A 131,786-nucleotide genomic window follows, 5' to 3' on the forward strand; every position below is an offset into this window, starting at 1 on the left:
TGTGTGTGTGTGTGTGTGTGTGTGTGTGTATGTGTATGTGATATGCGTTAACCATATACCCATATACAGTGTATTCTCTGTGTGTGTGTGTGTGTGTATGTGTATGTGATATGCGTTAACCATATACCCATATACAGTGTATTCTCTGTGTGTGTGTGTGTGTATGTGTATGTGATATGCGTTAACCATATACCCATATACAGTGTATTCTCTGTGTGTGTGTGTGTGATATGCGTTAACCATATACCCATATACAGTGTATTCTCTGTGTGTGTGTGTGTATGTGTATGTGATATGCGTTAACCATATACCCATATACAGTGTATTCTCTGTGTGTGTGTGTGTGTGTGTATGTGTATGTGATATGCGTTAACCATATACCCATATACAGTGTATTCTCTGTGTGTGTGTGTGTGTGTGTGTATGTGTATGTGATGTGCGTTAACCATATACCCATATACAGTGTATTCTCTGTGTGTGTGTGTGTGTGTATGTGTATGTGATATGCGTTAACCATATACCCATATACAGTGTATTCTCTCTGTGTGTGTGTGTGTGATATGCGTTAACCATATACCCATATACAGTGTATTCTCTGTGTGTGTGTGTGTGTGTGTGTGTATGTGATATGCGTTAACCATATACCCATATACAGTGTATTCTCTGTGTGTGTGTGTGTGTGTGTGTGTGTGTGTGTGTATGTGATATGCGTTAACCATATACCCATATACAGTGTATTCTCTCTGTGTGTGTGTGTGTGATATGCGTTAACCATATACCCATATACAGTCTATTCTCTGTGTGTGTGTGTGTGTGTGTGTGTGTGTGTGTGTATGTGTATGTGATATGCGTTAACCATATACCCATATACAGTGTATTCTCTGTGTGTGTGTGTGTGTATGTGTATGTGATATGCGTTAACCATATACCCATATACAGTGTATTCTCTGTGTGTGTGTGTGTGTGTGTGTGTATGTGTATGTGATATGCGTTAACCATATACCCATATACAGTGTATTCTCTGTGTGTGTGTGTGTGTGTGTGTGTGTGTGTGTATGTGTATCTGATATGCGTTAACCATATACCCATATACAGTGTATTCTGTGTGTGTGTGTGTGTGTGTGTGTGTGTGTGTGTGTGTATGTGTATGTGATATGCGTTAACCATATACCCATATACAGTGTATTCTCTGTGTGTGTGTGTGTGTGTGTGTGTGTGTGTGATATGCGTTAACCATATACCCATATACAGTGTATTCTGTGTGTGTGTTTACTGTACCCACTGGTTTTACAGTGTATAAACATTATACATCAGTCTGTCACATTAGAAGGTCTTCAGCACAACGGAAAGCTAATATTATAGTAATTATATTAAACATTAAATATTACTGAAAGCTATTTGCATGCAATGTTCACAGAGTTTTAAAAAAAATCATTTCCCATCCTAATAAATCCAGTCTGTCCCATTAGAGTGTGTGTTCATGCACATCAGGCCGTGTGTGTATTCAGAGTGGCAGGTGTGTTGCGGTTGTATTTGCTGTATTTCTTGCACATGTTGCTGGTTTTCTGTCCTTTCGGGGAACAGAGCTTGGGTCAAAATTATAACGAAGGATGTCAGGTCTCAGCAAAATTTCTGAAACTGCACAAACAGGCCTGAAAGAAATGATGGCACTGGAAAAAAGAGATGGATTATTTCTTCCTTAGTGAGAAATAAGTGGTTTACCGGGGTGTTATCATTTTAATTCTTTTCAGTAATAAATGCTGAATAGGTGAATAGGTGATAAACAGGTGCCATGATGAGGAGATAATCAGTGTTATTCACTTCACCTCGCACTGCTCATAATGTTATGTCTGATCGGTGTAGATACACTGTATGTTCCTTTAGTTTGCTACATGCTACGTTTGTGGAAATGAATTATATTTTATTACAATTATTTGCTTCAACATCTGATCATGACCATGGGCTAGTTATACACTTGTTTCTTCCACCATGAACAACAACCTGAATCTAAAAACCCGGATCCAGATCAAGATTATAACTTTGTGTGACTTTGCACTGCACAAAATGATCCCATATACTGTAATATTATAAATGAACAGAAATGAAATGCTTCTTTCTGGCAATAAATGCCTGAAGTTAGATTTCTGTTAGCTCAGATTTATCTGCCAATAAATCAAGTCTCTTTTATGCAAATAATTGGAAATTCCACATAAATGTGACAGATCTTTTCACCTCCTTCAATTAAAATCTCTTGGATTTGATGTCTTTTATTTCATCTTAAAGAATGAAAGAAAGAAAATCGTTGAAAAGCCGTTATGTGGAGACTTAATGTTGGCTAAGAATTATATTCGTTAAAAGAAATTACACATATTTATTCATTTAGTGCTTAATGAGCTATGATGAGGTCATTAGAGTTAGTCATTTAATGAAGTTTGGAGACTGGGGAATTAATAAGAAACAGTTCAGATAGACATATAAATCTTAACAATATTTGATCATACAGAAGGATAAGGTTATGTCTGATGGGCAAGAATGAAAAAAATCCACTTCATATTGTCTCGAAAGTGACCTGTATTGATAGATTTGAGGTTTTGTAGTATCAATATTTTTAGATTCTGTTCCTCAAGACAGCTCTTCACTCATGTAAACTCTCCAGCATTGATTTATAAAATATTAGTCACTTATTAAAGTGTTTTTAAGTAGCCTTGACCTGGCTAGTGCAGGGTCAGCCGTATGCTGTGTGTCTGTGGTGAGACTCTTGTTCGTCTTCAGGCTCTACTGTGTGCTTCAAAATCTTCCTAACACAAGCAGTACGGTTTTGCCGGTACAGAGTGAGCTGGCTTAGTGTATGGAAGAGATAAAAGCAAAGTGTCACCTCTGACCTTTCCATCAAAGTGACACAAAAGACCAACACATGAAAAGAGAAATACAGCACCTTGACCTACCTGACCATGCATACTTTAAAACATAGTTCGTTTATGAGTTTATGATCAACATATACCTTCGATAGAAGATGACATGAAAGAAAAGACAGCTCCTTGACATTGCAACAAAAAGTTCTGCACTGGATGAAGCTCTACTTTTTTTCAAGGCCAGGAACATAGAATAAGATGTTTCCTCATTTAATAAACATGTCATGCGGAGCCGTGGATTGTGGGAGATCTTGAACCCTTTGGCCTCCTCCGCAGCCGCTCTTCTGTAGGAAGTCATCGGGGAGCTGCTGCCTTCTGAGGTCAATAACAAAATGAAGAAATCGATAGCTGAATCATACAAGCCTCATCCGCCCCCTCACTGTCTCTGTCTTGCTCTCTCTGTCTCCGGCTCTTTCTCATTACTGCCTAATTTAAGGCGCTCTGAAACAAACCAAATAACCATAATGCTGCATTTTGCCATTCTAAATACGAAAGCAGTCCCTAAAGCCGATTATTTCCCAATAACGGCATGTTGTTTGTATTCCTCTTGTACTACAGCAATCTTTATTAATATAAGAATGATCAATAGGCTTCATACAATTTTAGTAACATTCACTATTGTGGAAAATCTGCCATAAATTCCATTTCCTGTTACCATATAGCAGCTATTTACTTCAATCAGTCTCTCTCTTGAACATAATAAGAAGAAATACATCTTATGTTACTGAGAAACCACAAAGCCCTTCATCCTGAAGACTTCTCCTTGTGGGAGGGAAATAAAAGAGCTGTTTGTATATGATAACATTAAAACGAGTGCTTTCATATAAATCTGTGATTTGCCTTGTAGCCAGAATTATTGTCAGGGCTGCTGTTATAGAATATTAATCACCACCTTCTAACCAACAGGAACTGAGCATTTTAACACTGATGTGTTATGGCAGCGTAATATGGACCCCTGATGTGATGGAATTACAGACTGGCCTGCAATACATGTCCAAATGTTGGTTGAAAGTCAGTGACAACGAATCAAACCCCTCAAAGAAACGCTTAATGTTCAAAGTGTCAGAGATGACAGAAATGATCCAGGCTTCAGTTTAGCAAAGGATAATACTGCAACATCAGTTATAGAACTATATTTTTTATTTGTTTTTAATCCTTTGTCATTTGTAGTCAAATGAAGGGAAAAAAGCGGGGCAAATTGTGTTCAGAACCAATTTATAAACGCTCCAAAGATCAGCGCAAGTATTTATTATACTTTACTTTAAAAGGCACTATGCAAAATAATAATAATAATAATAATAATAATAATAAATAAATAAATAAATAAATAAATAAAATGGCAATAAAGTAAAATAAAATAAGTATATTAAAATAAAATAAAATATAAAATAAAATATAAAATGTAAAAAATCTAAAAAAAATTATAAAAATATAAAATGTACACAATTTTTAAATAATCCATTAACAATATTTTTGTAGCCTGGATTTAATGGTTTTGGAGTCTTGTCAATAGTAAGCTTGTAAACTTTAAATTCTATTTATTTTTATTTTTTTTCCATCTCACATCCAACTCTAAAGCTGGCTTCAAAAAAACTGCTTACTCAGAACATGCAGGCGTAATTGAACCATTGATTTTCTTTTTCTAAAGGTCAGGCTGTAAAGTATTTCAATGAAGCTGGAGGAAAGATTGGGGCAGTCTGACGCTTTCATTACAGAGGAGACGGACAATGCAGTGTGCACAGAATACTGCTATGAAATATATTAAACCAGATGAAAAGAAATTCAAGGTTTTTTTTTAATATATATATATATTATTGTCAAAAAAAGTATAGTTTAAACCCAATTCTTTAATATGTAAAGCCTCACAACCCTGAAACCTCGAGCTCTGGTTTGTATAAAAGCAGCCAGCAGGAGGCACTGTTGCTTTTCCAATTCGACCCGTCTTCACTGGAATACAAATTTCCAGCCATGATCACTTAGGATTAGGTTTTAAAAAAAGATTCTATTTGTCACTTTCATAGTTTATCTTGATGGTTTCATAGTTGACTCGAACCCACACTCACAATACACGCTTAGAGACTTTGAATAAAAATGCTATGATTTTGTTAGACGATGAAAAAAAGTGAAATATCAAGAAGAAATAATTGCAAATTAAACAACTTGCTGCTGATTGCTCTTTGCAAATCTTTCATTTTATATTTCTGTGTTGATGTGCTTTCTTTTTTTCATAAATTGTGACAGCCACGGCTATGGAATTTCTTCTTATCTTTTTTTAATTAAACGTTTTATTTATTTATTTATTTATTTATTTATAGCTGTTTGTCAGAAATGAATCAGTTCTTGGTGTTCTGCAGAGACTGTATAATAAAATACGAACATATTCCATTTACCAATTGAAAGATAAGGTGGCTAAGGTGCCTGTTGACAGCACATCTGTAGAGGTCATGAATTATACTGACCGGTGCTTATTCTGTGCTTGCTCTGTTTATTCCTTTGTCTCTATTCAAGTCCTTTGTCTTTATTCGTGGAACTTAAATACATGAGCTATTTTGTCTGCCTCACTTCATTTTCAAGCCACAGACCAATCAATGGGCACTAATTTTGCTTCTTCACAGGCTGACTCAATTTTCCAATTGCACAGGAAAGGCAAAATCAATATCACTATATTTTAAGCATACACAGCTGTGAACTTTTATACAGCGGGTTCAGAAAGTATTCAGACTCCGACTGTTTTATGAACATTTTATTGGGTTTACAACTTTTGTTTATAAAAAACAAAAAAAAAAACCCAAACAAAACAATCCTGAAATATGAATGAATAGTTATTTAGATCCTCGACCAAAGTGAGCCATCCCTGAGTAAAAAACATATAGCAGGCACTTAAAGGACAGCACGAGGAAAAAGATGAGACAAAATGAGACAACTTTACGCTGAATTCCAAGATCTTAAATAATCACATACGGCTCATTAACTCGTGACACCATTCATATATGAAGCATGGTGGTGGTGGCATCATAATATTAGCCTGCAGCAGAAAAACTCCTCAGAACTGAAGGAAGGATAAATGCAGCCAAATACAGAGAGGTCCTCAAAGACCATGCACTTGACCACAGATTGGCAAGAAGGTTCACTTTTCAGCAATACAACAGCCTGGAACGCCTTCAGGACAAGTCTCTTAAAGTCTAGGAGTGGCCCAGCCATAGCCCACAACCCTAGAGAACATCTGGAGAATGTAGAGACCTGATGATTGCCGTTCACAGATGTTCCCATCCAATCTTATATGAGTCTGAGTGAATCTGCCAGGATTAATGGGATAAACTGCCCAAATTACAGACCGCAGAGCTCTAGAGACTTAGCCGAGAACACTCAGCTAAATGAGAGATTTACATTTTTGATTTTTAATAAGTTTGGAAAACAATTTCTAAAAACAAACAAAAAAGAAAAAAACAATATAACCCGTGTTAGATTAAAGCTATAACAAAATAAAATGTGTGAAAACTGATCTGATCTGAGTACTTTCCAAACCAAACAGTGGCGGATGGCGGGTTTTAAAATAGCAGAGACACAGATGTCTGTTTCCAAAGTGCATATCCTGTGTGTTCTGTTTTATCTGCTTCATCTGCTGGCCTCCATTTTTTCTCTCACTATCTCCTCATAAATTAGAGCAATCCAAAAGCTTTAGTTTAGTAGTGTCTCCTACCAAGCTAGTTGTATATAATAATCAAGTAATGATTAATGATTAGATAATCAAACTGCATTATACTTACAATTATTTTAAAATATTTACCAATTTACACCGATCAGGCAAAACATTATGAGCAGTGACAGGTGAAGTGAATAACACTGATTATCTCCTCATCATGGCACCTGTTAGTGGGTGGATCAGAGCATCTCCAAAAACTGTAGCACTTGTGGGGTGTCAGTGGTCAGTATCTATCATAAGTGGTCCAAGGAAAGAACAGTGGTGAACCGGCGACAGGGTCATGGGCGGCCAAGGCTCATTGATGCATGTGGGGAGCGAAGGCTGGCCCGTGTGATCCGATCCACTACTGTTGCTCAAATTGCTGAAGAAGTTAATGCTGGTTCTGATAGAAAGGTGTCAGGATACACAGTGCATGATGGGTCAGGACAGTAAAAGTGGGAACCACACAATATTAGGCAGGTGGTCATAATGTTATGCCTGGTATGTGTATATCACCATGATCTCTTATACTAGTGTAAAAGTGTTATGGATTCTGACTGACTGCTGGATTTTCTGAGCACTCTGCAAGTCTGGCATTGATATGTTGAAACTGAAGCTGTCAATATTTTATGTTTATTGCCATTGCAGTGATTGGCAGTTGATTACAAGGTTCAATGCTGTTGTGAAAATCTCCCGATGATCATATGGAGAAGATGTGAATCTGGGCAGAACAAGCAAATAGCACACTGTCCAATAAACATCAGGATCAAGATTTTTTTCTATGCTAAATCCACCCACCCAGAAGGATGACCTGGCAGAACCAGAAATGATGTGGTGTTGTTCGTTGACTGTTAATCTCCCATTAAAACATAAAGCACTTTAATCTGACGTAGGAGGAGCCGTAAAGAAACCGTGCTTCAGAGCAGTTCTATGGATGGTGTGTTGAGGAGATTGAATGCTGTATGAATGCTAATAGAGACGCATCTCTGCACTGCATATAGAAACATTTCATTGCTGTATTCTAATGAGGAGGCTGGGCTTTCCATGTAACCTTAAAGCAACCTCTTGTGTATATGAACAAGCTATACAACTAACTAGTGTACCCATAGTGTAACTATTGGTGATGTCTGCACTGTTATTGTAGTCCAACTATTACAAAAGAATCCTCAGCTTTCCTTAAATTATTTTCTAGATTCCTAATTACTTGTCTAAACTAACCAGTAGACGTTTCTTATTGCCTTACTCTGAGTTTATTTTCTTAAAAACAACTTGTCTATGATGTAGCAGCAGCAGCAGTAATAATAATAGTAGTAGTAATAGAAATAGTAGTAATAGTAGTAGTAGTAGTAATAGTAATATTAGTAATAGTAGTATTATTATCAGTAGTAATAGTAGTAGTAGTATTAGTAGTAGTAGTAGTGTTAGTAGTAGTAGTAGTAATATTAGTAATAGTAGTAGCAGCAGTAGTAGTAGTAATAGTAGTAGTAGTAGTAATAGTAGTGTTAGTAGTAGTAGTAGTAATATTAGTAATAGTAGTAGTAGTAGTAATAGTAATACCAGCAAATGCAAAGCATTATCACCTAAGCAACAGCAGCTACCAGCTGTTAATGTTCAGCTGTTGGCGCCAGCTAAGCGCGTCAGCGTTATACAGCAGCACAGCAACACCAGCGTTAGTTAAGCAACACCAGCAAACAAGCTGCTGCCGCTGGGCTAGTTACAGTTGCAAATCAGCTAGCTGTTAGCCAACAGCAGCGCCAGCAGCTGCGCTAGTGCTAAGCCAACACCAGCAAATCAGCTAGTTGCTGAACAGCTAGCAACATACCGCTAACAGCAAACAGCAGTTGCTGTTGTTACAACACTAGCAGTTGTTCATGATAAGCCAACAGCAACAACCAGCAGTTAATCACCACTCAGCTGAGCAACAGCAGCTGCTGGTTAGTTGCCAACACTCAGCAACACCACTGGTCGCCGCTACAGCTGCAGCTAAATCAGCAGCTGCTGTTGCGCCAAACAGTTAAGCGCCAGCTGCGCAGCAGCTAGCAAACACCAGCAAACAGCTGGTTAAGCAGCTAATTAGCAGCAACAAGCTGCTGCTCGCTGCTGCAGCTGCTAGCGCCAGCAGTTGCTGCAGCAACACTAGCTGTTAGCAGCTGCCAACAGCAAATCAACCAGCAGCACCACTAATTCAGCAGCAACAGCGTTAACAGCGCTGCGCCAACACCAGCAACACCAGATAGCTGCCGCTGCTGCACTTGCTGCAACAGCGTTAGCTAGTTCGCTAACAGCAGCGCCAGCTGGCTAAGCAGCTGCAACACCAGCAACAGCAGCAAACAGCAGCAAACAGCAGCGTTGCAACAGCAGCAGTTGTTCGCAGCAACACCAGCAGCAGCAGCAGCAAACAGCAACAAATCACTAGCACCACCACATCAGCCAACAGCAGCAGCGTTGCTAAATCACCAGCCAACACTGCTGCCGCCGCTGTTGCTAGCCAACATGCTGTTGCTGGCAACAGCAGCGTTGCAGCAGCTGTTGTTGCAAACACCAGCAATTAGCAACAGCAGCAAATTGTTAAACAGCTATTTGATTGCTGAGCGCTGGGTTGTTGCAGCAGCAAATCGTTGTTGCTGGTGCTGTTAACACCAGCGTTAGCAGCTGTTAGTTACGCAACAGCAACCAACAGCACCACCAATCACCAGCTAAAGCCAACAGGCGTTTGCTGAGCCAACCACCAGCAACAGTGCTACGCCGCTGCGTTACAGCTGCTGCCAAATCAGCTGCTATTGCTGTTGCCAACAGCATACTAAGGCTTGCTATTAGTTGCTAATCAATCAGCGCTGTTAAAGCCAGCAGCTGCGCCTAGCAAATCACCAGCCAAATCAGCGCTGTTGCTGCTGCGCCAGCAGCTGTTAACCAATCGTTGCTGCTGCTTGCTAAACAGCGAAGCTGTTGTTGCAAACAGTTAAGCAGCTCAGCTGCTATAGCTTGCTTGACAACACTGCACAAGCTGCGTTGGTTGCTGCGGTTGCCAACAGCCAGTTGCTGCTGCGTTGCTGCTCCAGCAGCGTTGCTGCTTGCTGTCGCGCGTGCAGGCCAGGTATACAGACACCAGCGTTGCAGCTGCTGCAGCAGCTAAACAGCAACCAACAGCTAGCACCATACCAGCAGCAACAGCTGGCTGTTGCAGCCAAATCAGCAACAGCATAAGGTCGCCGCTAGCTGCTGCTGCTGCTGCTGTTGCTGCTGCTCAGCAGCTGCTGTGCTGCAACACCAGCAACAGCTGCTGCACAACAGCATGCTGCTGTTGCAACACCAGCAAATCAGCTGCTAAGGTTGCTGCCAAATCAGCAGCAAACAGCTCAGCTGCTAACAGCAGTTGTTGTTGCTAAACACAGCAAGGGCAAACAGCTGGGTTGTTGTTGCTAAACAGTTGTTAACAGCAACAGCAGTTCAGCAATCAGTTGCTGTTAAGCTGTTGCTTAAAACACCAGCAGCAGCAACAGCAGCAGCTGTTGTTGTTGTTGCAGCAACAGCAGCACCAGCTGCTGGCTGCCAACATTGCTGTTATGCTAACAGCTGAGCAAACAGCAGCTCAGCTGCTAGCAACAGCATGCTGTTATTATGTCTGTTGTTAACAGCATATTGCTGTTGCGCTGGTTATGCTAACAGCAGTTGTTACTAAATCAAGCTGCTAAGCAAATCGTTGTTACAACAGCTGCTGCTGCACAGCTGTTACAATCAGCTGCCAAACACCAGCTGCTGTTGTTGTTGCTAACCAGCAACAACAGCAGTTACCATCAGCAGCATAACAGCTGTTGCTGCTTACAGCAACAGCAAACGTTGCTGCCGTCATTGCTAGCTAGTTGCTGCTGTTGCTGCTGCTGTTATGCTGCTGCTGCTTCAGCTGCTGCTGGTTACAACACCAGCAACAGCTATGCAAACAGCAGCTATTATTATTGCTTTCAAACACCAGCAACGTTTAAGGTTGCTATTGCTGAAGCTAAACAGTTGTCCTGTTCAAATGCTGTCAGCAGTTGCTGCAAATTGTTAGCTGCTAGTTGCCACAACACCAGCTATTAGTTAACAGCAGCTGCTGTTGCAGCTCTCACCAGCTAGCCAGGGCAACAGCTAAGCAAATCAGTTGTTCAGCAGCCAGTTGTTAGCAGCCAACCGTTGCTGCTACTGCTGCTAAACACCAGCAGCTTGGTTGCCAAATCAGCAGTTGCTGGCTGCTGTTGCTGCTAAAGCAAATTGCAAGCTGGCACCAGCTGCTGCTTGCTAAACGCACATGCATAAATCAAGGTTAAATCAGCTGTCTGCAGCTGGCTAAGCAAACAGCTGCTGCTGCTGCTGCTGCTAGCAGCAGCAAATCACAGCTGCTGCTAAACAGCAGCTACCAGCAGCGTTAGCTAAACGTTGCAGCAGCAACAGCTAAATCAGCAGCAGCAGCAGCTAGCAGCTACAGCAGCAGCAACAGCAGCAGTTGCTACTAGTAGTAAATCAGCAGCAGCAGCAGCAACAGCAGTGCTAGTAGTAGTAGTAGCAGTAGTAGTAGTAATAGTAGTAGTAGTAGTAGTAGTAGTAGTAGTAGTAATAGTAGTAGTAGTAGTAGTAGTAGTAGTAATAGTAGTAGTAGTAGTAGTAGTAGTAGTAGTAGTAGTAGTAGTAGTAGTAGTAATAGTAGAAGTAGTAGTAGTAGTAATAGTAGTAGTAATAGTAGTAGTAGTGCCAAATCTATTTCCTGTCACAATCAGCCAAGACAATTCACTGCCATTCCACAAGAGGGCACCTTCCTTGAATTCTAGCTCTTTCTCAGTTGTCACAGTCTCAGTACAGGGAGTATACTCACTGAATAAAACACATGGTCACATACATTCCAAGTTCTAAGCCTCTGTCCATCTGTGTCTGTTCTGTAAACAACTCATGCCTTTTTTAATCATATTTCTGCCTTTTGGATTGTCCATCTGAATTCTGGATATTACCAAAGTCATTATATTTGTCCACTGCTTGCTTTCTCATTTTGTTTACTCTTTGGATCTGTGCTCAGGTTCTGAGGTTATTCTGATTTCTGTGCATGACCCTGTACTGTTTAATGTTTCTAATCTGGAATGTATTGTCAGTAAACCTCCTGTGTGTAACAAGTGGTTAAGGCTCTGGGTTGTTGATCAGAAAATCAGGGTTCAAACCCCAGCACTGCCCTTAACCCTCACTGCTCCAGCTGTATCATGGCTGACCCTGTTCTCAGACCTGTTCTATGCGATATGTGCTATAATGTATATGTGACAAATAAAAGCTATTCTTTCTTCTTCAAACGTTACAGAAGGCTCAGGTTCACAATATGGATCTTGCAGAGGTATGCAACAATGAAGCTACCACTGCATCAAGAGACAACTCCTCAAGAGGTACTTACGCCATGGAAGAACTGGTTCATACCTGTAGTAGGGATTCACAACTCGTACCAATGCTACACCCAGATATGAGTGTGGGGAACCCTGTAAATCAGTCCTGTCCTCATTATATGATGATTCTCTTGGTAAATGCAAGGGATTCCAGATACAGTGCTCTACTGATTGATTTGCTTATTTATTAATTTATTTATTGCATAGAGACATGAATAAAATTCAACTGATGATCTCCATGCAACCCAGATGAATGCTTACATGGGCCACTGCTATGGTCAACCATTTCATGCTACAGCAAACATTCATTTTGTTCAAGAAGGAATTTTGGGAAGCTTTAAACACTGTGTTTCACCAGAAACTCAGCAATACATTGCAATCTGAACTCACATGTCAAAATGATCCCCTTTGATATAAATGCACACCTCGTGGCACATGGAAACTGGGAATGTGAGATGTGAAGGGAGGGATCACTGGAGGTAAGATGGGTTGTATTTGAATTGCGGTAGAAAGTGACATTTCTGCTCTGAGTGGCAACCCAGGGTAACAACAATATTAACCTAAGGACACCTAACTCCTTTGTCCCATGCGCTTGACAGACCACAACTAAGGTCAGGAAAAGTAACCAAGTGTACCAAATGTGCACTGGAGCCCTGCACAAAAAAAATATTGTCTTTATGGTCACAAAATCTGTGCAGTGTCTTATAATGTTAAAGGTTTACCGTGGCTCACTGCACAAGACTCAAACATTTTCTGTAAGGAAGTTAAACTCTTATTAAGGAGTTTAAAGTCTTTTGTCTCCATTGTCCCTTGTCACACAAGCCAGACTAAAAGCTGTAGAGTACAAAACAAAGCTAAGGTGCCCACTCCTTACCTTAGCTAGAGGTGCACTAGCAGAGGAACTTCCTCTGAACTTTCAGCTTTCACCATTCATGGAATTCTATTATCATTCTATTATACATGCATCATGAGCCCTTATAGCAGAGCCTACTCTCTGTTTATTCCAAAGTCATAGGCTATGAAAAGTATATCCAGCAGGCTGCATTAGGTTCTTTTTTTATGGAGGCCATCAGCCATTCATTAATAGAAGGGTTCTCAATGCAGTTTCAGTGATGTATTGTTATCTTCTCCCTCTGATTTTATCTACATTTCCACAGGTGAGAAGAACCCACGTTTTCACAAAAACCTGATTAATGCAATGCATATAAGCTTTTGTGCATCTGAGAAGGAGATGAAGCACAGCATCAGGTCAATACATACACCGATCAGGCATAACATTATGACCACCTGCCTAAGATATATATATTAGTTGGTCCCCTTTTTGCTGTACCATCGAGGCATGGACTCCACTAGATTCCTGAAGGGGTGCTGTGCTATCTGGCACCAAGATGTTAGCAGCAGAGCCTTTAAGTCCTGTAAGTTGTGAGGCAGGCCCTCCATGGATTGGACTTGTTTATTCAGCACATCCCACAGATGCTTGATTGGATTAAGATCTGGGGAATTTGGAGGCCATTGTTGTGCTCATCAAACCACTGCTGAACCATTTTTGCTTTGTGGCACGGCGCATGATCCAGCTGAAAGAGGCCACAGCCATCAGGGAATGCTGTTTCCATGAAAGGGTGTACATGGCCTTGACATGATACTGACCACTGCAGACTGGGAACACCTCACAAGAGCTGCAGTTTTGAAGATGCTCTGATCCAGTCATCTAGCCATCACAATTTGGTCCTTGTCAAACTTGCTCAAATCCTAACTCTTGCCGAATTTTCCTCCTTCTAACACATCAACTTTGAGGACAAAATGTTCACTTGCTGTTTAATATATCCCACCCACTAACAGGTGCCATGATGAGGAGATAATCAGTCTTATTCACTTCACCTGTTAGTGGTCATTATGTTATGCCTGATCAGTGTATATTTGGTTATGCCATATAGGTTCATCAACAAACCACCAGTCTTCTAACCCTTCCTAAATGAGTTTCTTAATCATTTTATGACCATCTCTCACAGGTTATCAGAATCATGATCTTTTCAGCCACTGAAGAAAAACATGTTCGTCATGTCTGACAAGTTGCTGGACATCGATCTCTTTGTCAAAATATGAAAATCTGAGTTCTATTATCCATTAATAAAATGTCTGGACTATAGGCTTAATGAGAGCAGTGGAGTTGGACAGGTCCAAGGTGGAGGAGCTATCAGCTACCTCGCACTATTAAGGATCTGCAGAATTTCTACAGACATTTAATCTGAATCTTCAGCTCTGTGGTCACCATATTAACTTCCCTGCTGTGAAGATAGAAAAAGCCACTCAAGCATTTGAAAACTGAAGAAATTGTTCACTGGTGCTTCCATACTGCACCAATTTAATTTATTAGCTTTTGCTGCCTATAATTGTGGAAGTTGGTGCTTCAGAGTATGGAGTTGGGACTGTGCTTTGCAAGTGCCAAGGGAATCCTCTCGAAATGCACTCTTGCCTTTTCCTGTACACTCATTAACAAAATGAACCCTTGGTCATTTTCTTTTTTTTAGAAAGCTGGGCAAATGTAATGCAATGATGATGCAAGAAACTGAGAACTGCGAAGCAATCAAACCTGCACTTGAGTTGTAGTGACACTGACATTGACACTAAGGACGCAAAGTTCTGTCGCATCCGTTTGGGATCATTCACCACTATGCTACCAGAGGGCACCCTCTCTCAAATTCTAAGCATTTTGTCACTCATTTCCTGAAGTGTACAGGAGTAATAACAAGGATTTCATTTTAGTAGTGACTTTAATAATAATTAGAAGAAGAAGAGGAGGAAGAAGAAAAAACAATAATTATAACGATTCATTGCCAGGACATTTGCATTCACAATCCTTGCATTTTCTTTTAAAGCTCACATAAAGTAAAGTCAGGATTATAAACCATGCCCAAAACCATTATCCACCCTAATCTACCTGAATCTCACATGTGTTTTGGGATGCCTCTGAAAATACCCTTAATCTCAGGTCTCCCAAGCCCATTTAGGAGAGCACCCTTTGAATTAAACAGGCTTTCTGAAAATGAGATGTACAATTAAGTATTCTAAAGCCAATTATGATAATGCACAATTCCCAGTTGTTCTCACCAACTGACTAAGCTCGTTTGATAAGGCGTTAATTAAAGCAGGAGAGAAAAACAAATTACTAGATGTTTCTCATGGGGAAAGTGTAAATGCGTCTTAGTTGTCATTTAGGATTTAATGAGAAATGTGCTAAACTTTCAATCCAGTTGGGTTTAGAGTGTGATAAGGTTTTTCAGGACTACAGGAAATGGACTAGCATAGTCCATCAGCTACAGCATAGTCTTGTGTTTAGGCTTATGTCTGTGTTTTTGTTTGCCAAATGCCCTAAATGTCAAATTTGAAATGTAACGTACCATGTCATCCAAAATATCAATCAATCCACCTGATCTAAGCCTCTCATAGTCAGTTTCCTGTTGATCAAAGATGATTTATGTATTCACAGAGGCTCTGTAATGTCTAGTTGTGACATGATTTGAGTTGTGACTCAAAATGAGTTGTGATGAGTTGTGACTCCCAGAAGGCTTATGAGTGTCGCATTGTTAATCTGCACCTGCCGAGCAGACGTATGAATTATTGACTATCAATTGACACATTTATAGATGATTCCATTTAAATCATGTTTATTCAAATCACCAAGATTGTTCGAGATTAATTCCATATAATCAATCTATGAAATTAATCCCAAATGATGCAGTAAACTTGATGTGAGAGGATTCTATGAATGTAAAACAAGAACACACACATATATATATATATATATATATATATATATATATATATATATATATATATATATATATATATATAACAGGAATATGTGCTCAAATTCAAATATATACACTATATGGCTAAATCTATATACACACCTGACCATCACACACATATGTGCTTCTGAAAATCCCATTCCAGACTTAGTTCCCATTTGCTGTTATAATAAGCTCCAGTGTTCTGGGAAGGCTTTCCACTAGGTTTTGGACCGTGGCTTGGGGATTATTTGGCCATTCAGTTACAAGAGCATTATTGAGGTCAGGACTGATGTTAGTTGAGGAGGTCTGGAGTGCAATCAGTCTTTCAGTTCATCCTAAAGCAATTCAGTGGGGTTTAGGTCAGGGCTCTGTGTCAGAACACTGGAGTTGTTCCGCTCTAACCTTGGCAATCCATGTCTTTGTGCACGGGGCATTGTCTTAATGGAACAGGTTTGGTCCCCTTAGTTCCAGTGAAGGGAAATAGTAATGCTAGAGCATACAAAGACATTCTATACAATTGTGTACTTCCAACATTGCCACCAGTCATACATAACACATTCACAAACAACTGGCCATTAAGTGTAGTTCTTCCTAAAATTAACTCCTGGATAAAAAATAAAAAAAAACTTGAAATGAGTATAAAGGTCTAGAAATAGGCTTAATTAATCATAGATTTATTTTCTAGTAAACTCATAATAGTGAAACGAGATAGATGCTACTATCTCCAGTATATCTCAATAGATTTCACTTTTTGTTTATTTTGTATGTATCCATTATTATGTTGTATCATTATATATATATAGTTTTTTTTAACTTATGCTTGAATGAAGTTCATTTAAACATTTATTCCCTTATTTTTTAGCCACCTGAAAGCCAACAATTATGTAACCTTTCAGTTGTGGTGATGCTTACAGAAAATTGTATCAGATTAAAAAAAGCTTTATTAACAATGTGAAAAAGAGCTAGAATTAGAAAAACACTCTTTCCGCTATTCCCTGATCAGATCATAGTTTGCGTTCACTGAGACCTAGACTAATCACCAGTTTCAGTCTCAGCCCTGGATCACTTTCTGATTCCAGTTTGTATTCTTTCTCCTCAGCCTGCAGCTTCAGCTTGGTCTTCTGATCGTTGCTTGCAAACTCAGCTCAAATCCCTTCGTCTGAGAATTTCTGCCAATTCATAGCCTCAAGCTGTGGCCCAGGTTCCCTCTGTAGATCAATATCTGCCATCACAGATCGATTCAGCAGTTCTAGACTCTTCCAAAGGATTTCAAACACAATCAGCTTGTCACTCAAAGCTCTCAGCTCCAGCTTTGATATCTATGTGACTAAGTCCCTTTAGTGAGGCATGAAAGAAATTGTCCTTGAGGGGAATTTGAATTGCAAAATTCCACCTTTTTTGTTTTTATGTCCATATAATAATAACACTTTCTCCATTATTAAAGCATGATGGTGTCAATCATAACTGAACAAAAATGAATGTTGAATTTATTACACATGCAATCAAGGCATTTGAGCATCAAATTGGATGTGATTTTAGGTAGTTTAACATACATTATTCTAGTAAACCTTCATTCTTTGTGCCTATTTTTGGCATATACTTTATTCCGGATCCTACAAAGTGGAAATATGATGCATAAAAAATGCTATGCATGGCTGCTTGCCCAGATTTCTGGCATTTAGCAGATGCCCTTATCCAGAGCGACTTACAATTCATCTAATTTTCTGTACGACTGAGGGTTAAGGGCCTTGCTCAAGGGCCCAGCAAAGTGGAAGCTTGGTGGACCTGGGATTGAACTCACAACCTTCCAATCAGTAATCCAACAGCTTAATCATTAAGATACCATGTCCCAGATGTTAACATGTAAGTAAAATCACCTTGATCCCATTCCAGTCAAAGAGTAAAAAATGTAATTCCTACCCAACTGCTGTTTGGGAACTGCTTGTATTTGGGAGTTTTCTGACAGCCTTGATTTCTAAAGTTAAACCTGAAAGCAGCTACATGGGCATGTGATGCGCCAAGGAAGTAAAGTTTTATCTTCCTGAATGAAATGAATGAAATGAATGAAGCAAAAGTGTACAGTACATTTATATCTGTTGACCAGTCTAAAAGGTAGGAGGTTAATGGTTTTGTAACTTTGGAGGCCTTTGAAGGTCTGTAATTGGACTTTGTGCCACAATAATAATAAAAGAAACGAATTAAAGGAACACCACACACACTTTCCTAGGTAGAAGATGTATACAAAAAGTTACAAAACAGGTACTCTATAACTCTATAGCACTCAATAACATTTCAGGTTAGGAAAGAAACCCTTTTGAACAGCTGAAGAATGCTTTTTTTTTGCACAGACCTTTCACAATTCTGTTCATAGTCCACCAAATTTCCTTCACTTCTGAGATGTAATTAAACATCATGTAAAAGTGGCCATGATTCCCAGAGCCCTGGAAAATAAATCTGTAGTAAAAGAAAAAGGCTTATAATGTTTCGGAAGGAATTCTCAGCTTTGGAGGTGTCTGATCTCTTCATTGTTAACTCTGGAGTAGATAATTAATCAGCTCAGCTTCTCTGAGCTCTAATTCTTTATGGTGTAAGTCTCTGACACCTTTTTATCATAGCACACATTGACTGTTTTTTATCAATTTGTGCTACAGTAGAACTTCTGTGGGATCGAACAAGATGGGCTAGCCTTCACTCCCCATGCATCAATGAGACTTGGGCATCCATGACCCTGTCACTGGTTCACTGGGTGTCCTTCCTTGGACTTTGTTTGGTAGACCTGCTGTTTTGGAGATGTTTTGACCCAGTCATCTATCCATCACAGTTTGGCCCGTATCAAAGTCGCTCAGATCCTTACCCTTGTCCATTTTTCCTGCTTCCAACACATCAACTTTGAGATATGATTGTATAATAATAATAATAATAATAATAATAATAATAATAATAATAATAATAATATCCCACCCCTTAAATATCCCACCCCTTGACAGGCGCAAGTGTAACAAGATAATCACAGTTATTTACTTTAGCTGTCAGAGTGTGTGTGTGTGTGTGTGTGTGTGTGTGTGTGTGAGAGAGAGAGAGAGAGAGAGAGAGAGAGACAGAGAGAAAGTGCAAAAGTGAGGTCTGAGGTTTTATAGATGTTGTGTGAAATGGCAAAATGAAACAGGGGAAAAAGAAAATGAATGAACAGTGCAATATTGCAGTAAGATATTTGATTCTCTAAAATGATGAATTTCCCTAAGAGTCATAAATTATATATGAATGATATAACATTTATTTAATATATTCCCATTTCACTGGCACATTTTAATAAAATTTTAGATGAGGCCAGGCTCTCCATGAAGTCAAATATATGGTATATTTAGAAGCAGCGAATAAGTTTCCCAGTTTGGGAATCTGTCAGTTATTATAATTCTAACAGCATTCATAATAGTTAATATATTTATCTTCTGTAACTGTTTTATCCTGTTCAAGGCCATGGTGGATGTGGAACCTATCCTGGGAAAACATGCCATGCACACACACTTTTACTGTAACTAATCCACCTGTCTTAATATTGTTAAGTGGTGGAAAGAAACAGGACAACACAGAAGAATCTCAGATGGACGTGGAGAGAACATGGCAGTCTCCATACAGACAGTAACCTGGCTTAGACTATGATCAAACTGGAGACCATGTCGCAGTATCTGTGGCTCACAGCAATGTGAAAACTGCTGAACTAGCAAATCCTTATACCTGAATATCAAAGCAGCTTCTGTCAGTATGAGCTGTCAGGAGAGGCCATGTCTTATGGTCAGTGGTATTTCATTCATGATGTGAAAGAGAGAAAGAAAATAAATCCCCACGTATTGATTTTTTCCTTCTGCGAAGTACATTTTTGTCATTCATTCATCAGGATCAAATCAGGATGGAATGATGCAAGACTCGTTATTCACATGAACCGTGATAGGAACTACCAACTAAAATATCTATGAAGGTCAACGAAACATAATATTAGCTTCCTGGAGTATATTTAGAAAGGATTTGGTGCATCAGAAATCACTTTTGATTCTTAATCTACGTACGTGAATCCCCAATTCATTTTAGCTTTTCTTTTTACGACCCATATGCAAGACAAGATATATCATAAATATTTGACTATAAGTACTCTAATGTGTACAATTTTAATGTACACTGATCAGGCATGACATTATGAGCTCTGACAGGTGAAGTGAATAACACTGATGATCTCCTCATCATGGCACCTGTTAGTGGGTGGGATATATTAGGCAGCAAGTGAACATTTTGTCCTCAAAGTTGATGTGTTAGAAGCAGGAAAAATGGGCAAGCGTAAGGATTTGAGCGAGTTTGACAAGGACCAAATTGTGATGGCTAGACCACTGGATCAGAGCGTCTCCAAAACTGCAGCTCTTGTGGGGTGTTCCCGGTCTGCAGTGGTCAGTATCTATCAAAAGTGGCCCAAGGAAGGAACAGTGGTGAACCGGCGACAGGGTCATGGGCAGCCAAGGCTCACTGATGCACGTGGGGAGAGAAGGCTGTAATGTGTGGTCCGATGCAACAGACGAGCTACTGTTGCTCAAATTGGTGAAGAAGTTAATGCTGGTTCTGATTGAAAAGTGTCAGAATACACAGTGCATGACGGGTCAGGGCTGCATGATGGCAGCAAAAGGGGGACCAACACAATATTAGGCAGGTGGTCATAATATTATGCCTGATTGGTGTATGATTTTTTTATATATACATAGTACCATCAGGAGTATCATTAATGTACATCTGGAAAGGCTAATTTAAGATACCAGAGTGGCCCTTAAGGACCAGTTGTATATTTTAAAATGAATTTCAAAGGTACACTATCCACATTCACATTACTATGACTGCAGACTAAAGTTACTAAAGGTCTTTCCTGTATCTTACCATCTCAGAAGTAAGCAAGGTTACAGCATAGTACTCTTTTTCTGAGTGTAACTAAGCCTCATTTATTATTATTATTATTATTATTATTATTATTATTATCATGTATCTTTAACCTTTTTAGAGCATCCTTTGGGTTATCCTTATTGGTGTTGTCTAAACGGAGTCAAATGAATTGTCAATGAATGAGAAAGGAAAGAGAGAGAGACTGGGACATGCAGAGAGAGAGAGAGAGAGAGAGCGAGAGAGTGGGTGTTATGGATTTGTTTGCTGTACAATCCGGAGCCTGAAGCAAACCGGGATCGCCATCTGTTTCCTCTGAGACTGTGAGTCAAATGTTAGAGATCTGAGCTCGCCGCCGGTGACGGTGTGCGCGTTTCCCCGGTTCGGATGCAGCCCATGTGAGGAGGAGAAAAGTCCAGGTCCGGAAATGACAGAGGGGACATTTAGTGGATTACTCTGGGATGGAGATGGAGGATGTATCAGATATTCCGCGGGTTTCTAAAACTGATCTGATCTGTTCTTTGTGAGGATTGTGGATCTCTCTCTCTCTCTCTCTCTCTCTCTCTCTCTTAGAATAAACTAAAAAAAAAACCCTATAATAAAGAAACGGAGCGTCTCTGCGGTCATCACTGAGGATGCCATGCTGAACGGGAAATGTGCCACTTTTTCACTAAATTGGTGAGACACATTACTTTCGGTGTAGTTTATCAGCACTGATAAGCTGTTCACATTTTATGAAAGTTTTTTTGTTTAAATAAAAAAAAATGAAATTAAAGACAAATAATTTTGCATAGAATAATCTTTATTGATATATTGTTAGGACTGTAACCATGTTCTTTGCTTAAACTGCATGAATGAATTACTAGTCGTTAAGTGCTGCTGTTGTTGTTATTATTATTAGTATTATTATTAAGAAACACGCTACTGCTGAATAAAATGCATTCAGTATAATCTTATGAATGAACGGGGTGCAGTCTGTGAATGGGAGCAGTAGGACAGAAGTTGCAGACAGGTCGCGGCCTATTCACCGTCTCTTTCCACTCTAATCTGACAGAGATCATTTCCTCCATATCCTTGCACTGACTCTTGACATTGACCACTGCGGACCCAGCTGGAACATCTGCACCAAGTCATTCCCCCCCGCTCCAGAAAACAAAACGCGTTTTTATTATCCGCACACCTCAGCGGACGGCACATTTGGCCTGGTTGAGCCGCCGTAGAAATGGGAGACAGTATGTCGAAGAGATTAAAGCTGGTGACAGCGTCTGAGTCGGAGATGGAGGAGCGGTCATTTCCTAATCCTTTCCCCGACTGGGACCAAGGAGTCCTCACATCTTCATCCTCATCGGCTAACAGCGGCGCCGGAGACACTTTTGATCCAAATGGAAAGGTAAGTCATGCTGTGTTTTAACGAAATTTAAGCCGTAATTTGTTGTACAGGTCCCGCCTCCTTGTGCTAGCTAGAAGCTACTTTGGGTTTGGTTCTAAAAAGCTCCCTACTCCCTATATCGGTGCACTACCTAGGGTATAAAGTAGTGACTTCCACGCCGTATGTTCGTGCACTATTTGTGTGGTAAGGAGGTAATTGGACGGCAGCACTCAAAGCTGATAAACATTACCATGAAGTATCTGGTTTATTACTTTATTAAAAGTTTCCACAGTTACTTTCATCTCCTTAGCCTAGTTAGCTTTCTATTCCTTATTTAGATGCCTACAGGATTTAACTATTTCAACCTGTATGAACTAGTAATAGCATACTATACGTACACGCTATCTACACTGTATTGCCAAAGGTTTTGGGACACCCCTCCAGATCATTGAATTGTTTTTCTGGGGTTGATCTCGGACCCTTAATTAAAGTGAAAGGAACTGTTAATGCTTCAGCTTCATACCAAGACATTCTGGACAATTTCATGCTCCCGACTTTGTGGGAACAGTTTGAGGATGACCCCTTCCTGTTCCAACATGACTGCACAAAGCAAGGTCCATAAAGACATGGATGAGTGAGTGTGGTGTGGAGGAACTTGACTGGCCTGCACAGAGTCCTGATCTCAACCTGATAGAACACCTCTGGGATGAATTAGAGTGGAGACTGCGAGCCAGACCTTCTCGTCCAACATCAGTGCCTGACCTCACAAATGCGCTTCTAGAGGAATGGTCAAAAATTCCCATAAACACACTCCTAAGCCTTGTGGAAAGCCTTCCCAGAAGAGTTGAAGCTGTTATAGCTGCAAAGGGTGGAACAACTCTATATTACGTTCATGTGCATGTAAAGATGTAAAGACGTTCCAAAACTTTTGGCAATATAGTGTAAGTTATTCACCTTTAATCTATATGACCATCACACTCATGTGCTTGTTGGACATCGCATTCCAGGTAAAGTCCTAATTTGCTGTTATAATAAGCGTCAAATAAACTCCTGTAATAAACTCTTCTGTGAAGGCTTTCCACTAGATGTTGGGGCGTGACTCTGGGGATTTGTGATCCTGCAGCTACAAGCGCATTAGTGAGATCAGACACTGATTTTGGGATGGTGAGGAGATCTGGGGTTCAGTCAGTGTGCCAGTTCATCCCAAAGGTGTTCAGTGGGGTTGAGTCAGAGCTGTGTGTGTGAAGGACACTCAAGATCTAGGTCTCCAACCTTCACAAACCTGGTCTTCATGGAGTTCAGTGGCTTTGTGCACAGGGGCATTCTCATGCAGGTACAGATTTGAGCCTTTTAGTTTCAGTGAAGGGAAACTGTAATGATTCAGCATTATTTAGAAATATGGAAAGTGTTGCTTTAGTATGCAACAGAACTACTAAGTTACTTCTGGTGCATCCACTTGCCATCAGGACTCACATTAAAATGTTAAATGGAGATCAAGGGGGGTGAATACTATTCAAAAATACCCTTAACACTTTATTAGGGACAATTTGTTCTTTAATGCATTTATCCGAGCATTTGGCAGCGGCACAGTTTATACAGTCATGCAGATACAGGTCATGAGCATGAATAAACATCTGAATGGAGAACAAAACAGGATCTCGGTGACCTTGAATGTGAAATCGTTGTTGGTGCCAGAGGGGCAGGTTTGAGTATTTCCGAACCTGCTGATTTTCTGTGATTTCAGTCCCTAAACTTGACACCGAATGGTGTAAAAAGCAAAACCTGTCCGGTGACAGATGGGGTCAGAGCACAGGGTCAGCAATGATGCAGTATCCCTAGAGCAGAGAGGGTTGAGGGCCTTGCACAAGGGCCCAACAGTGGCAGGCTTGAACCTTAACCTTTCTCCATAACCTTGAGCCACCCCTGCCCAACACTTAGTATAGTGTTCCTAATGAAAAGGCTGGTGAGGACATTTAAAATGATACATTGGTTGTACAATTAGTTCTGCTAAATTAAGCTTTATGTTTTTGTATGCTAAATAAAAATCTAAATATTAATCACAATCAAATGTGATCCATTGTGCAGTCTTCGTTTTGAGCATTTTGAAGAACTGCTTGCTGAGTTTCAGCTTCAAGTTTTAAGTAGTTTGTGCAGGATTTAGTGTCTCTACCCAAGCGACTGTCCCAGATGCCCTCTGTTGGCACTTGGCTTGTTCGGTAAGCTCATTTATCCGACTGATGTCCCACTTAGACACAGCTCAGTGTGTGTGCACTGTCCCATAGTATATCTGCTTGGAGAAAGTCTTTACCTCTTTAAAGGTGACATTAAATGTTTAAATCATCTTTTTATGAAGTCAGACTCTAACTATGCATGCCATTCGTGTTAAAGTAGGCTAAGAGATTCATCCAAAATTGGCACCTTTTGCCATTTTTAGCTGCCCTAGTCTCAGCTTTAGATAGGATACAGAGCATCTCATTTATTTTGTGCACTTTCTTGGACACAAGTTGCAGTATTTTGGAAGTTCTCAGCATTTCCGTGTAGCATTCCCTCCAGGATTTCACGCGTTTGCAAAAGCAGAACACAGACACCACCATATTTTTCAAAATGACCACAGATTTTCAGCACATTTGAGCAAACTTGTGTTGTGACATCACAACACCCATTCAGCTAAAGCCCTTTTCTATTCACGTGAGAAGAACATGAGTCCAGCTCTCATAGAGAGAACATAAGCTTTACTGGTAGGAGTTTAAAAGAAGAATATTGTACTTACAGTTTTGTATATTTCAGTAGTTTTCTGCAAAAAGAACCCCATAAACATTTAAAATAAAAATAAATTAATAAGATGATGCTGTAACATCAACCATTGGCAGAAATAATAATAATAATAATAATAATAAATCCTTAAAATCCTGAAGCGACTGACTTATGCACAATTTCTCATACAAGAAAACAAAACTTTTGAGCTATAGATATAGTCTGCAAATGGAAATACATCTCTAAAAGTTTGTATAGGGAAGGAAACAACATTCTCGTGTTTATTTAGTTTAGTGAGCTGCAGGTAAAGGTCTGTGGCATGACGTCCAAATCAAAATCCGCTATAGATTGCATCTCGGCTTATAGATAAACAGGAACAGCTTTTTCTGTTGTCGGTAAAAGTCCCCAAAAGCAGGCTTGTTTTGTGATCACCACTGGCGTGTAGCCGCATGGAGAAGCATCTGATTGATCGACTCTTCCTTCGCACAGTAAAAGCCTTTCATTCTGCCCTAATTGGACGTTCATTCATTATTCATTCAGGCTTGTTTTGTCTTATTAGTTCTAGAGCCTACTGTATTTTCCTCAGATAAGAAGAGAACTAGCAGTTCATTTTATAATTGATATCCAATTCAGTCTGGCTAGTTACCAAGCAAAAGTCCAGACAGTAATTGAATAAATAAGACACTGCAGGAAAAATTTCAAATCTCAGTTTTTGTTATTTATCTGTAGGAAACACATATTAATGGACTGTTATGCTCTTAACGACACTAGGCGATGCTTTTACTCAGAAAATATGTATTTAGGAGCCTCCCAAAATGTCTCGCCAAGGAAAATCCTGGAATTTTTACGGTGTATTAAAGCTGAAGGACTTTATAGCCGCTGTTGTTGACACAGATGAAATACTGGTTCTGTTGTTGTAATACTATAAGAACTACTAAAATGTCTCTCTTTAATGACCTTGATCCTGCCATGAAAATAGCCATTGAGGCTGCCAAGGCATTCAAAGATAAGTAAGCAAATAGTTATCTTTAAGTTTAAGGTAAGTAGACTTAACAAGCAGAAAACACACCGCAAGAAACATATATTGAAATGTGTACATGGCATCTACGTGAATGAACCGAGTTATAGCCTCACAATGTGTTTTCATACAGCCATCATGGTTTGATCATGCATTTTCAAAACCCTGAAGAAAATCAACTATTACATCAACTGAGCGAATGCTGGTCACTGGGATTTTGTCTCATTCTACCTCACGTGTTAATCCCATTCATTTAACACTATACTTATGGTTCCATTCACACTCTGTCTCTGAACTGCAGGTGCCTCAGTCAGCTTTCATCAGGAATTATTACTCAGTCTATAATGAACTCAGAAACTACACAGACCTATTAGTTCCTCAAAATCTCTCGGTTGCTGTTGTAGAAAGGACATTATTAACATTTACACGTTTTTACTGTCCAGGATGAGGTTTCCTTCTGAGCCTGGTTCCTCTCAAGGTTTCTTGCTCATATAAATCAGGGCGTTTTTCCTCGCCACCATCGCCACAGGGTTGCTCATTAGGGATAAATGTTGGGGATAAATATTAACGTAACTTTAAACATTTTTTCTATACTTCTGTAAAGCTGCATTGAGACAATGTCCATTGTTACAGCGCTTTACAAATGAATTGACTTAAAATCGAACTTCCATCATATGTTCATTCTGCTTACACCGATCAGGCATAACATTATGACCAAAGTAATGTTAATAAAAAGAGATAAATGTAAGCCTCTTTGGATTAGGATATCTGCCAAATGCTATAAATGTGAATGTAGTATAAGTAATGAAATCACGTTTTAATGATATTTTATTGTAAACTATGCATAATATATTCTCTGACTGATTATACAATCCTTTTTTTTTTCAGCATTTGTTTAAAACATAGTGCTTCACAGTGATTTCCATGCTGTAAACTTAACCAGCCTCATTAGACTGTGAAATTGATATATAATCGATATATAAGACATAAAACATAAATTAAAGCTCCCTTTATTAAATGTAACATGATGCTTGCAATGTTCTGAGTGCATACAGGACTGTACTGTGGTGTGCTTTTACTTTTTTGAGTTTTATAGGTGTTGTTTTTTCTTCTTTTGTAGCTGCCATTATTCAAAGTTCTGTCTGAAAATGTGCAAAATGACAGAACACCACTTTTTCCCCCCACCGGATTCAGCGTGACCGCTCCATTCGGCTTTATTTTGCTTGGTTCTGCAAGGAAATAAAATGACTTGGTGTGTTTAATGTACTGTACGTTTTGTTCTTAAAACAGTATTGTGTGCAGTGCTATGTGGTACAGTAGTCTCAGCAGTTCTGCTGTCCCCAACAGATTCATTCATCATAAACCATACTACACCAGAAAAACCAAACAAAAACATTACATCATAAAACCTTGTATTTTAACACTTTTTAATGTGTTATTTTATTTCTGGTAAGGGAAATTCCATGTGTATAATTTTGCATAATAGATCTACTAATCATCCCATTCACCTGCCCCAGCTGTAACTGGTTCATTCACTATATTGAGGTAGACCATAGTGATGAACAAAATCCTACATCACAAACATTATTTACTCTGGACGTTGGTGACTTGTCACGTTAATGGTAAATGCAGTGCTTTTGGTTTTGTTTCTGCTCCCATTATGAGCATTTCTGTCCCAAAGATACCAGTGGTGATGTATCACTTAGCCATAACATTAAAACTACCTGGGTAATATTGTGTTGGTCGCCGTTCACAGCTCTGATCTGTTGAGGCCTGGACTCCACAAGACCTCTGAAGGTGTGATGTGGTTCCTTTAAGTTATGTATGTTGCAAGGTGGGGTCATGTTTTGTCCAGCAGATTGAGATCTGGGGAATTTGAAGGCCATGTCAACACCATTCTTGAACAATTCATTAGGGAATACTGTGGCCATGAAGCTGTGTCTGCAGCAATGCTTAGGTAGGTGGCACATGTCACAGTAACATCCACGTGAAGGTCAAAATCCAAGGTTTCCCAGCAGAACGTTGTCCAAATCATCACTCTGTCACTGCCGACTTCCCTTCTTCCCATAGTGCATTCTGGTGCCAGCTCTTCCCCAGGTGAGCGACACACATGATATGATTCATCTGAGCAGTCCACCTTCTTCCTTTGCTTCATGGTTTAGTTCTGATGCCCACAGTAAGTGCTTAAGGTGGGAGACAGGGTTCAGCATGGAGACACTGACTGGTCTGCAGCTACACAGCCCCATACACAACAAGCTGTGATGCACTGTGTGTTTTGACACCTTTCTATCAGAGCCAATTTGTGCTACAGTAGCTCTTCCGTGGGATCTGAACAAATGAGCTAGCCTTTGCTCTCCATGTGCATCAATAAAGCACCAGTTCACCAACTGTTACTCCTTGGAGCACTTTTGCTAGGTACTATCCACTGTATACCAGGAACACCACACAAGACCTACTGTTTTGGAGATGCTCAGAACCAGGCATCTAGCCATTACAATCTGGCCCAGGTCACTGAGATCCTTAAGCTTGTCCATTTTTGACTGTTAACTTGTTGTATTATACAGTATGTTCCACCACCTGACCAGTGCCATTATAATAAGCTAATCAATGTTATTCACTTCACCTCTCGGTGGTTTTAATGTCAGTTTAATGTAGGTCTTTATCTTCACATTTAGGCAAAATTAGATGTATGTAATGCAAATGTTTGCTTTAGTCTCAGATGAGCTGAACCCACATGCCATCTGCTCATTTTTCACTGTTTGTTTTCTCTGTCAGTCTGTGGAGGTGTGGAAGTGTCTGTGCGCCGTCCTTATCTTCTGTGTTAGTGTGCGCTCTGCAGCGTTACACTCCACATGAAGCCTGTCTGCATAAGCAAATCATTACTGTATCAGTTGTACACAGGCTGCTTTCGTCTGGATGCATTTGGATGAGGTTAGGGATGTTCTGACTGCGCACGGGGTATCATAGCTGGGATGATGGTGGCTTCTTGGATGACATTTAACATCATTTCCAGTCTGCTGTACGTGATGCCATGAAGACTAATACATCATGCAGTCCTCACAAGTGACAATAATGATAATTGTAGCCAAAAAGTAATTAACAAAATGTAAATCCTCCCATAAATGCAACCTTAAACTTCATCTGCTGTGTCATGTAGTCCAGCACAGGCATCATCGAATGTTTTTGGAAGTGGCCACTGGGATTAAATGCAGCATAATTAACACTGGAACATTTTGTAAACACTGCTGTTCCATTTTTCCGTTTTGGTCTATTCTCCAGTGTTTCAACATTTCAAGCAAAAAAACACATGCTGTCCAGCACATCTTTTAAAAGTTTGCTCTAGGCCAGATAAAAATTGAAGCGAGATCAACACCCAGGAATTTTGGGTAATAATCACATCTCACTTCCCTCGTGAACAGGACACAAGTTATCTTCCAGCACACCGCCATCACGCCTCTGCAAATATCTGCTGCCAAGTCGTGAGAAACGGAGTCAGCTCGGATGCTGAAAGTCTTCCAACATCAAGAGACGTGTCTCTTTAGAGAGATAGCCAGATCCTGTTTCCTATTTCCAACATACTGATCAGTTTGCTGACTTTTTCTTGGCTTATGACTCTGAATTTTGTCGTGCGTTTACCACTTTGTGGTTAGGAATTTAATCCCCGGGCATACAAAACTAACACAACAACCAGTGACTAAAAGGATCAGTAAGCAGACAGGATCCGGTGAACTGAATCCCTGATACGAGGCTTCGTGAAACGATACTGACATTGATAAAATATTAAATTTATTTTGTAATGATGACATGAGACCACTGAAATGTAAGAAAAGTAGATTAGGATTTATAATATAAGGTGTAATTTTCCCTTATTGTTAAAACATTTAAAATCTTTCTCAGTGTTATAAATATATTTCATGGGAGCATACAGGTCAAGTTGAGTCAAGTTGTCATTTCAACCATTTATAGCTGATGCAGTATATAATGAAATATAATACAATGACATTCCTCTAGGACCATGGTGCTACATAAAACAACTAAAAAGTAAGTCATCCTAGCCACATAAAGTGCATAGTGTGCAAATATACGGCTGAGCAATTGAGAGTTAAAGGCCTTGCTGAGGGGCCCAGCAGTGGTAGCTTGGTGGACCTGGCATTCGAACTCACAACCTTCCAATCAGTAGTCCAACACCTTCATACAATACACAACAGGACAGCTACATAAACCAGTTCTGATCAGCCATAACATTCTGAGCAGGTGAAATGAATAACACTGATCTCCTCATCATGGCACCTGTTAGTGGGTGGGATATATTAGGCAGCAAGTGAACATTTTGTCCTCAAAGTTGATGTGTTAGAAGCAGGAAAATGGGTAAGTGTAAGGATTTGAAGGGACAAATTGTGATGGCTAGACGACTAAATCAGAGCAACTTGCAGGACTTGCTGCTAACATCTTGGTGCCAGATACCACAGCACACCTTCAGGGATCTAGTGGAGTCCATGCCTCGATGGGTCAGGGCTGTTTTGGCAGCAAAAGGGGGACCAACACAATGTTAGGCAGGTGGTCATAATGTTACGGTTGATCGGAAAGGAACCGTTACACAGTCTAGTTGTGAGGGCCCAAGTGCTTCCGTTTTAATTTTAACCCATGCTTCAGGTCTCGGTCAACTGCAAGTGTGTGTATACAATGGTGTATAAGGTTAGCACTCTTCTGATAGCTATGCTGGGGATCTGGTGTGAATTGTGAACCGTGTGAAAATGTTGAGCAGTGGTGTATTATTTTTTTTTTCCATGTTCACGCAGTCCAAATGAAACGAGGCTGCCGGCCTTGTGCTTGCTTTGGGGCATGCTTTGGGGCAGTTGGGTTCCCACTCACAAACTTCTTGCTGTGTATGAAGAAGAAAAGCTGTACTTTTTAATGAATAAAGGGAAATATTGTGATGCACAATATGAGCAGCAAATTCATCTCTCTTATTTTGTTTCACGATTTTCAAGACAACATTATTCTTAATATTATTATCATCTCATGAATATAACTATAATGCAAAGCTGAAGGTCATTCAGTGCTAGGGAAATAATCAATGACAGGTTGGTGTGATGTGGTTTGATGTGAAGGTGAGCTTGAAGTGTCCCAAATATGTTAAATTGTCAAGTCACACATTTTTATTTCTTTATGGTTACTTTTAACGTTGTGGAATGTTCCACGCTAGTGTTTAACCTTGTAACTTCTCAGGAAGTCAGTCAAGGACGGTGTGCTGCGGATCTGTGCCGAGCTTCTCGTCTTTTATTAGCATTCATCTCACAGACAGCACTGCTGCAAACCAACTGCCAGAAGTCTCCACTCACTTCTGCCTCCGTGTCCGAGATACCGAACCTGCCGACAGGTCCTAATAACTTCTCTCCTGTCATGTGCATGAGAGGAGCTGATGGGTAGCACTGCTCTAGCTCTGAGCATCCCTCAGTGATTACAATCAACAGCCTCTGAGCCATCCTTTCTCTGCAACTAAAGGATTCCTTTGTGTCCGAGCCAGCAGTCAGCACCCTGATCTGTACCAGTGTCTGCCAGGAACACCTCGTTCTGTTGGTCTGACAACAAAGATATCAGAGTATTTTCTATTCACGTGGAAGATAATTGTTAGGAAAATATGTTGTCCATATAAGGACATAAGAGTTGAAGGCGGGACATTGTAGGTCTAAGGCAGGGATTTTCAACTTGTTTTGATCAGTAACTCCCTTTTTCTGGGCTTAGAATTCCTCTGCTCTGTGGCAGTTAGATATTTTTAGATTTTATTTAACAGTCAATCTGCAGAGGTTTTGCAATCTCGCTCACGTTCTGTTTACATTATGAGTCTTCACAGGGCAAGATATACCATGAATATTGGATTTTGTGGTGTTTCTAGCACCGTGCCTCATAAAAATGCACTTCATGCAATGTCCGGTGTAAAGCCCTCCAAAGGAGCTCCAAACTGAAAGACTGCTATTGAAATTTTAATAATAATAAGCTAGTGGTTGAAGTGACTCTTTAACATTCCAAAAATCCCTCAACAGTTGATATGTATAGAACTGCATTATATTTAAAAAGCTGTTTGTACAAATCTTCTTTAACCCCAAGGTTGAGACCAAGTGGTCTAAACTAGGCTGCTTTGCTTTGTTGAAATATTGTAAGGGTTTTATATATATTATGTCCTTAAGGTAGTATTTCTCCCAAATTCTATTATTTTCTGAAGTCCCACACAGCTCACTGCTGGTCTTCTACTTATCACACTAATGCAGTCTCAAGTTTTTGCCTTTATTGCTTTCCGGAGCGCTGCTAAGTCCAATCCGATGTCTGTCAGCGTTCGTAACGATAAAATGATGAATTCTTTTATTTGTGTAATAAACGGTTAAGGTGTTCAGCCTCAATAAGAAAAGCCAGCAGCCAGTCACGTCTCGATCGAGAACCCTTACAGCTCTCAGCCGTTCTCCAACAGTCAAACATATTGACCGTTAGCAAGTGCTGACACTCAAGAATCCTTTCATAAATGTTAAATAAATGGCTGCTTAAGGAAGCTGATATATTTTGGCTGAATAATAGCACATTTATTATTAGGTTTAGGATATATGGAGCGTCTGGCATGTGCTTCCCCCCCGTGTAAGGTGTTAGTAGAGACGTGATCGCGTATCAGAATGAGCGCATTAATATAACAGTGTGATTTGTCTTGCAGCCACAACTGTCTGAGCTGCTGTTAGAGAAAATAAATTCTTAACATTTCTGTGGTATAACTATTGCATTTTTTTTATTTGTGTCCCACTGGTTTCACCGCACGTACACGGTTTGTTTTTGTGCCAGCGCTAACCACTCAAAAATTTGTTGACACAAGACTTTGACTTTTTGTTTCTCACGATTAACAAACAGATCACAGAGGCCTTCCAGAAGAAAGTCCAGAATAAGATCAAAGATCTTCTCCAGCAGATGGAAGAGGGGCTGAAGACTGCAGACCCGCATGACTTCTCCACCTACACCGGCTGGACAGGTGAGGGTCCACTGCAGGCCTGCTAACAAGTACCAATTTTCAGCATCTCTTTGGTTTGATTAAACTAAACTCATCTTTCACTTTTTGACCTTTAATTCCAGTCAGTCTAGCATGGATAAAATATTTTTTCTGACAGGAAGTTATTGTGCAATTCTGCCTTAGTTATCAGATAGCATGTTATTTTAAATCATCAATGTTTTGCAGGAATTGCCTTGCTGTATCTGCAGCTGCATCGTGTGAGTGGTGATTCCTCTCACCTGCAGCGCTCTCTGGATTATGTCAAGCGTGCACTGCGTAACCTGAACGGCCGGAAAGTCACTTTTCTGTGTGGTGACGCCGGACCGTTGGCCGTCGCTGCCGTCGTCCACCATCGACTAAAGAACCAGGCTGACTCAAATGAGTGCCTCAGCAAGTACGATACTCATTTTTCATTTCTTTTTTCCTCCATTCTTGTCTCTGGCTCTGTTTTTCACACCATGTCCTTCTAACTCTGTTTGTCACTGTCTTATGCAAAAATGCTCCTGCTGTAAAAATGCCATGAGCTTTATGGTTTAAACAACAGCCCTGTATCCATTGTAGATGCAGAAGTTTGCAAGGTTTAACTTCCCAGTTTTTACTGGCAAGCACTGTGAACTGGTGCAGGGTCTGGTGCTTGTTAGTGCTTGCTGAAGTTCACCAGGTTGAGAGAAGAATCAGATAAAATTAGTAAAAGATTTATAACCGGGTGCTGCAGCAATACAGAGGGTAGCATTACCTTCTCACCCATCTATCTGATATGATGCTGAGTTTTTTCTGTGGAGTTTCTCTCTGTGTGTTCTCCCTGTGTCTGTGTGAATTATCTCTGCTTTCCTCTCCCCAACCAAAAACATTCCAGTGGGTATATTGGCGCTTATTTGCCCCGTAGACTTCCCATAGGTGAGAATGTACGTGGTGTCTTGTAATGGACCGGGATCACAAAACCCCGGTGGATTCCTACCTTACATGCCAAGATCCACCGCAACCTTGACCTAGATAAAGTGGTGGTTGCTAAGGATAGATGGATGGATAGATGGGTGGGTGGATAAATGAATTTATGATGGATGGATGGATGGGTGGATGGATAGATAGATATGATGGGTGGCTTGATTGGGGGATGTATGACGGAATGGATAATTAAATAAATGATTCAGTGATGGAATTAATGGGTGGATGAGGGGAATGAATGTTTTGATGATAAGATATGATGAGTAGGGAGATGAATGAATGGATAAAAGAAAAAATGAATTAATGGCTGAATAAATTGTTGGAGGAATGAACGGTTGGATGGATGGGTATGATGGGTGGGTGGGTTGATGGATGGATGGATGAATGATTAAATGATTGAATGAATTAGTGAATGAATGAATGTATGGCTGGAGGGGTGAATGAAGGGTTTGATGGATTGGTTTGATGGGTGGATGGATGGATGGATTGGTATAATGGATGGATGGGTGGATTGGTATAATGGATGGATTGGTATAATGGATGGATGGGTGGATTGGTATAATGGATGGGTGGATTGGTATAATGGATGGGTGGATTGGTATAATGGATGGATGGGTGGATTGGTATAATGGATGGGTGGATGGATGGATTGGTATAATGGGTGGATTGGTATAATGGATGGGTGGATTGGTATAATGGATGGGTGGATGGATTGGTATAATGGATGGGTGGATGGATTGGTATAATGGATGGGTGGATGGATTGGTATAATGGATGGGTGGGTGGATTGGTATGATGGATGGATGGGTGGATGGATTGGTATGATGGATGGGTGGATGGATTGGTATAATGGATGGGTGGGTGGATTGGTATAATGGGTGGGTGGATTGGTATAATGGATGGGTGGATTGGTATGATGGATGGGTGGATTGGTATGTTGGATGGGTGGATTGGTATGATGGATGGGTGGATTGGTATGATGGATGGGTGGGTTGGTATAATGGATGGGTGGATTGGTATGATGGATGGGTGGATGGATTGGTATAATGGATGGGTGGGTTGGTATAATGGATGGGTGGGTTGGTATAATGGATGGGTGGATTGGTATGATGGATGGGTGGATGGATTGGTATAATGGATGGGTGGATGGATTGGTATAATGGATGGGTGGATTGGTATGATGGATGGATTGGTATAATGGATGGGTGGATTGGTATAATGGATGGGTGGATTGGTATAATGGATGGGTGGATTGGTATAATGGATGGGTGGATGGATTGGTATAATGGATGGGTGGATTGGTATAATGGATGGGTGGGTGGATTGGTATGATGGATGGATGGGTGGATGGATTGGTATGATGGATGGGTGGATGGATTGGTATAATGGATGGGTGGATTGGTATGATGGATGGGTGGATTGGTATGATGGATGGGTGGATTGGTATGTTGGATGGGTGGATTGGTATGATGGATGGGTGGATTGGTATAATGGATGGGTGGATTGGTATGATGGATGGGTGGATGGGTATGATGGATGGGTGGATTGGTATAATGGATGGGTGGATGGGTATGATGGATGGGTGGATGGGTATGATGGATGGGTGGATTGGTATGATGGATGGGTGGATTGGTATGATGGATGGGTGGATTGGTATGATGGATGGGTGGATTGGTATAATGGATGGGTGGATGGATTGGTATGATGGATGGGTGGATGGATTGGTATGATGGATGGGTGGATTGGTATGATGGATGGGTGGATGGGTATGATGGATGGGTGGATGGGTATGATGGATGGGTGGATGGGTATGATGGATGGGTGGATGGGTATGATGGATGGGTGGATTGGTATGATGGATGGGTGGATGGATTGGTATGATGGATGGGTGGATGGATTGGTATGATGGATGGGTGGATGGATTGGTATGATGGATGGGTGGGTGGATTGGTATGATGGATGGGTGGATGGATTGGTATGATGGATGGGTGGATTGGTATAATGGATGGGTGGATTGGTATGATGGATGGATGGATTGGTATGATGGATGGGTGGATTGGTATAATGGATGGGTGGATTGGTATGATGGATGGGTGGATTGGTATGATGGATGGGTGGGTTGGTATGATGGATGGGTGGATGGATTGGTATGATGGATGGGTGGATTGGTATGATGGATGGGTGGATTGGTATGATGGATGGGTGGATTGGTATGATGGATGGGTGGATTGGTATGATGGATGGGTGGATTGGTATGATGGATGGGTGGATTGGTATAATGGATGGGTGGATGGATGAATCCTCTGGAGAATTTTGAGTTTCAGACTTGATAGGATTTTGAATTTTACTATCCATCAAATCCTTTAGTATCTTTTACACATCCCAGACATTACTGCAGACCCCAGTGCAGTCAGAATGCTAGATATGTGTTTTTATTGCCTACCTTTGTATTCTGAGTGAAGCTGCTTGAAAGCTGTTTTGTTAACATTAGCAATATCTTCAGTTATATTTAGTTCCATTTGCTGCAGTTGCTGCTAAATGTCTTTTTCTTCTTCAATGCACTATTGCAATATTTAATTTCACAATGTTTATTCAACAATAATTTACCAAACCCCTGGCCTGTTGGTGATTTATGCAAAGAACTTGAATTGCTGTAACAGCAGTGAAACAACACCTCCTCCAAATGTCACCGTCAACAGTTCCACATGGTGGTAAAACCGATGCATAATGATTTGGTAATGATCGTCTGGCTTAGGGTGTGTTGGCCTTTTGTGATGCAAATTTTTTTTTTAGTCATGCGTATTTATAGATACTTGCATTATTTAGGATGGCAAAGTTGTTCGAGGTGTTCCTATGCCAGTGTTGTCTTGAACACAAGTCATTCCAGTTTCTGGTGGCATAATGGATCTGTGATTTAATGCTGAGAACCTGATCTTTTGTGGTGGAAATGTATAGCACCATCACCTTCATTAGGCATTGTGCACTATGAGATATTGCTTTGTTCCTGTTAGCTGTCTGAGTTGAAGCTGAATGTCTCAGGCAAGCTTCATTTCTTGTCCTTGACTGTGTGTGTGTGTGTGTATGGTAGAAGTTGGCAGATTAATGAGCAGGACTGCTTGCTGTGTTCAGTGCATTCCCCTGGCCGTGAGAACCCTGCAGCTCTCAGCATGAGACTGATTACATATTGTGTAAACTCAGATCTGGCTCGGTAATATCCACATACACAGGTGATACTTTAAAGAAAACAACATAAATTGTCTAAATAATGTGTGTTGGAGAGCGCTATCTAACACACAACCCCAGAATCTGTTCAGTTGGATTCAGATCTGATGACTATGAAGTCCAGTGCTTAAGGATTATTTCCATAATTTTTATCCTCATTAAACCACTCAGTGATCCCTCATGCCCTCTGGATGGGGGCAGAGTCATCCTGGAAGAGCCCACTCCCATCAGGATTGACATGTTTCCTCATAGGATGAGTCAGTGGAACTTTGTATTGATTTGCAGCTACTCTTCCCACTGAGGAGACAAATGAGCCCAAATAACGCCAACAAAATGGCTGCGGCAGCATAACGGAGCCATTGTGCCATTCTTCTTTTAATTTGTCACCTGCCTGTATATGACTGCCAAATCATCATCATCTCTCAGCGTTGCTGTTCCAGCATGCCCCCCCCCTCAGCCTGTAGCCCACTCTGTAGTATGCTGGCAGTTTTACTGGCCTCTTGCTGAGCAGCCCATCTGCTTAAAACCATCTATATCGCTGAAATTCTTTTTTGTCTCTAATAGTCTCTTTTAGGGAAGAATTTGGTACTGTGACAATTCTATTTACGTTTGGTTAATAAGTTTTAAATGATCCTCTCTGTTTTTGCTTTCATTCTGGGATCCTGCAGGCTACTTCAGCTCCAGCGCTCAGTCATCAGTCCGGACTCGGAGATTCCAGATGAGCTGCTGTACGGCCGTGCCGGATACCTGTACTCCCTGCTCTACGTCAACAAGGAGATCGGCCCAGGAACGGTGGATGAGAACACCGTCGCTAAGGTAAGCTTGGAATATTTGGGCAAAAACTGTTTTAGATCAAGCAGAAGCATACCAAAAATATCCCAGGATTTATTCTATTTATAAAGAGCGGATCTTGACCAGGCCAAAATATTAAACACACCTACACCAACTATATATCGACTGACTATATCCAAATCGAAAATGCTTCCAATTTCTTACTATGTATGTGGTGATTGTTTGATCATCTAACGAGGAATCAAAAGCATGAGCAATGCATACGGTGATGGGCAGAACCTAAAAGATAGACCCCTCCCACATACATGTGTACAGCATACAGGACAGATAACAAAAAATACAAAAAGGTACAAAGACAGTGAAGTGTTCCCTTAGGACTGGTTCCTACTAATATTCAATGGTGGTAAGAGACTGATGCAATGATCCATACGAAATCTATATGCATACCTAAAACCACAGCAAAATCCAAATATTGAATAAAATGTATTTCTTGTTGGTGTTCCTTATTTATTTAAATGTATTGTAATTGGAACAGCACTGCAAAAAACCCTGCCTTGTTTAACATGTGTCCAGATGAAGTATTGCTTGAAATATCATGATATGATATCCGTACAAAATGACCAAAGGACACAGAGGATACACTGCATCCAATCTGGCAACCCTGAACTTATTGCCTCATATCCAGACAAAAAGAAAAAGAACCCGGCGCAGCTCACTGTAAACCAATGTGACAGAGTAATTGTAATAGTATACCCACTTTCTCAAAGCCATTGTCGTTACTGTCCAGGTCATTTAGATATAATCAAAGCTTTTTGGAGTGAAAAGAAGAGCAAAAAGAATTAAAGCAGTGTAACTACATTTTTCCTTCATTTTAGTGGCTAAAATGTAATTGAATGTGGGCTGCGATTGGGTTATCATCCTTACTGAATCAAATACAATACGCTAGAAAAAAATGGAATATGTGGTCAGTCTAAAGTATTAAGGTAAATCTTATGAGGATGTCTGCCCTGCTGGCAATTATAAATATAGCATTAAATTCCGGCTTTTAAAACATTTATACTGATGTCGTGGGACTGAAGAAACAGGAGACTAAGAGCCAAGGTATGATCCAAGAGAGAGTTTATTGCACACAGACAACCTGGACACTCCATAATCTAAACCGAAGTGAAAACATTCGACTTTTATATTGAGGTGTACGTGCAAAGGACACATTCAGGACCATTTAGATGATACTAAAGGCTGAAATAAGAGAAAAACATAAACACAAACAATGGAAAAAACATCATGAGTGAACTAAGAATGGACACACATACACCACAAGAAAGTCAGTCAGTCTGTCTGTCTATCCATCTGACTATCTATCTGTCTATCCATCTATCTAAATCTATAATCTGTCTCTGTCTGTCTGTCTATAAATCTATAAATCTGTAGTAAAATAAATCTATAATCTGTCTGTCTATCTACAGTGAGGGGAAAAAATTATTTGATCTCCTGCTGATTTTGTACGTTTGCCCACTGACAAAGAAATGATCAGTCTGTAATTTTAATGGCAGGTGTATTTGAACAGTGAGAGGCAGAATAACAACAAAAAAATCCAGAAAAGTGCATTTCAGAAAAGTTCTACATTGATTTGCATTTTAATGAGTGAAATAAGTATTTGATCCCCTATCAATCAGAGAGATTTCTGGCTCCCAGGTGTCTTTTATACAGGTAAGGAGCTGAGATTACAGTAGGAGCACTCTCGGGGACTGCTCTTAATCTCAGCTCATTAACTGTATAAAAGACACCTGTCCACAGAAGGAAGCAATCAGAAGTTGAATCAATCAGATTCCAAACTTTCCATCATGGCCAAGACCAAAGAGCTGTCCAGGGATGTCAGGGACAAGATTGTAGACCTACACAAGGCTGGAATGAGCTATAAGACCATCGCCAAGCAGCTTGGTGAGAAGGTGACAACAGTTGGTACGATTATTCCCAAATGGAAGAAACACAAAAGGACTGTCAATCTTCCTCGGTCTGGGGCTCCATGCAAGATCTCACCTCATGGAGTTTCAATGATCATGAGAACGGCGAGGAATCAGCCCAGAATTACATTGGAGGATTTTGTCAATGATCTCAAGGCAGCTGGGACCATAGTCACCAAGAAAACAATTGGTATCACACTACGCCGTGAAAGACTGAAATCCAGTAGCGCACGCAAGGTCCCCCTGCTAAAGAAAGCACATGTACAGGCTCATCTGAAGTTTGCCAGTGAACATCTGAATGATTCAGAGAAGAACTGGGTGAAAGTGTTGTGGTCAAATGAGACCAAAATCCAGCTCTTTGGCATCAACTCAACTCGCCGTGTTTGGAGGAGGATGAATGCTGCCCATGACCCCAAGTACACCATCCCCAGGTGACAGGACAACTGCACCGCATCAAAGGGACGAGGGACAGGGCCATGTACCATTAAATCTTGGATGAGAACCTCCTTCCCTCAGCCAGGGCATTGAAAATGGGTCGTGGATGGATATTCCAGCCTGACAATGATCCAAAACACACAGCCAAGGCAACAAAGGAGTGGTTCAGAAAGAAGCACATTAAGGTCCTGTAGTGGTCTAGCCAGTCTCCAGACCTTAGTCCCATAGAAAATCTGTGGAGGGAGCTGAAGGGTCAGCCACAAAACCTTAATGACTTGGAGAGGATCTGCAAAGAGGAGTGGGCCCAAATTCCTTGAGATGTGCGCAAACCTGGTGGCCAACTACAAGAAATGTCTGACGTCTGTGATTGCCAACAAGGGTTTGCCACCAAGTACTAAGTCATGTTTTGCAAAGGGGTCAAATACTTATTTCACTCAATAAAATGCAAATCAATGTATAACTTTTTTGAAATGTGTTTTTCTGGATTTTTTTTGTTGTTATTCTGTTTCTCACTGTTCAGATAAACCTACCATTAAAATGATGGACTGATCATTTCTTTGTCAGTAGGCAAACGTACAAAATCAGCAGGGGATCAAATAATTCTATCTATCTATCTATCTATCTATCTATCTATCTATCTATCTATCTATCTATCTATCTATCTATCTATCTATCTATCTGTCTGTCTGTCTGTCTGTCTGTCTGTCTGTCTGTCTGTGTCTATCCGTCTATCTATCTGTCTCTGTCTCTGTCTATCCATCTATCTATCCGTCTGTCTGTCTATCTGTCTATCTGTCCATCTATAAATCTATAAATCTGTAGTAAAATAAATATATAATCTGTCTGTCTATCTATACATGTAGCTATCTACCTATCTGTCCTGTCTATAAATCCGTCTGTCTGTCTGTCTATCCAGCAAAAGATAATTCTGCTTAACATACTTCTCAGAGTTTATCTTGCTTGATCTGTCCCAGTTCCCTAAGGCACTCTGACACATTTCCACAGACAGTTTGGGAATAGTGTTGGAGATTTCTGTGGTAAGACCCAATCTGCCACCCTGCTGTGTGAGGATATGGATATGTGTGAAAATACATGTGCAGTTTACTGGCTGGTTATTTAAACAAGGCTAAAGTGGTTTAAAAATCTGAAGACCACCATGCTGCTGCTCACTGCTATTGCTTTTTAGCCGTGGTTACAGCAAAGTGGCTTTCACAACTGAGGAAAGATTTCACACTTTAAAATGCATTATTTTTTTACTATAATGCGGGCATGTGGTATGAGTGCAGGGTCAAGTTCAAGTGTTTTCAGCTTTTGCTCAGCGCAGTGCTCTGCAAATGAACCTCCATTCAGTAGAAGGCATGTGTGCTTAGTCATTCCTTTTAGCTCTTTGTGCAGCTTCAGGAAAACCTCTGCATGCCTAAAAAGCACTGAAGCAACAGAAATTCATATCAATAATAGCACTTGGAAGTCATGTTTGCAGAAATTCTACATCACAACTGAGGAAATAAAATCTTTTTTTTTAGATCACAGACTAATAATGTCTTTCTCCTCTGTTCCAACATCCTATTTCACTTTCTCATAGGATTGGCCTAATGGTTTTGCTTTAAACATTCTCACTTGAGTATTCTTGATTCGGATCCGAATCTGTGGACCAAAGATACAATCCATTTCTAATCATTTCCACAAGTCCAGTAAACATCTTAAAATACAATGAAAACAAATTGAAATTTGCAGATTAGGTGCATTTTTAAACCAGAGGTGTCAGTGCATTTCTTTCTTTCTGCATTTCTGCATTTCTGCATTTCTGCATTTCTGCATTTCTGCATTTCTGCATTTCTGCATTTCTTTCTGCATTTCTGCATTTCTTTCTGCATTTCTTTCTGCATTTCTTTCTTTCTGCATTTCTTTCTTTCTGCATTTCTTTTTCTTTCTGCATTTCTGCATTTCTTTTTCTTTCTGCATTTCTTTCTGCGTTTCTGCATTTCTTTCTTTCTGCATTTTTTTTGCATTTCTTTCTGCGTTTCTGCATTTCTTTCTTTCTGCATTTTTTTTGCATTTCTGCATTTCATTCCTTCTGCATTTTTTTCTGTCTGTATCATTTATAATTTTATTTTAATTTTTTTCAGAAGGCAGTCGCCCATGGCAGGAAGCACTTGAAATCCTGCCACGGGTGACCTGCTGTCTGAAAAAAATTAAAATAAAATTATAATGATTTTATGATGGAATATAATGATTTTATATATGTTTAAATAATTTTATAATATAATTGTATTATATAATTTTGTGTAATTTTATAATTATAATTTAAATGTGAAAATTAAAATTCCAGAAACGTAGTAAACATTCCTTATTTAAATGGCATGTTATGCTGAGTAGCCTGAAGAAACCTTGTGCATTAATCATCCCTTTTGCTGTGTATGTAGCCATCTATATGTTATCAGCCATGGAATTGTATCCCTGGAGATTAAGGGCCTTGCTCAAGGGCCCAACAGTGGCAGTGAATCAAATTTCCAGAGAGATTGGAAACCAAAAAAGGCAGTCGAGGGCTGTCCTGGATAACACTGTCCATTAGACCTGGTTACAGAGCTAACAAACCTGCAGGGGTAATTTTATTATCAGGAAGTGATAAAGAGAGCAGGCTAAAAGTGTGTCATGAAGCAGCCAAAACCCTTTCAGAGTCTGAGGAGTAGAGAAAACAAACATTTATACCTCAACAATGTCATTTAATGTGACCAGAATTATTCCAGACCACCGTGGCTAAGGTCAGTGTCGTTTAACCTGACCGTATCTAATTTACTCCAGGCCAAGTCTCGAAACCAGATGATTCTCATGACCATTACCCTCCTCTCAGCCAGGTTCTGCCTCACAGCTATTTTACTGGAAATGAATTCTTGTAAAAACTACAGTTTAACGCAATAATAATGTGTTCTACCCTGTGGTCCTGTGGGCTTGTGTTGTGTTTCCCGCAGTGCGCTGTATTTATCACGATGCTGTAGGACATCATTTAAAGCTGTCTTGTGGCTTAATGCAAAGTATTTAATTTTTCATATAGTTATTACAGTGGTACCTCGGTGTTCGACCTTAATTCATTTAAAAGTCTGGTCGAATACCAATTTGGTCCCCACAGGAAAAAATGTAAAACGAATTAATCTGTTTCAACTCGATGGTTGATCTCACAACTTTCCTCTTGGCAACAATTATGCCTGATTTCCCCTTTTTTGGAGACATGGCTACTGAAATTATACCACAACAGACAGCATGGGGTTTTAACACAAGCACTCACAGATGATGCTTTCAGAAGAAATGACCCACGTAAACTGCTTCATCTCTATTGTCTACGCCAGGGTACGCTGCATGGAAAGCGAGTGTGGCATGGGCATCGCTAGACCATTTTTAGGGGGGCTTCAACATTTCTACTCAGCCCCTCTAAAAATTCTGCGATTCTTCATAAACTGTACACAAATTCGTGATCGCCTCAGACGGCAGACTTCGGCTCCTCCCCGTCTTTCAGCGTCTTCTTCAATCCGTGTGTGTGTGATCAGAAAGACTCGTATTTGGCTTGTTCAGTACTCAAATGTTATACACATCTATGCAATACAGTGGAATGCTGCAATAAGTTCACCATCCTACCCTGTTAGTCAAACCTTTATTTTATTTTATTTTTAATTTATTTTTAATTTTTTACTATTATACCCTCATTGGGGGCTGAGCCCCCTTAAATGAAAATTCGATATTCCTGACGGTCAAGTCGTACACCGAAAATATTTCCGTACACCGTGGTCAAATTGACTCGAAAATCGGATTGAATTCCGAAAATAGGAACATGGGGGTGGTCGAGGACCGAGGTATCACTGTATATCCACTAGGTTAGCAAGTGTTGCCACTGAAGCCTGTGTCTATGAACGCTGAGTTGACTTTCACTTGAACAGCGGCACATGTGTAGTTGTTTGTTTATGTGGTGTAAAGACCAGAACTCTTCTCAGAGCAGCTGTTACACAATGCAAGCAGAGTGCCACTATTATTCCACTATTATTCCACTATTATTCCACTATTATTCCACTATTATTCCACTATTATTCCACTATTATTCCACCGTGATATTATCATTACAGTGTTTATTAATAACATTGTGTGCAGTTTAATGGTTTATAGTTAGATTTAATATTATGGAACATCAGAGATAAGTTTGTATGTGATAAACATTCCCCTTTCTTTCTTTCTTTCTTTCTTTCTTGCCTTCTTGCCTTCTTTCTTTCTTTCTTTCTTTCTTTCTTTCGGCATTTCTTTCTTTCTTTCTTTCGGCATTTCTTTCTTTCTTTCTTTCGGCATTTCTTTCGGCATTTCTTTCGGCATTTCTTTCTTTCGGCATTTCTTTCTTTCGGCATTTCTTTCGGCATTTCTTTCTTTCTTTCGGCATTTCTTTCTTTCTTTTTCTTTCGGCATTTCTTTCTTTCTTTCTTTCGGCATTTCTTTCTTTCGGCATTTCTTTCGGCATTTCTTTCTTTCGGCATTTCTTTCGGCATTTCTTTCTTTCGGCATTTCTTTCTTTCTTTCTTTCGGCATTTCTTTCTTTCTTTCAGCATTTCTTTCTTTCGGCATTTCTTTCTTTCTTTCTTTCTTTCGGCATTTCTTTCTTTCTTTCTTTCGGCATTTCTTTCTTTCTTTCTTTCGGCATTTCTTTCTTTCGGCATTTCTTTCTTTCGGCATTTCTTTCGGCATTTCTTTCTTTCTTTCTTTCTTTCTTTCTTTCGGCATTTCTTTCTTTCTTTCTTTCGGCATTTCTTTCTTTCTTTCTTTCTTTCTTTCTTTCTTTCTTTCTTTCTTTCGGCATTTCGGCATTTCGGCATTTCGGCATTTCTTTCTTTCGGCATTTCTTTCTTTCGGCATTTCTTTCTTTCGGCATTTCTTTCTTTCGGCATTTCTTTCTTTCGGCATTTCTTTCTTTCGGCATTTCTTTCTTTCGGCATTTCTTTCTTTCGGCATTTCTTTCTTTCTTTCTTTCTTTCGGCATTTCTTTCTTTCTTTCTTTCTTTCGGCATTTCTTTCTTTCTTTCTTTCTTTCGGCATTTCTTTCTTTCTTTCGGCATTTCTTTCTTTCTTTCGGCATTTCTTTCTTTCTTTCGGCATTTCTTTCTTTCTTTCGGCATTTCTTTCTTTCTTTCGGCATTTCTTTCTTTCTTTCTTTCTTTCGGCATTTCTTTCTTTCGGCATTTCTTTCTTTCGGCCTTTCTTTCTTTCTTTCTTTCTTTCTTTCTTTCTTCCGGCATTTCTTTCTTTCTTTCTTCCGGCATTTCTTTCTTTCGGCATTTCTTTCTTTCGGCATTTCTTTCTTTCGGCATTTCTTTCGGCATTTCTTTCTTCAAGATTTCTTTCTTTCTTTCTTTTTCTTTCTTTCTTTCTTTCTTTCGGCATTTCTTCTTTCTTTTCTTTCTTCTTCTTTCTTCTTTCTTCTTTCTTTCTTTCTTTCGGATTTCTTTCTTCTTCTTTCGGCATTCTTCTTTCTTTCTTTCTTTCTTTTTCGGCATTTCTTTCTTTCTTTCGGCATTTCTTTCTTTCTTTCTTCAGATTTCTTTCTTTCTTTCTTTTCTTTCGGCATTTCTTTCTTTCGGCAGATTTCTTTCTTTCGGATTTCATTTCTTTCTTTCTCAGATTTCTTTCTTTCTTTGGCATTTCTTTCTTTCAGATTTCTTTCTTTCTTTCTTTCTTTCGGCATTTCTTTCTTTCTTCTTTCTTTTCGGCATTTCTTTCTTTCAGATTTCTTTCTTTTCTTTTCTTCTTTCTTTCTTTCTTTCTTTCGGCATTCTTCTTTCTTCTCATTTCTTTCTTTTCTTTCGGCATTTCTTTCTTTCGGCATTTCTTTCGGCATTTCTTTCGGCATTTCTTTCTTCTTCAGATTTCTTTCTTTTCAGATTTCTTTCTTTCTTCAGATTTCTTTCTTCTTCTGGCAGATTTCTTTCTTTTCAAGATTTCTTTCTTTCTCTCAGATTTCTTTCTTCTTCTTTCTTTCTTCTTTCTTCTTCTTTCTTCAGATTTTTTCTTTCTTCAGATTTCTTTCTTCTTCTTCTTTCTTTCTTCAGATTTCTTTCTTTCTTTCGGCATTTCTTTCTTTCTTTCTTTCGGCATTTCTTTCTTTCTTTCTTTCTTCTTCTCTTCTTCTTTCTTCTTTCTTTCTTTCTTTCTTTCTTTCTTTCTTTCTTTCTTTCGGCAGATTTCTTTCTTTCTTTCTTTCTTTCGGCATTTCTTTCTTTCTTTCTTTCGGCATTTCTTTCTTTTCAGATTTCTTTCTTTCTTTCGGCATTTCTTTCTTTCTTTCTTTCGGCATTTCAGATTTCTTTCTTTCTTCCGGCATTTCTTTCTTTCTTTCTTTCTTTCTTTCTTTGGCATTTCTTTCTTTCTTTCTTTCTTTCGGCATTTCTTTCTTTCGGCATTTCTTTCTTTCTTTCTTTCGGCATTTCTTTCTTTCGGCATTTCTTTCTTTCTTTCTTTCTTTCGGCATTTCTTTCTTTCTTTCTTTCGGCATTTCTTTCTTTCGGCATTTCTTTCTTTCTTTCTTTCGGCATTTCTTTCTTTCTTTCTTTCGGCATTTCTTTCTTTCTTTCTTTCGGCATTTCTTTCTTTCGGCATTTCTTTCTTTCGGCATTTCTTTCGGCATTTCTTTCTTTCTTTCTTTCGGCATTTCTTTCTTTCTTTCTTTCGGCATTTCTTTCTTTCTTTCTTTCTTTCTTTCTTTCGGCATTTCTTTCTTTCGGCATTTCTTTCTTTCGGCATTTCTTTCTTTCTTTCGGCATTTCTTTCTTTCGGCATTTCTTTCTTTCGGCATTTCTTTCTTTCGGCATTTCTTTCTTTCTTTCGGCATTTCTTTCGGCATTTCTTTCTTTCTTTCGGCATTTCTTTCTTTCGGCATTTCTTTCTTTCTTTCGGCATTTCTTTCTTTCTTTCTTTCGGCATTTCTTTCTTTCTTTCTTTCGGCATTTCTTTCGGCATTTCTTTCTTTCGGCATTTCTTTCGGCATTTCTTTCGGCATTTCTTTCTTTCTTTCGGCATTTCTTTCTTTTGGCATTTCTTTCGGCATTTCTTTCGGCATTTCTTTCTTTCTTTCGGCATTTCTTTCTTTCTTTCTTTCGGCATTTCTTTCTTTTCTTTCAAGATTTTCTTTCAGATTTCTTCTTGATTTCTTTTCTTTCAGATTTCTTTCTTTCAGATTCTTCTTTCCAGATTTCTTCTTCAGATTTCCTTTCTTTCTTTCGGCATTTCTTTCTTTCTTTCTTTCGGCATTTCTTTCTTTCTTTCTTTCTTTCGGCATTTCTTTCTTTCAGCATTTCTTTCGGCATTTCTTTCGGCATTTCTTTTTCTTCTTCGGATTTCTTTCATTTCTTTCTTTCTTTTTCTTTCGTCATTTCTTTCTTTCTTTCGGCATTTCTTTCTTTCTTTCGGCATTTCTTTCTGCATTTCTTTCAGGCATTTCTTTCTTTCTGGCATTTCTTTCTTTCTTTCTGCATTTCTTTCTTTCTGCATTTCTTTCAGATTTTGCATTTCGGCATTTCTTTCTCAGATTTCTTTCTTTCGGCAGATTTCTTTCTTTCTTTCGGCATTTCTTTCTGCATTTCTTTCGGCATTTCTTTATTTCTTTCTTTCGGCATTTCTTTCTTTCTTTCGGCATTTCTTTCTTTCTTTCTTTCTTTCTTTCTTTCGGCATTTCTTTCTTTCTTTCGGCATTTCTTTCTTTCTTTCTTTCTTTCTTTCTTTCTTTCTTTCTTTCTTTCTTTCGGCATTTCTTTCTTTTTCTTTCTTTCTTTCGGCATTTCTTTCTTTCGGCATTTCTTTCGGCATTTCTTTCGGCATTTCTTTCTTTCTTTCTTTCTTTCGGCATTTCTTTCTTTCTTTCTTTCGGCATTTCTTTCTTTCTTTCTTTCTTTCTTTCTTTCTTTCTTTCTTTCTTTCTTTCTTTCGGCATTTCTTTCTTTCTTTCTTTCGGCATTTCTTTCTTTCTTTCTTTCGGCATTTCTTTCTTTCTTTCTTTCTTTCGGCATTTCTTTCTTTCTTTCTTTCGGCATTTCTTTCTTTCTTTCTTCCGGCATTTCTTTCTTTCTTTCTTTCTTTCTTTCGGCATTTCTTTCTTTCTTTCTTTCTTTCGGCATTTCTTTCTTTCGGCATTTCTTTCGGCATTTCTTTCTTTCGGCATTTCTTTCTTTCGGCATTTCTTTCTTTCTTTCTTTCTTTCGGCATTTCTTTCTTTCTTTCTTTCGGCATTTCTTTCTTTCGGCATTTCTTTCGGCATTTCTTTCTTTCTTTCTTTCGGCATTTCTTTCTTTCTTTCTTTCGGCATTTCTTTCTTTCGGCATTTCTTTCTTTCGGCATTTCTTTCGGCATTTCTTTCTTTCGGCATTTCTTTCTTTCTTTCTTTCGGCATTTCTTTCTTTCGGCATTTCTTTCGGCATTTCTTTCTTTCGGCATTTCTTTCGGCATTTCTTTCGGCATTTCTTTCGGCATTTCTTTCTTTCTTTCGGCATTTCTTTCTTTCGGCATTTCTTTCTTTCTTTCGGCATTTCTTTCTTTCTTTCTTTCGGCATTTCTTTCTTTCTTTCTTTCGGCATTTCTTTCGGCATTTCTTTCTTTCGGCATTTCTTTCGGCATTTCTTTCGGCATTTCTTTCTTTCTTTCGGCATTTCTTTCGGCATTTCTTTCGGCATTTCTTTCGGCATTTCTTTCTTTCTTTCTTTCGGCATTTCTTTCTTTCTTTCTTTCGGCATTTCTTTCTTTCTTTCTTTCGGCATTTCTTTCTTTCTTTCTTTCTTTCGGCATTTCTTTCTTTCAGCATTTCTTTCGGCATTTCTTTCGGCATTTCTTTCGGCATTTCTTTCTTTCTTTCTTTCGGCATTTCTTTCTTTCTTTCGGCATTTCTTTCTTTCTTTCGGCATTTCTTTCTGCATTTCTTTCGGCATTTCTTTCTTTTGGCATTTCTTTCTTTCTTTCTGCATTTCTTTCTTTCTGCATTTCTTTCTGCATTTCGGCATTTCTTTCTTTCTTTCTTTCGGCATTTCTTTCTTTCTTTCGGCATTTCTTTCTGCATTTCTTTCGGCATTTCTTTATTTCTTTCTTTCGGCATTTCTTTCTTTCTTTCGGCATTTCTTTCTTTCTTTTGGCATTTCTTTCTTTTGGCATTTCTTTCTTTCTTTTGGCATTTCTTTCTTTCTTTCTGCATTTCTTTCTTTCTGCATTTCTTTCTGCATTTCGGCATTTCTTTCTTTCTGCATTTCGGCATTTCTTTTGGCATTTCTTTCTTTTGGCATTTATTTTGGCATTTCTTTCTTTCTTTCTGCATTTCTTTCTTTCTGCATTTCTTTCTGCATTTCGGCATTTCTTTCTTTCTGCATTTCGGCATTTCTTTTGGCATTTCTTTCTTTTGGCATTTCTTTCGGCATTTCTTTCTTTTGGCATTTCTTTCTTTCTTTTGGCATTTCTTTCTTTCTTTCTGCATTTCGGCATTTCTTTTGGCATTTCTTTCTTTCTTTCTGCATTTCTTTCTTTCTGCATTTCTTTCTGCATTTCGGCATTTCTTTCTTTCTGCATTTCGGCATTTCTTTTGGCATTTCTTTCTTTTGGCATTTATTTTGGCATTTCTTTCTTTCGGCATTTCTTTCGGCATTTTGGCATTTCTTTCGGCATTTCTTTCTTTCGGCATTTCTTTCGGCATTTTGGCATTTCTTTCTTTCGGCATTTCGGCATTTCTTTCGGCATTTCTCTCTTTCTCTCTCTCTCTCTCTCTCTCTCTCTCTCTCTCTCTCTCTCTCTCTCTCTGTGTGGCAGCCTTTCTTTCTTTCTTTGTCTGTCTGTCTGTTTGTCTCTGTAAATCTATACACACCTGATTAAACATGCTCTCAATTTTACAAAATTCATATGACTTTTCCTAACAAAGTGTTAAGGTTATGTTTTTTCTGTTATCTGTTTATTGAACTGATGGATAGTAGTATTGATGGATTTCATTTTCAGCTGGAGATGAGGTGTAGCATCAATGCATCAATGAAATATCAGTGAAATGTAGAAATGACTTGTTGCCATCAGTTATGTCACCAGATGCTAAGATGCTCAAATAACCTTTTACTGTGTACTGCCGTAATCTTTTACCTGACTTCTAACACCCTGCCCTTTAGTGATACTACATGTAGTTGGAATGTCACCATTAATATTAATGAAGTGAGTGAACTTTAAAGAGCAAGAAAATCTCCTCAATTGTCTGCTTCTTTTTATCAGGAAGGAATGTAAGAACTGTTTAGATATCTTATGTGTATTGTGTGAGTCTCTTAGAAGAGAACTTTCACCATTACATGTACTCTGACCTCAATAATATGACTATGGCTAATGTGAGTACAGCACTTGGCCAAAAAAGTAATAGAATGCTGCGGGGATACAAAAAGTTTGCAGCTTATGTTGTATGAAAATTTGTGTATGTATTTTTGCATAGTATTCATTGTATGGATTTTCAATGGCAGCTATCTAGTGTGTCATTTGTACGGTGTCAGAGAAGTTCAAAACAAAATAACAAATCTGGGAAAAAAACTGAAAACAAAATAAACCTGAAAAAAATAACAAACCTGAAAACAAAATAAACCTAAAAACAAAATAACAAATCTGAAAACAAAATAGACCCAAAAATAAAATAAATCTGAAAACAAAATAATAAATCTGGAAAAAAAAACTGAAAAAATAAATCAGAAAACATAATAACAAATCTGAAAACAAAATAAACCCGAAAATAAAATGAATCTGAAAACAAAATAAACCCGAAATAAAATAAATCTAAAAACAAAATAAACCCGAAAACAAACTGAAAACAAAATAAATCAGGAAATAAAACAAGTCTGAAAACAAAATAACAAATCTGAAAACAAAATAAACCCAAAAACAAAATAACAAATCTGAAAACAAAATAAACCCGAAAATAAAATAAATCTGAAAACAAAATAAACCCGAAAACAAACTGAAAACAAAATAAATCAGAAAATAAAATAAATCTGAAAACGAAAGAAACCCGAAAACAAAATAACAAATCCAGAAACAAATAATAAATCAGAGAATAAAATAACAAATCTGAAAACAACAACAATTCAGACAAACCGGAAAAGGTAGGTATAGTTTGTGAATGGAATTCTTACCGCTGATTTGACGAGACCTCTGTCACTCAAGAGCCAGCACACTCAAACAATAGGAAATTGTGTATCTAACTTTATTTCGTGGACATGTGTGGAGCTCTGCGTTCATTATAAACTATTTTTATTTTTTTCAATAGTGAAGCTTTAAAAATCTAAGAAAAGGAAACTGAAATCATCCAGTGCTACTTTGAGGAAGTTTTGGATATGTTGATGAAGTATATCATGGCCTAAAGATTAGATTGCGATCTCTTGAAACACACAAGTAGGATTTGTTTTTGGATTTGTTATATTGTTTTGCAATTCTTGTCCCCCGTACATTTGTAAACACTGTGTGTTCAAGCATTAAGTATTTTAATTTTCTGAAAAAGGGACTGAGGGACCTATCCCAACAGAAAACGGAAGGGGCGGGGCTTACAGCAGATAAAGAGAACACACATGACTACCTATTATTATGATGGTAGACTTTGTTGTTAGTTGTGTATCACTATCCTCTTCAAAACTCTAACTGATCGAATTTGTTTCTCCCTGAAAATCTGTTTAGTTTTATAATTACTGTTTGCTGTAATTATTCATCCTTTCAGTATTCCGTCTTCATTTCACTCTTCTGTCCTCTTGCTTTCTCCCTTTACTCTCTGCTGCTGCACTGCTTCATAGATGACAAAGCTGTTTTATGGTTTTAATTATGTAGCTCTGTACCATTCTGGAAAACGGGCCTGTTGTGGGAGAATGCCATGTTCTTTTCCATCATCCGTGCCCAAACTACGAGCTGACTGGGAGGAAATCTCTGACTGTGAACAAACAGCCTGAGGTTAATGCTGACTCGCTGAAAAGCCTCCCCTAGGGCTCTGGATTTAGATTTGTTCCTGGGGGTAAAAAGTGTAGCATGCTGATAATGCATATTTATGATTAGGAAGCTTTTTTTTTTTTTTTTTTTTTTGTCTTTTCAAACTCTTGTCTGGAAGGATAATTGCTTGTGGTACTAACAGGGTGTTTTGGTATTTTTGCATTGAAGCAGTTCAGTGTTATTGAATTTAAGATTCTGTAGAGTGAGCGTGAATATATATATAGGGGTTTTAAGAGAAACTATTTATAACCCTGGTTGTTATGTTTCTTAGGGAATCCTATAGCTATAATACGATCTCATTTCTGCATAGGTGGTGACAGCCCTCCTGGAGTCAGGGAAGAACCTGTCCAGAGAAGAGAAGAAGACCGAACGATGCCCGCTGCTGTACGAGTGGCACAAGAAGCAGTACGTCGGAGCAGCACACGGACTGGCAGGCATCTACTATATGCTGATGCAGGTGAGAGAAGGCCCAAGACACTCATAAAACAGCGTCTGCCTTTTTATCCAACTCTTAATTAGCAGCTTATAAAGAAGGAGAAATGCCTATAGTCACATATGCACCGAAAAACCCTTAAAGGTGTCCCTGCACTTTTATGACGCTCGCCTTTAATATTAATTTGATAATTGATTGGAAAATTGAAATAGTAATTGTAATTAAAAGGCATTAATACACGTTATAGTTGAGTAACAGGTTACACTGATCCGCTCTGTTATCCTAGCACCGTTCACAAGCATGACATGTTGACACGAGTACAGAAATATTGACAGAAGCTTAGTTTAATCCTAAGCTTTCCAAATAAGAAGTTGAAGCAGCTTATTGGACCCTGGGCCTCTTATCTTTTAGTAAAGTGATGTACAGCGGCTTAAAGGCCAAACCAAATAAAGAATTCCTGTGACATCTAAGTTTGGGTAATACTGATTTTCGTTATACTCACATGCACATGATGATGGATTCGAATCAAGTGTAAATGATTAAGCGTGATTTCAATACATCGTAGGGTTTACTTGAAGTGGTAACGTTTCTTCAGGACCATACTCACCATCGCTTTTGTCTTAATTGAATGGCTAGTCTCATTTTTCTTCATTTGAATGGCTTTATTTTGAGTTGCTTTCTTTCACATGATATGACAGTTTCACTAAGATTTTGTCTGTATTATATATATATAAACTATTTATCCATGGTGGTTTAATCCATGTATATAAAATTGCAGTAACACATGACACAGGAAGATCATATAAGTGAGTTTGCTTATACAAAATTAACACTACTCTCAGTGCCACTCTGCCACCAGTCCCAAATTACACTACATTACAATTACACATCAGCCATAACATTAATACCACATGCTGAATATTGTGTAGGTCCCCCTTGTGGAGCCCATGCCTCGTACAGGTGAGAGCTGTTTTGCAGATCTGAAGGTGTTCTGAGCGGATCTTTTATTTTCTCAAATATTTCATACATAGGACTTGTTTGTCCAGAACATCCCACAGACACTCGATCAGACTGAGATCTGGGGAATTTGGAGGCCAATTCAACACCTTTAACTCTTTATCATGTTCCTCAAACCATTCCTGAGCCATTTTTGCATTGTGGCAGGGAGCATCAGCCAGCTAAAAGAGGCCAATGGAATTAGGGAATAACGTTGTCATGAAGGGGTGTACTCAGTCTGCAGCAGCGTATGGGTAGGTGGTTTGTTGAAGTAACATCCACATGAAAGCCAGGACTCAAGTTTTCCAGCAGAACATTGCCCAAGGCATCACACTGCCTCCACCAGATTGCCTTCTTTCTATAGTGTGCCATCTCTTCCTCAGATAAGCGACACGCGTGCATCTGTCAAAACCTAAATCATCTGAACAGGCCACATTCTTCCTTTGCTCCATGGTCGTGTTCTGATGCTCATTTGCCCACTGTAGAGACTTTCAACTAGGACAAGGGTTCAGCATTGGAACTCTGAATGTCTGCAGTTACACCATTTTGTCAAATCCAGCATGAACTGTTTCTGCAATTTGTGCTACAGTAGCTCTTCTGTGGGATCTGAACTCCCCACATGCATCAGTGAGTCTGACCACTGCTCTGACCAGTGCTGCTCTGACCAATGCTCTGACCCAGTCATCTAGCCATCACAATTTGGCCCTCATCAAAGTCACTCCGATCATTACATGTTCCCATTTTGTCTGCTTTCACCTCAACATCTCTGAGAAGTGATTGTTCACTTGATGCCTATATCATAACCCTTGACAGGTGCCATTAAGATAATCAATCTTATTCACTTTACCTGTCAGTGATTTTAATGTTATGGCTTTTCCCTGCAATTTCACTGTCTTATGGGAATAAAATGCAGATGATTTATAAAAATTGTGCAGAATAATCAGCTTTTGCTCATGTAAATATGTATTTATGATTATGTATGCCCAAGTGATTATTTATTTATAGCACCAGAGCTTATAAATAAATAGAATTGAAATGGCAGTATATGAGTGCATGGAAGGGAAAAGCTATTTCTTTATATATGCAAATAGTCCTTTTTTAAATTGGATTCCAAGTTATTGGATCATGTGGTGTCACTTGGGACATTAATTTTGAGGGATGTTCCAACAGCAAACCCGGGTGATGCAAGGTGAACGTGACATTTAGCAATTCCTTTGTTTTTTGTCTTTGTCTTGTTATTGTTCTCTCTCTCTTTCACTCTGCCTCACAAACAGTGCAGCAGCGCCAGGCCCCTCTGAACACATGCATTACTGTTCTCAGGAGAATCATTCAGCTCTCTAATGCTAATGCTCTGTTGTGCTATGTAATGCAGAATTTCTGCTGAAGACCTGTGTTGAGTCCTGGATTCTGTTTTTCATCAAGCATCATGACCGGACCTGGATGCTGGAATATCGCTAAATATTAATGTCCCAGGATGCACTGCATGACCCAATACTATGTGCAGTTAATATAAACTTTCGCTCTTATACTGCCGTATTACTTCCATGTCCTTCAGCAAAGACTCTAGTGCTATAAATAAATAATCACGCCACCATAAATAATCATAAATGTGTATTTACATGGGGGGAAAGTTGTTTAAATGATGCAGCGTACACAGTCCTGCCTACATGTTGTTCAGACTTTATTCATGTTGATGATTTAATCAAGAATATTATGTATATTTCACTATTTTGGCCTGACCAGCATTCCCATTATTACCACTACAACAGTATGATCTCAGTGTAGCTCACCTGTCCAGTAATTTAGAGAACCCTCATGCAAAATCTATGTACTTTTAAGCCATCGCTAACATTCAGTAACCGCTCTGTCCTGGTCAGGGTTGCAGGGGGGCTGCAGTCTATCCCGGGAAAAGGGGCAGAAAATGGGAAAACACCCTGTATTTGACCCTTTTATGACTCATTTAAGATATCTGGAATATATTCATATTATTCATCACTGAACATATTTGTATATATTTCCATTAGTTTTAAGCTTTGTTATTTTATTAGCTCAAACACTATTTGACCAGAAGTCCAGTTTGTGGATACCGTGACCATGACAGTGACCATGACTATTGACACAAATGAGGATGATGTTCCCTTCTGAGCCTGGTTCCTCTCAAGGTTTCTTCCTCATATAATTTCAGGAAGTTTTTCCTTGTTACCCTCGCCTCAGGCTTGCTCATTAGGGATAAATAGTGACTTAACTTTAAACTTTAATTTATTTTTTCTGTTTCCGTACTTCTGTAAAGCTGCTTTGAGACATTGTTAAAAGTGTTATATAAATAAATTGAACTGAATTGAGTCTTCTTCACACAGAGCTCTGACTCAACCCCACTGAACACGTTTGGGATGAACTGGAACACTGACTGCACCCCAGACCTCCTCATCATCAGTGTCTGATCTCACTAATGCTCTTGTAGCTGAATGATCACAAATCCATACTACATCTAGTGGAAAGCCTTCACAGAAGAGTGGAGCACATTATAACAGCAAAGGGAAAATAAATGGCCTGTCAGGATTACACAAACTTTTGACCATATCATTGTCATTTTGTTTCTAATATTTGTAATAAGAAAGCATTAATGAGCACAAATCATGGCAACAGTGTTTAAAACTGGATATAAATTTGTTGTTGAATATTTATTTTCTTTTTTTATATATATATATAATATGTATATGTGTGTGTGTGTACTGAACCAAAAATATCCTCCGGGCAACAACAAATAAGAAACAGATCTGATCTGCATTAAGCACAACGCTCTTACTGGTTATACAACTTGCTCACGCTCCTCTCGAACCCTGTGACCTGCAGCAACCCAGACTGTGATCTGACTCTTATTAGAATCTGTGTTTACTGGATGGATTAATTGGCTTTCATGGATGAAAATCAGAAACAGGAACATGCAGGGGTTGCTGACCCAGGCAGCATTTTCCAATTAAATAAGCTCTTGTGCTAATTTTACTTCACATTTACTTCTAAAAGCAAGACATGATTTGCTTGTCTCAGGTTCCTGTTCTAATAATTTGGCCACAACATCCTAACCCTATCTTCACACTAGCAAAGGGACAGGCGAGCATTCATTTTCTGAATGTATACATCCTCTGGCAATTCCTACCTAGCATGTGGTTTGTGTCTCTCAGTGTGTGCGTGTCAATGTGTGTGTGTGTGCACGTGTTTCTCTGTGTGTGCGTGTCCCTGTGTGCGTGTCCCTCTGTGCGCGTCCGTCCGTGTGTCCATGTCCCTGTGTGTGTGTTTGTGTGTGTGTGCCTCTAAGTGCATGGGTGTCTCTGTTTGCATGTGTGTGTGTGCATCTGCGTGAGTGTATTGGACAGCAGGTTGGATTGGAAGGTGTACGTTCTTTGAGTGTGTGTGTGTGTGGTTTTAATTCATTTATTCTTCACATGAGAAAGTGAAAACCTAATGAGGCGAAAAAATAACGTGTGAACTACTGTATTCAGCAGTACAGAGAGACTCTGCTCTCTGTGTGTGTGTGTGAGAGAGAGAGATTGTGCTGTTTTTGCCTCCTGTAGTGAGCCGCACAAACACCAGTTTTCCTGATCAGACAATTTAGGGAGGATTACAATATATTTTTTTTCCCGTTTCCTCAACTTTCTCTCTTATTTTCTCCATCTCTCCTTAATCACTTGCTTTCAGTTATCGATCTGCTCTCCTAACGGCGCACCTTCAGCTTCGTCAGCGATTGGAATGCTCATGAATTGTCGGCCGCTCTCAATAAAGCCAGCCTACTTGTAGCGTTCACAAGCCGAATGTTTAAGATCCATGAATAACACCTCGGAAACACCCAGCGGATGCTCTTAGGATGGTGTCCAAGCAAAGAAATGAATTATTAATAGGAGGCATAAATTGTTATGCTTGGGCATCATCCAATAAATGTGAATTAAAGTAGAGGAAGGCTGGTACACACACACACACTTTTTCTCTCTCTCTGTCTCTCTCTCTCTCTCTCTCTTTCTCTCTCTCTCTCTCTGCCTCACACATGGACCTCATACAGAGCCTGTGAGCTGATTGGGTGGAGCTCGTGCATGGTTGCTAAGGCGATAGGGCTGTGCGTAATGGTGACGCAGATGGACATGCGCCACTGCTCATAATAAAGCATTGTTCTGTCTTTGTAATGGTACAGTGTGTTTCTGTGTGTGTGTGTGTGTGTGTGTGTGTGTGTGTGTGTATTGTATTGTATGAGATTTGCTTGAATTTATCCTTTCTGCTTGCATAGGTCAAATGTATGACAATTGACAAGACGAGAATATATTGCCAGGGCTGAACGGTCAGCCTTTAGGGCACTGCATATGTTTGTGTATGTTACTGCAGAACGGCTTTCATTAGCAGGGTTATAAGCAGGTGTTCAGTGGGACTGCTCACGGTAAATCCCAGTAGGAAGTGCTCAATTTGTTCCTGATTAGTGTCAGTAACCTCGGATCTGGTGTGCGTCGTCACCAGCAGCTCTGTCAGCAGCAGTACCTGCAGCAGCTGTGACAACACCGGTAATCCGTTTTTAATGGCGTCTGTGCAGAGCGTGTGCTGGCAGCGCAGTGAGACGGCACACAGCTGCTCTGTGCAAGCAAGTCTGACTGTTCATCTCACACCTTCAACTGCTCGCACAGCAGTATGCCATTTCACTCGGAGGAAGCCTTCGGCAGTGCATCACACCCAAGCCGGTTACTGTTTTACATCCTTCCATCCCCTGAAGAACAAAACCAGTGAAAGCTCTGCACAGCAGCTGGAGTGAGGGGGGGGAAAGCTGGGATTTTGGTTCAAACTGAGCTTTTTCTGTCAGCAGATGTCTATGTAGGCTGCACAATGAATCCTGGTTCTTGGGACGAAGTGGTGGCTCAGTGGCTAAGGCTTTGGGCTAGTCAACAGAGGGTTATGAGTTCAAATCCCAGATCCCTAAACTTTCAACTCGTATCATTTTTGTATGTTGCTTTGGATTGAAGACACTTTGTAAAGGTTATTTTTCCTATTGGCCGAGGTTCCAGCAGATCCAGGGTCCTTGGTTCAATCCTGAGCTTGGGTTTTGTCCAACAATAACAAGGAAGGTGGATTGGCTTGAATACGTTGCCCTAGGGGGTGTGTGTGTGTGTGTGTGTGAACATATGTGCACTTTTGTATGTGTATGTTTGTACATGTCTGTGTGTACATGTTTGCATGTGTACATGTGTGTGGGTCCCATTCAGGGTGAATTGTCCTGGGATGTCCAGATCCAGTGAGACCCTGATCAGGATAAAGGGGTTACTGTGGATAAATTAGGGAATTAGGATTCAATATGAAACAATATCATGCATATGAGCTGTTATAATTCAGCCCTGATCAATTCTACATGTCCTCCAAACTCGGATTCTCTTCACCCATTTAATATTTGTATTTGTAACGCTCTCTCTCATCCTGGAAATGGTTAAGAAATAAGTTCTGGTTCTCTCTTCTGCTGATATCATCTACTTCGTTGTAAGATTTTTTTTTCCCCCCCATTGTGGATGATGTTACAAATTTTCCTCTGCCAATGTAATGCTTTCTACTTTATCACTCCAAAGCATTTCTCATTGAAAGTGGGATCATTCGTCTGTTTTTCTCTCTTTGTGTCTGTCTATAGCCCACGGCTAAGGTTAATCCTGAAATTCTGACCGAGTTGGTGCGGCCAAGTATAGATTATGTGCGGCACAAAAAGTTCCGCTCGGGCAACTACCCATCATCCCTCAGCAATGAGACGGACAGACTGGTGCACTGGTGTCACGGAGCGCCGGGCGTGGTTCACGTCCTCATCATGGCACATAAGGTGAAGTACAAGCAGCACCGCAATACACACACACACACACACACACACACACATGCTGGAGTGAAAAACCCGTCCAAGAGGAAGCTTTTAGAGATGTTTGGAAAGTCTTTCAAATGCAGTCTCATAATCCTTTTCAAACTAGAGTCCCAGGTCCCCACATCTGTTTTTTATCCTTAGGTTATGTGAGAGATAAACATGAATGTTTTTTTTAGCCATTATGATGACCAGTTTGATTGATGAATGCAAAAAGGATGATTATGTAGATGAACAGAATTCATAATAATAATGTAATAACACATTCAGTTCCCACAGCTGAGATATTAAACCTGTAGACTAAATACCAAGGTCAGGAAGTCCTCACAGAATTTCAATACCTCATGCCTTTCTCTAAAAATCCCACAGTGCCATCTAGTGGTCAAGCGTTTACACTTGCAACGCCCTGTACAGCTGTATTTAAATATTAGTGATGGGATCAAATCTATGGTTAGATCTTAAAGCAAGGTGTTCCTATACTATCTGGGTTAGGGTTATGGGTTAACATGAACACCATCCTGCACTGTGCATCAGTCCCTCTGTGATATTCCTTTATTAATAACACTCATTTGTCATAGTACTGTTGGGCTGAATGTTGCTTAAGTAAAACAATCTCTCATCTGGAATACAGAAGAATTTAAACTCATAATGGACTTTTTATCACGGCTAATATGAGCCTGCTCCGGTAAAATAAAATAAAAAATCCTGTCTTTCTTTCCCACTTCTCATAAACAGATGGGCCATTTGCTTGCTGGTTCATTCTCTCCCTCATTCTTTCACTCTCTCTCTCTCTCTCTCTCACTTACACACACTCTCTCTCTCTCTCTCTCACTCTCACACAGATACACACACACACTCTCACTCACACTCTCTCTCTCTCTCTCTCCCTCTCCCTCTCTCACACACACACACTCACTCTCTCTCTCTCACACACTCACACACACACACTCTCTCTCACACACACACACACACACTCACTCACTCACACTCTCTCTCTCTCTCTCTCTCCCTCTCCCTCTCTCACACACACACTCTCACACACTCACACACACACACACACACACACACACTCTCTCTCTCTCTCCCTCTCTCTCACACACACACACTCTCTGTCACTCACTCACTCACTCACACTCTCTCTCTCTCTCTCTCTCACACACACACACACACACACACACACACACACACTCTCTCTCTCTCTCTCTCACACTCTCTCTCACACACACACACAGAAAATTGCTAATGCCTGAGGGCAGTTAAGGGAAATCGAGCATGTGCTATATTCGGGAACCGCATTTCCTCAGTAGCATGTTTAACTCTGCAGTTCTAATAAATTACGCTGTGCCATTCAGCTGTAACTTGCAAGCCAGAGTCAGATGTGTGTGAGGTGTATGAGGCTAGGCTTCCACCCATCACAGTAACAAGCGTCTTAAAATGTAGGCACATTAAAATGTTAATTTGTGATTTTTATTTCATTATAATCATGCTTTCTCAAGATAATGTATTAAAAGTTTTCTAACCCTTCATGGTTGTGTATATACAGTTAGCGGACACCCGACCATCACACTCGTATATGATGTGTGACTTCCCCAAACTTTTACCACAAAATTGGAAGCATACAGTTGTATAGAATGTCTTTGTATGCTGTATCATTATAATTTCTCTCCACTGGAACCAAGAGGCTCATGACATGACAATACTCCTTGTGTACAAAGCCAGCTCCATGAAGACCTGGTTTTTGAAGATTGGAGTGTTCCTGCACATACAGAGCTCTGACTCTGACTCAACCCCACTGAACACCTTTATGACTAACTGGAACACTGACTGCACCCCAGACCTCCTCACCATCACATCATCAGTGTCTGATCTCACTAATGCTCTTGTACCTGAATGATCACATATCCACACAGCCACACTCCAACATCTAGTGGAAAGCCTTCACAGTTTATAACAGTAAAGGATTCATCTGAAATGTGATATTCAGTAAGCACATATGGGTCAGGGTTGCGCTCCTTTTGAAAAACTTTTCGACACACTTTGTGCCGTTTGAGATCATTTGCAGAAGCGTAATGATTTATAATTCCAGGAAGTTCTATTCCTGTTAAGGATGGTTTCAGGATGATTTGCGTTTCCTCTTTTGGCTCGTTTATCAAGAAGCTAAAGCTGCATCTGGATTTTTCTGTTTTGAGACAGTGTCTATTATTAAAAGAGGTACATCAATAAAATGGAACTTAGTTGCTGGTGTTTTAACTGTAAATGAGCAGTAAGATTCAGAGCATCAGTCATGCATTGTATCTCCAGCTCAATATTAAATATGGTTCATATGTTGAACCTAGCTAGCTACTTTTACACTCTGTCTCTCTCTTTCATAACTTATGCTACCTCTCAGCTAGGATGCTGTTGTTTGAGTGTATGATTAAGTGTGACATGAAATTAATGACTCAATTAAGAGCAGTAGAGAGAAATAATCGCATGTAGCTGATGATCAGCTGATTGTGTGTGTGTGTGTGTGTGTTCTCAGCTGTTTAAGGACGAGAAGTATCTGAAGGATGCAGCAGAGTGTGGCGAGGTGATTTGGCAGAGAGGTTTACTGCGCAAAGGCTACGGCATCTGTCACGGCACCGCCGGCAACGGCTACGCTTTCCTCTCCCTGTACAAGCTCACACAGGAGCAGAAGTACCTGTACCGTGCCTGCAAGGTATGTGGGGAAGATTGTTTGTTTGTTTGTGTGGGTGTTCTACTCAGCATATCCTGTTCGGTTTGATTTATGTTTATGTAGATAGATCAATGCTGTGATTATTTTTCCGGATTTATTTATCGTTACTCCGCCCACTGCTAAGATCTGAAGGGACATGGCACAGCCCTGAGAAAGCAGTGACGTTTTGGCTGATTTATGATCAGTCATTCTCTCTCCAGCTCCAAATTCAGATCACACCTTCCCACTGCAGCACTTTTTTTCCCCTCCTTTTCTCCCACTTTGACTCGCAGCTCCTCAATTGTGAAAATCCGCCATTTTTGTAGCATTATTTTCCCGTCGATCGTAATCCTATGTAAATGTGCTAAGCTGGCGATCTAATCTAAGCTCAGATCTGCAAATTGATCTCAGTGGTTGTAACGTAGGTTCCATATCAAAGAGCAACACCGAATCTGAATCTTCCAGGAAATACAGGAGTGTTTACTTACAGCATTGCGCAATATTTAATAAGGAAAGGACTTTATTTTTGAACTTCTTATTCCATAAAAGATGTAGCAAAGCATCCATTAAAAAGCACCTCGAATTCAGAGGCGGACTGAACAGCATTAAAAACATTTGGAATATGCTCTCAGAGTCCAGTTTATTAGGAACACTTGTACAACGTCGCATTCATGCAGTTATCTACTCAGCTAATCATGTGGCAGCAGCACAAAAAGAAATCCATAAAATCATACAGATACTTCAGGTAATGTTCACATCAGAGTGAAGCAAATCTGTGACCTCTATGACTTTGATACATGGATGTTGGTGCCAGATAATCTGGTTTGGGAGTTTCGTAGTGGATACTTGTTAGTGACCGTTCTGTGAGCCTCGCTGATGAGAAAGGGTGAGAGGAACATGGACAGGAAGGATATAGTTAACTTATAATCACTCTTTACATCCCTGCAGGCACAAAATTTGAGGTGGATAGGCTACAAGAGCAGAAAACCACATCAGATTTCACTGCTGTCAGCCAAGAACAGGCGTCTGAGACTATCATGGACACAGAGGAATGAAGAACATTATCACTTGTTAGATTAATTTAGACAAGAAATTAGCAGAGGCCGTATGCCGTATTAACCTGATGCTATATATATATCACCTGTTTACCTTATAACTTCACAAATACATAATTATTGAGCACTTCTGTCATTGAAAATGTAGTGTGTAGAAAGTTATCTGTTTTGAAGCAGATTCTTATAGAGCTAGTCTTAAAATGTTTAAAAAAATATTTATTTAAAAATATTAAATAATAAATAAATAATCTAAACATAAAATAATATAATAAATATTAATTTACTCAATTTTCTATATATTTCAAGCTTTTTTAAACACTTCTCTTTTTTTTTTTTACATTTATAATAATGCATTATAATTGCATTTTTTTTGTTTGCTTCATCTTGTATATACCCCATATTGTTTGTTTTTCTTTTTTTAATTTGGACCACATAATGAGCGCTGATAAGTGCTTTGTGGTTGTTTTACAGTTTTTCACTACAGCACTGTAGCTCCATGTAGTGTATAGCCACATCCAGGATGGGAGAGTTCCTTAAAAACATTATGCATGCTGCAGCTCCGGGCAGAGCCACTGTCCACACTGACACTGTCCCTGTCCGTCTCTGTCTATCCATCTCACACTCACACTACTGAGGGACAGAGGAGAAGCAGAGCAGGGAATACAGAATGTCCTCTTCTAGGGCAAAGCCACATTCCTGCTAGAACGCTGATAATTACTGCAGTCTACCCAAAGTGCCAAGTAATGAAAGCATAATGGACTCTGCTGTTCCCACATCATCACAGCAGCCTTTTACAGCTGGAGCCATTTTCCAGTGCAAATGAATCACCAGCTTTCATCTGAGCCTTGGCTTACTTACTGATTCCAGGTTGAAGCAGAGAGCTCAAATAAGAGGCAGCTCAGACGGTTTAGAAAAGGTAAAAACAAACATTGTCCAAACTGTTCGAGTGTTTATTTTTATTCAGGTAAGATTTTTAGGTGAAGATACAGACATGAGTCTTAATTTTATCTTTGTACTCTTAATGTAAGGTAACAAAATCAATTTTAGCCCACTGTCCATGTCGAAGCTCCAGCGTGCTGCCGGGTCTTGTGTTTTGGTTCATCAGAATACTCACTGGGTATACTTTAGCCTGATTGAAACCCATTTTTAGCCTGATGTTATAACATCTGGTGAGCAGTAGTAGTTTCATGATCATCAGCAAGTCGTCCATTCACCGTTTTGAGCTTTGATTGGAGCTTTGCTGTTTTATCTTCATATCACATTTCAAGTTGTCTCTTATGTTTTTTCTTCTGCCAATATGTTTTGTCCAACTTCATCATCAGTGTTTCTGTGTACAGAGATAACTTCACATAAACCATGAGCCAGGGTGCACCTTACCGTTGTGTGTAGTGCAGCAGGTGGTGGGACTTATTAACTAACAGCTCATACACAAGGTCTGTAGGCACACAGGAGGATAACAATCGGACAGTTTAGATGTACATAAATCTAGAAATGTACATCCCTGGATTTTCCATGGATATCTGTTGGACCCTGTTAGTGCCAGAGACAGTCCTGTTTTCTAATGCACAGCATTTAAAAAAAAAAATTTCCCTTCTTTTTAATTTTTAAAATCTTCCGACTTCTTACCGTCTGGTTAAATCCATCACTGACACAAATAAATAATCCTAGTCAACAATTATCCACACAGTTGGAGAATGATTTATTTCTAATGCGTAGCTTAACAAACGTTTGGTTCGCATTCGTAAAAAATTGTCTCCTATGTGTTACTGAGTCACAGTTGAGATATTATTTTTATAATGAAGTACTTATTATTATTTTTTTTGTTGCTTGGGTTGTTACTGATTTTTTCCTGGCTGATTCCATTGAATTAGTGGCTCATTTGTGGTGGAAGGCTTGAGTATACAGGTGTATGTGCACTCATATAAACCGTTGAGGTTGTTATGTATCCTTTATTGTTGTCTCGTGTGTGTGTGTGTGTTTTCAGTTTGCAGAATGGTGTCTAGACTACGGAACGCACGGCTGCCGTATTCCAGACCGACCGTATTCTCTCTTTGAAGGTAAATTTTGTGTGTGTGTGTGTGTCTGTCCGTCATGCACATCACCCGCAGATTTTGCTCCGAGCACCTGACCTTAAATATCCGTCCTCTGAAATGTGAGTGGGGTGAAATGATTGCCTATAATTACTGAGGCTCACTCAACCCAGCCAGCCTTCTGCAATTTTAATGATGTTTTTATGTACTTAAAAAAGACCAGTTACCAAAACATTGTTATTGGGCATTTTGCCTGCGTTCTTATTCCGTAAAGAAACATGCCCTCTTCTTTAAATCATCCTCTCAGACCTAGCCATTGTCTGGGAGAAAATGAAAGACAGACGGAGGTTTCTATAAACTCTCCTTTGTCTGGTTTATGTCTTTCTGCATGCTAAGCTATCATCAGTAATGAAATCCTCGCTTTTATACTGGAGGAGATGAATGCGGTAAAAAGACGTTCTGTGCGTACATTAGGTAGACTAGAGCGAGTAGAAATGGAAGAGGCGGTAGACATCAGCCTCTTAAAAGGTCACTAATTGAGTGTTTGTCAATATAGAATGAAAAGACGCTTTCTTTTTAATAGCAAGACTAAATAGATGTGAAAACGTATTATTTTTCTCAGTTTCAGACCAAGTTACTCACTCACAAACACCTCGTCGTCACAGCAGCTTCAGCTTAAACACGACCCGTTACTACAGCACATTTTTCAAATACCATTCAGAAGCTGTTTTTATACACACACAGCAGCAGGCAGGGTTTCTCATCAGGAAAGCTGGGATCTTCAAAAAAGTTCTGTTTGCACTTCACCCTTGTTAAGGGTACGATAAGCAAGTGTCACACGACCCCGAGTCCATCCACATGGCACCACAGTGGCACTCTGGGCCAACCGCCAGCCTGCCTCTGACTCCACTCCACTGTCAAAGAGCTGGCATCCAGCACCATTTATCTGCTGCCTCACCTTATTGTTGCCATAGCAACACCCTTTTCTAAGTCGGAGTAGTGGTGGCATCTGATTGGTGCAGCAGTTCCTCTCGGTAGTTTCAGTGAGGCTAGCAGTAGGCATGAGCCTCAGGGGATACACACACACACACACACGTGTAATGCTTTGACAGTATTCATTTAGGGTTACCTTAATGTGATGGATGATAATCTACCAACTTATTGCTTATGTATAGTGCAAAGATGGGGGGAGGAGGAAACCCTCACCTCAGTGGCCACATTAATAGAAACACCTGTACCCCTGCTCATTCTTAGCCAGGACACTACCTGCACAAATACACAAATCTTGCATTTCTGGGAGTGTTGTTTACCGTACAATGCGACAGTAATGATTAACATTTGTTTACATTTTTTTTTTTCATTCTTACAATAAAGTCATAGTATTACACTATATTGCCAAAAGTATTCGCTCACCTGCCTTGACTCGCATATGAACTTAAGTGACATCCCATTCCTAATCCATAGGGTTCAATATGACGTCGGTCCACCCTTTGCAGCTATAACAGCTTCAACTCTTCTGGGAAGGCTGTCCACAAGGTTTAGGAGTGTGTTTATGGGAATTTTTGACCATTCTTCCAGAAGCACATTTGTGAGGTCACACACTGATGTTGGACGAGAAGGCCTGGCTCTCAGTCTCCGCTCTAATTCATCCCAAAGGTGTTCTATCGGGTTGAGGTCAGGACTCTGTGCAGGCCAGTCAAGTTCATCCACACCAGACTCTGTCATCCATGTCTTTATGGACCTTGCTTTGTGCACTGGTGCACAGTCATGTTGGAAGAGGAAGGGGCCAGCTCCAAACTGTTCCCACAAAGTTGGGAGCATGGAATTGTCCAAAATGTCTTGGTATGCTGAAGCATTCAGAGTTCCTTTCACTGGAACTAAGGGGCCAAGTCCAGCTCCTGAAAAACAACCCCACACCATAATCCCCCCTCCACCAAACTTTACACTTGGCACAATGCACTCAGACATTGCAACCGCCAAACCCAGACTCGTCCATCAGATTGCCAGATGGAGAAGCGCGATTGGTCACTCCAGAGAACGCGTCTCCACTGTTACAGTCCAGTGGCGGCGTGCTTTACACCACTGCATCCGACGCTTTGCATTGCACTTGGTGATGTATGGCTTGGATGCAGCTGCTCGGCTATGGAAACCCATTCCATGAAGCTCTCTCTGCACTGTTCTTGAGCTAATCTGAAGGCCACATGAAGTTTGGAGGTCTGTAGCGATTGACTCTGCAGAAAGTTGGAGACCTCTTCGCACTATGCGCCTCAGCATCCGCTGACCCCGCTCCATCAGTTTACGTGGCCTACCACTTCGTGGCTGAGTTGCTGTCGTTCCCAAACACTTCCACGTTCTTATAATACAGCTGACAGTTGACTGTGGAATATTTAGGAGTGAGGAAATTTCACGACTGGATTTGTTGCACAGGTGGCATCCTATCACAGTTCCACGCTGGAATTCACTGAGCTCCTGAGAGCGACCCATTCTTTCACAAATGTTTGTAAAAACAGTCTGCATGCCTAGGTGCTTGATTTTATACACCTGTGGCCATGGAAGTGATTGGAACACCTGATTCTGATTATTTGGATGGGTGAGCGAATACTTTTGGCAATATAGTGTATATTAGTATTAGTATTTTTTTTTTATTGCATCAGTGGCTTTATTTGTTTTATTTTTATTTATTTATTTATTTATATTTTTTTTCTTTATGATGAAGCATACAGTCTGATTCCTTCCTCCAGGTTACTAAACAGAGCTTTGCATACATGATGAACGCTGCTCATTTTCAGGAACTCCTCCAGGCACCGGGTGTTAAATAGCATCATTGCTGTTCTAGAGGATGAGCCGAAAGCAGGAGTTTGGTTTTGGTTATAACGCAGAATTGTTTGTGCAAGTAGTCCAGTCCTATGGCAGCTCAGATACGAGTCAACAACAGAATGTGGATTTATTGGGGTTTTCACATACAACATTCTATAGAGTGTACACTCAATGGTACTGTTTTAAAGGTGAAAAAGCCTTGATGAGAGAGGTCCAGACTTTCCACTGACTGTTCACTGAATACCACTGAATACCTTCTGTTATAGACAGGACTACATTTGTGCTTTAATTTAGCAACCATAATGGTCAGTATAGCTCTGTACACCTGCTGTAGTTCTGCAGCTCTCATCTGGCCATATGTGCAGCTAATGCTGAGTGGATAGTGTAAAAGAGGTGTGTGGAACATACTCATTATTATTGTTATTGTTATAGTAATATGCTTTAAATGCAGTTCTCCTCTTTGTAGTATTGCTCAGCCAAGACTAAAAGGCATTTAAAAAAGTTGACAAATTTCAATCCATTCTCTTTATACACTCTCCTGCAGTTAGATAATGATCATATTGCCCTTATTGCCTTGAAGCCGTTATGTCAGGTTATATGATTTAATCTGTCATAACGCGAGTCTGGTCTGGTGCTCTATCAAGCAGACGTTCTGAAACCAAGCGCTTTGTGTCTTCCTCCCTCACAGGAATGGCTGGAGCGATCCACTTCCTCTCAGACCTCGCCCAGCCAGAGGCTTCTTGCTTTCCCGCCTTTGAACTTTGACCTGGGCTTCTGGGAGCATTGACTTTTACTTTGGACAGTTCTATGGCGGTGAAAGCTTTTCCTCCAGCACCGAACAACACCACGGAACTTACGCAGACGCAAAAAAAAAGAAAACTCCCCACCTTCTGCCTATAACTTTAAAACAAGCCACCATGAGCTCTGTCACTGTAGCTTCCAAGTCCTCTTCTGTGGTGTTTTTATATAATTTTGTAATGTAAATATGATCTGTTTGTTGCCATTCACTGCACTGATTAATGTTTTTGCTTCCAAGTCTTAGCATTCGGTTTGAAATTGGGTCTTTATGCTGCATGCTTATGTTCCGATTGTATTGCAGTGCTTCACTTGACCTCGTCTTTGTCTCATGTGCTACAGTCCTGTCTTTGTTGTCTATGCATGGGGATGGCTGAAATGAGCTTGTGTATGCATTTAAGCCAAATTATTGGCATCGGTAATATCAGTCAAACATCCACAATGGTGTGGGTGTCACTACGTGTCTCTGTTTAAAAAGTGTGTATTTGAGATGGAGAACTCAGTGAAAGATTGTGAGAAAAGTGATCCAAACCTTTCCAGTGAATATCATTTCATGAGGCAGTGATGTTATGAATGTTACAATAAATTGATCTCCTTCGACTGAACCATGTGACTGGATTTCAAATCTGTTACAGAAAGGAAAAAACACCAGGGAATGTCATAATGCCGTTACCTCCCAGACATTGATTATAATCCTAGTACAGGAAGACCAGGAGTGCTTTATTCCAAGAATAAGATATGTGAATACAAGAGGTGTGGTACTTTTTGTCTGTTTATAACTACATGCATCTTGTGAGTCGTCTCCAAAACACTTCCTGTTGTCATGAAAGAGAACATAAGACAAAAGTGCAAGTGAGAAAGAGTAAAGACAAAGCCCTGAGCACTTGGTTACATCTTACACCTTAGTCTGTATACAAAGCACTGGAGACTCCTTCCCAAAATGCTGCATAAACTCCTCATGTCAGCATCTCCTTCCGAATCAACAGTAACATGAAATAATGCCTAACATCAGTATTTCTTGAAAGTAATGATCATGATGACACTAGTAATAATGCATGTCTGTAAATGCCAGTGTGAATATTTCCATTGTTTTTGTTCTCGATGAATAAGGTAGAAAAAAATTCAATTACAATCTTGATTTATTACACATAACAGACAGAAACAGAAATCTATAAGCAGTTCAAAACATGCTGAAGTACAGTTCCCAAGAATCAGGTGCCTGAGTATACTGACCTCCTACACTGACCTCCTACACAGCAAGAAGGACGCAACAAGCTGTTTAGAAGTGCAGCAGAGAAAAAAATGCTTCCTGACCGCAACCTGAAAAATGCAGAGGCTCTCCCAAGAGGTTTCTCTCCAAGAGTTGTCTCTCCCAAGAGGGAACTCGCCCCAAGGAGGAGTCTCCTCCTAGAGGTGTCTTTTCCATGAGGTGTCCCTCCCAAGAGGTATCTCTCCCAAGAGAGATCTCTTCCCAAGAGGCGTCTCTTCCCAGAAGGTGTCTCCCCCCAAGAGGGATCTTGCCCCAAGAGGTGTCTCTCCCGAGAGAGCTCTTACCCCAAGAGGTCTCCCTCTCAAGAGGTCTCTCCCAAGTGAGATCTCACCCCAAGTGGTGTCTCTCCTAAGAGGGGTCTCTCTCAATGAGGTGATTCTCCTAAAAGGTGTCTGTCCAAAGAGATGTCTTTCCAAAAGAGGATTCTCTCCTAGAGGTGTCTCTCTTAAGAGGTGTCACTCCTAAGTGGTGTCTTGCTCCAACGGGTGTCTCAAGAGGTGTCTCTTCAAGAGGGATCTTGCCCTAAGAGGTTTCTCTCGTCAAGAGGTGTCACTCCCAAGAAGTGTCACTCCTAAGAGGTGTCTTGCCCCAACAGGTGTCTCTTCCAAGAGGTGTCTCTCTAAGAGGCATCTCGCCCTAAGTGGTATCCTCTAAGAAGGGTCTTTCCCAATAGGTGTCGCACCTCAAGCTGTGTCTCTTCCAAGAAGTGTCTTACCCCAAGAAGTATCTCTTCCAAGAAGTGTCTCATACATATTAGATTGGAAGTAAGAATGAAACGGTGTTGTGACCAAAGTCAGTTTTGTTTTCATTTACTCTCCATCATAATGAATTATTCACTGGATTAACCGTGATATTTTACTAGGGTTTTTATATGAGGCTGTGTTTTGGTAAAGGTTGCTCGTCCATAGCAAACTCCAAGAGTCTGCTGTTGATTAAAAGCCATGTTTTTTCCACTTTTATTTAGCGAGTCGTCTGTAGTTTTCCTTGTACTTTTGCTTTTTAATTGTCATTTGGATTTTCATTTTCAAGCCCACTGATGAGAGAATGATGTTAGGAACTGAGGCTTTTCACACTGCTTTTAACCCCAGACAGAGGTACCTTTCACACTTGTAATTAAGAAGTGGGGTTAGAACTGCTTGTGCCTCATACCACATGCTTTGTATAGTCACAAAACCCCTGTGTTGTGTCCAGTGTTTGTGGGATAAGATGAGGATAATACTGTACAATTACACACAAATCTGTCTATTCTTAAAAGGAAGAAAAATCTATAATGTGCTCCTCCTTTTTAGTCTTTTTACCTTTCTTTTCTTTCCTTTGTACTCAAAAACAGGCAAGGGTGGACTAATGTGCCGACATTTTATCTCACTGATGAAAAAGCGTGAGGCAAGCTATTATGATTTAAATATGCTGCATTCTGTATTTTGCTAATCATGGTTATTGATGGTGCAAATACGCAAATTTAGGAACGCACAGTGTGAAACGTCCGATCACGAAGAGCCAGGATTAATTGTTAACTCTGGGTGAAAGTATGAACAGTGTGAAATGTCAAACAAGATAACCCAGGATTCTGTTTTACCCGGAGATTACAATCACCAGAGGAACTATTTCAAGTGCAAAAAGCCCCATAATGTACCAATGTTTTGAAATGAAGTGGCGAAGAATTTATCTCCTTTCCAGTGGCTTGTTAAAGTCAGTGCTGTGAGGGTAAGTCAAATGAAAACCTTTACTTTTTAATGATTTTTTTTTTTATTGCAAATACTGTAGTTGTGACAAAAGTGTCAGGTTTAATGTAGCATTAGACATACAGTACATTTTTTTTTTTTTTTTTTTTTTTTTTTTTTTTTTTTTTTTAGCACTTTCTAATATAATGTACTGTTTCTGACCCGGTTTTAATGTGACTCAGCCTTGTGTATGGTTCATAGCTGCCACTCCTGGGCCCATAAGCAAGGCCCTTAACCCTCAATTGTTTGGTTTGTATGAAATGAGATAAAAGTCACTCTGGATAAGAGTGTCTGCCTAATGCCAGAAATGTAAATGATGGAGTTTTGGCACCTTAAGAGTTAAATTATCCATCATAGTCACAGTAATGATCACAGAAGAAACTCATTTAGAACTTCCTGGACTTTTACTTCTACTGAACTTTGCAGAAGTTTAGTTTTAATTAAGGATCGAGACCAGCATGAACACCAGAAGGTATCAGTTGAAATTCTCAGGCTGGATTATTGCTAGTTCAGTCATTTGCAGATCTGTCTATAGTTCAGAAATCAGTGTCCTCATTTAGTTTCGCAAGATTCCAAGGCTCATAAAAGGATACTCTGAAAGAAAAGGCTTAATAAAATTCGTTGAACATGGCCAAGAACCAATTTTCTCAATAATGTTCACACGTTTCAGAGTTGAACCCAGCTTTTAGTCTTTGCAGTATAATTAAAAAAAAAGAAGTGATTAAAGCAGATGGATCCAATTAGCCAGTTTGCCATGCAGGTAAATGATGCTAAACTAGAGGTGCAGTTGGGTCAAAAAGTCTGAGATCACATTCATTTAGCTCTTTTTACCAGAGGCTAAAAAATGGAACTTGTGCCTGTTTTTGTTGTGTCCATATTCAGCATTGGATGTTATTTTCTTATGTCAAACACCACAGTGATGCATAATTGCTCAAGTAGACACTTGGGGCATTGATGAATTAGTGGTTTTCAGAAGTATTTCTGTTGACACCCAGTCATAGAAACGTTAAACCTCCCTAAAACGGTTAATTTTTTCTTCCTCCCACAAATGTTCAGAGTCAATGGTGATATCAAATCGGGCATTTTTAATCAGTATAAACAAATGAAGTCTGACTCTGTTGGCTTACAGTGTGAGACATGCTCTGTTGTTTGGATAACCCTTACACAGAATTTCAGTGGCATATCCAAGAACGGAAATGGGTTTGATATCAACATTTACCTTGAACATTTTCTGTCTACTTTCACACCAGTCATTAAGCATCACTGTGGAGTTTAACAAGATGAAGAAATTCAACGTTGAACATGAGCACAACTAAAACTGGCAGAGTTTTTGGCCTCTGGTGAAAGTGTTACATATCTTAAAGTCTCCAGTTGCAGAGATAATCAGTGCATACACATGCAGTGTGGAACCAGAAAAATAAAATACCCAAACCATTCCTTATGAGAGAAGGGAATTTTGTATTGCATTGTATTCATGAAGCCTCTTTTGACATTAAGCATGACACTGTTTTTTTTTTTTTTTGGTTACTGACATGTCAATGACCGTTTATTGGATACAATATGACAGAGAACAGTATATCATCTTATCTTATTTCGAGAAAAGGACAGAAATCCTTATGTTTTATCTAAATTTTGACGGTTTCGTGTAATAGCACTTACACCTGTAACTTGCATGTCTTTCAGCCTGATACAGTGATTGATACAACACACACCTATTACAACAGCTAAGCAAGTTGTACATATAACTGACCCCATCTTTACTTTGCATAGAACAGCCATTGAAATGTACATCAACACAAATAAAAACGAGCAAATGTTATCCCATCCAAAACCTTTCCTAATCTCTCCTATACATGTCTGACCGACGTTCTTTGACTAGACAATTTGAAATCCCTCAAATCTTTGCAAGAATACCTGACACTTTCCTTAAAAGATCTGTTTAAAGTCCTGCTTCTTTTCCATGAATTAAAGAATGACATTGAGCTTCAAGGCATGTTGTCATTAAGGTGAAGTGTTAATATTAAACCCGGTGCTTTTTTTTTTTTTTTTTTAAAAATCCCAGGCAAGTTATTTCATCATTGTACCTTTCATCGAAGATCGCTGTGACGAGCACTATTATTTATTGTAATATTGGAGCCAAGTTCTGCTTCAATTGTCTGCAACTTCCTTTCTTCCAAATTAAAGCTATCAATTGCTGAAAAGCATAAAAGTTCATTCTAGGAGTTTAATTGTGCTCTTTTGTAATTTCTTAAATTAATCTATCAATAGTGTGCTTTTCAGTGAACGCTTTCAGTTCTAGACACAGCAGCATACTTTCACATGTTTTTGTGACTGGAACAGAGGATCACCAGACTGCCTCCATGTTCGACGGTAACATGGCAACTAAGTTTGGAAAATAGTTTTTTGATCACTTACAGTCGAGCATGGTGGCTTAAGCTTGGGTTGGCGCTATGTATGGCAGTGAAATGGCTGCATGCTGGGTATCATGAAGAAACTAACCTTGGCCTTGTCCTTACTGGCTATACCACCGTCAGGCTGAAGGCCCTGATTCAAGCTGATTCAGTATCAGACCTTCACTTACAACAGCCAGTGGCCTCGGGTGTATAATGGATTACGAGAATGAATGAATGACCTGCTTGATTAGCGGATTGAAAGGTGTGCTGTCTTTTCGGCTTGGCGATCATCGCCCTCTGCTTCAGCTCAGGGATCATTACTGCCTGCAGAGTTCCTCTTGTTCAAACACAACAAAGTCCTTGCTGTAGTCCCTACAAAAGATGGTCTGAGTTTACTGTCCCAAGCCTCCAGGCTTCCAAGTTGCCCAGACAGTGCAGTGGACTTTGCAAGGGATGATGTCCTTCGAAGGGAACTGTCATTTTCCTCTGTACAAACTGAACAACAGTAAAAACATGACGCAGTTGGATTTACTGCCGCCGCCTTTCCAGCATCCAACTTTTGCCACCACCAGGTGCTGTTACTCTAAAACTGCAAAATGCTGAATATTTAAGCTGAAACGCAGTTCATGTTCTGTATGTCCTTCCATCCACAACAAGCTTCATGTTCTTTTTAATTAAATACACAGTCAGATAGAAGCAGATCTGTCCACCTCTAAAATGTTGAACAATGAACATGACAAAAAAAAAAATGCTGCATCCTAAAACAAGCACACGAAATTAAAAACAAGCCACTTGAAGCTACTCGAGACTGAGCTGGCGGCTGCCGGAGGTTCTGGGCAGCATCGCATCGTGTCGTGTCGTCCTGGCTCAGATCACTGATCCGCTGGAGTGTGTTGTGCCGTGGTGAACGTCTGGACCTACTTCTTCTCTGTGGTCTTGAAGACCTGGTCGTAAGATGGTGGAGGATGGTTGCAGTAGGAGGGCGGCGGTGGGTATGAGCTCATCATGTGGGCTGTGCTGGGCTGGCCTGGGTAAGCAGGGGCCAGGGGCATCGTCATGGCCGCGCTGGGGTCTCCATAGCCCTGAATTCCAGGCTGCTGAGAGACTGTGGAGGAGAAGAAAAGAGATTTAGCTGCTTGAACAATCCTGAACATCACCACAGAGGTGCAATGAAAGGATCATTATTCAGAAATGTTTCTTAAAACCATGTTATGAAAAACCCTGAAGTCATACCAAAGTAAACTAAATAATTCAGTATTTATTTTATTGAATCCTACTAATGTGCGAGAGGCAAAGACACACCTTCTCAAGAAACTACAGTATAGCTCAGCATTAGATACACAGAACAAGCTGATGTCAGCTCTCTTGGCTTACATCTGACCAATTACTGATATTTTGGACATTTCTAGTGTTCTAGTGGTCTCCTGTGATGCCAGCAAAAAGCTAGGCATGTGTATGCTCTACTGTTTATATCTGTATACTTACAGAGGTACCAACAGCTCCAGACCTGTCCACAGCATTTTCAATGCATATGTAAGTCACCTGAACGTTTTCCTGCTTTTATTTTCTTTTAAAAAAGGCAATTCACTGAAGGGGAAAGAACATGGGAGATAAGAAATGCACATTTGCATTGCTGTTACTTTCACTTCCTTTGACCCGTGAATTCATGAGCCTTGGGCTTGTGAGCTAATAGAAATCTGTTGTGAGCAGGAGTGTGGTCTCTTATTCAGATTTTCTAATTAAGTAGGAATATTGCCTTGCTGTTTTTTTTTTTTTTTTTACTTTAGCGCACACTGGAAAAAAGAAATACACTAGGATATGCGCTAAGTTTTGTCTTCTTTTCAGTTTATCTGACTTTTATCAACTAATCGGAAGTTTGAGAGTTAAAATCCCAGAACCAACAAGCTGCCTCTGCGGGGCCTTCGAGCAAAGCCTTTCGTATAACTGCTCACTTGCCTAGAAATAAAATAAAATGTAAGTCAGTTTTGATAAGGATGTCTGCCAAATGCCAACAGCAGAGGAAATAGAGCCTTTCCTTTTATCTATTTTATGATGTTAACAAGTAATGGGGATTAGTGCTCAGCAGGGGTGGCTGGGTGGGTAGTAAGTCGTTTCTGCTATTGTTTATCATTTTTGCCATTTTATTGTCCTTATATTATTACATTATTTCTTTATTGTATAGAACATCATGAACACAGTTTTTTCTTTAACGTTCTCCAAATAAGCCCGACAAAGTCATTTTGGTATTTTTCTTTTGGACTTTCATAGAAAATGCAGAAAATGTCTGGCTAAACAAGCTTATTCCACTGACATCAGAGACCACTGTGAAATCATTAAAAGTTGCTATTTGCTAAGAATATAAACCCATATATTTCCCTTGAGAGTATGTCTTTTGTATGTCTGGCTGACATTTCTGTTCCTCTGCAAACCTGTTCATATGATGCACAAAAGAATAGAAGTTTTACGTCACATGTGCCACCAGGAAAGAGAGAGAGCTTTATTATTGAAAAATCAAAAACAAATTCTTTGCTGTCCGTTGCATGGCCCTTGGGCATTCCTATTATGCAGCGGACCACCTTATTCTTTTATACAAGCAAAGACTGCATTGTAACAAGACTGTTGTTAAAATAGATTGGAAACTGAAGCTGTTGAATAGTTGCAAATTGGAACGTTTCAAGGAAAATATCAAGGGTCGCTGTATTTCCTAGAATGACTGTGATGCAGTCAGATATGACATGGCTTAAGTTCAGACAATACTACTGCAAACTAGTGCATTAACAATTATCACCTGAATTTAGTTCTAATGAATCTTTTAAGCTAATGGTTCATTGGAAGATCAATGTTATATGCTACTTCAGTGATTAAGGCTCCTGTACTCTCACTGCCATGGCCTGGGAACGATTCCGAGGTAGGCAACAGATCCTGCCACTGGTTGAGAGAGCCAATGCAATGGGAGGGTCGCATCAGGACGTGCATCCAGCATAAAACCTGTGGATCAGATGATCCACTAGGATGACCCCTAATGAGAACAGCCGAAAAAAGAAAGACTACACTTGATCTAGATTACTCAAATTGGCAGACGTCCTTATCCAGTGTGACTTACGTTTATCTTATTTATAAACCTAAACAGCTGAGGGTTAAGGGACCAGCAGTGGCAGCTTGGCGATCCTGGGATTTGAACTAATGACCTTCTGATCAGTCATCCAACATTTTTGATCTTTTAGTTTTCCTCTGGGGCTGGTGACATACTTTAAAAAGCAAAAGATGAAAATAAAATTTGCTCTGCCACACATGCAATTAACAGAGCTCCACGATGTTGAACTGAGCAGACTTAATGTCATCATAGCAGTACCAGGCTGCGAATGTTACTGTAATGCTATCTCGCACATATCCGCGGTTCTATTCATCGATGATAATAAATAAGAGGCTCTTTGAAAGACAGAAATTTAGCGACCTTCTGATTCAGACTCATTGATGCGTTGATTACAAACCTCTGTGGTTTAGTGGCCGAGCAGTAATGCAGCTGGGTTCATTTCTTAGCTTACGTTTCTGTCTGTGTGGAGTACACACACTCACTGTGTACATGTTTCTGCTGGGTTCTCCAGTTCCCTGCAACCTCCAAATAACATTCTGGTAGGTGAACTACACTGCCCCTAAGTGTGAATGTGTATACCTGCTGTTCCCAGGAAAAAGCAGTTTAAAACCCAACAGTAATACCCAAATAATACTGATCACAAATCCTGTCTTGGAGTTAGCTGGCAAAACCAACACGTCTGTAGACAATACAATCAGTCTGCACTTTCTACAAGATACTATTACATCTGCCTGGAAACACACGTAAGGATTCTGTTTCAGGTTTATCACCAGTGCATTTAACACTATCTTTATTTCAAAGCATCTACTGATCACATTATCATAAGTGAGCCCTTGGTAAAATTCCTGCAGTTTGCAGAGGACACCACGCCGTGTTTTTCTGATACTGGCTGGGGATGAGTCTACTGTCAAATGCATGATTGATTATGGACTTCATAAGATCAGCCCAGCTACCTCATCATCCCCCATACTGCCCACATATCTCCATCATTCACCACTGGAAGGCTTGGGCATGGAGGAGTTAGTGGTAAATCTATAATGAACGCAGATGGTGAGCTAATTTATGAGTTGCTCAGGAGCTCCTGGTTACACGACTCCAACTGACTGTATATGATATATATTCATAATCACACTATTTATTTATAATCACACTTTCCGGTGTCATCCAAATGAGGATGGGTTCCCTTTTGAGTCTCAATGTTCCTCTTACCATCCAAGGGAGTTTTTCCCTGCCACAGTCGCCTCAGGATTGTTCATTAGGGATAAATACAAATAAATAAGTCCGATATTAATCTTAAACTTTTTGTTCTAGGTTTCTTATGTTCTGGAAAGCTGCTTTGAGACTATGTCCGCTGTTAAAAGCGCTATACAAATAAAATGGAATTGAATTTAATATTTATACAACATTCCTGGTGACCAGAACCGTTACATGGATCATCAAGTAAGTAAAATATCAACAGAAGTGGAGCTGATGCTGGCCCCTAAAACTGCTCGAAAAAAGTACTAAGAAGCTTTTTGCAGTGTTACTAAACCACACTGAACTGGAAAAGTACTATTAAAGTGTATAAGGGTGAAATTCTGGAGGGTCAAATAGATGAAAGAATGTTTAAAGTAAGCAAAGGCAAATGCTTCAGTAGTCTAGTCGCTAAAATGGAGAGTCTTTGGACAAGCTTCTTTCCTCAGACTCAACACAGACATCGTACAGATCTCTTGGGACTCCAGAAAGTCTGTTTACTCCATTGTCATTCTATTTTACTGTTACTACACCAAACTTTCCTGTATGCTTTACACTTTCCATTCTGAAATGTTTGCCCTTTCTGTACGTTTACTACATGTAACATATTAGACATCATATTCTATTACTTCTTATTTCTATTCATTCTATTTTTAACTTTCTCATATTTAGTTTATTTATATGCACAGTCTAAAGAGCAATAGGCCGAAATATACAAACTCAAATTTGTACAAGCAGTAAAAAATGCCTTTTAAGACAGAATGTGTTATAAAAATTGAATGAAAATAGAATAGTAGTAGAAATAGAAATGGAATGCAATTAGCTATACAGATCAGAAAGTGAATAGAAAGGATAAAAATATACAACATTTGAATACTGTACAATGGCTAATGACTATAATATGATTTCTTATGTATAAAGTGTGTATTTATGTAGTTTTCAGTGCATATATATATATAGAAATACAGTAAATGTTGGGGATGAATAATCAGGGTAAGGGTTAGAGGCTTAACCTGATGTTAGACTGGTGATTACACATTGTATGATCTGAATCTTGGCTGAATGAGGCTGAGATCTTGTCTGATTATATGATGAAGAACCTCTAATGATTGACAGGGCTGAGATTGAAGACAATTAGTATGTTGTGTTTAAGTCATCAATCAGTACCTTGTGGACTGGTGGGGAAAAAATGGTGCTCCAGAAACAGAACCATGCTTCACTTGGAGCCGATAATATCCATATTTTATCTGGATACATTTTTGTCCACTCGCATGATCAGTTCATGTTTTGCCATTGCCACTACTCTAGCTGTAGCTTCGAGTTTTGCATAATCATAACATGACATAAATGTCATTCTCCTATTTGTTTTTTTCTTAAATTTGCCAGAATTTTGTTGCAGGGTCAGTAAAGCAGCTAAGACCCTTTCTAACGATCATCAGTCTCAAATCACATCTAAAGAATTGTTCATGATATGCAACTAAAGCATATTTGGGGTACAATGTAAAGCCAGCTTTAGTGTATATTTGGGTCCAGGGTTTAGTACTGGGTCTGCATGCAAGTACTGATGGTGTAGGGAGGTCAGCTGGGTAACAAAAGCACTTCTCAGATGGACAGGCAAACTGTTGTAGATCTGGATACATCATCGTTATTGCTTTGAGAGCATTTAAATCCACAATGTGTGATTTTTTTTGTTATTTTTGTGGATTGTTATTTTTAAACGCTGAGAATAATGCCGTGGAAGATGCAGCGGATGTTGATTCTACTTGATTACAAAGCAGCTTTCAGATCAAGGATGAATTATACAAAGGAATGAATATAATACATTTTTAAAAAAAACCCGTCCAAAAATAAGCAGCTTTTGAATAAATTAGTCTTCATAAATAATTAATGGATTCATTTCTTTTATATACCACTACTCTTATGTTGTAGTGCATTGGTTAGTTCCTGTAATATTTGTTTACTATATTATAGATTTTTCTGTTTGTATTATACAGTATACAAGGTCAGGCTGGCCTAACAGGGGTGATGCAGAGAGATGCTGAACAACCACAGGGTGTCACTAAGCACAAATCCGAGCTTCACAGGCAGTTAATCAGCTAAGGCTCTGACACTTCAGTAGAAACACTCTGAACACACTATATCTAAATGAATGCACTTGTACTATTAGCTTAAAACAAAATTCTTCTATGTATCACCCAAGAACACACACGAACAGTCTAAACTTAGGAACAGAATTAGGTACGGCCCTTCATTATTTAAACTTGATTCAGTTTTCCACATGAGCGAGTGCGATAATGCCAGAGCCCAATTCATTTCCCTCTATGCATACTGTATAGTGATGTTTCGAAAGCCACGGAAAGCCAGTGACCTACTTTTGTCTCTAAACGCCCAGGTTAAAGAAGTGATCTAAGATGACATTCATAGATGTTTTGTTGCATGTAATCGCTATGTGATATTTCTGTAGCTTAGTATCAGGCAGAAAGTAACACAATTATCATGTAGTACTCACAATATAACGTCAGCTATATACCCATTTACTCTAGTAGTAGAGCTTTGGATTTATTCTAGTTAAGTTCTAGTTTAGTTTTCCTTTTTCTACCCATATCAGGGCACATCTGGAGATTGTGCCAGCTCCAGTAGACAGAGGCCAACCCTGTGAGGATCCTGAGGCATATGGACCAGCTCTGGATTCTGCTTCGTGAGGATTTGTGTATATCAAAGCAATGCTGCCAACCTTATGTGGTCCTCGAGGACGACAACAACCTCCTAATTAATACACACACTAACATTCTGCATATGCTGTATCTGCATCACAGAACTGACTGTACATGACTGTTCATATCAGACTCTCTGGTGTTTAGAATAATTTATAATTACACTCTCCGGTGTCACCCACATGAGGATGAGGTTCCCTCTTGAGTCTGGTTCCTCTCCTCATACCATCTAAGGGAGTTTTTCCTTGCCACAATCACCTCAGGCTTGCTCACTAGGGATGATTTTGTCTAATATCTAGGACTTTTTCGCACTATGTTGTAAATTAAGTTCTAAAACCTAGATTAAATTGCTATTGTGCTGGGATACGGATTCTGAGCAGATGTCTATTACTTATTATTTTTATAGAATTGTAACGATGATCAGTTCACACAGGATAAGCGATCTCTGTATGGATGTAAATCACTGAGATGGGAGTATCTTCATGATGTGGCCATGGTTGCTATACTTAAAATCTCAAACATACTCTATAAGCCTAGTATTAATACAATTTGATTTGATCTTTATTAGTTGGACTTGCATGTGTGATCACTAGTAAATCACATGACTACAACATGCATGTAAGATATAGTATACCTGTGTTAGAAAAACTTACTTAATAAAGCCCCAGGAGCTTGTTTATCATCATCTTTTTAGTATAAGACAATAGATACACTCCCTGAAGTGTCTCTATACTGAAGAAAAAGCATAAACCCTCTGTTCCTTTAGTGTATAACAGAACCTTACTGACATGTCAGTTCAGATGGGAAATATCTGTCCCTGTCTAGGTCTTAACATAGCAACCATCTTTTCAACACAAACACGTGCTCCATAAACTGAACGCCAATACTTTTAGATATTTTGCTGCTTATGAACAGAGATACTATTATTCCTCTATTCAAAGTACTGCATGAGTGCAGAATTGTGTACGCATGCAGTTACAGAAGTCTGTTGCTCAGTAATATTGTTTGCCTCATCTATTCTGAACAGCAGGAAGTTGGTGGTGGCCATATGCTGGTGCCATATTTGTTTACAATCACACAAGCTTTATCTGAGAGTTCCTGCTTATCCTGCATGCAGAGAGGGAGAAATGCAGGGAAGGCCAGAAACAGTGGAGATGAAGAGCTGCAGGGGTGGGATGCAGTTGATGAGGAAATATCTCATGCCTGTAACTAGCCTGTGGCTCTCTGGACCTCGGAGTATACGACTGATGATAAATGTCTGCCTCACTGTCTGAGCTATGGCTCCCCACTGTACTCCGAGCTTATGTGTCTTGGAAGATGTCCAGGTAGGACGATCATTAAGAGCTTAGGTAACAGAGAGGTTGTGTGTGGATAATACAGAATGTCCTGCGATGCCATAGCGTCATTTACGACCACAACAGAAAAATAATCGTGAACTCTTTATAGCACAATGGACAGCAACGTTGGCATCCTTACCTGGCGTGCTCACAGGGTGTCTGGTGAACGACACGTTAAAGGCGGGCTCTTCGCTCAGAGGAGATGGATACATACGTCGGCGAATGAAAAAGCCAGCTCCGCAGCAGAAAAGCACTCCCATCATCAGCAGCAGCCTAATGTACAGCGGAAATGAGAGGAACACCATCATGACTATGTTCTATTACATTCATCTCTGTGCATTATCCTAACTTCATTCACGCTCCCATTTACTGGCTATATTATTAAATCCGAGGCTTTTACGACATCCGAGAAACATCGCTCCCTACGTTTACAGTATATTCTCTGTCAGAGTTCAGTCATTTTTACAGATCCTGACTTTGTTCAAGGATATCGAATGCTCTGAAACTGGGTGTGTCTTGTATGTTAAAAAAGAAAGCTATGTAAATCAGTGCAAATGTGTTAACCCCTTAGAGCAGAGATCTTTAATCTTATCCACAAAGTGTCAGTGTGGCTGCAGGATTTCATTCCAACCAAGCAAGAGCCACAGCCTGAGATCACATGCATCACTGTAGTCTCCCATCATCTATCAAGTATGTCTCTAATTTGGCTGTAATGAAAGCCTGCAGCCACACCCAGCCTTTTACAGATAAGATTATAAACCTTTGCCTTAGACTCTTCATCAGTCATTCATCTGAAACATACTTTCATGGTTATACCAAATTCTGCACTTGACTATCAGCCCCTGCACGTCACATGACCCTGCATTTCACACGTCTCGCTGAGCATTCGCATCTGTTCTGTGTTTCCTCTACCTTTATTTAAACTTCCTCTACCTTCCATAGCCTTGCTCATAGCCTGTAGGTTTTGCTGTTTTGGTTTATACTCTCTCTTTTGTGTCTTTTAAAGCTTATTAAATAAAACTCTTGCATCCACCGCCTCCACTATTCCCTGACACTCATCGTTCATCTTAAAGCATATCATTCAGTAAACACTTTATATGTATAATTTCATTTTATTCTCACATAGCAGCTTTGAAGATATTGAAGACAGAGAAATGGAGCCTTAATGAACAAACCAGAGGTGACAGTGGCAAAGAAAAACTGTCTACTATAAGATCAGACAGTATCATAGTCTTTATGATTACAGCAGGGAGGAATTTACAGTTTTCAGATGAGATTAAACAAGCATAAGACCTGGACATAAGCTTCACTTGGAAACAAATCTTTCTGTGATACCAGTGATCTTGACCCATTCTGCTCTCTGGAGTCTGAAGATATGTATTTCTGTAAAGCCGCTTTGTGAAAATTCTATACAAATACATCTCAACTGAACTGAATTGCATTACTTTCCCTATAATAAAGCTATGGGAATAGGTGGGTTAGTGTATAGTACTAGTGTGCATAAAGTATCACAGTACATTTATCATGGTTTAGTATAATATCAGTAGAAAAGACATAGTGCATCACACTGAAAATACAGTGCATCAAAGCCAAAACATTATAAAAATATTGTGAATTTTCATACGAGCCAGCTTCAGTAATGTGTTTTTATAAAAAGTCTGCATAAGTATTTAAAACGAAGCAGTCACAAGCTCGGCTGAGCAACAGGAATCGAGTACACTCCCTCTGATGTGTGTGTTTAACGTTTCTCTAACTGGACTGAATTTTTAGTGGTATACAATTCGGAAAATATTCAGGGGAAGTGTGAGAAAGAGGAGATTCATGGCTTGGAGTCTATCTTATAGTCCACACACAGCAAGTGACATACAGCCCTATAAGGCAAAGTATTGATCTGTGAATGCAGGAAGCAGTGCTGTTTACTTTACTGCACCAAGACTCGGGATCCTACAGGTACTGTATATAATTTAACACCCTACAGTGTAGCAAACTACTTACCAGGTACCTGATATGTTTGTATAGAATGTTTAGTATCGGAATGACCTGACTTACCAGAAGTACCAGAGCCTCTGGATGGACAGAGCGCGTACACAGCATCGAGTCCCACAACAGTCCTCGTACGAGCGGCATCTGTCCACACACAGGAGAGAGAGAGAGGGAGAGTTAGTGGGATCAATAGACAAATTTATGCAAACAAAGCAGCAGGTATTAAAAAAAGTTATTAAAGGTCACAAATCACATTATGATTCATGAGGAGGTCCTGTGGGACCAATCAGATGTTGTGTGGCAATTAATCAGGTTTTTGTTTTTCTTTCCCTGCCTAAAACATACTTTGATGCCTTAACTATAAGACACCATAAATATATTTCACTAACACAATGTGGAAATGTTGCTTCTTTTTGTTAAAAATCTCAAAGCAGCTTTAAAAACATAGGATAAAAATGACGTTTAAATTAATATTTATCGTAAATTAATATTATTAATATTTAAAGTTTAAATTAATATTTATCCCTGTATGTTGGTCATAAAAGAGTCAGTCTGACTAAAGATGTTTAAAACCTTGCTCACTCAGTTTGATAGTAGAAATGGCACACATTGGGCCTCGTTTATTCAACTTTTAGTAAAGTTGTGTATAGTCGTTCACACAAGTCAAACCGAATAAATATTTTCTGGCGATTTGCAGAAAAAAACAAACAAACAACAAAACACACAAAAAAGAAATTAAATTAAATACTGAAAAAGGAATATGTGGTCAGTCAGATTTCATACAAATATACACTACTCGCAAAATGTTAAGGATATTTGGATTTTGGGTGAAATTTATGGGAAATGTAAAAAGTTCATGCTACAGTGATATTATATCATGAATGTAGAAGCATGCAATGGTGATTTCCTCATCTCAAACAATTTATTGACACAAAAGCCAACAACAGTGGTGGGTATACCACAACAAAAAATGTCTCAATAATTTGTTATGTGCCCTTGACCATCAATTACAGCTTGACAACGACGTCTCATTCTGTTCACGAGTCGACTTATTGTCTGCTGAGGCATGGCATTCCACTCTTCTTGAAGGGCGGCCCTCAGGTCATTGAGGTTCTGGGGTGCAGGGTTACGAGCCTCTACACGGCGACTCTGCTGATCCCATAGGTTTTCTATGGGATTCAAACACCAGTTGTGAATTTTGCCATTAAGCACCTTGTTAGAGAAGTTATGCAAAAAGTACTGAAACACTGAACAGTTGGACATGTGCATTCAAAAGTGTAGAGAAGGTCAAATTAAGTTCACCTGTAAAGGTTATAGTGCATTTTAGGTGCATCCTGAAATTTCACCCGAAAGCCGAATATCCTTAACTTTTTGTGAGTAGTGTATATACAGCTCTGGGAAAAAAAAAAAAAGAGACCACTGCCCAATCTCCAGATTTGAACTCTATTGAAAACCTCTGGAATGTCACCAAGAGGAAGATGGATGGTCAGAAACCATCAAGCGAAGCTGAGCTGTTTGCTTTTTTGCAAAACGAGTGGTATAAAGCTCCCCAACAGCAAATGTGGAAAACTGGTGGAGAGCATGGAGCCAAAACTCATGCACATCGGGGTTATTCCACCAAATACTGATTTCTTAATGTTATTTAGCCAAAGCATTAACACAATTTGTTTGCATTTTGTTTTATTAAAACTCTGCAAATACTGCATGATCTTGGGTTATTGTGATGTCATTTCCTTTAAATATACACTCGAAATAACAATAGTTATATTTTGAATTTAGATGAAATATTGTCAGCAGTTCACAAAAAAATGAAACAAAACTCTTCATCTCACCAATACATGAACCTGTAAGAAAAAAAACATAAGAAACTGATTATTTTGCAGTGGTCTCTTATTTTTTTCCAGAGCTGTATAGTTTACTTAAAAATATTATGTTTCACGACAAAACATGATTTCATTGCTTATACTAAACTCAAGTTTCTAAGTATTAGATTGATGTAGACTGAATGTGATCAGGTCATGTAGTATTAACGAAAAACGGGAATCCTCATGACGATGTTGCCACTGTTGGGAACTGCTGTATAACTGTAGTATTAAATGTAGGCAATTTAAATATAAATAAACGGTAGAATAATGCAGTGGTAATGTAGCTATTATAAAACCCCAGTCTGAATTTGATACTCAGATTTTGGTGTTTTATTATATTCAGTGCTTTGAAAATACACACGCAAGTCATGTTCGATGTACAAGAACTAATACTTTTAATGTTATTCAGTTCAGTCACATGACACTAATGTAAGCATTTAAATGAAGTCAATTCAATTATGTGTATAATACAATTCATGTGTATTGATCATCCGCAAAATAAAACAGAAAATACGGAGCTCATTCGCATTTAGTGATTCCCCCTTAACAAGTGCACAGAGGGCTGGAAACAGAGGATAGGTCAGAAGTGAAAGATATGTTGTTTCGCTTCAATGCTAATAACATATTTAGCACTGTAACAGCGCCCGAAAAGGTCAAAATCTAGAGACAGATTACAGAAATGGTGTGAATTAAGTGAGGTGACAAGAACATGGTGAACATGGAAATGGAGGAGAAAAAGGCTCTACACCGTAGCCAGGTCACTCAGGGAAAGTGCTATTTAAAAACTGTTTTAAGTGTCACGGCTGAAGTTTTTACACAGCATTAAAGGAAGGTGCTGTGGCTGACAACCAATTCATAAGCTAGCTTTTTATCCTCATAAATCATACCGGTCGTAAAACATCCTTACCCTCATAAGCATGACCTTAATCTCCTGTCAGCTGAGGCATTAGTTTATAGCTTACTGCTATGGCCAGACAGACCGGCCTGTCCTCCCTTTATCTGTCAACGTTTCTTTTGTCATCAATGAATGACTAATTTAATTAGTCTTAATTTATGGGATCGTCTTACTTTAATCTCGCTAATTAATGCATGCTAATAATAATTACAATACAATAATACTACATTCTGTATTTTCAAGATGATAAATGTGTTTTTAGGATGACTACAAATAGGAAAATATCCTCTGGCATAAATATACAATAAATGCAGTAAATAAACAAGTAAATAAATATACTGAGTCCCTGAATGAATAAAAAATAAGCAATTTATACTCTACAGTATATTCCAACTAGCAAAGTCTAACAATTCACTCAAATTGTGTAATTTGATGTCGCTCATGTCAAGGTTTAGTTAGTATTACATTAATATTTTCTTATATTCTTACATTATAAATTTCTAAACATTCTGGAGCACAATAGGATAATGGACATTACTTTGATTTCCATGAATGCCCAAATTTCTCTTTATATTTAGCTTGATAAATGGGGCTCGTTGCTCAACTTGTTAGAGAGCTACATGCTGTAGTGAAAAAGACGTAAACGTAATCGATTCACTGTGTAATCAGATACCAGCTCTCGAAATGTCTGTGAGGCCACAATTAGAACATATACAACAATATATTTCTCCTGTTTTCTCCTCTATTCCCTTTGTAATCAAAGAGTTGAAAATGTTTTAACGTCATCCAGAAGAGAAAACCTATTTCATATCCATATATGCGTATATCCATCATACGCTTTTACACTGAATACAACTAGCGTACCAGCTACAGTTAATAAACAGTAAGGGAAAGGTGTTATAGGGGTAGGGTGATACGGTATTATACGACATATTGTGTAGTGTTTTAGTCTTACACCACAGCAAATTGTCTTCTCTATTTCTTCAGCCATTTATAGACACAGTTAATGTTGTGAAATGTCCATGTGATGAGCTAGGGCATCTTATCACCACAAAAAAAAAATAAAAAATCACCCACATCTGTTGTTTTACTCTCTTGAAGTTAATAAAAGAAAAACTGCGGCTCAGAAAACCGGAACGTCTCTGATGAAGACTATCTTGCGGTGGCAATCCTACTGAATGCTACGAAGTCTCTTTCCATAAATGTCAAATAGAGGTCTTTTTACAGAAAATGTCGACATATCAATAATTATATGTGTCTATTAAAAAGAACACATTTTTTTTTTAAAATCCATTATTATCACTAGATTATGAAGAACGTCTGCCATCAAATCTCTCCAGATGAACTGTTACTATAGAAACGATAATAAGTGAATAATCAGAATGAGCAAGTTAATAGAATCCAATCACATGAACTACAGCTGGTGTTACTCTTATGCTGCTGTTTCAGAAAATGAATCAACACCTTCTGATGAATCAGATGCAAGAATTAAACAGCACTGCGGTATGAAATGAAATGCTTTTGCTGAAATGTCTAGAATAGCCTTACGTTTGGTCTAATGATCTCCTAACTTGTTAGAAGACAAAATTTTGAAGACAGCCCTCCTCACACAGTTGAGTCATCCTTTCTGAAACCAGGGACTATCCAATTAGGACCTGTCAGGAGAGGCCAGGACCCATTCCTCTCCCCAGAGATATAAAGTGATGAAGTGCTGCACCCTGGGTATCCATGGAAATGTCCTACAACTGAGACCAGCCCATGTAAAAGATGATGCTTCCTGGTACCTATGTATACACTGTTTGATTTATAGACAGCTTATCCCCTGCTGAGTTTCTCTACGATTGTTTTTATTTACATGGCCAAATGGAGAACTATCCAAGGGCACATTTTTGTTATTTCATTTTTTATTTCTCCACATTGCTCATCTTTCAATTGAAAATGAATTGCACTTCTCTGTAGTAGGAGTAATCGATGCAGGTCTCTGCAGTTATTTTTACCGTCGCCTTAAAAAAAACAGACACAGAGTGACCCGAGTCCCAGTGCTTATACAATCTCATTTCCGTGGTGACTGCGCACCTGGAGCCTTGCCATGCCCCCATGTGTTAAACCGAACATCTTCAGCCAGCTCTAAGCAAGCAGGCTCTCTCGTGCAGGAAGAGATCAATTATGAATGAAGAATGTGCTCGTGCATGCTCGTGCTTTCTGGTTTAAAGGAGCTGATGAAGGAGGCCTTGCAGGATTAATAAATCAGCATGTCCAGATCAGGAATGATAACAAGGTCAGCACTGAATCAGCTCGTTCAGAGACGTGGGAGGCGGAGGATGATGCTACTGTATGATTGTACACATGTCACTCTGAAGTGCATGAGGACACTCCATTTTCCCTTAACCAGAAAGATCTATCTGAACATTTGTAGCTTCAGTGACTGGACAAGGCCAGCATTGCTGTCTAATCAAGTGTCAGGACACACAATTTTTTCTGGTCCAGCTGAGAAAAAAGCCCAGCTGATGCCTACAGATGACTGAATGCATCTGGAATATTTCACTCTCAGACAATATTTCATTCAGTATGAAATAACTCTTCATAAAAACATGGATCCTGAATTCAAATTAATCATCATCTTAATAATTATTCCTTTTTTACCTTTTACTCATATATTTAATACCTATTATAGACAGGAAGTCTATACAAATCCGTTTATTTATTGATTGAGTTCAACTGTGAAATAATTAAAGATAAAGTACTGTACAGTCCCAAGCTCACATGATCAAATTAATAGTAGGTGTGATCCTCATTTGCCTTTGAAATTTCATCAGCTTTCTTATGTTCACTGAAGTGCAGTTTTATAAGAAATGTCTGAAAGATTTTTCTAAGCAGCTCTGAATCATTTCCTTCAGATTGCTCCTGTCTCAGAAAACCTTGATGATGTTTTTATCTGAAAAGCTGTGCATATATTTCAATCTGTCTTTTGCTAAAAGGTAAAAAAAAATTGTGTAAGGTATTATGAGTTACCTCAATAAAGATATTATAAAGAAATTAAAAAAAAAACCCAGAATCCAATAGGATTCAATAAGCATGAACAATCAGTCATAAACCCATCATTTGATGTGCAAACACTGTATCAAATTCATTTACGAAGGTTTCTGACTGGAGGAACGATCATCTCTTCTTCTCTACATCTCTACTTTTCTCTAACCCAGAGGATATTTCATAGAGTCTAATTACTCCTAAGAGTATAATGGAGGAACTTAAGCTGAATCAAGCTGCCTATAAGTATGATAAGGTAAAAGCCGGTCCATGTTCCACATGGTATGATTGACAGGTGACAGCATGAGCACTGAACATCCAGGCATGGAACATACGTAAGTGATGCAGTGGTCTGTTAAAGTGAGTCTGCTGTAGTCTATGAGAGAAGCAGCTCAGCTCTTTGGCCAGTATGGCATGGCAGGGTGTTTGCCATTGTCCACGATTTGTCTTCCATCACCTCCAGGGTCTCCAGTTTCCAGCCTAGAACAGAGCTAGCTTTTCTGATTATGTTGTTCAGCTTCTTTGCATCTCCAGCTCCAATGCTCTCCCCCAGATGATTACAGAAAAGAAAAAAAATATTGGACAGGATGCCAGTGCAGGGAATATAGCAACTGGGTGGCCAGAGAGACTAAAAACGAGTCACGCAGATGCATTCTGAAGCCAATGCAAAGGTCGAATGGTGCTTAGAGGCAGACCTGTCAAGAGTCCAGTTGCAGTGGTGCAGTCTTTAAATGAGAAGAGTCTGAACAAGCACCTGAGTTGCTGTGGGGATAGGAATGGATGAATCCTATTTGATGTTGAAAAGGATCAAAATTAAGCATGAGCGTGTAAGTTTAGCAAAGTGAGACGAGAAGGACACTTGATCGTTCTTGATTACTGTAAGCTTGTGTGTGGTGACAGATGCTGAGGAACTGAGAGTTGTCTAGGGTGCTCACAAGATCCTGACACGTGGATGCATCTGCTGGGATGAACATCAGTACAGTTTTGCTGGAATTTCATTTCAGCTCATGAGCTGCACTCCATAATGAGCTGCCTCCCAGACATGCTGAGATCTAATCTTTTAACTCATCTTTTTATTCATCGCTAATAAGTTTAGCCCTTTAGCTTGCCATTATAACCGTGAAGCTATGGTATAATTTTGTGAAACTACTTTATCTCCATGGAGTCACAACACAGTGGAACATGCAAGAGAAAAGCCACAGAGCAAAACATATTTTCAAGGGAGACAGGAAATAAGAAAACATTTTCCTGTCCATCAGACAGGTGCAGATTATTGTGGGCTTAAAATTTTTATCTTTCACACCATACAGACTCTCTAATAATTCACGCCTAGAGTAAGTCGAAACTGTGTCCTATATGTTTCACACCATGCTGAAAAGAAGCACAACCACTGCAAAGGCAGTTTCACATAAAGCTAACTAACTAAATATATAAACAAATTATAAATAATAAATTGGACAGTCTAGAAAAAGAAGTGGCTCCCATTAGTAATACTTGAAAGTATTAGCATACCTAATGGGCCATATAAGAATGAAAGCTTCAGGGAATATACTGTATGTAGCACAGTAACATTACTAGCATTGTGAGAGCAAGCAGCTGGAGTGGCTCTTTATCTAAGTGGAACTCTATTGTAGCAACACAAGCTGAAATAGACTCCAGGCTGAACGTTTAGCTTGAAACAAAACTGGCCTGAGATCCGAAGACTTAACTTGAACCCACTTCAAATCTCCCTAAGAGCTGCTATTTGGACTGCATTCATTAATTCGTGAATCCAGTAGGCTGGCATATTTCCTGTGTGGTGATAATTATTTTCACATTAAAACTGCAGGGATGTTTTCAATGGGCTATGCCTCCCCTGTCTTTCAAAAATGAAAAGAAAAAAAAAAACCCATCAAAACAAGGATTTATTTTTGGAATTCGCAGCAGATTATTATTTTTTTTTTTTTAGTTTTTGGTACCAGGTGCCAAACAACATCAAAAATAAAACCCCAGAATGGTATAAAGAAGTGATGCTGAGGCTGATTTCTTTCTAGCCCAGACTGTAGATTCCTGCAGTCTAACAGTGACAGTCATGGCAGGTAATTATACACTAAAACACTAAAACACCCTCTAGACTTGGTCTATATTTATTATGAAATATTTCAGACCATGTTGCTGACATCCGTTTCGCATCAACTTCAGTGACTGAAGATCGAACATGAAATACAGTTGCAGATGTAATGAATGCGTGTGTATTCCTTCATCCTTTATTTCCCCAAAATGACTTTGAGGGAGAAAATAAAAGACAGACAGACGAAGACCTTAATTTTTTTGTTGTGCTGTTTGAACGAAAGGGTTTTCATGTTTTCTTTTTGGTATTTGGGGAAAACATGGTGCGGCATTGTGGATTTGACACATAAAAAATGCAGCAGGTTATCAGTCCTGTACACTTATGGCATTTTGCAGACTAACAAAAATGCTATTGAAGTATATCAACGAATATAGCTGAATCACAGACTATTGTGTGTGTGTGTGTGTGTGATTGTTTGTCCAACATTATTCTTATTTGTGCTATCAAATCCCTAATAATTTCATTGTAGAGCTATTGTTAAAGATTACATGTCCTTTCCATCCTAGAACGATGACCGCAGAACATGATATTTATTTATATCTCAAATATAACCTGAAGTTATGAATTACATGAGTCATATTGTCAGCTGCTACTGCCAATATACAGGCGTCATTAAAACTATATTATCTCTGGAAGTTGTTTGCATTCCAGAAGGAATTTAGTCATTGATACATAAGGTGGATGGGCCACTACCATGTCTATCAACGTCTATCAATAGTGGTTAGGGACTTAATATTTTAACATACAAAAATCAGCCATAACATGTAAAAACAGCCTGCCTAATATTGTGTAGGTCCCTGTTGTGCCACCAAAACATCTCCGATCAGTTGAGGCCTGGACTCCACAAGACCTCTGAAGGTGTACTGTAGAATGAAAGAGGACACTGTCATTAGGAAATACCATTGCCTTTTAAGGTTGAAGGTGTGGATTTGGCCTGCAACAATATTTAGGTAGATGGTATTTTCAGTTCAGCATGGGCTTGCTGCTACACAGCTCCATACACCTTTCTCATCGTAGCCAGCTTTAACCTTTTCATCAATTTGTGCTGTAGTAGCTCTTCTGTAGGATCAGTCCAGAAAGGCTAGCCTTTGCTTCATCAGTGAGCCTTGGGTCCCCCTACCTTTGACCTCTATGGATGGGGATAACCAACCACTGTATACTGGGAACACACCACAAGACCTGCTGTTTTGGAGATGCTCTGATGCAGTTATTTAGCCATCACAATTTGACCCATTTCAAAGTCACTCAGATCATTCCACTTGCCCATTTTTCCCTGCCCCCAGCACATCAATTTTGAGAACTGTATGTGCACTTGCTGCCTAATGTATCCCACCCCTTCACAGTTGCGTTTGTAACGAGGTAATCGATGTTATTCACTTCACCAATCAGGGGCTTTAAAGACATGGCTGATAAGTGTATACACACACATGCAGTATAATGGCTAAATGTTTTGACAGGATTGAAATTCACTAATGCAGTCATTGTTCTTTGCCCAGACAAAACAAACAAAGTGTTAGCAAAAAGATCAGGTGTTAATTCAGTACGTAGACTGGGTCAGTGTTATTCAGCTGTGACTTTGAGAGCTCATGTGATTTCTTTGTCTACACTCCAAGAGAAAAAAAAATAAAACAGAGCCCATTTCGGAAGAACAAGCTGATTGGTAGCCTGTACCAGAGCCAGCCTTCCCACCCAGCTGAATGCACTTCAACTAAAAAGAGAAAATGTTAGAGCAAATGTTACCATTTTGTATAAAAGGACTTATTTCTCAAAGATCTGAAATATTTGTTGTATCGACTGGAGCCAGCAGTAATAATACTACCCAGAAGCGGCTCTCTGTGGAGTGAAATGGAGTGGAATGGAGTGGAATGTCTTTGGTTATGTGAAACTCTATTTGCAGGAAATGGCCTGAATGACATCTAATGGCTGTCTTACTTTTGAGATTCGCTTTAATAAAATGACTAGAAACTCAGAGTAGTTATCATACAACATTCATACAAACCTTGGATTGTGAGCACCTTGGTCTGCGAGTGTTTTGCAAGACGGGCAGAAATTTTTAATAAATTCTAACTTGATAAACGAACAACGTCTTGCATTACGAGTACTAAGTACTATATATATAAAAAAATCTACACACACTGCTTATAAAATGTCATGTTTCCTGTGGCTTAAAAATTTTAAACAAAGATAAAGCAACTTTTTCCACCTTTAATGTGATATAGCAACCATGAAAGTCAATGAATTTTCAAAATAAATGGAAACATTTCAGGAGGGGAAAAAACCTTACAATAACCTGTTTGCAGAACTGTTTACTTCCTTTATAATGGGGCATATGTCTGTTCAGAATATAACAATCACGTTCAAACTCATGTTCAGGCGTAATTATCAAACACCTGTCGTCAATGAAGTGATTCTAATGAACCCCAAAATAAAGCTGTTGCTTTAGGAGTTTCTTGACATCTTCTTGTCTTGTCTTGCCCTCCATCTGTTACAGCATTGATGAAGCCATGGTCCACAAACAGTTTAGAAAGCTTGTGCATGTTCTTATTCTGTCTATCAATCAAGAAAGCAGTACGAAAAATGTCAAGTAAAGAAAACTAGGCACCACAGTGGCAATACCTAGAACAGTTTACCCCTCCAAAATTGATTTAAAACAAAAAAGACAAAAAAAGTAATCCGGAAGGCTGCCAAGAGACCTACAGAAACATTAACAGAGATGGGGAAATATCTGGAAAGTACTGGTCAGCCCAGTACAGGTCACCAATCTCTCCTATTCTTTATATCTAGACTATAGGTAGGGTGGCTAGATAGATGCAGTCAAGAAAAGAAAATGCCCAAACACCTAAATCAAAACAGCTTGTGACCCAAAGAACACAGTATCCATAGTGAAGCATGGTGGTGGCAGCACATTACTAAGGGGCTGCTTCTGTTCAGTTGCAACTAGGGCTGAAGAGAAAATCAGCATTTTCCACTAGCATGGTCAGTCAGGAAATCCCCTCAACATTTGATAACCCTGCTTCTGACAGAAGGGAAAAATGCTTTAAAGAGTATTATTTAAGGCGTGTGCACACTTGTGCAACCAGGTTTTACAAGGTTTTTCTTTTTCTTCTCCCATCCCGAAAACTTTTCTATTTGTTTTTCACTTGGATTGTGTTGGTTGCTATATAAATGGAAAAAGCTCTGACACCATTCATTTTGGTTTCATTTTTTATATCACAAAACCCAAGCCATTTTAACAGGGGTGTATAGAACTTTTATATCTACTGTATCTCAGATGTGACTCTTATTCTACAACCACAAAAAAACTGCCAAATAGGTTTCAGCAGCTTTGAACGGCTGATGTTTAACAGAACACAGACGTATGTGATATGACCGAAAGTTTCTTGCCATCTTTTGGATACTTAACGCCATGTTCAAGACCAGAATGGACAAATTTTGAACCTAAATGTTATGAGCTATGCATTGATATCTAGTTAAAGACATCATTAAAAAATCTTAAGTGTGATGTATGTATTATGACCCCATGTCCCATCAGAAAGTAACTCTCATTTATACTTCTACTGGATCAACAATAGAAACGATAAGTGAGTGCCAAATGCTCTGCCTTTAAGAGTGTATTTATTTTTCCTCAACATTCCATGAATGAGACCTTAGTATTGCATTGCTTGGTAACAAGATTATCACCAAACACACACACACACACACAAACTGTGTGAAGTGAACTCAAACTCTCATTCAATATACATCCATGTCTATAGCACCACTCATATTACAACTGTTTACATGCTGTTTCTACACATGCTGTCTTGCACATTTCACTCATTTTTCAAAACTGACACAAACTGCTGCTATTATATTAGTGTCTGTGTTTGTTTACAATCCTCTAATTCTTGCAAAATGTACTGTACAATACACAGAATGTACACTACTCAGCACTACTTCATGCATCTGCCCTGTGGTGTATTGTATGGTCTTTATGTCCTGCACTGTTTGCACTAGGTTGCACACGATGCTCTTTATGTGGCTAGGACAACTTACTTTTAATCTTTAGCTCTGTTGTTCTACGTAGCGCCATAGAACCTAGAGTCCTGGAGAAATGTTGTTTTGTCAGCTGTGTACTGTCAGCTATATATGGTTGAAATGACAATAAAGCTTCTTGACTTGAAAAGAGAGATTTACTCTCGAGAAACTGATAAATATGCGATTTTAGCCTCCAATTTAATATCACAACCAGGTGTTACTGCATCCAAAAAACAAGAACCTACTTCTGTACTTTTATTACAGTGAAATATGCCTCTGTCTTTGTTGTCATGAGCGTGTAAATGAAAACGACGGACATTTTGAACTCGACTAATTAAGAAGGAATCAGTTGTTTAATCTCGATATTAAGGGCACATGTCAAACGTTGTGATAATGGCGTAAAGAAAATGCTGCAAAATGTCGGAATGTAATAGAAACCCAGTTAGAACTATGGTGTTCTGGGTTCACATGCTAAAAGTCCTCGGTTAACTCTGCAGCTATAAAAAGACAAATGTTTGAATGGCTTCCTATGTGCGTGACACCATGGCAATTTTCTGGAGGATCTCCGCTTCCACTGAGGAGACTGAAGAGGATAATTACCCACTGATAATAACCTTTCCATAAAATGTCTCTAATTGAGGAGTCCAATTACTGGCACACTTTCAGAGACAATAGCTGCCTTTTTAAAGAGGAGGGTGTCGTGCTCAGAGAATCTGATATTTACTTGGCTCAGTCAGGTGTAATGGATCTCTGCCTGAAGAATCACACTCCTACATTTATTCACGAGATTGTGTCCAAAAAAACACTCACCACCTGCTTCTGAGCTGCGAGAGTGGAATAGGATACTATCCTTAATATTCCTTATGATGAAACATTTTATAGACTGCTTGAATGGGGTATAATGTATAAAAAGCATGTTTTTGCTAAAATAACATATTTGTATTTGAAATTAGGTTTAGAAACCTTTAACTCAGAGTTTCCCTGTAAGATACAGTTCACTCTAGAAGCATTTTGGAAAAGCTAAGAACATTTATATATCTAAACAAACAGGTATTTTGTCTAGAAAAAAAAAAGTTTAATATTCAGTGTCTAAAGTCTGTGGTTTGTGCTTTGCAAAATGGCATGAAAAGTTCTACATAGAACCTCACAACTCAGTGTTCCCCAATTCAAATTTCCAAGAAGAACCCGTTTAAGAAAGAAAGAATGCATAACTATTTAAAGAAACCTTAAACACACCCCCAACAAGTGTGTTTGGTAACTTTAGGCTCTTAATTTGAGATACAGTTTCATGCATCACTTAACATCTTTCATTTTTTGGGTCATACTTAGAAGAAAGGTTCAGTTTAGATGGTTCTTTGTTATGTCAGTCTAGTAGAACCTTTAACTAGGTAAAACCCTAAAATTGATTGTTTCTCTAATCAGAAAATTTTCCAAGTTAAAGCCTTTAAGGAAGCAAAGAACTTAGGTTCCAAAGAATCCAACAGAGCTCTTAAAGATAAAAACCTTTTAAAAGAGTCGTGTTTTTATTTTTTAAATTCACAACGCCGATTGCAATTTCAGTCAATTATCACTCATAGACTGTAATAGAAGGAGGGATAAAAAGCAACACTCCTACACTACTGTATGTCATGCAAGGATATGGGAACTCAGTCGAGAAGATCAAGTGCCTGGAGTGAGACTTCATTTCCTCACCTCTAATAAATCATGCTGGGACCCATGCATCACCTCAAAGACAGCTTGGCTGCTCTGGCAGTTAAGATAAGACTGAGGTCAGGTTGCTCACTGTGGCTTCAGTGATGCTGCACAGCACACACCAAAAATCTGCCTATAAATTACACTATATGGTGTGTAAGTGGGTGCATAACTGAGCATCACACCCATATTGTCTTGTTGATCATCCCACTCCAGGTTTATTCGTCTTTGTTGTTACAATGTGCTAAACTCTTCTGTGGAGGCTTTTCACTAGATTTTGGAGCGGGGCTGTGGGGATTTGTGATCATCCAGCTACAAGAGCATTAGTGAGATCAGGCATTGATGTTGGGTGAGGAAGCAGCTCAATGTTCTTCCACTCCAATCTTGGTAAACCATGAAGCTTGAGCCTCTTAGTTCCAGTGAAATGAAACCGTAACGCTACAACATATGAAAACATTCTGTGTGCTTCCAATTTTGTGGTACCAGTTTGGGGAAGCGCCACATATTGGTGCGATGGTCAGGTGTTCTTATATCTTTGACCATATAAATGTACAACGACACCTTAAATTCAAGAATCCATATGAATATTTGACCAAAATGATGTTAATCTTTAGTCTTGCTTTGACAAGATCAACAAAGATAATGTTGGGTAAGGAGACAGGCAGCCAAACACAGTGGTTGAAACAATCAGTGTCTGAAACCTTGCTAACTGAGTTTGCTTTTCTCGTTCTGATAGATTTGACACAGTGAAATAGAGAGTATCCTGATTAATTCAGTTCATAATCAGACACTGGATGTCATGTTCCATGTCTGTGATGTTCCAGTGCTGCAGTCAGAATGAAATCTTTAAAATACAAGTTTTCTTCCTGTTTTACTTCAGAAGGTAAGCAGACTTTAAAAAGAACTGCTGGATACGTGCTTACAACCTGTAGTTTAACTAGAAATATCAAAGCGTCACCATATGAAGGTTTTTCCAGGGTGTTCCATGTGTTTTTTTTTCATGTACAACTTGTTATAGTAGCATTAGATCCAGCTACAGTACACAGCAAGACTGTGAAGCCTTAGGGAAAAAAAAAAAAAAAAAGTGCTTTCTCCAGTGCTTTCCGTCCACTATAAATACATCTCGCTGAACATTCACAACAGTCCTAACGAACAGAACAGTCCTGCTGTTTTTCTTGATTTGTCTCTCTTTGCCTGCATCCTGATATGGAATAAACTCAACTACATGGTAAAAGTACACAGTGTTAGCTATTAACAGTTATGGGTGAATCATAAAGCAGTAACCCTATTTTGTTAAGCAATTTCCCATATTTCAGGACTCCAGCAAAGCAAAGTGATGAGCTTAGCCTTTGAGAACACACACCCGCAGAGGTAATAAATAGCGCTAGCGCTGTAAATTTTCTGTTATGACTCAAACACTGTGGCCCTGATTCCACCCACACACCTGTCCACAAGGGTTAAATCAGCAAACTGTGCTGCTGTAGGTCTGTATCAGATCTGAATACATAAATGTGGAATGGTGCAACAAAAGGATCTATGGTCTGACAGCAGACGCGACAAAGGTCAGCTTTCATCATCTTGGAGAGGTTTCAAGGAATGTTTTTAGCCTCTCAATGCAAATCTTTAATCTTTGAGAAACATAGATCCTTATGAAGAGGATATAAGAAGAGTGCTGAATCATAGACAAAAAAAAAAGAGCTTTCTTCAGTGCACTTTTCAGTTCACCTGCTTGATTGAAACACTGATGTAGGTTTCACAGACTATGAAGCAGCCTGGAACTGAGGCTACCAAGCTATAAAGTCGTGGGTGTAGTACATGGATAAACACATGCTCTAGGGTGTAATAAGTACAAAAGCTTGCCTGTGAAGGGTAGAAGGAAAAATAAATGGCTTCTGATTGAGTGGCTTCTTTAAGAGTCTATTCAATCTCAGCAAATTATTTACCGTGCACAATTTGGAAACCTGCATCGCAAAAATTCCATTTCTTAACTGGTAATGACAAAATCACCAAGGTGGGTTGAGAAAAAAAAAAAAAAAGGCTTTGATTATGGTTTTTAGCATAATGTTAGCCTATAGCACAGATTCTCCACCGGTGGAAAGTATTTCAGCAGATTGAACTGAGTACTTGAAAAATCCTGTCCAAAAAAACTTGAAAACCAGAGCCGCTTCGGGAGCAGATCCTCTGCTTCATGCATTTATGCAAATTATTGAACTGGAGGCAGCTCACAGACAAAGGAAAGAATTTTCATAGACTTAAGATTTTTCGTTCTCTCTCTGGTCTGATTAGTGAAGCTATGACATGGCTTGAATGTTAGACAGGGATGTTTATATTCGTTAAAGTTCTCATCTGTGCTGGGTTGTAACAGGAAGTGCCAGTATGAAACAAAACATAACCACGTTAAATTATTGTGTCTTATCTAAAGCCTTAAATGATTCACTAATGGTTAGATTTTTAATCAAATAATCAAATATTCAATCAAATATCAAATCAAATCAAATTTTTAATCAAATAGCCAACTTACATTGTTGCCATGGCATCTATGTAGTCAGGTTCAGACTCAGTATAGCTGAGGTTTACATATTATCAGAGAAGAAGGAATTGCAGTATAAATATATATATCGGTTACATTTTAATTCACCATTACGTTTTTCCATGACACTGCTGTTTCTTGATAGCTAATTTGTGACTGAGGCTAGCATAGCATGACAATGTAGCATTGAACAAGTTTAATACAATGACCAGGAATTATTGATGAACTACTACAGTACAACAAATTGGAAATTAATTCTGTAAGCCTGGACCCATTGATGACTCCTGGAAGCTTAAAGGTTAACATTACTTATTCAGAACCAGTTGTTTTTCCATCATTCGATTACGCACCACTATCCTCTGTTATCATATTACTCTTATTATAGCAAGGAAAAAATGATGACTGGAAACCTTTAGCTTTCAATGAAAGCTGGCAACCTCCGGCGAAATGATGTGGGTGTGACCAGAACACAACACATTTGAGAAAGGTTTAACTTTATGCAAAGAAATAAACTACCAATGAGCGTGAAGACATTCGTAGCATAAAACACTCACTGCTTCTCCTTCATCTTGTACGCTATGGTGCATATAAACACTGCTAAATTTTACACACAAACTCCAAATCTCCCTCCTGAATGTTTTATCTTGAACTGATTTGAAACTCCGCCCACTGTTAATTGGTATTACTATGACAAACGTTAGTAGGAAGACTTTCATAGTATAGCGACCGGAGAACTGCAGAGATAAAATCACTGTATGTGTGAACGTACTGTAGCTTACTCTCTGAGAGCTGTGGAATTAAGACCTCCACTTTCTCTACTCCTTATCAAGCTTGTACTTTCAGTAACATATTAAAAAAAATAAAAAAAATAGAGTGTTTAATTTTGCTATGCTGATGGCTAAACTGTGGACCGCAAAAAATCTGCCGAGACACATGGACCCTAAGAGGTTAATTTAAATCCAACAAATAACTTTGGTTGCCTCTCAGATCATCTCTAGCTTCTTTAAAATGAATGCGCTGGTAGAAGGTTTGGTGTTTAAAGTTAAATTAATATGCGCTGCAAAAAAACACAGGTACATAACTCACAGGCAGAGCAGATTTGTAAAAGGCTCCATTCAGAAAAATATCTTAATGAAACCAAGTACTTGACCTATTTACACACTTAGGAAAAACGTTAAGGGGTTCTTAGCTTCCTTAATAGTTTTTACTAGCAAACCTTTCAAACTATTTGAAATCTCTGTAAAGGAAACAAAATATGTCATCAGAAAATTGGAATAGAAACCTGCACAAGTTCCCCTAAAGGGACAACATGACGAAGGCTTTAGTGTTGTGCATGTGACTCATCTGGCATAGGTTTTCTAAATATTAGATGATGAGCATAATAAAAGTCCTCTCATTTTAAAATCTGGTTACCTCCAAAAGTAAAAAGAGAGAAACTCACAATTAAATTGACTTTCTATTCTATATAAATCTACTGAAAGTTGCTGACACACTGCCCAAATGCAAGGTTCCTGTATTTCATTTGCAATTAATACAAAAAATATAAAAAAAATAATAAATATAGCCAAGGAAGGTCTTTACACACACCATTATTTATAGTCAGGTGGACATTTTGGCAGCTGTGTTTGTACAATTCAATTCAATTCAATTTTATTTATATTGCGCATTTAACAATGGTAACAATGCAGCTTTACAGAAATCTGAAAGATATAAAAAGGTATGAAAAGGCATGGAAAATCTCCCTGAGGCAACCAGAGGAAGAAACCTTGTGAGGAACTGGAACCTATTTATTTATTTATTTATTTATTTATTTATTTGTAAAACACATCTAACGAATGTGATTTCTACATAAAGACTAGATAAGTTTAGAAAAATGACTAAATAATGAATTAAAATAAATGTTATATTAAACTAAATGTGCAAAAGTAAACTAGACTTTTCGTTCATTCTAATGCCAGATTTTAACCACAGCTACACACTGGGTTTTCCCAAGTGGCCTCACTTTTTTTTTAATCAATTCCACATACCATATTAAATATAATTATGAAAATTCTCAAAAATTCATAATTTTCTCCATATAATTCTCAAGAATTCACATTCACACAAACCAGTGACTAGGCTTTCCTACTAGGCTTGTGTACTGATATTATTTTCCCAACACCATGATATCCAGTGACGTTTATTGCTGATTATCTTGCATTGCCAACTATTACACATTTTGCTAAAAACACTGGAGTATTTTTCTGAGATATTACTCAACAAAATATGCCACATGCCAGAGAAATTCACCAGCACTGGTTTATATCCTCATCTGCATTATAAACCTCGACTTAAACCTGATTTTATTTACGAATGTCCAAGGAGAATGCCATTCTGGACTCGACTGATTGATTGAGTTTTATATCTTGCTGACTTACAGAGGATAAGAAATGGCATGTTATCTAAGAACGGTACTTTGATAGACAGCTGGATTAAACTGAAATCATCTGGTGATACAGTGCATAAACTGTGTGGTACAGAAGGTAGATTACTACTGCTCTGTGTAATTACAATCTAATCTCCTCTTCCTGTACAGGGGCAGATGGAGCTCTAGCTGGAGTTGAGCCAGGTCTGCCTCCTGTAGCTAGTGAGATCTGGTGTTATCTCATTACCTCTGTGATCCTTTTTCATGCGTGGGTCTGCTAGGTTCCTAATGAACACACTCTGACACCGGAGCTAGCAGTCAGTGAGAATAAATAGCAGGCTTAAACAGAGGGGATATGCACTGGTCTCTGTATTAAAGCTAGCATCAGATTTTCATCCAACTCCTCGACAGCACAGAATAATGAGGGTACTGTAAGAATAGTACAGTATGTTGTAGGACTGGCTAGTTAGCATAAAACATGTTACAGTACAGTACTACCATAAATATGCTTAAGTGATCAAGGGGATTGCTTTTATAAGTTAAAAATGGACTTACATGAAGTAGGTGGGGTATCCTTCCTGAAAATACCAGCAGTATTTCTTTGCTTCTATACACTGCAATAAAAGAAAATGGATTCAGTCAAAAGAGACAGAAATTTTGTAATGTAAATGAATGAGCTAAAATGATGCTTGCTAAATGTGGTTCATTGAAACTGCATTTGGTTTATTCTTGACAATGACACAAGAAATAATGATGATGAGAATGCCCTTAAACAAGGCACATTTTTTATTAAGGTTAAGAAAAACCCCAGCAACCGTGTCTCTACATGCGTTACACTGCTACTGTAACAATCAGATTGGACAAAAGTCTTTCAGACTCCAGTTACAAACACCCACACAGCCACAAATGAGCTCTGTGCTGGACTGCACACAATGTGAAGGTGATTTGCCCTCGTGTAGCCGCCTCTTTCATTCTGACAGCAGCAGAATTAAGCACGTATGTAGTGAAGTCCACGTTTGTGGAGTTGAACTGTCTGTCACGGTGCATCACTCTGAGAAGTGCTCGTGAGAATCTGGCCTTCAGCCTCGGTGTGCTGGCGTGGACGTTCTTAATGGGGCAAAAGCAAACACTTTACAGACAATATGACAGCAATACAAACTCCCAGAAAAAGAAATGAGCTGTCATATTTTCTTTCTGAAAATACGTTGTTATTTTGGGTGTGTGCTGCACAGTAAATGAGGCGGAGAGCCAGATGGAGAAATACAAAGAGCATGCAATGTTATTACTATAATAATAATAATAATAATAATAATAATAATAATAATAATAATAATAATAATATTATTATTAGCCATCCAATACATTCCAAAGGTGCAATGCAAGTGCCCTACTGTTATATTATATTATATTATATTATATTATATTATATTATATTATATTATATTATATTATATTATATTATATTATATTATATTATATTATATTATATTATATCATATCATATCATTGTTTTATTCCACTCCATCACAAGGTACAATGCACACATTCACACACCACTTTCCCCCAATGAGGGGAAGCCAACTCCATACCAGCATGTTTTACTGGGTGAGAGAAAATTAGAGAACCCGTCGATCACCCACATGAGCATGGGGAGAACATGCACATCTTCAACAATGAGCTCACGCTACTGTCTATGTGAAGTAAGGACCCTGGAGCTGTGAAGCGATGCTGCTATTGCTTCTGTTGTCGTAGTTGTTGTTTTGTTGTTGTTATTAATGACTTGTTTTATAGAGTGTTTACAGCAAATGCCGTGCTTTTTGCACTTATTGCCATATCCCCTGCAGTAGACAAAAACAGATCCCAGATGCTGAGATGTTTGTCTGGATCATTAATTCAGTTCCTTTAGAGACGACATCAGTCATGATAATCAGTCATCTAGTCAGTTCTGAGAAGCAAACCCTATAATCCTGCATCATACTGTATTTATCATAAATGATCTATAATCCAACTTATAATATAGCACTACAATTACCACAAAAATTCTTCAGAATCTTCTAACTACTCCTGTATGTCATTTGAATGAGGAGGCTGAGAAGATAGGCAGTATTTCTGTGCAGTTTTTTTAACAGTCTTGAGATAAATTGAGTCTCATTTGAAAGAAATAACAGGGACAGCTTTATTGTATGCATCTTTATCTTGGATTTTTACATTTAAAATGGTCACAATGAGAAAAGGTAGGGGAAAACCTGTGGTGTTTTCCCAGATTTGGGCCAAGACGTGTTGTGTGACATCATAATTTAGCCAAAGCCCTCTTCGATTCACGTGTGTGGAACAAGAGTAAAATACATACACCGATAGGCATAACATTATGAGCACTGAGAAGTAAATGAATAACACTGATTATCTCCTCATCATGGCACCTGTTAGTGGGTGGGATATATTAGAGGCAGCAAGTCAACATTTTGTCCTCAAAGTTGATGTGTTAGAAGCAGGAAAAATGGCCAAGTGTAAGGATCTGAGCGAGTTTTACAAAGGGCCAAATTGTGATGGCTAGACCACTGGATCAGAGCATCTCCAAAACTGCAGCTCTTGTGGGGTGTTCCCGGTCTGCAGTGGTCAGTATCAATCAAAATTGGTCCAAGGACGGAACAGTGGTGAACCGGCGACAGGGTCATGGACGGCCAAGGCATATTGATGCACATGGGGAGTGAAGGCTGGTCCGTGTGATCCGATCCAACAGACGAGCTACTGTTGATCAAACTGCTGAAGAAGTTAATGCTGGTTCTGATAGAAAGGTGTCAGAATACACAGTGCAGGACGGGTCAGGGCTGTTTTGGCAGCAAAAGGGAGACCAACACAATATTAGGCATAATGTTATGCCTGATCGGTGTATGTGTTTTTACTGATAGGGGAATCATGTGCTTGCAATTTCACCAATCCACCAAGTAAAAAAAACACAAACAAATCTACAAGTTGCATAAGCAAATTAGAAATAAAAAAAATACCACTTTAAAATCATAAAAAATATGCTGTAAAATCCTGGAGGGACTTTAGGGAAGGAGTGCCCTTTACAAAAGTCAGAGGTAAGCTGTAAGAATTTCAGGACAGATGCCTAGTGGTTGGCAGTTTTTCAGTAACACTGCCTGCTTGCTTGCTTGCTTGACTGATTTATTTATTTATTTATTTATTCTATTCTGTGTTATTAACTTCAAGTTAAAGCTAAAATGCAAGGCTGGCGAAGGAATGATCATTTATTTAAATCTATTAAATCTACTATACTGCATTCTCTGCATTCACTGCACATACATGTACATTTCTCTCAATGCAAATAAGCAACATGGACTCTTCTACCTGTCTTCGTTACATCGTACACGTTATACACACAATACTTTTTGTCTCTTGCATTTTGCACTACGAGTCATTTTGGAATTCACACCTTGTGTATTCTGCTTTTTTATATCCTTAACCCATGTCTAAGGCTGCTGGAGGATTCACAGAGTAATTTCATTGTATATTGTAACACACTGTTTGCTGTACATATGACAATAAACTCTTGAATCTTGAATCCATGAATATTTTCCTATAACGAGATTGCCCCAAGTGTTTTACTCCTTACATACCACACATGACACTGAAAGGTTCAGCGTTTATTGTGATAGTTAAATAATTGAACACTAATGCATGGTAAACTATCACAGATGCTGCTCAGGCTGTTAAAGCAATTTATAACTGCATACCTTTCACAAATTACTCTGCAGTCTGAAAAGCTTTGCCTCCTCCTAAGAACTAATATCTCTCCTAACTGATTTTCTAACTGAATCCTGATATACTGTAATTAAATTGTAAGTAAATAAACAAGTTTTTTCTGATTTAATAAATTCGGCGCTATAAATAAGGTGGAGCTGAGTTGAGTATCACCGTGTGTTCAAGTCCTTCTGGGAAGTTTGTGTTTACAAGGTGGGAAGTCATAATTACAATGTCAGGCGCGATCGCGTCAATTCAGAGATGGAGCAAGATGGAGGTGAACCTTCTTTTAATTAACAACAAAAAAAATACAGCAAGGTTATTTAACACTGCTTGTTGAAAATGAAGAACGAAGTATCAGGTGTATTTGGCTTATGTATGTTTTTAATCGATTTATGAAGTAACTTTATTGTTACATATTACAGTATATTTTGTGCAATTTGCTTGTTTTATTGTAAATTTAAAAAAATGCTATAAAAATACACTGGATAATAAAACAAACATATAAATGAAATGCCTGGGCAACATCGCAAATCAAACTCTCTTGTAAGTGCTTAAATGTTAACCAGCTGGGTAGCATTTCAATAACATGCTGCATAAACCAAACACATGATAACTGAAATCGGATTCTGAGACGAGTAAACATTCAATTCCAACAAGTTTTCTGTCAACTACAGATGTAGCATCCACTGATTCCACCATGTTTTTTACTGAAACTCGGAGCACGTAGAAAATCCACTCGTAATTACGACTTTACGGTGGCATTCATGTGCATAAATACGATCTTTCTGACATGACCTGAAGGCACCATCAGGGATTGCTAATTAAAAATGATAGTCCCAACAGTTAGGAACGAAGGAAGGAAGAGTTTCATCGGCTAGAGAAAAGATTTTAATACAAGACTATCAGAGAGGAGACTAAGCAAGCAGCAAACTCAGATCCGAGATGGATCACTTTTCACTTCTGTGAGCCCGTGTTTAAGTGTTAAACAAAAGCAGCTGTTTCAAAGTCAGAGTCTGATTGCAGGACTCTGGAATTTCTCTCTCTCTCTGTGCTACAGACGCACAAGTGTGTGCCATGTACTTTAAACTGTTGGAATTTGGAAGAGCTGAATAAATACCAGATGACTTTTTCCTTCAGTTTACACTCAGTTTTTCTCACTCAGTTTACTGGAAAAAAAAAAAAAAACACTTAAGAGTCCATAAGTGTCAGTAGTGTAAATGCGTTTGAACTGTAACAAAGCTATATATTCTATGTTGTTACTGTCATTGTTGTGCTTCGGCTGCTCCCTGTACAGATTTGCCACAGCGGATCATTTTATCTGCATATTTGATTTTGGCACAGGTTTTACGCCGGATGCCCTTCCTGATGCAACCCTCCCGTTTTATCCAGGCTTGGGACCGGCACTGAGTGTTAACCCCTCAGGGGCTGGGTTGGTTCCCTGCCTTTGAGTCGAACCTGGGCTGTGTGGTAAAAGCTATATATTCTACGTAAAATTCATAAAAAGCACATTGTGTCACTATAAAACAAAGTCCTACACAGTCTACAGTACAGTGGTAATATCAGTTTTTATCCTAAGAGCCTTAAATAGTTTAATGATGCCCTTGAGTTTAAAGTGCCTGTATTTAGATTCCTCTGCATTCCTGTTGCACAGATCCAACATAACAAAAGGCTTATAGAAGGAAGTAAGCTGTATATCAGTTAGCTGGTGGGATCTGTGCTTTCTGCTACAATATCAGAAGCAATTTAGGGATGGGGATGTTGTGTCAAGTGGTCAAACATGTTTGTTTATCGGTTTTTATACATTCGATTTCAAAGAATAGCTCGTCTTCCTGACAACTACATGACAAGGTCAACTGTAGCTTCAGGTCTTTGTGTGCTGGAGTTAAGACTCCTCATGAATATTAATTACAGAAAGAATTAATGAGGAAACGGCATAATCAGGAGAGCAGTAGAGCCCAAGATGGCTATGCAAACTCTATGGGATCCCACTCTCCATGCTACATGAAGTTGGCTTCAGAGATCATTTTTCAAATTGTGGTCTTGGATAGAATATTTTCGCAATATGGCTGGGCAGCATGCAGAATTTCAGGCCTGATTAAGTAAGGAATGACATATGACAGACTGTACAGTTATACAAAAACAATCTAGTGGTTATTCACTTATGGCATCTGGCAGATGTTCTTATCCAGAACGACTTGCTTTTGACAAGTCTATCAATGAATACATTGATATTGGTTCACTAGGACACGGACTAAGAATACCACCAGTCTACAACACGAGAAGTACTTCAGGAAGAGGTATTTGGATATCTAGGGGAAGTTCATTCCACCATCTAGGTGCCACAACAGAGAAGAGTCTTGATGCAAACCTTCTTTGTACTCTGAGAGTAACAATGATTTCAGAAAATTATTAGAATTCTTATTAGATTATTAGAAAGAGCGCATTAATACAGACCTGTTGTTCTACTCTCAGAGCCATGCAGAACAATCACACTGTGGTTTAATTAAGGAATAAACTCTTGGATTATTGTCCTAGAACAACAAATCCAGTAGTGTTATATTTTCCTACAGCACTTTCCCAGCAACTACAACTTATCATTAATTAAATTACAACAAATGTCACACGTTTTTAATCAGCGTATAGAAACATGCAGGAGTCCTGTTCTCATTTATATTTTAGCTGCTAGACACAATCACTCTGTCACCAGCATTTTGTTTCCTCCTTTCTTTAAGTTAGAAAGACATGCCATGCTACAGGGAAACTGGAAAGTCCTGTCCACAGACAACGTACACTTACAAAGATTGCCTTTCATAAATATTAAATAAACATCTTCACCATAACAACGATTAGACATTTTTGTTTGTGTTGTTCAGTTACAAGTCCCTGTGAATTAGTTGTTAGTCTAGAAATGTTAATGTATTCAAATGAGCAGACTAATATAAACCTGTGATTTTGCCCTGCAGCTGGATGTACTGTCAGAGCTGCGGTAATGAACTCACAAACATTAAACTTAGGCTAGACGTAGGTTATGTATCTGATATTTTGTTCATCCACTTAGCACACCACTAGAACAATGCACTGGTAGCTTGGGTAAAGTTTACCGATACGCATTTGGGATACTGTTGGAAGATAATAAAATGCTTGAAGTGGATATTTAGTGGATTGTCTAATTTAAGTTTGATAACTATCGTTGTTGCTAAGGTAACAGATACCATCATTAGGTCTCCAGATGATAATGGTCCACTGCTGGCAAATTTAGACAAAGTAAATGTGTCTTCTGATCCAATCCAATTCCAAACCGAATACCTAATTCCCATACAAATGTTGGATTTTAAATATAAAGCATCCTTGCTCTCGACTGACTGCAATGTTAATCAATCACTGTTGATGTTCAGGCGCTGAATAAAGAATAACAGAATAAAGTTGTTAGACTAAATCTTTTACAACGTACAAGATAAACATAACAGACAAGATTCTGTCTTATTTCCGCAACGAGAAATGAGTTCTGACAGTAACAGAAAGGTTATGGAGACCTTTTCTGCAATGCAATTTACAATGCGGCTACAGAGCCAGGGGCACAGCAGCATGCCATTGTTTTTGCCAACTGCTGAGAACAATATAACTGATTAGTGCCATCATCCTGGCTGTCTAGAACAAAGAATAAGGGACAGGTAGAATCGCAAATTACCACTAATTTGTGGAGAGCAGCATTGTTTTTCTGGCCTAATAATCATACTGTTCAAAATTGTTTATGCATTATGTAAAGAGGCACGTTTATAAATGTTGTTTTGCTAAAAAAATAATTAAGCAGGGGCAAAATGATATATGCAGAGAGTGCCATGCAGTGCCAAAATACTACATAATGTCAATGCCTGCTGTCAAAAATGTCAAATATTCCAGTATCTTCTCAGATAGTTGTATTACAGATTCATGTACATTTCGGATAATGACTGGTAATGCACTTGTCTAATACACTGCAATTAGTGCCTACACTGAAATGGTTGGCCCATGCTGTTTCCACAAAGTTTTTTCCCACACACCCTGTCAATTAAGGGCACAACGGTGCCAACTTTAGCTTTAACATCCATCCAGTTTTAAGCAGTCATCACTGGGATAAACAGGCTGACGGAACAGGACCCACACAATGAGGCTTTTGTTAGACACAAGGAGAAAAGACAGCAACAGGCACCGACAGCAGAAATGTTTTGGCAGAACACAGGGGTCCAGGCCAAGCGAGGCTACTCCATGCCTCAGAGAAACACGAAACGATACTAGACGCTAGCTGAACGTCACAACCAGCCAACAGATGAATGCCAACCTCACTGAAAGGCTCCTCCTTTAATCTACCACAAAAGAGACACAAAAGGCATAAATCATGCAATGAATCACAACTACCCTAATTGCATCCTGTATCTTTGATGCTTTGTGCACATTGCTTGCTACTTTCGGCTGCAAAAATACCGAGCGCTGATTAAACCTTAGAATGAAGACTCGTTTTTAAATGAAGGTTAAAGTCAGATTGTAGATTTATTTGAGAATTTCTGATTTTTAGGACAAAAAGCTTCTCACAAGCCAATGACGGGGAGCAAGGCCGGTGTGTGATACAGCTATTAGCTCATGTAGGCTCTCAGGGCTGCTTTTGGAAATCAGATGGTCACACCAAAATATTTACTACTAGCGATAATGTGAAGTTGTAGCAAAAACGGTCTTCAATATAAGATTATGAAAATAATAAAGAATCATAATATTTGGTGGTGTTTTTATAATTGGTACTAAAGGTGCACACTATGGAGAAATATTGCAGTTATATTGCTTCACACTTTCACCACATGCCTTACTTGCATTTTGTAGGTTCCTGTGATATCAGAAACAAACACTGCAGCCAAATCCTCGATCCTGAAGACTTTCCCATGGTTTAGAGCTTTACTGTTGACACTCGAGACTCTTTCCATAAATTGCCAGTAAACATCTTCGTACACAAAGCTTCAGCATGTCAATGATTAGATGTTTTTCTTGTTATTACAGCACTATTATCAGGCTTAGTTTACGTGGAGCGTCTGCTTGTTCCCTATGAAATAGCTATTATTATAGAAACTACTACAATGTTGTAGAAAGGGTGTGCTAATGTAAACATGTAATTCATCTTGCAGTATGTCAGTGGTTCTCTCACAGCAAATGAATTCACAGCTTCTGACCAAATTTGAGATTACAACAACACTGTGACGTGATAAAAAAAATTAAGAACAACAAATTGCACCTTATTTGCACATTCTGTATATTTTGCACACCTTCCATTTAACTACCTCAATATATAATATATAAATAGATATGCACACATATCCATTTACTGTATATCATATTACTATTTTTAAGTGTTTCATTTTTTTACTTTAAGGTTGTTGTGTGTCTCACCTAAGCATTTCATTGTACAAACTGTCACTGACCTCTGTACATATAATGAATAAACTTGAAATTGTGTAGCCATAATTAGGGTGCAGGAGTTCTTTAAGTTATCATTGGTTAATCAAGGGAAAAGCTTGTGGACAGACTGGAGATACATGGAACTGCTGTGGATAGAACCACATGCTGTGGTCAGTGTCTCTTACAGAACATTTGATGGCTTTGGCAGGAAATAATTTATATTAATGCCTATAATGAATTCAGAAATTGTGCTGATGCTTATACTGTATGCTGGTTACACAAATACACGAGTTATAGAAAGGAAATTATAAATAATCACTGTCTCCTGTGTCACCGAGATGAGAACAGGTTCCTTTTTGCGTCTGGTTCCTCTCAAGGTTTCTTACTCATATCATCTCAAGGAGTTTTTCCTTGACACAGTTGTCTCTGCTTGGTCATTTAGGATTAATGTAAATAAACGTTACCATTTTTATTCTGAATTTTATATTCCTGTAATAGTGCTTTATGAGCATGTCCGTTGTTAAAACCAGTATACTAATAAAAATGCATTGAAAAAGGCTTCACCTTTGCCTAGTCATCAAGTTCTGACATTTTTATCCATTGTGCATTATTATTTAGTTATCACTTTGGCTTAGTTTTCCGTCAACAAAGTTAACACTGGTTTGTTCTCAGTGCATAGTTAAGTACACACTGTACTCTGTAGTGACTCTTGTAACAAACCTGGTATTTTAAATCCATTTCCAAAAAATGTCACCTGCAGCGAAGCTCATGTATGCTTTTATTGTGTAAAGATAAACGAAAAGACACTGACACATTCATAAAATACACTGTTGATAGTTTGATAGCTCCTCCTTGTCCCATTGCAGTACACACTATCGACTCGTGGCCCAAACACAGCTTTATATTACTGTAGGAGAGCAGTCTGTCGCAAAAATATATGAAACTATAACTGAAGAATTCCCTAGATCTTCCTTAAAGTTCTTCTCTTTCTGCTCTGCGGTTGTAGAAGCCAGAGGCATGAACATGATTGAACACATAGCTCACTCTCCTTAGAGAATTGCAATCATCGCAAACACATGGATATTTCTGCACTTCAGCAGATGATTCAGGGAAATTTTTCCTCTGCTCCTCTCACTTTTTGCTTTCGCAATACACCCCATCAGTGCATAACAAGGAAATTGATCAGTTTCCAGCACTCCCACAGATGATTCCATTAGCAAACAAAAACAGACCAAAGAGAGCAATTTCACCCTGCCCAGCCAGTGGCGGCAGATTACAGACCGACTCATCACTAATCCTCTCAAAAGAATTTTTTCACAGATTAGTGGGCATTGTCTGCAGTATTACGACCCTTTGCTCAAAGCCATGACCACTTTAGCTCAAAGTCAAACGTCAGAAACAGGAGTGTAGGCTCCACTTATTAAAAAACAGAAAGAAAATAGCTCAAACAGAGTGCAATGCTTAATACAAAAGTGTTCCCAAATTGAACCGTGAATCTTTAATTAATGTGAATAATTGAATTTTGATCTGTCCGATAGCTTTATGAAAGCTTTAAGAGAGCTTTGCTATTTTGTGAATCGCAGAAGAAGAAGTGTTCCCTTTTATTCATTAAAATCAAATCACAAAAATCCATAATGTAAAAAAAGAAAAAAACTAAAATGCCAGTTATACAGTATAAACATTTTATTGTAGGATTTTGTTCCTATAGAGAAGCACATCGCTTCCATGTAAAAAATAATACTATTCATAAAACAGAAATCTCCATCAGCATCTCGTTCTTATGAGATCTGTATCTCATTATTGTGAGAGAAGCATCTAGTTGCTACCAGAAAACATCTCATTATTAAATTTGACTAATTCTGTCAACTGTGCCATTGGTAACCAATTAGGTTACATGAAAACAAGATCGATAATGTTGTTTATACACATTTATCTCACAATAACATGATTTTCTTTTTGCAATAACAAGATGTTTTCTTGTTACAAGATAGCTTTCTGGCAATAACACAGTATTTCGTGCTACAACAAGGTACTGTTAAGGATTTCTCCTTACATGGCAGCAGTGCACTTCCTTGTATCTCTTCTGCTGGTGAGATTGACATTTACAAGATACCGGAGCTCATGAAGCGATCAGACCAGTCAAAATTCAATTATCACATTAATCTATTATCGAATTAATTTCAATTTGGGAATGTAAATTATGCATCAAAGTAGTCAATGATTTCAACACATGCTGCATGCTAATGTGATTATTGCAGCACTGAAACATGAGACTGTGTACACAATGTCTCCGAACAAAATGTCTTATTTCATGGCTGATTGAACTGAACAATGGCTGTGTGACAGGAGCAGTATATAAACATACAAGAAGGTCAAATGGAGAAATGCACCAGGCTCTATTTCACAGGACACATACAGTACACACACACTCGGGCAAACACAGTCCACCTTCTTATTCAAACACATTAAGAAAGACTTTGCATTAACAGACCAATATTGACATGTATAAGCCTTAAATGCTCCATTGTTTGCTGATTAAAAGTTCTAATTGCTTGGAGGATAATATTCATAACACTATTCATTTATTTATTTTCATTTTGTTGAACAGCATATACCTATTCAGAGCCATTTGAGCACTGAGAATGAGAAGGTAATGCGGGAAGGCAGCTAGAGCGTTAACTGAGCATGAGCCTAAAACGTTAAGCTAATACCTTTGACTTTATGAATATGCACGTAAAGATCAGATAGAACAAGTGGCTGTATCATGCTCAATAAGAAATCAGCCTAATACAACATGCACAACAAGACATAAGTGCAGTAAGACATCTATTTAAAATGAAATCATCCTCTGTTCTATAATGTTTTGTTTTATTATCAATCACAGAAATTAAAATTCTGAATATAAATTTATACCGGGCACTTTAGTGTTGCAATATTAACTAAAATAAACAGGATGTTGAAGTATGGAACAACATAATGGATTATGCTGTTATATGGACCCTATCAGAGGTTATTCCTCTAATACCACAGCAATCGTCAATCTAATTTTATCTTCTTTTGTTCTTTTGTCTATTGTTATATTAATGTTCCTGTTATCACTTAAGTTATAACATATACGGCATAAACAGCCGTTCCATGGAGCAACCTCTTTTTGTTCTCTCTCTTGAACTTAATAAGATACAAATATGTAGCTTGTCATTTTACCAAGAAACTGAAAAGCGTCCTGAAGAAGACTAGTGGAAAACTCACTGGCTGTTACCAAGCACTGAGCTCTTTGAGCCCGAGACTCTTTCCATACACATTAAACCTCTTTACAGAAATCATCTCCTTACCAAGCATTAAAGATAATTCATATTTTTTGTTAACTAACAAGACATTTATTACAAAACCTATTTATTATTCAGCTTAGACTATGGAGAGCATCTTCCATACAGGTCCCTGTGAATTATCTGTTACTATAGAAACAATGACTTCATATTCTATATGTGTTCGTATAAACCTGGCATTTAAGTCAAAGCCAGAGATGCTATTATAGAAAATGAATCAACACCTTCAGGAGTCTTGTGGGAAAATGCTTTATACAAAACAGTGTAAAATTCTGTACTTTTCTTATGTATTTTTCTCTGAATATCACAAGGGATTATATACAAAAAAAGCCACTAATATATTTTACATATCCCTAAAACCTTTGTTTATGTACTAGAATTAAACAGGATATTTTTGTGCCATTCTGTGCCTATAAAACTGATATGAAAATTATTTACAAACCGATCCACACTACATCACCAGGAGTCAAATAAAGCCATTTTCACCATGCATCCAGCCTTACTGTACTTTGCTTTCTAAGCCACAGTGTCCTGAAACCAGAGGGAAAGACAATAAACCAGCTCCACTGCAAATATTACAGCAGGCCATTTCAGAAGGCTTAAATTCTTTGCAAACTTTGTTATTTTGTGTTATGATTTTTACTAGAGGGGTGCAGTAACCTTTCCCTCAGCAAAAATCAGATCTCCTTCCAACACCTTTACACCAAGATGAACAGTGACATTATAGCATTATGCTTTAGACAGATGCGATGGCTCGCTAGGTAATGTGATTCAGGAAAGCTAATCTTGCTCACATGGAGGCAGAGTGTCTAGCTAATCTAAGCTACTATTGCTAATATTGACAAGTTAGACACTATAAAGGAATTTTGCCCAATGCAAACATCAAATAATGCATGAAATAAGACTGCCAGCAGGGGTTTACAAATCTCTCTCTGAGGCATCAACGAAAATCTGTCTGAAAACTAGGCCACGGTTTGAAAAGCTAGAGTTTTACACATTGCTAACATAAATAAGTAAAAGATAAATAAACAGATACATACTGTACACCCACCATTCACTTTAATAAGAAACACCGGTACACTTGCTTATTTGTGCAGTTATCTAATACAAGTCAAGAGCTTCAGTTAATGTTCACATCAAACATCAGAATGGTGAAAAAATGTGATCTCTTTAGTGACTATAACTGTGGCATAGATGTTGGTGCCAGATGGGCTGGTTTGGGTATTTCACAAACTGTTGATCCCCTGGGATTTTCACACACACAACAGTCTCTGTGGATGGAATGTGTTGTGCTTTGCTGAGATGCTTTTCTGCTCACCGCGGTTGTAAAGAGTGCTTATTTGAGTTCCTATAGACTTCCTGTCAGCTCAGACCAGTCTGGTCATTCAGTTTTTTGTGTGTGTAAACTCTAGAGACTGTTGAATATGAAAATCCCAGGAAATCAGCAGTTTCTGACATACTCATACCAGCCCATCTGCTACCAACATCCATGCAACGGTTAAGGTTGTTTTTGCCCATTCTGATGTTTGATGTGAACATTAACTGAAGCAATATACTGCTGTCATGTGATTAGCTTATTACATAACTGAGCAGGGGTACAGTTGTTCCTATTAAAGTCACCAGTGGCTGTAAATAAAATTACTACAAATACTGTTAACACACTGACAATAAAACTAACTAGCTTGCACAATACCATCAGCACACCTGTTGATAACTAGCTAGCTATCATATTACTAATGGTGCATTTATTGCTATCCATTAATCTATTTTAAATCTCATTTTCAAATAACCGTCTCATCATCTTCCCTCAGTTCTGAACCTCGGCTAGAGACTGCAGTAAAAGCTCTCGTGTTGTCTGTATTACTGATATACATTGAGTACTGGGGAGGATGTCATATGTTTACATGACCTCCAATAACTACAGTATGTTTTAATCGAGCACACACTGGCTTTATGCGTATACTCTCCATCCTGAGAGCTACTCTGCAGGTGCACAGGTTTACTTATTCATGTAAGTTGTTTTTGTTGTTGTGGGAGTCATTCTCCACACTCTGCATTTCTGTGCTTTGCTCCGAGGAGTGTGTGAAAAATGAATAATGTATTCACATGGATGTGAAATGCAGATGTTCACAGTATGTGATAGTACAGAAGGAGACTGCTGGGCTAATAAAGTTTGTGATGCACTTGAGTCAGCTGCTCAGGGGTGCTAAAAACACATCATTTTAAGATCACTTCACCGTGGATAGGGATATACATTAGCAGAAATTTAATATAGTTTTTTACTGTAAGCTTCAAGATCAGAGGAGGCAAGCAAGAGTAACTATTCAGCAGGAAACAATGACTCATACAAGTAAAATGCAGCAGTGTGCTCTACTTTTGGAGACAATTAAATATAACCGCCACGTAAGCACTTCACGGCAACTCCTTTTCTGAAAACAGTAATTCATCCTGGATTTCAGATGATCCTTATCACCACAGATATAAGTGACCTTTATATCTCTATCTACAGCACTATTCAAGTTCAAGCAAAGCAGAAATACAGTCCGATTCTGAAGATGATGGACACAGTATCATCAGTGTCATCTGCTCATATTACAGGGCCTTACAGGATCGTGAAACACTGTCTCATTGAACAAAAAGGACTGTTATGTACAGTAAACAGCATTACAGCCATGTGGGCACATGTTCTTTATTACTGCCTACTAGTTCAACTTGGTTAGTTGCCTTTTATAAGTGTACATACCCTGTAAATAAAAGGTACTAAACTGTTACAATAATTGACAATGACATGGTACCTTTACGTTTATATCTTATGCGCTTTTATTACATTTATCTTCTCTAAAAAAAAGGTGCATAGAGCTTAACTCTAATAGCTAAATCTGGTTTAAAGTTTACATTATATTTGTATTATAGACTGTCCATATTTCCAGGTGAATTATAAAGGGGGTAAAATGATGAAGATATTATATCAGTGATACTCCTGTTTCTGATCATGCCATTCAAATAAAGTTGATAGGCATAATAAAGCCATTATGGAACATGATGAAGGCTCATGAACATGACCATTAAGTTAATGGGTTTTTGTTGTTGATAAACAGTCAAAAACTTCAAAATTAAAATGTTAAAACACGAAATAGTCTATGTAGCGTCTACACATAACACCAGTAGTTGTGTTTGTTATGGCACTCAGCGGAAACACAAAGGATTTCCGAAATGTGATGGGTTTACATTCACGCTCTTCTGAAGCCGGACCGAAAAGTGTCTCAAACATCTAACCGGCTCACATATGAAGAATATTCCAGAAACCACACTAATATTGTATCCTCTCTTTAGACACACACACATAGATATCTCTATTAAGACATCTTCTCATGCGACTCACCTCCATAAAGAGCCACAGCGTCAGTAAAACACCCACTCCATGCTGCTTCATCTTTACTCGCTTTAGCTTTAATTTTGGCACCCGGGCACAAAAACAGACACAATTTCCGGTCACCACGAAGATTTCATAGCAGATCTGTGTTCATGGTCAGCGCGTAAAGAAAGATCCTTTCACTCCAAGGTGGCTTCTGGCTGCAACACAAAGCGCTAGTCGAGGCTTGGTGTGTATCCGTAGCGCCTGCTGTCAATGCGGGACACACACACACGCGCGCGCGCGCGCACACACACACACACACACACACTTACAGCGCCACGCTTTTACACTGAAGTCTCTCAAAGGAGACCGGAACCCATACCCAAACACAGAACAACAGAGATGAACAAAAAGATCGCGATGTACTTATTTCTCAGGCGCTCATTTCTAGTTTCGTCTTGACCACAGGGTCGCGCTGAACAGCCTCCGCAATCCCACGCCTCTTAAATCAGTGCACACACACTCCAGAGAGCACTGAAGTGCAAATAGCTTCCCAGGGTCAGTGTACTGAATGATCAAGAACTCAGTGTAGGCCTTATGAGAATGGTATACAGACAAATCCTGAATTACTGACACTTAGCATGTAGGAGAGAAGAAATTTATTATTCATTCAGTCATCTGAGAATAATTAAGTGTCTGACCCTTCTGATATAGAGATCCTGTTATAGTTTTAACATAATAATGTCTTTAAAATGATACTGTAGTCCATTTTTTATCATCTGCAAATCACTGGACTTATAATGAGTAACATCCACCACTATTAATAACCTAATTAACCTAACAAAGTATATATATATAAAAAAAACACCACTCCTTAGGAAATATTTTAAGATCCTTTAGATTGTTAGGTCAGCATGTGCTGATGCCCCTCATCTAGTCAGACCACATGTTGCCAATAGGGTTTAAATCTATAGACCTAAATGGCCACTTCAAATTAGTCATTGATGTTTCAGCCACCATTTGTGTGAGAGTTGGGTCATTATCAGAGTCATCAATGCTCATGGACCAGCAGCCGCAAGTCTCAACGTATTAATGAACTACAAATACTGTTTGTCTTATAGAGGGTATTTTTTTTTTTTATCTTTTCACAACATATGATTTCACTTGTAGCTCCATTACTGGTTCAGGAGCTAAATTTTGTGGGTTGCTGTCAGGAAGAGCTTTATTTTTTTCATGCAAAAAATATGTTGCTGTGGGGATGGGTTTAAGCAACAAAGTTTGAAATTTGCCAATCCCAATAATCTACTAAACCGCTATGGAGTTGAGTGTAGCCTATATTAATAACTCACGAGTATGTAAAAGCCCAGTGGTCACTTAAGGTTCTTGTCACTGTTGTTCTGTACAAAATTTACATTTTCTGCTTGCTCTAAACATCCATTGTGAATTTTGACATCTGTTTAAGTAATTAGTTTCGCCTTCATTATGTACGCTATGAGAACTTGGTCCTAAATCTTAAAACTAACCTTACAGTAAATCCTGGTTTAGTTGGAAATATAGTATTTCAGCTGTGTGAGTGGTAGGAAATAGCAGTGGTGCAGGATTAGAATGAGCCTTGACTGAGTGATTTTTTCCAGTGAAATATTACACACAAAAGCCACTTTAATGTATTAGTAAGTAACTGTATGCACATATAATGAGTGTAGGAAATGATTGCATCTCTGAATTAGAATGACCACAATAACCTTCTTTTCATGCTAAAAAGAGCTTGAATGTGTAGCTAAATATTTGCATCATGCAGACATTATTAAAACATCAGCCTATATCCAAGACTTCTTTCTCTTTTTTCAAAATGATTTCCTGATTATTTAAATTATATGATTTCTACATGCAGGCAGTGGACCATATATGGCCCAGAGACTTATACTAGGCATAATCACTTTTTGCTTGACTATGCATCATAAAGAAAATATCGTTCTTGGTACAAAGTGCACTTTTGCCTGAATAAACACTTGAAATTAGAATATTACATACAGACTACATTCCTATGATCCACCAAGCACAGATCTTACAGCATAATTCACAAAACCAAACAAACCCCTAGACCCCATTTGTAAATTTCAGAGTAGTATTTGGATTCACCTGTTCACAATCACCCACACTCCCATAAATAACCCAAACTAACAGACTTTGTGAAGTCTTGTCCTTGAACAGCTGAAAATAGCCCCCATGTTTATCATACTCAGAGAAGATGATGAGTGGAACATGGCACATGAAACAACTTCAGGACATTATGAATCCTTGGAAATGCCATATGGACTGTTGTGTACTTCCTCAGTAAGTACTCATCAATTGTGTCCTAAGAGATATGCTGATCATTACCTACACTGATATCATCATCATCTACTCAAACTATCTGGCATCCATTTTAAAAAGGTGTTACAGAGATTCATCTCTGAACAATATTTCTAAGGGGTATTATGAGTCAGAAAGGTGTTGTCATGGACACTGCCAAAGTCCAAGCAGTAAAAGGTTTGCACTCTCTCTTCAAATTTTACATGACCTGCAAAGTTCATCCACAACTTCAGCACCATTCCAAAACCTCTCAGGTTATTCCCCATGGGAGAAGAAAAGAAAATCTTTTTACACTTTTTCAGAGCCATGTTTTACTGCTGCAATTATCTGGGACATTGACTGACAAAACTCCTAGGCACTTCAAGATCACCCAACAGAAAAAAAGTTAATGATGCCGTAATCATTTACTAATCATTTACTCACTCTATCTACCAGTCACAATGACTGAACTACTTTCCAACAAATACTACTGTTCTACAAAACATTTCCCCCACACATATATGCCTAAGATGTATGCTCAGTTACCAGAAATCCCATTTTTCCTGGATTGTTAGTCCCATAGATGCACCAGCAGTCAATATGTGGTTCCAAATGTGTAATGGAGCGCAGAAGGATGCACTGAGACAAATGATGAAAAGAATTTTTTCAGCAATTAATATTTAAAACCTATTGTCTATAAACCAGTACACTATGTATAGTTTCAACACAGGACTTCAGCCCATTTACGGTCATCCAACGAATCAGTAAAGATTGGATAAAGAGCTCAGCCTTGTCAAAACGACTTATACCCAAGCTTCCATGTCTAATATTTAAAATCTTCTATTCTAGGTCTGCTTGCATGAATCAAATCCTAATGAAAGCTTGTCACCACCAATGGATAATAACGAAGCCCTAGCATTCTCTGTAAGTTTCATTCCTGACTCTCATCACTACTAAGGGCAACTCCATTGAATGGGTGGACTACGGCTCTGAGAAACACTGAGAATCCCCTCACAACATATCCTGTACCTCAGATGTCTGCTATCCTTATTGACCAGCGCTGTGTCCCAGGAGCCAACAGAAAAGAACTCCAATAAGCTCCTGGAGTTGCAAACTACAATCCTCATTATCCACAGACACAACACCACACTCCTATCTCTGTTTGCAATCTCCAGACTACTGTGATTGGACTCACCTGTACACAATCTCCAACATTCCTATAAATAACCTGGGCAAGCATACAGACTTTGCAAATCTTCTCTTCAGCCTTGCATCTGTAACAATTTCAAGCCTTAGTTGGCTGCCTATGTGCTTCGTTTTATTTTGACATTTGTCTGCTTGTCATTACCCCATTAGCCTTGTCTTTATGCATATTTACTGATGTCTTGACCCTTAGCTTTTTTAGCTCTTATTCTCTAGCCCTTTTGCTTGTTTGTGCCTGTGTGGCGTTACTAAAAATGATCAACCCGCACCTGCATCCATCTGTCTGCCTCCATGACAGGTATTTAGTCTGCAAGGGTCCTTGTGTTCAGTTGCTGCTTTAAGACAATTACACAGCTGTCTGCTATAATGGGAATCACAGGAAGCACTGTAAAAAACTAGTCAGCAACAAAAGAAAAATAATAGGAAATAATACAGTAATACAAGCCTTAAAAAATGAGGTCTGTGTATTTACAGAGTTTTAAAGGGTTTTAGTCACCAAATATTTATCTGGATGTAGCTCTGGAATGTTAATTATCTCGCCATTCTTCAGAAATAATACAGACATAAAGAGTTGGCTTTATTCAGTGAATTGCTTAATGAGAATGTGTTAAATGCAAGCACAAATTCCTAAGAGCTTTCTGTTTTCTTTACCACAAGCCTTTGATGACAGCCTGGGGGAATCCAATTAGTCCCATGTTATGGTTTCAACATGTGACTAGCCATGAAGCTCAAACTGACATATCCTGTTTCGGCTTCCAGAATATAAATCCAACCAATGGGGGGTATTGTGCTGCATCTTTCTAGAACTGTAATATTGCAATGCAGTTAAAAATAACTGAATATATATGAGTATAATCCTCTTTGCATTCAGAAACGTACCTTATCCTGCATTTAAAATCCTGAACAGCACAGACAACAAAAGATCCCAGATGGTCAATTTTTCTTATTTCACAATAATTAACTCAAAATCTATAGGCTTGGAAAAAAAAAAAATACAACCAACTGTATAAAACCTGTTTGTTCACTACCTGGTTACATACATGGCATTGCACTGAGTGATGCCTAATGTATATTCTCAGTACTGAGGCACAAACATTCTGATCAGCACCGGCAGGAAAAACAGCCTGAGAAGTCAATGTGAATGTAATTTTGCTATTAGATGGCATTTACCTCATCCTTCCCACACTGACTCCTTCCCACACTTGTCTGAAAATGTACCATTATGTAAAGCATATCAGATAACATATTTTTGGTTTGGCAGATTCCTTCATACAAAGCAACTGACACATGAGACAGAATTCAAACCAAGTAAAGTTCAGTTCAGTAAACATTGTACCTGTGTATACATAGTACAGCTGAGTCTCCTCAGTGATCAGTGGCCATGTTGCTTGGAAATTAATTTTTCCCCAGAAATGAGTTCCACCCTTAATTTAACGCATCTTTTCTAGATAATTAGTTTTCTTGATTAAACAGATCAGCTATATTGGATTTGGGGTAGAATTCAATTCTTTACAAATTCAGGCAAATCCCCAGTAACAAGGTTGGTAATAACTTGCTTAGTTCATCCACAGTGAGCGTTCCTAAAAATACACCAGCCAAATACATGCAGCAAATCGAGTGAAACATTTTCATTCCGGTAATTTCAAATTTCTTATTCTGGTCCAACTCTTACAGAAATAAATCTGCATGCATGAAGTACTACAGGGTACAAAAATGCAGTTAAGATGGAGATTCACATTAAGGGCTTGGAGTCGAGTTACTCTTGAGTTGTTTACTGACTGGCTCGTGACTTGACTCCGATTTGAACTTCACTGACTTGCTTACTGACTCGGAGACCGTCAACCTGCCTGAAAACATGAAGAAAAACGTAATAAATTAGCGTCAACAATCTTAATACAGTAAATGAATAACATGATACTTTACTGCCCTACATTCTGTGGGCCTCATACAAATCCACACTTTCATGATATTGACATATGGTGCACAAGATATCAAGGGCTCGTGGATGTAAAGTTGCGCATTTGGAACAGTCCTAATGATGTCATAAAATTCCTGGATTCTCCCCATGCATTGTTGTGATGAGTGTGGTGCCTTTGAGCTGACTCATGTGCAATTATTCATGCTAATGTTTTGATTGTTTCAAAAAGTTCTAAGCTAAAAATAATTTGAAGTGTTTAAAATTATACCAGAGAATAATAATGTTCACAATCTTTCTGTAAAATCCTACATATTGACAAATTCAAATGATCCATCCATCCATCCATCCATCCACTGTAATGCTTATCCTCCAGAGGGTCCTGGGAAACCTGGAGCCTATCCAAAGGGACTCAGGGCACAAGGCAGGGGTGCCAATCCTTTGCAGGACACATTTGTGCAGAGACTCACATTTTCACACTACAAAAAATTTAGAGAACCCAGTCAGTTCACTGTGCACTGGGGGAGGATACTGGAGTACCAGGATGAAACCCCCCAAAGCACAGGGAAACCATGCAAACTCTGAGCATACAGGGTGGAGACAGGATGTTCACAAATCACAATGACAAATGCAATGATGTAATGTACATGGTGAAGTCTACTTTTACAGAATTCATTTCAGTTGTAAGCCTAATGCTACCTAATGACAATTTTCTCTCTGGCTCACTTCTCCCCTGCTGTGGTTAGTCAACTGCAGTGGGTTTTAGGCAAGATATCACTGGGCCTGGATCCAGATAGATGCCTATTTGAGAGGTGAAACTAAAAGATACTGGCTAAAAACATAGGTTTGTCCCAAGCAAATTGGGTTTGTTTTTCAAGGTTCTGAATGGTGATGCTGGAAAAGAGTCAGTATAAATGTTGAAATGTAAAACTAATCTCCCTACAAGCTTTGGATGTTTTAGTTTTAGTTATAGAAACACGTCTGCTTCAATTAATGAGACTATTATAGAGTCTGTTTATAAAAAACCTTCCGTGGGATGAATATGATTAAAGTTCTGTATGCAATAAATGCAGCATGGAAATAAAAGGCATCAGCACTTTCACGAGTAATTTTATATTTCATTAGACACATTAAAAGACACAGGAAGGTTGGGTAGTTTGGATAGCCAGTGTGTTATCTGTGCAAATTGATAGCTAGCTTTATTTTTATGATATGTTTAAGTCTCCAGTGCATTTGTGCAAATAAAGTTTATTTGGCTACATACAATGAAAATAGCTTATCGTTAATAGAAATAAGCTTGTACCCTACACACTGCTGTGCTTTCCCTAGAAATATAATGGCAGTATTTTCCTGATGTACATTAAACCACTTACGGAGTGTCAAGTGAACAACCAAAAATTGACTTAAAAATGAATGTGAATTAATTAACTTGATTAGTCTGTTGTTTTTCAGAACAAGCATATCTAGTCTGAGACAAAGCATATGCTGTTGGAGCTGGTTCCCATGGTATCCGTTTGCTGTAAATCAGTTTAATTTGCCTGTATTGAGAGAGAGGTGATGGCACCTCATCAAAAAAAAAAATTAAAAAAGAAATAAAAAAGAAATATAATGAGAATTCTGGGGGTGTCATTGTCTGTATAGTTCTCATGAACTTTAATTAAAAAAAAAAAAAGTTTAAGTAATAAATTCCAAGGAAACAAACAAAATAACCCCAACAATACAGTGTATGAATAAAAACAATTATTACGGCAGTCTAAAAGAAAAGAAACTACAATAAAGGAAAAAGACAATATGGCTATCCTTGAATAACCAGAGAGTTCTCACTCTCATAATCACATATCTATCCAGGTCCCTGGTTTGATCCTGAGCCATAGCTACTGTCTGGAATTTTATATTTTCTCCCCTGTTTGCATTGATTTCCTTGCAGTATCCCTATCTATCTATCTATCTATCTATCTATCTATCTATCTATCTATCTATCTATCTATCTATCTATCTATCTATCTATCTATCTATCTATCTATCTATCTATCTATCTATCTATCTATCTATCTAGATGCCCTTATCCAGAGCAACGTAGAAAAGTTCTTTGAAGTCTCTATCAGTGAATACATCAACACTGGTTCACTAGGTCACAGACTTCAGCACACTTTTGTTCTATATATCCAGAGAGAGATCACTGAAGATGAATAAATGAACAATATTTGAGAAGCAGCCAGAAAGTTCTCAGCCTATATGGCAACTTTAAGACAAACCTCTTGATTGAAGTTAGCCCATGAAACTGGTTGACAGAAGATTAAGTTATGATCTATACAGGCTCATCACCTTCGGAATGTGAATCACAGTGGAACATGGTTGGTGGTGGTAGCATCATTCTGTGGAGCAGCAACTGGGAAACTGATCAGATTTCATACTGAATAATTCATATTTGTCATAACATTTGTAGGATGTTGGCCATAAATATACAAATATAGATTTATACACCACAGAGATTCTTTCTCTGTAAGTGTGTGTGGGTGTGATATAGTGGTTGTGTTAGAAATAGTTGAACTTCCAGAGATGTTCTTATTATTAACATCAGAAATAGGCAGTAGGGTCAAATGGACTCGACACAGGACACAACCAACACCTCTTAGAATTACAGTGTAAATACATGAACATATATTACACATTGTATACTATTTATAGATATTATACACGTATACTATGTGTACTTTGTATATACACACTGGGATGATCAAATATAAGACATCTGGACTAACAGTGACCAGAGAAATGGACTGAAAACAGGTAATCCATGGTTTAGACCAAACAAGGAGCAACCAAAATGAACTGTAATTTTACTTATGACCCAAGAGTGCTGGAGATTCCAGATTAGTTATGACTGAATAATGAAATACGTCTGAGGCATATGTAGAATCATTTTCCCCGTGACCACAAATTGCCATCAAATAACGTAACAAACAATCATTCCCACCACCACCATTTGTCATCAGTTTTAAAATCTCTGTGTTTTATAATTCTTCTTTCTCTCTGAAGAGGCAGAGTGACTGCCCTTATAAAAGCCATTCCTCTTCATGCTGAGTCGGCGAATCTGTATTGAGCAGCAGGATATTGAAACTCCCTTCAGCTGACGATTCACTGATTGTGTGGAAAGTGAACTGTGACTAAATATCCTATTAGAGGAAATGGAAATCCAATCTCAGATCTCGCTATAAAGGGAAAAGGGGAAAGCCTATAAACATTCAGCGCTTTAACCCCTGGTTATTGATGTCAGAACAGGGATGAGTCAGGTGTAACTTTTCTAGACTCCTTTAATTTCCACATTAGAAGACTTTTGAGTCAGTGTTGTCGATTCAACAGGGAAATTTGATTTCATTTGTAAAGTGAGTGACCCAATAAAAATTTTTTTTACTTTTCAGACAAATCACTCCACTTTCTTAGTCACTGCTTTATTACTGTATCAGTGATGTGGGATCAAAAATATCAGTCCAAATAATTGGATTTTAGTCTTTGTAGTCACCTGAGAGAAATGTCACTGGCACGAATCTATAGTTAGGGCTAGAAAGAAATCAGTTCCTAGCTTCGCTACTTCCGTTCTGGGGGTTCAGAGAACATAGTTAACCAAAAATCTGCCTGCCTGCGCTGGTGGCGCGAGTGGTTAAGGCTCTGGGTCATTGATGGGATGATCAGGCGTTCAAGCCCCAGCATCACTAAGTTGCTACTGTTGGGCTCTTAATCCTCTGCTCCAGGGGCACTGTATCATGGCTGACCCCCAACCTCCAAGGCTGGGATATGTGAAGAAAGAATTTCACTGTTCTGTAATGTATATGTGACAAATAAAGCCTATTTCTTTTTTTTCTTTTTCTAGTACTCTGGCAGGGAAATGTTCCAGTCTGTAACATGGTGCTGTATAAAAAAAAGAGCCAAAATTTCCAGTAAGATCTAAAACAATTTTTAGACAATGAATAATTTCAAGTGAATGCCAAAAATGAAAACTTTTTTTTTTTTTGAAACACAAAGAATCTTTTCTTATACTTGTTAATTTGATTAATATGTTTGTTAAAAACATTCAAACAAACAAAAACAGTAAACAAGCCTTTTTTAATAGTCAAAGGTCTAAATGCCTATTTATTTCATTCTGAGGTCAGACAAGTGAGCTAAGTGATGATGATGTCATAATATACAACATATACAATATATAAATTAATGTTTTTGTTTATGTGCCCCTGCCATGTGCTCTCTGTTTATGTTTTGTTTTTCCATGTGTACTTTGCCCAACCCTATCTATTGAACTGTTTTCCTGCCTTTTTGTTCTCACCTATTCCCCATGTTCCCTTGATTACCCTGCCTATTTATACATCTTGTTTTTAACCCTTTCTTTGTTGAGTTCTTTCGAGTTTTCTTAGTGTTCTTTTCAGTTTTCTGTGTTAATCTTTTCTGATCTTGCCCTTCGAGTTTTATCCTTTTGTGCTCTCTCAGGGTATTTTGGATACTTTAGGCATTAATCCTGGACTTGTTTGCTTGGATATTTTCCTTTTTGTTGCTCTAATAAAAGTCTCAGAATATTATCCTGCATCTGGGTCTGGAACTTTGTGCAGTGGTTAAATCTTGAGCCTTCCAGCTATAGACTGGGTTCAATTCCCATGGCTGGTGGTGTTTGCCGTGACAGAAAACTCACCCATGTCAGACCCAGCAGGAGTTTTGGATAACTACATGGAACAGATAATGGCCTCACTTGACTGCACTAGATCCAAGCTGGACTCTTATGGACACATCCTAAACCCGCGTGAGGGAATTAGACATTTAGCGACAAGTTAATAGGACCATGCTGCCGAATTATTTTAAATGAAAACAGCAAGGTATGTGCAGGTAATTCTAGCGTCTTACAAATAACGAATGAAAAAGGGGCCACAGCATCACAGGATCTGAGGATTTGTTGTTGCTATAGACATGGCCAGAGCAATTCACTGTAGACAATACTGAAGAAAATGACGATGAGAAGTGACACAATAAGAAGGAGAGTACACAGAATGGCAAATTGCTCATATGCCCTACAATGTGATCAATGGACTACTGTTCCGCTGTTTAGTGAAGATTTACAGACAGCCACAATGGCAGCATCTGTATTCAGCACACTCGATCTTTATTAGGATTTGACTGACTTGAGCTGCTGTGTGTGCAGTGGATGTACCGCAGATAGGGTTAGCAGCACAGGGGATGTGAGGAGAATATGACAAGGTGCCCAGGGCTTCATGGAACCACTGTTCCTTGTACAATGGACTGCCTGTGGCCAAAGACATTATGCCACAAAATGGAAATAATTAGTACATTTTATTTTCAAACATGCAAAAGGATTTTCATATGGTGCAACAGGAAATCACCAGTACAAATCCTAACCATGCTACAGCCATCTGGGGAGGGAAAAGCTGAACCTGGACCTGCTCTCTACATGCAGAAATTACGTTACTCTGTTGTCTGTCTGTCAGAGTGAAGAGCTCAGTTAACATTTTATCTTTATGTTCAGGAATGTATAACATGAACAGATAGAGTGTCAATGGTGAAAGGGAATTGGGAAATAGGGAAAAATCTAAATCAATCAATCAATCAATGCTGCAAATAATACAGTGTGTTAGCGGTCCAGACAGTTGGGTCACTGGCTATCTTCAAACAGCTTGATAAAGCTTACCATTTACTTAATTCTTGCTGTATTTCCTCCCAGCAGAGTTTTTAGACTGATGGTATTCTTAGTCCATGACCCAGTGAGCCAGAATAGCTGTATTCATTGATAGAGACTTTAAAAAGCTCTTCTGTAAGTGGCTCTAGATAAGGGTGTCTGCCAAATGCCGTAAATGGAAATGTTTTCAGACAAAGTAGTAAAAGGTAGGTTTACCAAGCAGAGGTCTATTTTCTACAGGAGTGTGGTGTAGCATGTAAATGAAGTCTGAAGATTATTTCCAGCTTTGAAGTCTGGACATTGTTTCTAGCTTTCCTTTAGCCAACTAAGTCTCAATCTGTTTGACAGTGACGTGACTAACACAGATGGCATATCCTACTATGTCAATTATCTCAGCACATTTAATGTCTGTATGCAGTGGTGGCAGCACACGTCGTGAACAAGCGGATAAACTAGGAGCGTTCAAAAAGACTAATCATTTCTGCAATGCTGGAATTGTTGGAACAGGTGCCCAAATACCATTTACAGGGTGAAAAGAAAGAACACTTTACCAAACTAACAGCACAATTTGCTTACTTTTGACCTCAATGATCAAGAAAGGGTTTTGGATAAGGGACACTTTGGTATTGGAAAATCAACTGATAGGGCTATCCCATGATCACACATGAGAACCTACCTTTACCAGAATGTTTTTTCTTGCAATGGCACATAAGCAAGCAAATACAATGCCATAGACAATTCATTCATTTCTGTTACTTCCAAATTATATAATTCAGGGCATGTTACTTATTGTTATGGTGTGTTTTCCATATAAACCTATTGAGCTGTCAGTAATCATTGGATTTTTGGATGTTAGGAGCAACATTTTTTTTTTTTTTTTTTAAATTCAGTGTTATGAAAAGCAAGTACTGTATGCTTTATTTTGTATGTTAATTTTGTATGTTTTTTCATATTTCATATTTTTCTTTCTGACAATTCTCCATGTTTAAGAAGACACTACCAGTCAAAAGTTTGGACACACCTTTTAATTCAATGTTTTTTGTTTAGGGATTTCTTTTCTACATTCTAGAACAATACTGGAGATTTCAAAACTATGAAAGAACACACATGGACTTAAGTAATCCATATGTAATGACAACAAAAAACAGTCAGTTGTTATTTTAAGACACGAAGGTCAGGTGTTCTGGAATAGTTCTTGCAAGAACAGTATTGTCAAGTGCATTTGCAAAACCCATCAAGCACCATGATGAAACTGGCTCACATGAAGACCATCCCAGTAAAGCAAGACCAAAATTTACCTCTGCTGCAGAGGAGAAGTTCATTTAGAGTTACCAGCCTCAGAAATCACCAATTAACAGCACCTCAGATTAGAGCCATTATGAAGGCTTTACAGAGCATCAGTAGCAGACATATCTCAATATCAACTGTTCAAAGGACATTATTGTGTATTTCGGCCGCCTTCAGCATTGTTTTACAATGTAGAAAGAAATAAACATCAGGAAAGACCATGGAATTAGAAGATGTGTCCAAACTTTTGACTGGTAGTGTATAATTTATAACAGTGGTTCAAAGGGTTCTACGAGAGAAACCATTTGAGACTGATTACAGTAGGTGATGAAATCGC

General features: G+C 38.8%; 2 protein-coding genes across 2 annotated transcripts; one reads left to right on the forward strand and one right to left on the reverse strand.

Moving 5' to 3' along the window:
* The first annotated feature begins 20,960 nt into the window (after positions 1-20,960).
* lancl2 (LanC lantibiotic synthetase component C-like 2 (bacterial)) lies at positions 20,961-69,507 on the forward strand. The gene is made up of 10 exons (XM_058395487.1): positions 20,961-21,373; positions 21,750-22,085; positions 32,728-32,845; positions 33,050-33,257; positions 37,699-37,846; positions 52,526-52,672; positions 59,295-59,477; positions 62,032-62,208; positions 65,245-65,317; positions 68,796-69,507. The coding sequence occupies exons 2-10, from the start codon at positions 21,918-21,920 to the stop codon at positions 68,870-68,872; spliced, it is 1,299 nt and encodes a 432-aa protein (XP_058251470.1). The 5' UTR covers positions 20,961-21,373; positions 21,750-21,917; the 3' UTR covers positions 68,873-69,507.
* A 2,549-nt stretch (positions 69,508-72,056) lies between these two features.
* On the reverse strand, positions 72,057-119,477 carry vopp1b (VOPP1 WW domain binding protein b). The gene is made up of 5 exons (XM_058400454.1): positions 119,064-119,477; positions 103,743-103,801; positions 84,714-84,791; positions 82,804-82,937; positions 72,057-75,391 (listed from the first exon to the last, which is right to left on the reverse strand). Exons 1-5 carry the CDS (start codon positions 119,112-119,114, stop codon positions 75,204-75,206), a joined length of 510 nt encoding a protein of 169 aa, XP_058256437.1. The 5' UTR covers positions 119,115-119,477; the 3' UTR covers positions 72,057-75,203.
* Positions 119,478-131,786: the final 12,309 nt, after the last annotated feature.

Source organism: Hemibagrus wyckioides, linkage group LG01, assembly GCF_019097595.1.
Source record: "Hemibagrus wyckioides isolate EC202008001 linkage group LG01, SWU_Hwy_1.0, whole genome shotgun sequence".
Taxonomy (NCBI): domain Eukaryota; kingdom Metazoa; phylum Chordata; class Actinopteri; order Siluriformes; family Bagridae; genus Hemibagrus; species Hemibagrus wyckioides.

Bases quoted from the DNA above. Each gene is read 5' to 3' on its own strand.
- vopp1b (XM_058400454.1), bottom strand. From the start codon at position 119,114: ATGAAGCAGCATGGAGTGGGTGTTTTACTGACGCTGTGGCTCTTTATG. The intron at 84,792-103,742 runs GTAAGTCCATTT...GTGTGTGGACAG, and splicing joins GGATACCCCACCTACTTCAT to ATGCCGCTCGTACGAGGACT. The intron at 82,938-84,713 runs GTAAGTCAGGTC...GCTGTACATTAG, and splicing joins CAGAGGCTCTGGTACTTCTG to GCTGCTGCTGATGATGGGAG.
- lancl2 (XM_058395487.1), top strand. From the start codon at position 21,918: ATGGGAGACAGTATGTCGAAGAGATTAAAGCTGGTGACAGCGTCTGAG. The intron at 52,673-59,294 runs GTGAGAGAAGGC...GTCTGTCTATAG, and splicing joins TCTACTATATGCTGATGCAG to CCCACGGCTAAGGTTAATCC. The intron at 62,209-65,244 runs GTATGTGGGGAA...GTGTGTTTTCAG, and splicing joins ACCTGTACCGTGCCTGCAAG to TTTGCAGAATGGTGTCTAGA.